The sequence below is a fragment of the Aptenodytes patagonicus genome, chromosome 5 (genome assembly GCF_965638725.1).
Source record: "Aptenodytes patagonicus chromosome 5, bAptPat1.pri.cur, whole genome shotgun sequence".
Taxonomy (NCBI): Eukaryota; Metazoa; Chordata; class Aves; order Sphenisciformes; family Spheniscidae; genus Aptenodytes; species Aptenodytes patagonicus.
The window spans coordinates 51179006-51318208 of NC_134953.1; the positions used below are offsets into that span (position 1 = coordinate 51179006).

The window sequence follows — 139203 nt, forward strand, 5'->3', positions numbered from 1 at the left end:
CAACTACCTGAAAGGAGGTTGTAGCGAGGTGGGTGTCGGTCTCTTCTCCCAAGTAACTAGCGATAGGATGAGAGGAAATGGCCTCAAGTTGTGCCAGGGGAGGTTTAGATTGGACGTGAGGAAAAATTTCTTTACTGAAAGAGTGGTGAAACATTGGAACAGGCTGCCCAGGGAAGTGGTTGAGTCCCCATCCCTGGAGGTATTTAAAAGACGAGTAGATGAGGCACTTAGGGACATGGTTTAGTGGGTGGTGGTGTTGTGTCGATGGTTGGACTCGATGGTCTTGGAGGTCTTTTCCAACCTCAATGATTCTATGATTCTATGATTGTGCCCCCGGCCCTGTCATTTCCCGGGAAGGGGACGGACGGCCTCGTCTTCCACGGGGACAGACTGCTGGGGAGAGGGCACCTTCAGCCGTTACGAATTGCTCTGCCGGCTGGAGGCCAACACTGCCCTGCTGCTCAGGTGCCTGAGGCGTGTCTACCGCTTCTGCCTGAAAGAGCTCCGGCACCAGCACTCCAAGAAGAAGGCACGAGAAAAAGATAAGAAGAGGCGAGACTTCTCTAGCTCCCCGTGCAACTCCAGCTAGAGCGTGCGCCCAGGGGATGGGCAACATGAAAGGCAGCGGTGCAAGTGAGTGCTGCTGTCCATGCGGGGTGGGACCTGAGGCAGGAGAGAACAGGCATCTGTGGCCGTGAGGTGCCCCATGGGTGCCCACGTCCCAAGAGGAGGGGCCCACATCCCGGCACGGCGCCCATGTCCCCGTGAGGTCCCCGGTGGGTGCCCATGTCCCGCTGAGGTGCCTGGTGCGTGCCCATGTCCCAGTGAGAGATGTGTGGTGGTTGCTCCCCATGTGCCTGTAAGGTGGCAGTGGCCAGTGCCTGCCCATGACCCACTGGGTTCCTTAGGACCTCCAAGGCTGGTGCGAGGGCAAGCATCACACCAGGAAGAGGGGCAGGTGTTAGGAAGTGGGTGGATAACAATTCCAACTGTAGTAGTTTCACCCAGCTAACTGAATTCTCTTCAGGGTGACAGCCAGCTGGTGTGTCAGGACATGCCTCGGCCCACCAAAGGCTCCTGGGCTGAGGGCACCTCCACTGACTACAACCTCTTCTGCTGGCTGGAGGCCATTATCGCCCCGATGATCATGTTCCTGCGGGGTGGCCATGGCCAATGGGTGGCCACGTCCTGGAGGATTGCCCGTGCCCACCTGGCACAACAGCCAGCATGGGCATTCGGCAGCTCTCTGGTGAGGACCTCTGGGGAGGGTCCCCCTTCCCACCCTCCCAAAGGTGCTGCCAGGGCCCATTGGCATCCCAAAGGCCAGGGCTCATCTCCGTCTCCCCGAAGGGGACAGCCAGAGCATGCCCGAGCAGCAGACACGTCTGGGAAACTCGGCAGAACTCCTGCTGGGAGCAGCCTACTTCCTCAATCTTCTAGCACTGTTCAGATCAAAAAAGTGTATTGTTCCTGTAGCACGTGTCATTTTGGCACCGAGGGGATCCAGGGAAGCGGCAACGTGAAAGGCAGTGGTGCGAGCCAGGCTGCTGTATGTGGGCTTGCGGAGCACACGCTCCGGGAGAAGTGGGAGATCCGGGATGGGAGAGAACAGGCATCCATGGCTGTGAGGTGCCCTGCGGGTGCCCATGTTCCACGAGGAGGGCCCCGCATCCCGGCAGGGTGCCCATGTTCCGGTGAGGTTCCCAGGGGGTGCCAATGTCCCAGTGAGATGCCTGGTGGGTGCCCATGTGCCAGTGAGGTGGCAGCGGCCGCTGCATGCCCAGGACCCCGTGGGTCATGTCCCTCCAGGAATAATTCTAGACCAATCGCACTCCTTGTTCTCAGTGGTTAAGATTTTTGTCAAACCAAGAGTGAATTTGGGGCTTTCCTCTTAACATGGGCTGCCACTTTGGCCCCAAGAGGATTTTGAGCGGAACCGTGTCACGGCTGCCCAGCTGGGGCACAGCACTGAACGCTGCTTGGATGGAGCTCTGGGCACAGCTCCTTCTCGCCGAGAAGCTCAGGGCACAGCCCAAATCACGTGGGGCCCAGTCGCGCTCCCCTGCTGGGCTCAGTGTCTGCTGGCGGGCATAGCAGTGGGAGCAGCAGGCTTCACAATCCGCCTACACAGGTGCTCCCCAGCTCTGCCTCAGCCTTCATCGCCTGCCGGGCGGGCGGGGAAAGGCCTTGTGACATCACAGAGCCTTGCCTGACATCAGCCCGTGACTTGTCACATCGGCAACCCTTGCAACCGCGGACACGTGGGGCGGCCACTCGGTCCTGGTGGTCACTGCCTGAGCTCTGCTCAGGGTGACAGCCTAAGCCTGCTCACGCGTCAAGATTTTTTTCCTCGGGAGAGACCACGATGAGGCTCAGCCGGGTTCTCTCCCCGACCATGGCTCTCTGCGTGGTGTCTCTGTTCCTCGGTGGCCTTGGCCTTTACAGCCATGCCGACCGGATCATAGTCAGGATAGAAGTCCTTCCTGAAGACCTGAAACAGCCACCCGTTGTTGCAGAGAGCATGGCCTCCAACTGGAACAGCAGCATTGGCCTTCGCAGCCCCCACGGCTGGGTCAGGGTCAGGACGGGCGTCGTTCCTGAAGACCTGAAGCAACCGCCCGTTGGCGCAGAGAGCTTGGCCTCCGAATGGCCCAGCAGCATTGGCCTTCGCAGCCCCCACGGCTGGGTCAGGGTCAGGACGGGCGTCGTTCCTGAGGGCCTGAAGCAACCGCCCGTTGGCGCAGAGAGCTTGGCCTCCAAATGGCCCAGCAGCATTGGCCTTCGCAGCCCCCACAGCTGGGTCAGGATCAGGAGGGACATCGTTCCTGAGGGCCTGGAGCAACCGCCCGTTGGCGCAGAGAGCATGGCCTCTGACCCGCCCTACCCTCTGGGCCAGCTTTGGGACTGCCTTTCCCAGGTGGAGATGACCTGGCTGCTTTGCAGGGCCTGGCAAACCGTGTGGCTGCTCTGCATGACTTGGACTGCACTTGGCCCCTGGAGAATTGTGAAGAGACCCCAGGGACAGGTGAGCAATCAAGATCAGTCACACGGGAAGGGACTGGGTTCTGGGGAGCAGGGAACCACAATAGCCTTGGCCCAGGCGGCTTGCAATGATAAAACAAAACCCAGCGCGGGCAAGAAAGCCTCAGCAGGCCCCGAGAGGTCCTCTGCCTCTTCCCCAGGGACACGCCAAGCCACAGGGCTGCAACCTTCCAGGAGCCCCCAGCACGACACGGGGCCTGCCAGGGGTTTCCTCAGCCCAACGTGCTGCCCGGAGCAGTCCTGCGAGGCTGGCGTTCTTCCAGAGGAAGCCAAGCCCAGCAGGACACTTCTGGGCCCCCCAAGCTCCCGCCCGCTTCATTGGAAGCCACCGAGGCGAAGGGCTCCGGAGCGGAGGATCGCGCCGGGGGACCCTTCCTGAAGCAGCAAAACCGCGGCAAAATCCGCGAAAAGCAAAAGCGCAGGGAGCGAGAGGGTGCCCCAGCCCCCCCATTCCCCGAGCCGGAGGAGGGAGTTCCTGACGAGCGGCAGCTCTGACTCAGCGTGGGCGGGGACAAGAGGGGCGGTGGCCAAACCCCCCCACTTACAAGAGCAGCCCCCAGGGAGTGCAAGCGACCCGGAGCGCGGCGTGTCAGAAGGGCATGGCGCGGCAGTTGGCGCGGCAGTTGGCGCAGGCAGGGCGTGCAGGGAAGGCGAGCGGCCAGGGCGCAGCCCCCCTCCTGGCTCTAGAGGCCAACGCAATTGGTAATCGTCGGCTTCCGAGAAGAGGACCAGCTATGGTTTCCACTCGGCCGAAAGCCGTCGCCAGAAGGCATGAGGCGACCCAGATGGAGCTCACACGCAAGCATACAGCTGTCCAGGTCTCTGGCTGCAGGGAGTGCCTGAGCCTGTCAGCTGTACTGGCGGGCAGCAGAGACAACGCCTGTGTGCGGTGTGACCAAGTGGATGATCTGCTCGGCCTGGTGGCAGAGCTGAAGGAGGAAGTGGAAAGGTTGAGGAGTATCCGGGAGTGTGAGAGGGAGATAGATTGGTGGAGCCGCACCCTACCGTCCCTGAGGCAAAGGCAGCAGATGGAGGCTCCGCGAGAAGCAGAGGATCCCCTGCCTTCTTGCCACCAGGTAGAAAGAGGGGACCTAAGCGACGGGAGGGAATGGAAACGGGTCCCTGCTCGGGGTGCCAGGCGAACCCCCGCACGGCCTCCCTCACCTTACCGGTTGCCTTTACACAACAGATATGGGGCCCTGGAACTTGAGGGCCAGGCAGACGAGGATGTAGACGAAGGTCCATCCAGGGGGTCGCCTAGGATGAGGCAGTCAGCCCCACGCATTATGACTGCCGCTGCTAAGAAAAAAAGGAGGGTAATTGTTGTAGGCGATTCCCTTCTGAGGGGAACAGAGGGCCCTATATGCCGACCGGACCCATCCCACAGGGAAGTCTGCTGCCTCCCTGGGGCCCGGGTCAGAGACATCACTAGGAAGCTCCCTGGTCTGGTACGGTCTTCCGATTACTACCCGCTGCTGGTTATACAGGCTGGCAGTGATGAGGTTGCAGAGAGAAGTCCTGCAGTGATCAAAAGGGACTTCAGGGCACTGGGGTGACTGGTTGAAGGATCGGGAGCACAGGTAGTGTTTTCCTCTATCCCTACAGTGGCAGGGAAGGATACTGAAAGGAGCAGGAAAACACACCTGATCAACACATGGCTCAGGGGCTGGTGCCATCGGAGGAATTTTGGCTTTTTTGATCACGGGGAGGTTTACAGGGCACCGGGCCTGCTGGCGGCAGATGGAGTCCAGCTGACTCACAGGGGGAAAAGGATCATTGCTCACGAATTGGCAGGGCTCACTGAGAGGGCTTTAAACTAGGTTCGAAGGGGGAAGGGGATAAAACCAGGCTCACTAGAGATGAGCCTAGGGGTGGCATGCCGATGCCGGGGGCGAAATCGATAGCCCAGCTCAAGTGCATCTACACCAATGCACGCAGCATGGGCGGCAAACAGGAGGAGCTGGAAGCCATTGTGCAACGGGAGAGATATGACTTAGTCGCCATCACAGAAACATGGTGGGGCGACTCTCATGATTGGAGTGCTGCAATGGGTGGCTATAGACTCTTCAGAAGGGACAGGCGAGGAAGGAGAGGCGGTGGGGTGGCCCTGTATGTTAGGGAGTGTTTCGATTGTCTAGAGCTCAATGATTGTGATGATGATACGGTCGAGTGTTTATGGGTAAGGATGAGGGGGAAGGCCAACGAGGCAGATATCCTGCTGGGAGTCTGTTATAGACCACGCAACCAGGATGAAGGGGCGGATGAAGCGTTCTACAAGCGGCTGGCAGAAGTCTCTCAATCGCTAGCCCTTGTTCTCGTGGGGGACTTCAACTTCCCGGACGTCTGCTGGAAATACAACACGGCAGAGAGGAAGCAGTCTAGGAGGTTCCTGGAGTGTGTGGAAGACAACTTCCTGACACAGCTGGTAAGTGAGCCTACCAGGGGAGGTGCCTCGCTCGACCTGCTGTTTACAAACAGAGAAGGACTGGTGGGAGATGTGGTGGTCGGAGGCCGTCTTGGGCTTAGCGACCATGAAATGGTAGAATTCTCCATTCTTGGTGAAGTAAGGAGGGGGGGCAGCAGAACCACAACCATGGACTTCCGGAGGGCGGACTTTGGCCTGTTCAGGACGCTGGTTGAGAGGGTCCCTTGGGAGACGGTCCTGAAGGGCAAAGGGGTCCAGGAAGGCTGGACGATCTTCAAGAAGGAAGTCTTAAAGGCGCAGGAGCAGGCTGTCCCTGTACGCCGTAAGAAGAACGGACAGGGAAGACGACCGGCCTGGCTGAACGGGGAGCTCTTGCTGGGACTCAGGAAAAAAAAGGAGAGTTTACCGCTTGTGGAAGAAGGGGCAGGCGACTCAAGAAGAGTACAGGGATCTCATTAGGTCGTGCAGAGAAGAAATGAGAAAGGCAAAAGCCCAGCTAGAACACAATCTGGCTGCTGTCGTTGAAAGACAACAAAAAAAGTTTTTACAAATATATTAATGACAAGAAGAGGGCCAAGGAGAATCTCCATCCCTTATTGGATGTGGGGGGGGAACATTGTCACCGAGGATGAGGAAAAGGCTGAGGTACTCAATGCCTTCTTTGCCTCAGTCTTTAACAGGCAGACCAGTTATCCTCAGGGTACTCGGCCCCCCGAGCTGGAAGACAGGGATGGCGAGCAGGATGAACCCCCCATAATCCAAGAGGAAGCAGTCAATGACCTGCTACGCCACCTGGACGCTCACAAGTCTATGGGGCCGGATGGGATCCACCCGAGAGTGCTGAGGGAGCTGGCGGAGGTGCTCGCCAAGCCGCTCTCCATCATTTATCAGCAGTCCTGGTTAACGGGGGAGGTCCCGGGCGACTGGAGGCTTGCCAATGTGACGCCCATCTACAAGAAGGGCCGGAAGGAGGATCCGGGGAACTACAGGCCTGTCAGCCTGACCTCGGTGCTGGGGAAGATTATGGAGCAGTTCATCTTGAGGGCGCTCACAAGGCATGAGCGGGACAACCAGGGGATCCGGCCTAGCCAGCACGGATTCATGAGAGGCAGGTCCTGCTTGACCAACCTGATCTCCTTCTATGACCAGGTGACCCGCCTAGTGGACGAGGGAAAGGCTGTGGATGTGGTCTACCTGGACTTCAGTAAGGCCTTTGACACCATCTCCCACAGCATTCTCCTAGAGAAGCTGGCGGCTCATGGCTTAGACAGGTGTATTCTTCGCTGGGTAAAAAACTGGCTGGACGGTCGGGCCCAGAGAGTTGTGGTGAATGGAGTTACATCCAGTTGGCGGCCGGTCACGAGCGGTGTTCCCCAGGGCTCAGTTTTGGGGCCGGTCTTGTTCAATATCTTTATCAATGATCTGGATGAGGGGATTGAGTGCACCCTCAGTAAGTTTGCAGACGACACCAAGTTGGGCGGGAGCGTTAATCTGCTCGAGGGTGGGAAGGCTCTGCAGAGGGACCTGGACAGGCTGGATCGATGGGCTGAGGCCAACTGTATGAGAGTCAACAAGGCCAAGTGCCGGGTCCTGCACTTCAGCCACAACAACCCCATGCAGCGCTACAGGCTTGGGGAAGAGTGGCTGGAAAGCTGCCTGTCGGAAAAGGACCTGGGGGTGTTGGTCGACAGCCGGCTGAACATGAGCCGGCAGTGTGCCCAGGCGGCCAAGAAGGCCAATGGCATCCTGGCCTGTATCAGAAATAGTGTGGCCAGCAGGAGTAGGGAAGTGATCGTGCCCCTGTACTCGGCACTGGTGAGGCCGCACCTCGAATACTGTGTTCAGTTTTGGGCCCCTCACTACAAGAAGGACGTTGAGGTGCTGGAGCGTGTCCAGAGAAGGGCAACGAGGCTGGTGAGGGGTCTGGAGAACAAGTCTTGTGAGGAGCTGCTGAGGGAACTGGGACCGTTTAGCCTGGAGAAAAGGAGGCTGAGGGGAGACCTCATCGCTCTCTACAACTACCTGAAAGGAGGTTGTAGCGAGGTGGGTGTCGGTCTCTTCTCCCAAGTAACTAGCGATAGGATGAGAGGAAATGGCCTCAAGTTGTGCCAGGGGAGGTTTAGATTGGACGTGAGGAAAAATTTCTTTACTGAAAGAGTGGTGAAACATTGGAAGAGGCTGCCCAGGGAAGTGGTTGAGTCCCCATCCCTGGAGGTATTTAAAAGACGAGTAGATGAGGCACTTAGGGACATGGTTTAGTGGGTGGTGGTGTTGTGTCGATGGTTGGACTCGATGGTCTTGGAGGTCTTTTCCAACCTCAATGATTCTATGATTCTATGATTGTGCCCCCGGCCCTGTCATTTCCCGGGAAGGGGACGGACGGCCTCGTCTTCCACGGGGACAGACTGCTGGGGAGAGGGCACCTTCAGCCGTTACGAATTGCTCTGCCGGCTGGAGGCCAACACTGCCCTGCCGCTCAGGTGCCTGAGGCGTGTCTACCGCTTCTGCCTGAAAGAGCTCCGGCACCAGCACTCCAAGAAGAAGGCACGAGAAAAAGATAAGAAGAGGCGAGACTTCTCTAGCTCCCCGTGCAACTCCAGCTAGAGCGTGCGCCCAGGGGATGGGCAACATGAAAGGCAGCGGTGCAAGTGAGTGCTGCTGTCCATGCGGGGTGGGACCTGAGGCAGGAGAGAACAGGCATCTGTGGCCGTGAGGTGCCCCATGGGTGCCCACGTCCCAAGAGGAGGGGCCCACATCCCGGCACGGTGCCCATGTCCCCGTGAGGTCCCCGGTGGGTGCCCATGTCCCGCTGAGGTGCCTGGTGCGTGCCCATGTCCCAGTGAGAGATGTGTGGTGGTTGCTCCCCATGTGCCTGTAAGGTGGCAGTGGCCAGTGCCTGCCCATGACCCACTGGGTTCCTTAGGACCTCCAAGGCTGGTGCGAGGGCAAGCATCACACCAGGAAGAGGGGCAGGTGTTAGGAAGTGGGTGGATAACAATTCCAACTGTAGTAGTTTCACCCAGCTAACAGTGAATTCTCTTCAGGGTGACAGCCAGCTGGTGTGTCAGGACATGCCTCGGCCCACCAAAGGCTCCTGGGCTGAGGGCACCTCCACTGACTACAACCTCTTCTGCTGGCTGGAGGCCATTATCGCCCCGATGATCATGTTCCTGCGGGGTGGCCATGGCCAATGGGTGGCCACGTCCTGGAGGATTGCCCGTGCCTACCTGGCACAACAGCCAGCATGGGCATTCGGCAGCTCTCTGGTGAGGACCTCTGGGGAGGGTCCCCCTTCCCACCCTCCCAAAGGTGCTGCCAGGGCCCATTGGCATCCCAAAGGCCAGGGCTCATCTCCGTCTCCCCGAAGGGGACAGCCAGAGCATGCCCGAGCAGCAGACACGTCTGGGAAACTCGGCAGAACTCCTGCTGGGAGCAGCCTACTTCCTCAATCTTCTAGCACTGTTCAGATCAAAAAAGTGTATTGTTCCTGTAGCACGTGTCATTTTGGCACCGAGGGGATCCAGGGAAGCGGCAACGTGAAAGGCAGTGGTGCGAGCCAGGCTGCTGTATGTGGGCTTGCGGAGCACACGCTCCGGGAGAAGTGGGAGATCCGGGATGGGAGAGAACAGGCATCCATGGCTGTGAGGTGCCCTGCGGGTGCCCATGTTCCACGAGGAGGGCCCCGCATCCCGGCAGGGTGCCCATGTTCCGGTGAGGTTCCCAGGGGGTGCCAATGTCCCAGTGAGATGCCTGGTGGGTGCCCATGTGCCAGTGAGGTGGCAGCGGCCGCTGCATGCCCAGGACTCCCAGGACTTTTAAGATTCCCGGCTGGTGAGGCACACAAGTATTTCTGTCTAGAAATACCTAGCAGTAATGCAAGGCAGAGAACAGCAGGCTTCTACAGGGTGAAAGTTAAGTTGGGTCAATCATGAAAGAGAAATAATGAAATGCCTTGTTGCAAAGCATGGTGTTTTGGCCCATGAAATTCTCTCTTTTGAGCAGAAGCGACTGTGGCTGCAGATGTACATGATTCTGTGATCTGACAGCTGGATGGCAGCCAGGTGACCATGGGAGAAAGCCAGACGTATAAGGAGCGTCGGGGAGCCCTGTGGATGCTGGTCTCAGCTTTAATCCCCTACAATGGTCAGATCTGAGTAGCATTTCAATATTCCCCTCCAAAGGTGAACAACATATAATACCTGTCCCAGGTGCAACAGCATCCATTTCTCTTCTCTAAGACAGCGGCAGCAGTAGCTCACAAGGATGCAGCAAGACAGTGAGGCTCGGGAGCTGGGGGGTGCTGATCCTAGCTATGGTCACAGCCAGAGGCCAGAGGCACATTCTTCACCAGAGCAATCCTGTCCTCACCTTGGCAGCAGCACAGTCAGGAGAGGAGAGACCTACCAGCGTAGGTAGCTGATGCACCTGATGCACCTGATGCACCTCTCTTCTGTAGCCGCAAAGGAAAATGAAGATTTTGCAGAAAGGAATTGCATCCAGCCTGGGGAGCTGTTACTCTGGTTAGCTTGAGGGAAGGCCACGGTAGTCTCTCGTGAAAACATGCCTGACTGCTGTGGTCTATAATGCTGTAAAAGCTTCCCAGATGTAAGACCCATAGTGCACCCACTCAGCATCACCATTTCCCCCCCCCCCAACTCCCCTCCCCATGCTCGGTGCTCTTTTACCACCATGTTAAAAAGTTCAAGCCTTGCATAAGGTGAAACTTTATGGGCAGCTGTGCTGGAAGTGCCCATGAGGAGGGACAGGGACACATCTCATAGTCAAGCTCAGGGACACAGGAGAAGGGATAAAGCCAGCACCAACTCATCTCCCAGCTGAACCTGGAGCACAGTGGCCCACCAGTACCATCTACCAAGGCCTTGCAGGAGCCCAGTGTGGGCACAGAAGGGTCATGCTTGTGACTAAGGAAGCCAACAGCAGGAAAGCCTTTGCATTTCTCAATATTGCAATTCTCAATATTTCTCAATACTGAAAATACTTTAAAATTCACGGAATGGCTGAGGAAGGCACCTCTGGAGGTCATTTTGTCCAACCCCCCCTGCTCAGGCAGGGATGCCTAGGACCAGTTGCCCAGGACCTTGTCCAGATGGCTTCTGAGTATCTCCAAGGATGGAGACTCCACAGCATCTCTGGGCAATCTGTGCCAGTGCTCAGTTACCCTCTGTGGCAGGTGCATCCACGCTGATAAAGCCCGGGGGCATTAGGAATGTTGACGTCCTTACTTTTCGCGCCTTTATGGGTGGCAAGTGCTGACCATCACGTACACACTTTGGGCCAGTAATTACAGTCAGGTATATACCTCAGGCAAGGAGTAAGAAAGTTAAGGTCCTCAGCCAATCAGAATTGACCACAGATCAGATTCAACTAGGATATAAACAGAGCCCCACGGGGGGGCAAGTGGAGTCGGTCCTCCCCGGAGCAGCAGATCTGCAGCTGGGGACTCTCCCCTTGAGTCAGGATGCCGCCCAAGGAAACTCCTCGAGGTTGAGAGCCCTCATCTTACAGGTGAGTGGTTGTGCACGTTTTGGATCCTCATTTCTGAAGCCGGCTGTGCAATATTAACTTCTCATCACACCATCCTGAACCTGTGGTTTATTGATGTCGGAGTGTTGGCGCCTCATTTCTAGTTAGTTTTCTGCTAAACAATTTTGGTTTAAATAAAATTTATTTTTGAATCTGTCACCTGCCTAATTTGATTTTGTGAGCCTCTGCAATACCCTCACAGCAAAAAAGTGTTTCCTGGTGTTCAGAGGGAACCTCCTGTGTTCCAGTTCGTGCCCATTGCCTCATGTCCTGTCACTGGCTCTGTCCTCTTTTCACCCTCCCTTCCGGTATTTATATAGAATCATAGAATCATTGAGGTTGGAAAAGACCTCCAAGATCATCGAGTCCAACCATCGACACAACACCACCATGTCCACTAAACCATGTCCCTAAGTGCCTCATCTACTCGTCTTTTAAATACCTCCAGGGATGGGGACTCAACCACTTCCCTGGGCAGCCTCTTCCAATGTTTCACCACTCTTTCAGTAAAGAAATTTTTCCTCACGTCCAATCTAAACCTCCCCTGGCACAACTTGAGGCCATTTCCTCTCATCCTATCGCTAGTTACTTGGGAGAAGAGACTGACACCCACCTCGCTACAACCTCCTTTCAGGTAGTTGTAGAGAGCGATGAGGTCTCCCCTCAGCCTCCTTTTCTCCAGGCTAAACAGTCCCAGTTCCCTCAGCCGCTCCTCATAAGACTTGTTCTCCAGACCCCTCACCAGCCTCGTTGCCCTTCTCTGGACACGCTCCAGCACCTCAATGTCCTTCTTGTAGTGAGGGGCCCAAAACTGAACACAGTATTCGAGGTGTGGCCTCACCAGTGCCATTATACATTAATAAGATTCCCCCTCAGCCTTCTCTTCTTCAGTCTGAAGAGCCCCAGCTCTCTCAGCCTTTCCTCATAGGAGAGATGCTCCAGTCCCTTCATCATCTTCATGACCCTTCGCTGGAGTCACCAGTAGCTCCATCTCTCTCTCGTACTGGGGAGCCCAGAACTGGACACAGTACTCAGGTGTGGCCTCACCTGAGCAGAAGGGAAGGATCACCTCCCTCAACCTGCTGGCAACACTACCCCTAATGTAGCCCAGGATACCATTAGCCCTCTTTGCTGTAGGTGCACATTGCTGGCTCATGGTTAACCAGGACCCTCAAGGCCTTTCCTGCAAAGCTGCTTTCCAGATGGGCGGCCCCCAGCATGTGCTGGTGCATGGGATTGTTCTTCCCCAAGCGCAGGACTTTGCACTTCCCTTTGTTGAATGTCAAAAGGTTTCTGTCAGCCCATTTCTCTAGCCTGTCAAGATCCCTCTGGACGGCAGCACAACCCTCTGGTGTACCAGCTACTCCTTCCAGTTTTGTGTCATCAGTGGACTCGCTGAGGGTACACTCTGCCCCATTATCCAGCTCTTTAATGAAGATGTTGAACAGAATTGGACCTAGTATTGACCCCCGGGCTACATCAGTAGTTACTGGTCTTCAACCACATTTCATACCACTGATCACCACACTCTTGGGCCCAGCCATTCAGCCAGTCTGCTTATCCAGCCCATACACCAACAGCTTCGCTGTAAGGATCTTATGGGAGACCATATCAAAGCCAGACAGAAGTCAAGGTAGACAACATGCATTGCTCTTCCCTCATCTACCAGGCCAGTCATTTCATCATAGAGGGTTATCAGATTGTTTAAGCATGACTTCCCCTTTGTGAATCCATGCTGACATAAAGTGATTTACCCCTTTGCTAAAAGCAGTCTCACCCTTGCCTGATACCCCACTAGTGCTAGTGCCACCCTGCCTGTAAGGTCTTTTGATGAAATTCACTCGACTGTCACCTGTTCAAGAGACTTACTGGGAAGGGCTGAACTTGTCTATCTCTCTGCTGTCCTGAGAGCAGAGAGATGTTTCACAAAAGCACCCCAAGCCATGTGTGCACCAGGACTTGCTGAGAGCTGGCTGGCCAGCCAAAAGCCAGAGCCACTGCCTTCAGCACCTCCTTCTTCACCAAAGCAGTCTGTGCCAGGAGCTTTGCTCCAGGTCTGGCTTTGACTTGCAGAACTAAGACAATGTTGGCCAAGTCTGCTTCCACACTGGGACCACAGCCAGCAACATGCAGCACCAAACAGGAGACAAGAAACACCAGCATCCATTTGTTTTGTCTTTATTTACAGGGGAGAGGAGGCCAGTATTTCATCTTGAGAGCTGTCGTGGCTGCTTAAGCCCTGAGAAGCCTCACTAGTTCTGCAGGGCTTTGGTCCCTCTTACCTATGGCTGTACCTAGAATTAGCCAGTGCCAGCCCTTGATTATGGCAAAGCTGACATGCCTCAGGGAGTGTCTGCAGTGAGGGGGATAAAGGGCTGCCATGTGCCCCCATCACAGATCAAGGGGGAATGAGCTTGCCCCAGCAGCAGTCACTGGGGGAGGCATTTCCTTTCTTGCTCTCTTTGTTAAAAATCAAAGCTTGTCTCAGCTCACATGGGGCTGAAGAGCAATGGAGCATTGAATGTCTAAGCTTTTAACCACGCAAAGTAAAACCAATGCTCTGGAAAGACTGAAAATCATCAGAGGAAGCAAGGCTAAGGGGCCCCGCTCCAGGCTTCGTGGGATGTCTATGAAATTTTTGCTGGGGCAAGTTAGTCCCAGCAGCATGGGCCAAAGGATCTTTCCTGGCTACCATCCCACCACATCCCCTTCCTTGGCTCCCACCAAACCCCTGCCCCAGCCCAGCTGCCCCACCTTGCTCTCCAGGCATCCCCAGACCTGCAGTACAGCCCCACGAGGCTGTCCTGGGACACAGCTGTTGCAGCACTACCAGGTTAGGGAAGACTAATTCTCACCCTGGGCAAGGGAGGGCACTCCCTGGGCAGTCCTGGGGACAACATACTGCAGGGACAGTGTCCTCCACCAGGACGCAATGAAAGGGACACAGGCCAGGCAAGAGCATGCTCTGAAAAAAAAAAAAAAAAAAAAAAAAAAAAGGGGAGCAGAGGACTCCTGAGCATCCAGTTTCATGCTACCCAGCTGGGACCTGTGGATGTCCCATATGGGGATGCTAGGCAGCCCAGGGACTGCTACACACTGCTGCCCCCCCTCAGACAGGCTGCTCAGCAGCTGCCTTTTATCATCTATTGCCCCTTTCTTTCAGAAGAGGCTGGTTCTCCCTTAATCATATCTTACAGACCCAAAATCCCCCATCCAAGAGCAAAACCATTCCAAGTGAGGAATGACAGACACACCTCTGACCTTCTGCAAGCCAACCTCCAGGCTTAGAGTTGAGCCCAGGGCTTGACTAGAAGTCCCACCACACACATGGACACCGAGCTCCAGAGGGGCTGAAGGTGTCCACGTGCTGTCCCCACCCAAGCCAGGCAGTGAGACTGCTAAAGATGCAAGCTGCCATGTTTATACAATCACATACCCAGCATCACCTACCAGGTCCTTGCTGCAGGGTGTGACAGCAGACCCACACCTGTGGTGGGAAGGGGTGTCAGACACAAAGGGATGCTGTTGAGGGACTGAGACCTGGAGGTGCAGAGACAACCAGGGGAGGTATCACACATCATTCTTCCAACTCCCAGTGGCATTGTACAGTGCCTGCCAGCAAAACCAGGCTGCTCGGACCGGAACAGCAACAGCAGGAGGAGGCAACCCCAGCCCAGTCACAAAATCCATGCCACACTCAAGCTGCCACCTCCACCACAGCCCATCCCTTCCCCAGGATGGAGACCACTGCAATACTAAAGCAGTTGTCGAATGCTCTTCTTTCCTTACCGCCTTTGATGTGAAGATCCTGACACCAACATCTCCCAAGACCCTCTTCCCAGCCCCCTCCCAGCAACACTGAGCCTGGCAAATACCTGATGGCAAGTAATTTTACGTTATTCTGCATTTACACAAAAATAGAGCAATTCTATATTTATAGAGATTTATAGCCGGTTCCGTGCTGGAGGAGTTATTGAGCAAGGCCAGGAGCTGTGGGCGGTCCAGGCTCCCGAGCAGCCGGCTGCTTCTCGTTCGGCATTTCCAACATACAAAATTAAAGGCATTCGTCTCCGTCTTGTTTCTTAAATAGATAAGGGGGAAATGAACAGACAGTATGTACAGAGGGGCAGTGGCAGGGCTCGAGCGCCCTCCACCCCCAGCCTCATGCCTGCCGCCCGGGGTCAGTGAGGCCGGCTGCTGGACTCTGAGGGCTGCCGCTGGCGGGGAGGAGTGTAGCCATTCAGGTAGCCGTTGCTCTGGCGTTTGCTGAGTCCTCCATTAAGAATGTCCTGGATGTGCTGCACTATCAGGTTTATGGCCACTGTGAGCAAAAGGAAGGGAAAGACACAGGGGAGAGATTGCATTAGGATCACTGCAAATGAACTAGAGCCAAGCCAGACATGATGACCTAGCTGTCTCCCCTGCTCCTATCCCCTCTTATCAAGTGGTGGGGAGCTGCAACCCTGCAGGGAGGAGCTGCCCTGCTGGGACTTCATCCCTCTGCCCTGGCTGAGCCCAGCACTCAAGCCAGTATGGTCAGGCTGATTCCAACCAGGTGAAGACATGGCTGTCCCAGTTGCACGTCTGGCCTTGGAGAAGCACATTTCCCTTTGTGTGGGATGAACCAGGAGTTTGCCTGGAGGCACTGCACATAGATGGGCTCCCAGGCTTGATCAGAGGAGCACAAACGCCTAGTCATTAATGCTCCAGGCAGGAGCAAAGGGAAGAAGCTCATCTCAGCACGTGTGGTAACAGCACTCTCTTGGGTGGCAGTGGCCTGAGTCACCTCCGTGGCAGGTCCTGCTGCCTCTTACCTAACTCCGCCACAACAGCAACAGCCCAAAGTCGGCTGCCAGAACGTAACAGCAGGGTCTGGGTCCACTCACCTTCATTATCTGCTCCTCTGGGAATGATCACGTCAGCATACTTCTTGGTCTGGGAGGAGAGAGAGCACTGTGTTACAGGGAAAGTGGAGAGCCACCAAGCTAGGGCATTGTCCCTGCTTCCTGGGGCAGGTCCTTGCCCTCCCCTTGCCAAACCCAAACCCGCTGGGAGGTATGTCGTTGCTGAGAATACATTTTGGATGCTCTTATTTGTCTTCAGCTCTGTGTTTTGAGGGCCATGCTTTGCACCTTGACTCCATTTTCATGAGCTCATACAGATTCCAGTAAGAGGCAGTAAGAGCCACCCTAACAAAACCTGAAATTAAAAAGCCTCATGATCGCAAGACTCCAGCAGCTGATGCTTTTGGGAACAACCTCCCCCCTGAATCCAGCCAGACTTGGTACAAGAGCAAGAGTTGGCATGCCCAGGCTGTGTGGACATGAGGGGGACAGCCACGTGATCTGCTTGGGATGTGGGGAGAATTTTCTACCAGCATTGCTTGCAAAAAAGGTCTGATTCAGGACACCAGTCCTGACCTATTTTCACCTGCAGGTGCCAGTCTCAGTTTCCTCCCCTATTTGTGTCAGCTTTTACAGCTGATCAGCTTCCTGACAGCCAAGCTCTACCATCAGTAAACAAGCCAGCCTGCTGGGTGAAGGGTGTCATCTGACACCTCCAGGTGCTTCCAACCATATCAAAAATCACCAGGACATGCTGGATCATTTCAGTGCTGGACCACCTGGACCAGAACTGGTTTTGGAGTTGAGTAACAGCAACAGTGGGTGCTGAGCCTGCTCAACATCCACACGCAATTGCTCTGCAGCTGAGCCCACCACCAGGTTGGACGAGGGAGCATACCACTGCAAAGCTGGTGGGTAGGGACAAAGCAGCTTTTTTCTACCGTCCTTGTTTCACATTTCGTCCTCCTACAGACTCTTCAACAGAAGAGACTAATGCAGCATCTGCTGCTTTGCAAAGCTGCAGATTTACCTTGCTGGGGTCTTGCAAGGAGGGGAGCCACCAAGCTGGACCTGCCTCAGGAAAAGCCTTTTGGGATTACACTGTAATTGGACCTTGGGCCACAGAGCCACAACTGAGGGAGACAGGGAAAAGGGTGCTGTCCAGGAGCCAGGAGAAGATCTTGTAGCACAGAGAGAATCAGCCCCTCTTATGGGAAGGGGCAGAGCTGGCCACATAGACAGGCACAGAGATGTTCCTGAGGCTGGAGGCACAGGTTCAATTCCTGCCTGTGGCGCTGGCCAGCAGCTCCCAGGCTGCAGGACTCTGCTGGCTCAGTTCCTCCAGAATAAGAAGAAATTCCTCATATAACTACCATATCTGCTTGAAAAGCCTTGAGAACCGAGGCACAGGCTCCTCTCCATGACAGCCAGGAGAAGTGTGCGATGGCTAGTCCTGCAAATGTGCTATTTCACCTGCAAGTTCCGCAGGACTGCAGTGGTCTCCCGCATGCAAAGTCCCTGTCTGCTAGGGAGCCTTGCCTCGGTTATCAGCTCCCAAAGTAGCTTCCTTGCTCCAGGCAGACCTTGCAACCCTGGCCCCGAGCGAGGTCTGCCTGCTCTACACCTTGGCCTCTCACCAGCCAGGAAACGCAACCTGCAAGGCCACATCCCGCAGCACAGAGCGAAGGATGAAGCTCCCCTGCTCTACCAAGCATCCAGCCAGCAAGAAGCCAGCAGCACTGCAGGGTGAAAAGGGCAGGCAGGACAGCACAGAACAGGAGGCAGACACAGCAGATGCTGCCTGGGGGCAGGGATCTCCCCTTCCCCCGGCCAAGGATCATCGCTCCTGGGGCTGGCATCTGCTGAGCTGCCTGGTGTTGGTTTGTCAGACCCTGTGCAGGGAGGGATTTCTCCTGCCGTGTCAGCCTTCCCACAGGGGAGGGTGATCTCACCAGAAAGGCAGTGGCTGTATAAATAGTCCCCATCTCACCCTGCCCCGGCCAGCACTGGCATCCCCATTTTTGCCAGTGCCTGCAGGGAGGGAGCAAGGTGAGGCAGGCTGACCTGAGCTCTGGGGCACAAAATGCTCCTGTCTGAGGAGCTGGGCAGGGTATGAGCCATTTTTGGCAGACTCCCACGGGTGTCACTCCCCTTACTTACTGGCAAACAGAACTCCTCAAAGGCAGGCTTGACGAAGGTGATGTACTGAGATAAGATCTGCTCGAGGTCCCTGCCTCGCTCACTGATGTCTCGTAGCACTGCGGGGAAGATGTAAGGCACAGTCAGGAGCTGAGACATGAATTGCTCCATCCCCCTTCCCTTCAGTACAGCCTTTGGCCAGCCACCCGGGTATTTTGCCTGAGGTCTCTGTTTCTGGAAGCTACTGCCCACATGTCCAAGCACACCCCAGCCCAGCTACACGCTTTTAACCTGCTTCCAAGCCTTCCCAGGAGCCAAGGGCTGGCTGACCTGACCAAGGGCTTTTCTTGGCCTCCCTCCCTTCTCAGCTCTGCAAGCACATTCCAGCTGTAACCAGTGCCACCCCGGTCCTGACTGTTCCCAGCCTCAGCCCTTCCATCCCTCCTGTCACTCTGTCCTGCCCTTGGCCTAAGGATGGGGCATTCTCCCACTTGTCCCAGTGCAAAGGTGCCCAAGGAATAGAAAAAGCAGTGGGGTTCACCCATACACACGTTAAGGCGCAGTTTAACTCAGGTCTGCAGAGGTGAGGAGAGTAAAACTCACCCACCTGCCCAGCTCTGCCAGGGTCCTTGTGCTGTCCTTGGCTGAGTGGGATGGGAAGGTGAAGCAGGCTCCCACAACGAGAGGCTGAGGGGGTGCTTGGAGGAGATCAGCTCAGGAGGAAGCCAGGAGGCAGGAGAGCAAGCTGGTCTCCTGCTTGTTCTGCCATTTGGGCCTTACATCCTGTTTGCACGAGGTATTTGGGCCACTGCCATCTCCGGTCTGAAGCCACTTCAGCGTGGAAAAGTGCCCCAGTTCAGCAGGAATTCAATCCACGGGTAAGAGCCAAAACAGCGCTGTGGCCAAGCAGACAGCTCTTGGCTCTCCCCAAGGGGCTGGCTGGCTTCTCCCCAGCACGCTAGCACCTGGCACTGCGTTCAGAGCGAGCCTTCTCCACGTGCCAAGCAGAGCCGAGCCACAGCACTGCCAGTCTGCGTGACCTGCTCGGCAGCCAGTGCCCATGTGCTTGCAGGGTCAGGACAGTGCTGTTCTCCCAGTGCTGGTTTGGCACTGTCCCCATGGCTCTGTTTGCCCTCGGCCAGCAGCTTTGCAGCATGCCCTTTCACAGCCCCGCGCAGGGGAGGTGATGGGAGGAAGAAAGGGCTGGCAGCAGGATTTGTGCCAGCTCCCTGCCTGCTCCAGGAAAGGCTCAGCCCAGCCCAGGCTGCTCTAGCCAGCTCCTTGCCTTCTCCAGAGAGCGGGAGCAAGCCCCAGCTCAAACAATACAGAAAAACAGGCAAGGAAAATAAAACAGAGAGACTTTTGTTTCCCAGGTCCCACACCCTGTTTGTTGGCTGCTCTGGGGTGGAGAAGGAGCATAGTGAGGGTGTGTTTGCAGCACACCCGGCCTGGGATGGCATGCGGGAGGCCTGCAGACTGCATAGGGTGAGTGCCCAGGCTGCAGGGGCTGGTCCTGACAGGGCAAAACTGTCCTGCCTGCTCCCAGGACAGACCACAGCAGGGCCATCACCCCATGGACAAACACGAGTCAAGCACCCACTGTCTTGTCCCTGGCCCCAAAGCAACAGGTCCCAGCAACGCAGGCTAAGACCATGCACCCTATCTGGAGGTATCACCCTCTACTTGCAGGGCAGGCAAATGCCCAAGGATGGATCGGCACCCGTCCAGAGCCGACATGACTCAAATCGGGCCCAAAACATGCATGTGACACCCGACTTAGTCTTTGTTTTACAGAAGCTGGCCAAGAACAGGGCAGCAAGGGACCATAGCCAGAATCAGCTTTGCACAGATCAGGCTGTTTGAGGCACCTGACAGACCTTGCCCCTTGTGCTCTGTTAGCAGCATTTTTCTTGGGAGAGGTGCTGAGATGAGGACAGTGTGAGTTGCACATACTGAACCCCAGCACTATTGATGAACTGAGCTGTCAGCTACATTTCCAGGAACCTCATCTCCTGCTGCTGCCCAGCTGAAAAGTCCATTGCTGCAACTCTTCAGGACTTCTGGGAGAGCAAGATGACTCAGAGCCATGTCGCAAAGCAACACCCCAACTTTTGCTACAAGCTACCTCCAGCTATGTTTCAGGGACACAATTATACCTTCAGCACCTCACACGCAGGCTCTCCTTTCCCAGAAAGGCCAGGGAGACATACAGTAAACAGATTCGCTGCTGCAGTGGTCCTACCAACTGCTGACAGCAGGCCAGGAGACTGACAAATAGTCAGTTCCCTACCAGGAGGCCGATGAGTTGCCCTAACTAGGAGACACCAGCACCTCAACCAGCCTAGCTGCCCATTTGCAAAGCTTTAGTGATTGATGGTGGGTGGGAGAAATACCCCAAGAATGGCCTGGGCCCATGAGGCTCAGGACCCCATCCAACAGCTGCAGCACAACAGGGTTTAGCTCTGTATTGTGGTCGGCAGCTGTATGGTCTCAGTTCCCAGTCAATGGGATCTCAACCAGTTTTCAAGCCCTGAGTTATGTACCAAGTCCGAAGTGACTGAACCACACACTCCAGAGTACGATTGGGATGCACACAGAGTCATGTGGCGCTGCAAATGCACAAAGCAATGCCTTGCCTTCAGACAGCTGATACAGGGCACTGCCAAAAACATGTGCTAACCCATGGCTGAGTGTGAACCCAAGTTCCTGCACAGCACAGTTTGCTTAAGCGATAAGGTTCAGATTGCAGGATCTTGCAAATGCGTATCTATGACCTGCTAGTAAGTCTCCCTGCAATGACTGTGCTGTCACCTCCCTGGATGAGTCATGCAAGAACAGTGGGCAGGGTCAAGAAGGATGCGTAAAAAAGAGCACTGATGACATCCTAACAGCAGAGGAGGCTGTGTATCTGTCTGACAGCAGGAGGGCAGGCAAGACCAGTTCTGTCACAGAGTGGAACAGTCCCATGCACACAAGCAGTCCCAGGCTGACGCACTGAGACACACTCCTCTCATCACAGCACAGAGGTCTGAATGGGACCTCTCCTCTAAGTCACCTTCTGCATCCCCAGACACCCTGTGGAGGCTGTCAGAGCCAGGCAGGGGTAGGAACAGTTCAGACAGAACTGAATTCTGCCCCAGGAGTCCCCAGATTCTTTCTTAGTCATCCAGGAGACTCAGGTGCTACATGAGGGACCCCACTCCTAAAGGCTGCTTTGAAATGAACTGCATCTCAAACCACACACACCCTGCAGAGCTGGAGTCCCTCCTATGTCAGCTGGCAACCTATAGCCAAGCCAGCTGAACATGGGGAGTCCTAGAGAGGGATATTCTGGTTTCTAGGGCTCTTTGCCCCCAAAACCCATCACCCCAGTGCCAAGTACCACAAAGAGGCTCCACGTTGCACTGGCTGTGCTTGTACAAACCAAGATGTAAAACCAAACTCCCTACCTGTATCATCCACGATGGACACCCTCACACCTAAATGCCATCCTCGGAGCACACCCATACCCCAGGTCCTGAGCAGATCCATCAAGCACTGCCTTCTGATTGAGCTGTTGAGCCGCTTTGCCGTGCCCATTGCGCCCTTCCCTGCTGATCGGCAATAGCTGTCATTCAGCTGATGGCACAGGGCTGGTGCCACAGGGCCATGTGAGGACACAGCACACTCAGTAGTCACACTGCTGAATGCAAAGGAGGAATCCCAGACAAGGCAGCAAAAACCTCACTGAATCCTAAGAGACACGGAGCAAGGTGCTCCCCACTGCCATAAGCTGCCCTATGTGACATGCTGCACTGGGGAGGAAAAGCTCCCTGGCTCTTTGCTAGCAGCAGCGCAGCTTTGTGCCAGTTCCAGTTCTGCTCTGGTCACTGTTACCTGCCTCTGAGACCAGCTGCCCAAATCAGTTAAGTGACATTTCTGTCCCTGCTGCACAAGGCATGTTCGGGCCTCACCTCTGCGGGACAGCCGAGTGTCCGCATCCGTGTCCACGAAGAGCTTCATGCGGAAGAGATCCCGCACCTCCTGGCTGTAGAAGGCCAGGATGCCTTCGAAGAGCACCACGTCGGCAGGGTAGACAGTCACCGTCTCCTCTTTCCTAGCAGAGGGAAGGAGAGTCAAAATATGCTGGTGGGGGAAAACAAGCTAAGAGAGGTGGGGGGAAACAGCGGTGCTCCTAGGCACTGCTCCAACCCTGGGACATCACTGCTGCAGCAGGGGCATGACTGAGGAGAGGGCAGACCTACCCCACCGCGGTGAAGGGAATCCAAGGCATACGTACGCTTCCTAGAAGGACAAACGGCAGAGCAGGAAGCAGACCAGCCCTTCTCCCCCCACCTCAGCCAGCTGCTGCTTGCAAGTGCTATGTGCCAAGCCGTAAAGCCTAGAAAGCCTATGCATGGGGCTTGACCCATGGGAACCTGCCAGGGCCAGTTCTGCTCCCCTGGGAACCAGGCAGCACTCCACTGACACCACAGCGCTTTTGTGGGAAATGGAGCAAGGTCACACCATCCACGACCAACACAGGCATGCAAAAACAAGCTGAACATGTGCAAGGGAAGAGTTACAGGAGCAAGAACTGTCATCCTCCTCCTTTCCTGGCAGTGCCGGGCTGTTTGAGCCTGGAATACTTGTTAAAACTGCAAACACAGAGTTTATGGGGAGAGGAATTGTGGCTGGGGAAGAAAAGGGGAGCCATAACCCCCTTCCACTGATGCCTAGATGTTGCTGGATGCAACTGCATGGCTGCGCAGCTTTCCAGACCCTCAGACTGCGCCTGTATCTGCCCTGGATCCTCTAACCAAGGGGTTTGGAGTAGTTAGCATTGAAACTTTTGGCTGGCACGTTAGGTGCCTAAGAGTTGGCACAAGCGGAGAGGCAGGCGGTTTGGGCTGGCAAGGCTGCATGCTGCACCGCAGGGCGTTAGCAGAGGCACAGCAAGGCAGGGGCAGCTGTTAGACCTGGAGTGGGAGACAAAGTCATAGACAGGAATCTGGACCGTCTTCCCTTCCGTGATCTCTTTGAGCGTTTTCACGATCAGCTCGTTGTCAAAGGCATCTGAGGAGAGAGGAAACGTTACCCGAGGCAGCTTTGCAACCCCTCCCACCCACCAGATGCTGAGCTTAGCCTAGCCAGAGCCACTGGCACTCCACACTGGGGACAGACAGACACACAGACTTGGGAGGAAAGCCCTGCACGTCCCCATGGGCGTAGCAAGGCCCAGCTCTCCCAGAGCCCCTGGGGCTTCACTGCTTTGCACCAGCCTGGGATCTGGCCCACAGAGATCAATACCGTCCTTGTATGGTAGTGCTGACAGCCTGAGCTTGGGAAGGCATCTCCTCTGGGGCTCCAGCCCTCAGAGAGACTGGAGCAGTGTTTCAGCCTCAAGCTGCCGGACAGACAGGGCTCTGTTTGCTCAGTGCTTGCTGCCTCCAGCCATTGTCCTCGTAGGGACGAAAGGACGGTGGCTCTGAAATTTCCACACCAAGCCCGGAGATGGTTCAAAGAGCCCCTGCTGTAGCAACAGGGCACAGCCCGTTCAGTGGAGCGGTTTGCAGAGCAGCTGCGCAAGACGGTTCCCTCCTTGAAGGAGGGACACAGAGCTCCTGGCTCCAGGGGGCTGTGCCAGGCCAGATCTCCCTGGTCCCGACCCAGCCGCACCAGAAAGGTTTTCAAACTGGGGGATGTTTTTGCAGGGAGAAGAGGAGCATCTTAAGGAGTTTGAGGGTTCACAACCTGCCCTTTCTCATCCCAAACACTCCACCCCAGAGGCAGTTTCTTTCCCAAGAAAGACAGAGGTTGTACTGCAGGGAAAACAGGTGGGCCCCAGCCACCCTGCCAGGGATGCACCCAGCTCCAGAAGAGCTTAACTAAGCCACCCACTCCTGCCCCATGCAGAGACAGAGTCCCACTGTCCATGCAAGGCTCTTTGCTGGTGGAGCAGAGGGTCCCGCTCCAGCCCTCGCCTCTCACTGCACAGCAGAACCCCGGTGCTGTTCTCCATTCACCTGGGTGGTCAAAATTGAACTGGCCTTTGAGCGCTTTGGATTTCTGCTCTGAAGTGAGGACCCGGTAGAAGCTGTCTTGGCTCACAATCACCACCTGCTTCTGGCGGTAGTCCACCTCATTCTGGCCCAGCAGCTGGACAATCTTGGAGCATACTGAGGACTGAGAAAGGAACAGCAAAGGAGGCAAGTCAGCGGCAAGTGGTGTCTGAGCCACACAGGGAGGATGCCCTCAGGTAACAGCCATTCCTGGGTGCATGGGGCACTGCTTGGTGGACCTCCAGCCAAGACTTCATGGTCCCCTCAAAGGCACAGCCCAAAGCCACTGAGGGGAAAGTGCTCCAGGGGCATCACTGTGGGGCCCTTCAGTGTGAAAGCAGCACCAAGCTTGCTCCCTGCCTCCCTCTCCTCCATCCCTATGGCCTGCCCACAGCTCCTATTCTGGGCACAAGCTGTAGCAGTTGGCTGCTGCCTGGGTTCAGCCGCACCCCCAGGGCCCCCATGGCCAGCTCCAGCCTGCCCAGCAGCTCCCCAGGGAGCAGAGCTGTGTGTGGCACCAGGGTTGAGCCTCCTCCCTGGGAGGCAGCCTCAGTGCCTTGGTTCCCCCAGCCCTGGTCCAGCCCAGAAACTCCACCACTGCACGGGCAGGAAGGGAGAGCCAGGTTGTTTTCATACTCTAAATAAAGTCCAGGATGAAAAGACACCAGAAGGAGAGCTCTGGGACTTTATCAGGGATCTCTGCCACAGCTGCCAGGGCTGAGAGGAGCAGCCACAAGCATATCCTGGTGCCTCTTGGCACAGTAAGGCTAAGGGCACTGTGGAACCAGCGGCTGAAGAGCCACGTGGCTCTGGCTGCCAGTGCAAGATCCCCACAAGCACTGCTGGCACAAGAGCCAGCACCCCGCACACCACGTAGAGCAGGCTGAGTGCCAGTGGCCAGCATCAGCTCTCTGCTGGCACTGCAGCAGGCACCAGCTGCATGGCCGAGGGTCACGCCGGACCCTGCCATCACAACACAAATCAGAGCACAGCTTGGGGGACAAATCCCAAAGCCTGCTTCAGTCCCTTCTCCTTAGTCATACAAGTCCTTGGCCACTGTGCAACACAGTGGTGTAACTGCATCACGAACTGGCAGCCAGCACGTCTGCCCCGGCCAGCGAGAGCCAAGGTCAGGCCGGTGGAGGAGTGCTCTGCTGCCTGCAGGAGCCCTGCACGCCAGCCCCACTCCTGCCCTGTGGCATCCACTGTTTAAGGAGAAGGGAGTGCTCCTGGTGCCAAACTGAGCTGCTTCACCTCCTGCGAATCATGCTTGCTGCAGATGCCCATCTGAGCCACTCCTGGCCTCGGTTACCACAAATACTCTCTGCTGAGCGCTCTGCTTTGCAAAGCTGCCTTCCCACAGCCTGCCCATGGCTCTTTCCATGCTCCCACCTCCCCACCGGCTCAACCATCTGCTCCATACCTGGCTGGCAACCCTCAGATGCAGAGCTGAAGACAGTGGTGGTGAGAGGGAACAGGGAGGGGAAGGCATGCCTGGCAGAGGAGGTCACCCCAGCAGGCAGAGGGCAAGGCTGTTTGCCTGAGAAGCTGGAAGATTTGACGGCACTCCTGTCCCCAGAGACCATCTCTTCCCCTCCAGGCCAGGCTGACCTGACTTGGCTGTGACCACTGTGCTGTGAGTCAGCCCCAGCCCAGCTGGAGAGCCTCTGCACACAGCACTGCTGCAGAGCAAACCGGCTTGGGCTGCCTGACAGCAGTCCTTGCAGCCCTGGGCACAAGCTTGGGTTTTGGGTCAGGGATGGGGTCTCCCTGAGCATCCCACCTTCTCCTGCCTCTCACAGCTGACAAATTGTGCTTCCCGAGCCACGTCAGCAGCCCTGCCCTTGCAGCAAGCTGCTACCACACAGAAAGAAGCCCTGCAAGTCAGTGCCAGTCACTTGGCCTTTGGCACACGCAGACACAAAGCTGAAGTCCATTCTCCTTTTCCTCTGTTTTCCCACTCCCCACATCCTTCTCCAGCCTGTGTCAGCCCTATTGCTTATCCAGCTATATCCCATAGGTTTTGCAAAAACAGGGCGTGCACAGTGCCTCTCCTCCACTTTTCGTCCCTTGCTGTCTCCCCCAGCTGCTGCTGCCTTTCTGTGCTGCCCGTGCAGCGAGGAGACGGCGCAGCAAGGTTCAGTCTTGGCCACAGCTGCCGAGGACACCAAACTTCCCAGGCCCTTTGCAATTAGGAATAAATCACCTTCCAGCTCAGCCACCCAGGCAGATCCCCAGCCTGTAGATCAGTAGGCTCCATACAGATCTGCACCAGAAACTGCTCTCCCCGGCCCGGGGGAAGGAGCAGGGCTCCTTTACTTTGGATAAGTGAAAGCAACACAGCAGTTGCACTCACACTCTCTCCTTGGACCTCAGCACACAGATGGACAATAAAACCATTTCAGGGCATCAGACAGTTCCAGCCAGTCTTTCCTCTGCCTCATGCACACTAATCCCTGATCTACTGATCCTGGAAAGTGGGGAAAAGAGTCCCCATCAGCTCTGAAAATCACCCTCCTGTTTCATGCCCCACAACTCGAGACATCCGATGGTGAGAAAAAACCAAGGAGAAAGTAGCCCTCAGCAGCTGGAGACAGGAACGTAAGTCCTGGCTCACACGTACGTCCTCCCACAGGGTCCCAGAATGAGGATCAGAGCGTATCCCGGATGCATTTACCATCCAGTGCTCTGGGGTGGCAAGTGCCTCTTGCAGAAGCATCCAGGCAGATGCTATGGACCCTTCCCTTTTCTCTGGTGGGCTTTGGAGAGCTATCAGAAGTGGTGGAGAAAGATGATCACAAGGACATCCTGCTCTCAGCACAGAGCTCAGATCCAGTGTACTGTGTTGCCTAGGTGGGCAGGGCTGTCACCTCTGGGCTCTACAAAGAGGCACACGTGTCACCTTGGTCCCGCAGAAGGCAGCTGTGGGCCAGGGCACTGCTCGCACGCAATACCTGCATAACTGCAGTGGGACAGAGGGACAGCAGGGGACACTGCATGTTCCTCCAACCCAAGGGTTGCATTCAGCTTGCCTTAGTGGGGCAGCAAACCTCAGCAAGGACTCCTGCAGCTTTCTCTTTGAGGCTGGTAAGAAATAACGACCAACTCAGGTCTAAGTGAAGAAGGTTTTTCCTTTCCCCACAATCCCTTGTGATGGAAACAAGAATGGTTCATGAGGGGCATTCCCTGATGCCAGTCTGAATACCTTCTACAGCTGGACAAGCAGATTTTCCCCTTGGTCAATAAACACCCTATGTTAAGGAGGATGAAAAATCAGAAACACAGAGGTTAAACTCCCCTACGCAGTGGGAACAGAAACTCCCAGCCTCAGGAAGCATCCCTCCAAATGAATGATGCATGTCCCCTGCTTAAACCCCCTTCTCCCAAACCAGCACTGCATACGTACATGTGACTGATGTTAATCAGAGGTGTGAAAAATGCACTAATAACTGGAATTGATAGTGGTTAGGCTCTGGGGAAGTCTGCAGGTACCCAGAAAGACCAAGACCAAAGCATGACTGCGAAGTACCGTGCCGGGCTGCAACCGGCCTGGATGCACGGTAACCCAGGGGATGCATGGTGCTGACACATGCACTTGAAGGGACAACCTAGGCTCCGATTCCTTCCTTTGCCAACTCCTAACTGCCTGGCTCCTACCAGCAACCGCTTCTCCCAAGGGTGAAGACGACAATTGTTTCTTCCCTGAGAAGGCCAGGACTGCAGAGGCAAATGGAGGATGACTTGAGGAAGATGACATGATGCTACAGATGAATGCCAACACAGAAATTCTGAGATTTGAGTCCCATCCCTAGCTCTGCCCTGCATAACACATCCCATCTGCAGGAAGATGAGAGACATGACAGGGCTCCTTGCCTCCGCTCAGCCCATTTCCCAGATCTACATTGTCCGTGCACACCTCGCCATGACCCAAAGCAAACGCTGATGGTGATTCAGCCGCAGTGCACTCCCGGCAACAGGATGCTTTCTCAAGCAAGCGCCTTCCCCTCCTCCAGAACTTGTTTAAATATAGACAGGACACAGCAGCCTCCGAACCTCCATGGTTGCCAAGCGGATCTTTCCCACGTTAGCCACATGAAACCGATGCAGGACTTTCCAAGCATGCAGGCAGGGAGCCCCGGCCTCTCTGCCATCGTTCATGACTTTCCACGTGCTGCAGTGAGAGGAACTCAGCTCCAGGTTCGAGCAAACTGGCTGCAACCTACTGAGCTGCACTCCCCCAGGCTTTGTGCTAGAGCTGCTCCCTGGGAAAGCTGTGCAAACCAACCCACACCACACACAGACAGCTGAGAGGGAGATATCTGCACACCACAGTGCAAGAAGGGAGCTCAGAGATGTTATTCCTGCACAGAAGTAGTTGCAGCTCCCCTTGCAGGTTTCCTCCTCTGAGCCAAGCACACAAATAACCAGTGTTTAAGGACAAAGTACAGCTTTATTCTGCTGGGAGGGGAAGATGCAGAGGGGAGCTGGGGAAAAACTCCAGCCTATTTTCCCAGAAGGAGAGAGGTGGTGCACAGGGGAAGAAACTCAACAGATGGGTGTTTGGAGCCCTACCCCTCACATTTATTTGAAAGATATTAATTACATTACATATTTAATTTATATTCACTCATGGCCTATAGCCAGCTGCTCAGATATTCTTCAGGAGTTGACTAATTCCCCAAAATTATTATGCAGATTATCCCACAATCCCTCTTGGGTATCTCTGATCAGCCAGTGAATTATGACTTCAGATGGGTATTAGAGAGAAAACTGATGGACAGTGCTACAGTTACCCACCATGAGAAGGTACCGGGCACGACACAGCTGATGCTTTCAGCCTCAGGTTTGCTGTGGCAGACAGGGCAGTACAGGCACCTCTGCCTCAGCTGGTAAGGCCTGTCCTGGGCTAGGAAGAATCCATAAGCCTCGTGCATGTGGATATGCCAAAACCCACTCGCTCAGAGCAGTCCAACCATCCCCAGGGAGCCTGGCACTGCAGAGGGATGTGTACACTGAGCTGCTCACTAGGCTCCCAATACAGCAGCAGCGAGGACCTCCCATCCTCCCAAGGACTCTAGACCTAGCAAAAGTGACTTATGCCAGATAAAGTGATTCCAGCCCTAAAGAAATACTGAAGCTGCCAGTCCCCTTGGGAGCAGGTAAAGGGAGAAGGGCTGTGCAAGAAGCAAGACCTACCAGGAAAGGCACGTGCTGGGCTCCAGTGTGGAAGGAAGAAAGGCACAGACTCCTGCCACCGCTGCAGGCTGCTCACCCTGAGCCAAGACGCTGCTCACCATGAGGACAGTCCTCCCCAGCAGAGCAATGCCCTTGGCCCACAACAAATGCTACAGCCAGCAGCAAGGACATACTGTAGCAGTCACGTCCCACCTCCCACCAAGGAGAGGAGCCCAGAGGTTCTATCTACAGACATTACTGCCACAACCCCCTTCCTGTAGGATCTGGATGTGAACAGGCTTGGCAAGGTCTGTCGATAGCTTTGCATCCACAGGAGCCTGGCTGGGGTGTCCTCATCACATGCTTTTGGATAAAATAGTCTCTAGTTTTGGGATCTGGCAGGGTTTTCCCTAAGATCACATCAGGAACCACTGGGATTACTTGTTGCATTTCTCTGATGTCCCCGGTAGCATGGTTCCCTTTCCAGGCACCACAGGGAACTTTTACTCAATTGGGTCCTTGAAATCAGGAGCTGTAGCAATGCTGTCCTACTCTCTAGCTCATCTCCTGCAGTACACTAGTTGTGGATTTTGGTCTCTTCTTGTAAGGTTATGTTAATTATAGAGTATTAGGAAGTGCTTGGTGGACTGGGGTGACACACAGAACAGATACCAAATTGGGAAGGGTCCCACAGCATCTATTAAATGTCTGCTTGTGACTGCAGAGAGCTAGTTCATGACCCACACAATCCTTTCCAGCCCTAATGGAGCACATCCGTATGGCAGCACTGGGACTGGAAATTTGCTATTCTCGTACCAAAAGCCTGGGCCTCCACCCAGAGCTTTCCCAGGCAGGTTCACCATTCCTGCCTTTCCCTTTGCGAGCCACAGGCCAACCAGTCCCAGACTGGGATAGCCAGGTTTCTGTTCACTCACCGTGGGACACTGTGCATGTGATCAGCAGTCCTGGGCCGGAGCATAAACAGGCACACACAAACACAGAGGATCTGAACACAGATTACACATGGGGAGGAAAACAACCCTCCTAACACAATCCCTCCCAATCCACCGGTTTTAGATGCAGGATATTTTTCTTGAGCCCCTACCGCAAACTCCCTAGCCTGGAGCTGGCTGAGCCCACGGGACTACAGTAAGCAGGCTCCATAACGAACTCGCACATATACAGTCAGTAACAGGAACGGGCTGGCCCGTCAAAACATCCTGTGTATCAGTCTGATCAGGGGCTGGCACAGAATAAGTTCTACTAGAAAGTTTGACGAGTCTCTAGCACGCACTGACACCAGCATTTAACAAGTCAGACCTTATGATTCAGGGCTCCTGCCAGCTGCAGGACATCACCAGGCAATGGTGTTGAACCAACACACAGCTGCTGCAATCCCTGCTAATCCCCCTCCTGTGGCTCCCCCCTGGGTCACTGCCAGGTCTCCCCTGGGCTTCTTTGCCTGGCATCCAGGTGGTGACATGGTGGCAGTGACCCCCCAGTTGCTGTGGCGGACCTCAGCCCTTGCTAGTGTAGGGGTCTGAGCTCTGTCATGCAAGAAGCCCCATGTGGAGAGGGAACTGCCTCATGCAGAGATGCGCTGCAGCTGGGGCCACTGCTTCCCTGGGAACCAACATGCTGGCTGTTCCACCCTGGCTGGGTGATACCAGCCTTCTTCAGCCTCCTGGCTAGCTCGCTCTTCTAGGCAGCCAGCTCAGCCTCAGACAGTGTTTTTGGTGTTTAAAGCAGAAGTGCCTAATGGATTAACAGTGAAGAATACACCTGGCTGAACACATGCTGCAATTTTAGCACTCTGCAGTCTGGAAACTCTCAGGCTGCATGTTCAAACAGACATTTCCAACCTTATGTGCTAACTAAAGATCCAAACAGTGCAGCCACCGGACCATGGTGACACCCATATTCAGCCCTCACTAGTTTGAGGGCCAGGCAGCCAAGGAAAGCATTCAGCCCTCTGTAAACCTGTCTTTTCTTACAACCTCCTGTTGGAAGGTAGCAATCAGCACCTCGCTTTGCAGCACATGGGAACAAGCAATTAATGCTTCAGCCTGAGCTCGAAGAGCTCTCCCCACCCCTGCAACCACCCCAGCACCAGATGCTTCCAATGCTGCTGGGAGCGAGCCACTCCAGCGCTGCCGGCAGAGCTGCAGGGTTCCAGGAGCTAAGCTGAAGTGAGGACATGTGAAGAGCTTAAGGAGGTATTCCAACACTTTCCAGCTCATCCCAGTAGTCAGTTTGCTGACCTTTCCTCCAGCCCACAGCCTAGCTGCCTGCCTTGCATGCTGCAGTCCTTGGTAGTCAGGAATCTCTTGCGGGAGGGAAGGAAGAAGCTGTTAGCACAAAGACCATGGGCATAAGAAGGAAACAAGAGCTTTAGCAGAGCACTTGAAAGCATATAGGGTGGAAGAAAATGCTACAACCAGCCTTGGGAATCCCTCTAAGGAAATGAGGCGGTTGCAGTCCTCTCTGGCTTTAGCACCGGAGGGGGTCTTAATGCCATGTCATCTCCTCCACATCAGGAGACTGCAGCAAGCTTTGCCTGGGCTGCACAGTGCTTGGATTTCAGGGGACAGTGGGAGAAATGCTGCCTCCCAGCAAGCTGAGCCGGCACAAAACAGCCACCATACAGTTAGCACTGCTCTCGTAGAGGCTGCAGCATCACAGCCTGCCCAGGACCTCTGCGGCTCCCCGATTTTGCTCCCAACACAGTCCAGATTTCTTTTAAGAGCCAAACACAGGAGGACGCTCAGGTTTCTACCTCCTATTTGAGTACCGAAAGTTGCTCAAGCCTCTTTTGCTCACTAGGGAACAGCAGTCAGCCTTTGGATTTGAGTTCTCATCAATTTGCCTTTAAGAAATACCAGCCAAACACTCCCCCCAGCTCTTTGGGGAAGGCTGGCCGCTTCAGATGCCAGCTTCCCCAGGGCACCACGCGACACAACAAGTTGTGGCAAGCTACAAACAAGATCCCTTCCTTCCACAACCTGACTGTGCTGGTACATTGAGAGAGGTGGGGGGGACTGCGGAGCCTTTTTCCCCCCCACCTTAGACTCAACAAAAGCAGCAGAGGGAGGAGCTGGGGGGGCCCTTGGAAGGCAAATGCCCTCCGTTATCTTTGTGCTGATGTGCTGCCAAAGGGGTGTGTTATGACAACAACCCTCAATTGGTGTGAAGGTGAGTCAGATGGATTTGCCGCTTTCCCAGTGGGAAAGGTGCCTGCTTCGCTTTCCCTCTACAAGCACTTCATTTTCACCCAGAGCCAGCACACCAGAACGGCAGCCCCTGGGCTGTATTTTAGCTGCAGGCAAGCCTTTAGCTGAGCAAACCGCACCAGCCCCACCACTGCTTTCCCAGAGCGTGCTGCAGCACTCAGCATCGCCCAGTGCAGGGCACTGTCACTAGCCAAACAGGGGACAGCCCCATTGCACCCCTGCCTTGCAGCGGCATCAAATGTGAATTTGAGAGTCTGAGTGCACAAGCCCCAGGTCCTTTTTCCCTGTTGCTTCTCCTTGAGCAAGCGCTTTTTTTTTTTTTGCCAGCATGTTTCTTGCAGCCTTTTCCCACAAACTTTGTACTGATCTGCTGGATTCCCTTCAACGGGCAGCACTGCATGCACAGAGGTTTTTAGCAGCCAGCAATCACTGAAGGGGGGGGAAATCAAAGCTGAGAGACAGGAAAAGCCAGTTAGAACATCTCCCTTGCTCGAAAGAACCATTTCCCTATTTTTTTTCCTAAGGCACCCTGCTGCTACTAAGCATTTTCACTTTGAAGTTGAGAACAACTGTGGTGTATTGTACTGTAATCACTGCTTTTACCTTGTGGGCCAGAGACACAGTGTTCAGAGACATAACAGTTCAGCAGTGCCAGACACAATGTTATTGGGACAGCTACAGAGAGGTAGACCCACGCATCAGAGAGCAGACAAACCCAGCGCATTTGAGTCACCAGGAGCTGTACTGCAGGAACAATCCGGCTTTGGTTCCTAATGGAGGAGATTGCATCCTCCCTCACCATCCCTCCCCTGTTATATCTGGATTTTTCCCCCTTGCAGTAGCAACAGCAGTCCAGGAATCAATAGGGTACTTGGAAACATATTCTTAAAACACTGTTATTATGGGCTGAGGTACAGCAGTTGGGTTATGCCATCCTTCAAGAGAAAAAGCCTCCCCCCCCCAAACACAAATCAACCCAGAGATATAAGGGTCTATCTTCCTCCTGTGACAACCCACATTCAGTTTCCTCAGCAAGAAATATTTCAAAGGCATTGCTACTTCCAAATCTATTCATGCTCTCTGAAATGTCTCTTAAAGATGTAGGTAGAATGTCTGTGCTGCCCTGCCTAGGAGGGCTGATTAGCTGTGAATCTGGTTTTACTGCTCTTAAATAACAAAAAAAAAGTAATTTTCCTTTCATATTAGGATAGAAAGCAACCTACCTCAGGTTAAACAAATAAAGAAAAACCGACTGTATGAAATAACTAAAAAAAAAGAAAAAAAAAAAAAGCCATAACGTTGCCGGAGCTGCCCTGAGCTGCAATTTGGGTGTAGCAGCCCTCCAGAGAAAACCCGCATTAACCCCGGCCGGAGCGGCTCTCCCCAGCGCGGCTGGCCCCGCAGCCCTCCGCCCCGCTCCTACCTGCCGCTGCCAAGGACCATCCCCTCCCGGGCGCAGCAAGGAGATCGTTCTGCCGCTGTGAGTCAGCATTTACTGCAGAATTTCCACTCCTGCTACCCCAAAGTTGGCCAGAAAAGGGCACCCCCATGCACGACCGACACCATCAAAAAAAAAAAAAAAAAAAAATTGCATCGCACCCAACGCACCCTGCGGGTTCTGCCCCGGGGCGAGCAGCCCTTTGGGACACTGCAAGTGGAAGAGTGATGGAGGGGAAGCGCTCATTAAAGCCACGGGAGGGAGGATTTTGCAAGGGGGATGCCGCCTCCATCCCGGCCGGGCCGCAGCCGCCCACGCCCCACACAGCCCCCAACCCTGCCCGCTGCCCTCCGGCAGCCCCCCCCACCGCGGCGGAGAGGAGCCGGTCCCGGCCAGGGGGGATAAAGCCCGCGCCCACCCCACACACATCCCTCCACGTGTCCCCGGGACTCCCGGCCGCCGAGCTCCCGCAGCCGCCGCCCGGGGAGAGGCCTCAGCGGCCGCGCTCTCCCCGCCGGCTCGTCCTTCCCCGAGCACCAGCGTGCGCCGCCGGGGCAGCAAACCCGCCCGGCGCCGCCACCGCCACTGCCTCCCCCGGCCCGGCCCGGCCCGGCGGGGCCCCGGGGCAGCGCACGTGGCGGGGCGGCCGCTCGGACCCGCCGCGCTGCCATGTGGCCGCCGCGCCCGGCGGGGGGAGGCTGCGCCGCGGGGAAGGGCGCGGGGCTTCCCCCCCCGCCACCGGGGCTCCCCCGGACCCCGCCGCGAAGCCCCCGTCACCTTGCCGCTGGCCGTGCCGCCGCTGACCCCGATGAGGAAGGGCTCGCCGCCGCTGGGCTGCCCGTGCTCCTCCAGCCTCTGCTCGCTGTCCCCCGCCATCCTCCCCTGCTAGCAGCAGCAGCGCCGCCGCCTCGCCTCCCCCGCCTTCGCTCTCCGTGCGGGGCTGGATTTATCTGATGAGTCAAGGGCCTTTCTCCCCGCCTGGTTCACATCCCCGGCGCTGCGGCTCTCTGCCAGGTGCCTGCCGCAGCTGCACATGCTCCGGCCCAGCCTGCCGGCGGGCTGCGCGACGCGACGCGGCACGGCGCGGCACGGCACGGCACGGCGCGGCGGCCACATGGGCCCGCACCTCGCCGCCGTCCTCTCCCGCCGCCCGCCCGGGGACAAAGGCGATGCGGCCGCCCGATGCACCGGCCCTCTGTCCCTCTCCCCGCCGGCTTGCTCTGCCCCTCTGCCTGATGAGTCCCGCTGCCCACTTGCCATCAGCCTCCAGCGAGCGCTGGGACCACGCCAAGGTGGTCCCCAGCAGGACTCCCGTTGCACGTCCTCCACCCTGGCTTCTCCCACCCCACTCGGGCCCTGGTCCTGCGAGCACTTAGGAACGCTTATTAATGACCCAAAACCGGGAATAAAAATTATGCTTATGTCTTTGGCAAATGGGACCCGTCTGGGAGGAGCTGCGAGCACTCTGGAGGCCAGGATTCAAAGTCAAAATGCTCTTGACAAAATGGAAAAAGTCTTGGCAAAATGTAGGGTGCAAGTCCATGCGGGCAAGTGCCAAGTACTGTACTTAGGTTGGGGTAATTACCCGTGAAAATGCAAGATGGGAACCTGCTGGCTAGCCAGCCCTTTTACATATAAAGACCTGGGAGTACAGTGGATCAAAGAGTCAGTGCCGTGCTGCTGTGAAAAAGGCAAACGTCCCACTGGTACATACAAACATAGGCAGGACGCGGTAGCTAACCCTCTGCTGGGTACCAACGCCACTGGGTAGCATGTTTCGAGATGAGGCCTGATGGAGAGACTCCAGCAGGGCCTTGGGAACAGCCTGGGGTCTGGCTTTGCAGAAGGACCGCAGGAACAGTGTGTGTTTAGTCTGGGGAAGGGGTGGCTGTGGAGACACATGATAACCGTTTCCAAATACATAAAAGGCTGCCACAAGCAGGAAGGGACTACATTTCTCTGACCCATGGGGATTAGAACAAAATGTTGCCAGCTCAAATTGCAACAAGGGCAATTCAGGATAGATATTCAGAGACATTTTCTAAGTGTGAGAATGGTTAAGTCCTGGAACAGGTTGTTTAGGGAGAGTAAGGACTCTCCACCGCTGAGGATTTAAAAAAAACGCACTAGGCAAGCTCCTGTATAGAAAGTTTTTAGCAGAGTTGATCCTGCGTTGGGGTAGGAGATGGCCTAAGCAATGCCCTAAGGTTCCTCCCAGCCCTGTTCATAGGGTCGTAAGTTTCAGTGAGGTTTTTAAAGTCACGCTTCAATACAGTGAAACAGGTGTCGAAATGTTTGCCAGACGGGGTCCCACCTCCCAGCCCTCATCAGGCAGGATGTGAGAGAGGATCTCCTGGGAAGGTGTGGCCCCTCTCTGCCCACCGCTCCCAGTTCCCCTCCAAGTGTGCCCCCACAGACTGCAGCTTGTGGCATGGGAGCATGGCACCGCACGCAGCCGGTGCCAGGGGAGGAAGTGCTATATGCGGAGAGAACTTCCTGCGGGGATGAATTCCAGCAGATTCCCATGGCCCCGTGCCAGTTTCCAAGCGCTGACAGTGGGCACGGCTCCTGCGCACACCGCCAGGCCCCGGGAGCTATTCACAGCTCTTTTTTCTTACCCCCACACTGACACACCCATATCTGAATGGCAAAACCCCCTCAGAATGTCATGACCTCCAGGTTATTTGGTTCTTCTCAGTGCCTACGCTCACTGCTGCCAGCCTTTCTGCTGCCCTGCTTGGAGGCAGATCAAAACCTCTGCTGTGCTGAAGCTGTTTCAGACTGTGCTGTCCCTTGACCTCAGAGCTGAGCTGAGCGTCTCTGCAGGATGCCCATCATGGCACTTCACCTCCGGTTCCCCTTTTAAACCAGACACTTGACACGTGGCAGGAGCAGACACACTTGTAAAGGGAAGGATAAGTAAATGGCTCTTGATGGGCCCTCGAGGGGTACAAGCTAAGGATATTCAAGGCTTATTTATACAGAACACAAGGAGAACTTGCAAAGATCAGATTAATGTCTCTTTCAAAACCAGGCCAGGGCTGTAAACTGGAAGTGAATCAAATCCAAGTCCCAGTTAGTTTTAGATGGCATCTTTCCTCAAAACTTATCTGAGAATTTTACACACTCTACTTCCTAGTCGCCAGTCACTAACATACTGTGCAAAGCAACTTAATCTTTTGTTCAGTTTAAGTCCAGACATTTCAGTACATGAAATCTGTTTGGACATGTCTCTCTCTAATCTGGTTTCGAGGTTACCTCCATAAATATTACCTGTGCTGTAGCTAGAATGTTTGTAGATTGCACTGGCCCCTAACTCATGCGTCCAGAGCTATGTATTATGCAAATGTTTTCCTCATATCCCAGGCTTGTTAGATCAAATCAAACTGCACTCAACTCTTCATCTGTCCTTTACATGTTGATCAAAGCACAGAATGCTGTTTTAGAAAGGAAATGCCACTGAGGGTAATATACCTTCTGTTGTCTGAAAAAAACCTGCTGATAAGGATCCTGGTGTGATTCAAAATGACAGGATGAAATTACAAAGAGCCCGTGTCACTTCTACCTCCAGTTCAAAGCATGGACACTAGAGAGGAAAGACATTCACGTCATTGACCATCTCCTCCTGGCCTGGCTTCTGCTGCATAATTGCTCTGTGAAAGACCATGTTCAGTATTGGTAACTTGTGGGAATGGGGAAACTCCGACAGTAACTGATATCATGTGAATCATTTCCCATAGCAGTATAAAAGAAACTATTTCCAACTTGATTAATACTGACATATCTCACAGCCAGGAAAGCCAGGCAGCATTAAAGAGGGGGAGAGGGCAGAGGATGGCATACAACAGAGCCAAGTGCATGAGGTGGCACACAGTAGGGCACAGAATATTATCATGGGTCCTGCCACATCATCAGCTGTTAATATCTTCCTGCTGCTCACCCTAAACTGAAATATCCATCCTTAATTTCATCCCTGTCTCCCTGATGGCTCTTGCTCAGTTCTCTCCTCCCTCCCACTGGACTCTGGTTGCTCACATTCTCCCCCCCCCACCGCCCCGATCTTGCAGAAAGCTCCCTGTGGCCGGAGGCGGCGCAGGGACTTTCCTCAGGGCACAGAGGGTGATTAGTTGCAACTTTCAGTGATGCCTGACTCATTGTGTAGCCACCCGCACACATGTGGCTTTCGTGTTTCCTTGTACGCAAATGTCACCAGGCTCTGGAGGATTTGTTTGCTGTCCTATCTCACACCCTCACTTATTACTTGCACTGCCTTCTCTGAAGTATGGTTTTGTCACCGTCCTTCTGAACTGAGTGTTTAATTTATGGGCGATGGCAGGGCTTTTTACCTTATTTTTCATCCAGCTCTGCGCATGTAATCCCACAGTGCATTGCCCTTCACTGATGGCAAACTCCTCCGTTATGTAAGGACAGGCAGAAACCTGCTCTTCCCTGCCTGCCCTGTTTCCTTTTCTGTATTTCTGCTTTCTAGGTCTCCTTACCCCATTACAACCTGTGGATTTGGTCTAGTTCTGTTGCTCCAGGTGTAACCGCTAGAGCCTCAATAAAAGTCAATTAGTCTCTCTGCTAAATCCTTGCCATTATTTCACTGTCCTCGTTAGTGTTCTTCTTAGTCTCATCCCATATGCGAACATTTTACGCACGCACAGCAATCTAATATTTACTTCCCTGCTTCCAGCCCTTTGAATTACTGAATGCAGTACTCTGCTGCTGGCTGTATGAGAGAACAGGCCAGCAATGAATCCCGATCAAGGGCAGGCAACAGTATTTGTAAATACTTGATCCCTGAAAATGCCTCCCACCGCTATGCGCTAACAGGATATTCATGCCATTGACAAATTAACCCAGGGCACAATTTTAGACACCAGGAAGGCTGCTCCATACAACCCCTTGGTGACCACGGCAGGAATGCTCAACAAAAGCAAATGCCCTGTGCATCTTCCTCTGGAAATGGCCTCAAAGCGGCTCGGAGGGAGCCGTGTGGGGCACCACGGCCCAGCAAGACGGCAGGAGAGCTGTGCTGGCAGCAGGACCACCACCACGGGCCCTGCATGGGGCCTGGGCACCACCAGAACCAGGTGTGTGGGACTCAGGGGGTGCTAGGGCTGGAGGACGCCCCCCCCGGCCACAGGGATGGCGCCTGCTCCCGGCTCCGCTCCCCAAAGACAGCCGTGCCCGGGGACCCCCACCCCCACCCCGACCCCCACCCCCTCCGCCATGACAGGCGCGGCAAGCACGAGGCCCCGCTCCCCAAGGCCGGCGGGAGAGGCGGGGCCCCGCTGCCAGCATTGACAGCCGCCTCGCCCAATCAGAGCAGGGCCCGCTCGCGCTTTCCCCGCCCCTCGCTCTTCCCGCGGCTTCTCTCTCAGCGCCGCGTCGATTGGCCGGCGTCATCTCCCGGAAGCGCGGGCGCTCGCTTCCGGCTGTTGCTAGGCGACGTGACCTCCGGTAGCTTCCGTGTGGCGGGGTTTGCTTCCGAGAGCGCGGCGGCACCATCATGAGCACCATGTTCGCCGACACCCTCCTCATCGTCTTCATCTCCGTGTGCACCGCGCTGCTGGCCGAGGGTGAGTGCTGGGCCGCCGCGGGGCGGGTTGCGGCGTCGCTCCCTCAGCGAGCCGCGGGCCGGTGGGGCCTGTCCCGGCTGGGCGCTGGTGGAGCGGGGAGGCCTTGGGGGCCGTTACTGGCTCGGTGGTGCCGTCCGCGGGAGGCATGGGGCGGGTCCGGAGTGGCTCGGGGGTCGCCGGGAGGGGGCTGGCAGGAGGCTGCTGCTCCTCGCCTGTGCCGCGTCGCCCCCGAGCGCTGGGAGGGAGCGGGTTAAAGGGCGGGATTGGGGTCACTGGGGAGGGTGGGCGGAACGGAAGGGAGAGCGTGTGTCGGAGGGAAGGCAGGACAGTGAGGGTGTGAAACGAGGTTCAGTTACTCGGGACCACCTGAGGCCTGGTGTTTGGAGGCCGGCGTCGGCACCCCGGAGGATAGCAGTGAATAACTCTTAAGCAAAACTGACCTCTCATGCAAAGTGGTGGGAATTGGCCTTGTTGGGTCTAGAAGGAGGAAGGCTATAGGAGGATGGGCTAAAGGTTTTCAGTGTGCCTGAAAGAGGACACTGGTGGTTTTCTGTAGCTCTTGTGAGAAGGATGTGAAGACATTGCCTGAACTTGTAGTGATAGTGACTTAGATTGGTTGCTTGAAAAGGCTTTTTGAATGGTAGGGTGCTGAAATAGGTGCAGCTTTTTAAAGGCAGGTTGGATAGATACCTTTTGGGGTAGTCAAAAGTCAGAGGCTGCTCCCTTTTCCTGGTGCTGAGCTATATCCCAAAATCTCCTTTGTACCAGAGCTGCAAGACACTGTCTTTGGGCATTCAAGGGCAGGGAGAGTCCCAGGTGGAATATGATACTTGCTTTTTAGGAGCCCTACTGCACTGCATTTGGGATTAGATGGTGTACATACCTGTTGCCTCTCACATCACAAAGCTGTGTCGACCTCAGAAGCATCTACAGGGTTCCCTTCTCTGCAGCTGGTGATCCCTGGGTCTCAGTAGCACAGTCCTGTTGTCAAACTAAAGCCCAGAAAAGGGCCAAAAGCTTTGTGTAGGAGCTCAGATTAAACTGTTCACAAACCACTGGTTCTGCACTTGTGGCAGAACTAATTTTGATCACGTTTGAGTGCAAGTTAGGCTGGAGAATCTCTTGAGGTCTCTTCTAGCCTAATATCTCTCTTTGCCTTTTCAAAATGTGCTGCTACTAATGGGCAGGTCCTGGTAGGAATGGGAATTATTCCTCAGGCCTTAATTAGGTGCTGTAAAAATGCAGAACACAAAGTTGTTTATTGCCTTAATCAACTCCTGGTTTTAAGGTGAGCAACAGCTGGTAAATATGAGCATGAAGGAACTGAATGAGTCCCACAAAACAGTAGTGCTCAGTAAGATAGCCAGTAACTTCTAAAGACATTTATTTTATAGGCACCATTGCTACGTGGAACTTGAGAAGGAAAGTGATTTGATTTGAAGGAAAGTGATGATACAGCTTTCCGGTGATTTGTGTTACCTTTGCCATATTATAATGTGGTTTTGTAGACGTGACGTGTATTTTTTGCATATGTATTTGCTAACTTGTATCCCTATTATTGCAAGAGGTCTTTACTTATCTAGTTACTTGCTGAGTATTTGTTTCAGGTATAACTTGGGTGCTGGTATACCGAACAGACAAATACAAGAGATTAAAGGCTGAAGTGGAAAAACAGAGCAAGAAATGTAAGTACTCTTCAGACATTAGAGAATGTGTCTTGCTGCTCTTGTTATACCATGCTTTAGCAGATGTCAAATTGAATAGAGTCTGTGCTCTGAGAAATTCCCGCTGCCTCTTCTGCTAAGGGAGAGAACTTTCTTCAGTTCCTTAATTCTTGTCTTTTGCTGGAAGGAAGGTTAGTACAAAGACCTGTTGCATTGTCTGAATTGCCCCTCCTCTTAATGGAGAACAGGAGGGAGTAAGAGATCAGTACTGGAATCTTTTTTTCTGAGCATGAGTAGCCAGTGTCTGTATATGTAGATTCCTTTAGATGCCTGAAACAAGTTCAAAGATGGTTTCTGCTTTTCAAGGGCAGTGGAGAATTTGAGATCTGTAGTAAGAAAGAACTGGGGCTGAATAATGAATACCATGAGAGGAAGGCATTTTATGTAAAGATTAAGTGATGATTAATGGTGGGGGATGAGTAAAGACAAAGCCACGATAGAAAGATCTGAGCTGTCAGCTGATACAAAAATACTTATTTCCAGTTTACACTAGTATAATTTAGAATTGATTAAGAAAAAGTCACAGGTTGCTTCCATAGAAAGGAGATCTGAGAGGCCTGGGAGGGGTTGAACAAAGGACGAGGGAGGAAAAGGGAGCTGAGGGTGAGCAGTCAGAAGGTATGCATTGGATATTAAGAGGAATGGTAAACAGGAGGGTCTGAGCATGGAGTGTTTCAGTGGACCTGTCTGTATCAGAAGCCAAGGAACAGAGGAGAAATTCAGCTGACCTTTCAAATGCAGCTGACATTTCAAACTCAGCTGTATGTGCCCTACACAAGTTGGAGCAGTAAGAGTGAGCACACTACAACTGGGGCCAAACCTGAGCTGGTTTTACCTTAAAAATATTTCACCGTGATGTCAGCGCTCTTAGTGTGTGAGAGAACAACGTTATCAAAGCATGCTCTTTCCAGTCTAGCTTATTCCAGCCCTCCCCTGGGCAAAATAAACTGAAAAGTTGAAGTATAGTCATGCTTGTGTCACAGCTCCTAAATTAGGGGCTTTTGTCATCACAGCAGTATCAGATGGGGATTGCATCTCTGCCTGCCTCACTTCAATCCCATTTGGCTGACAAAAATGTGTACGGTAGAATTAGCCCCAGAAGAGCAAGTTAGAGAAGTAGTTGAAACCCAGCTGAAAACTTAGAGTTAATGTCCTAGTGTGTTTGTGCTGTGGAACCCCAAAAGCAGTTAGCAGGGCTTAATCTCTGGGGCTTAATGATTGCTGTAAGAGTCTAATGCTGTCTGTTTTTATATCTTTCCTAGTATCTAGGCTATAATCTGTGAAGGGAAAGATGTGAGGTTCATGCATCTCAATTAGTTTCTAACCTCCTTGTTTGATTTCCCCATCCCCAACAAAAAAAATAAAACTGCATAAGGAGTCACTAAAAATTCAGCTTTGCTTTTTTTTTCCCCTCTTGTGCTAAGGACAGCTGGCTGACCTCATGGCTTACAGACAACTTGCAAAGTAGACCACCTGAGCCACACCTTTCAACTGTTATCTGACACATCTGAAACAGGAAAAAACACATTTGAGATCTTTAAGCTCTCCCATGAGAGTCCTAGCAATCCTTAGGATTTGCAAAAACAAATGGGCCAAATAGTGTGCTTGAGCAGACATTGCTACTCAGTCCTTAGTTTCATCTCTTCCTGTCATCTTCTTTCTATTGAGAGACACAGCATTGTCTGAGACTGCTGCAGAGATTATAGTAAGTGTTCTGGGGTAAATATAGTGGTAAATTTGCAAGACTGAAGGCTATCTCTAGAACTGCTGCTGTGTTGTCATGTATGTTCCCAGACTGCCTGACAGTTATTTGTTCTGCTCGAGCCATAAGGGAAGTAGGGCTGTAGAGTTCCTTGGGGTTGGCATAAGGCTTAATAGTGCTGTCCAGAGTGAAGCTGGGGTCTGGAGGAGCCCTCTTGTTAGGGCTGGGAGCAATAGGTAGGCCTGAAAAGAGTCAAGGTGTTCTCCAGTTGGGTTTAGAGTTGGGGGCCATGGGGTTATGTGGACTAGGGTTGGGATGGACTGCTCGGGATCCCCCAGCTGGATTTGGCATAAGGAAGGTTATGGAGAAAGCATTCTGTGAGCACTGGGTGTGTTGTGTCATCCGGCACCTCTCTCCAGCATTCCCTCTGAGCAGGCTTCCCTGGTTTTTTCCCCTTGTGCTAGCCTGCCCAGCAGAGGTATGCTTGTTCTTCGGGAAAAACAATTGTGTCTTACTACATTACCATGGAAGAGATAAAGTTTAGGTATCTTGTCTGGGCTAGTGTGGTTTTCTTAGCAGTTGTGACTGACTTGCATATCACGGGCATTTCAGAAGCCAGCCCTACAAATCTTTGTGTGACTCTAAAGGCTGGCTCTCTTTTTCACCTGTGCTTTGAAATCAAGGCTAGATCTGTGCTCAGCTAGTACTTCCTGTGGGAGAAGAGTCCTAATGCTCAGGTCTCTAAGCTGGTTCTGTGAGCTAACAAGGAGCCAAGTGTCTTCGTTGGTAGAGTAGATATGGTACAGATACATGGAGTTTTGAGTAAATAAAGGGTTGCCATCTGTTGTTAGACCATAGCCATGCTTTATCGTACTTAGTTGTTGTAGTACTCTTGTTATAGGTCTTAAATTAAAATGTCTCTTACTTTCTGGAAAAGCTCTTCTTGCTGTCAGCAGAAGAGCATTTGCAGATGGGCAGCCCATTTACTGTGTTATAAGTTCACTATGCTGGCTTTGTTAGCCTTTTTTGCTGCAGTGGTAGTTGTTTGCAGATGCTTGGTGAGTGTCTGATTTGGGGTCTTAGGAGCCTAAGCCCAAAGTTACTACTTTAAAATATTGGAAATGCTTCAGTACTAATTAATTGAAGAATGGAGAGACCGTGGCCGACTGCTTGGACAGCATTTCCCCTGAGAATGCCTGCCTGTGAAGAAGAGATGTACGAGAACACAGGCTTTCCTGTATTCTGCTTCCCACTGCAGATAATCAGGAGCAGAGCTTGCCACAAAGCTCTTTTCATTACACTTGCTGAATCAAAAGTACTGTCTAGTGCTAATGACAAATCAGCAAGGGTCATTTGAGCCAAAATTGTCCCCAGACTGCTCAGTTAACAATGTAATGGGCTCTTGACAGTTTAAAATTAACCCTTTAAATATTCTGATATCTCATCCAGGGTTTTGAATTTTTTTTTTATTATTAAGTGTTCGGTGGAGTCAGCCTTGGTGGTTTATAACTTGTTGATTCTGAATATGTTCTTAGTCATACCTAGCTTCCTTTTGTGCCCCTGTTCGCTAAAGGAATAAAATGTTTTGTTTGGTGTGTGGAAAAGGGGTGGTGGTATCCCTATGCAGAAATGATGGAATATCTTTCTTTTCACTTGGCAGTGGAAAAGAAGAAGGAAACGATAACTGAATCAGCAGGCCGACAGCAGAAAAAGAAAATAGGTAAGACTGGGAGAGGAGTGCAGTACCCCAAGAATGAGGGAAGGTTGAGAAACTTACAGAAGTGATTATCCTTTCCTTCCTTTTAAAACTATTTATTTAAAGCGGTACTAGAGCTGATTCTTGGCTTGATCACTGGAATATGAACACTTTTGCCTTACTCTTCCAAGACAGGAGACATCTAGCCTCTTGATGGTTTTAGTCAAATGCAGAGAAGGGCAGCATCACTGAGAGGAGCAGCACTTTTTGCTGAACTGGTTGCCTTTCTCTCCGATTTGAGCCTTTATATCCATGACTTTATTAACTTCTGTTGTCAAAGCTCTTTGCTGCAGTGCACTGTCAGCTTGCAATAGCTGTATGACTGTATGATTGTGATTTTTGGATCTTCCATTTTTTTTTCCTCATTTCAACACTTCAGAGCTGAAGGTGTTTGCATGTTAACTCTAACTGTGCTTAGATTTATTTCAAGTTTGATTAAATTAGTTTCGCTCAATTTTAAGTAGTGTTTTATTTTTCCATTCTTTTTCATTGTCAGTAAGCTTAAGTCTTTCTGGGTGAAGGTAACTCTAAGTACTGAATTATGCAAGAACAATGTGGTAGATGTTTAATGGACATGAGCTTTAGAAAGTTCTGTTATCTGCAGGACTCTAAAGTAAAATGTGCAGCAAAGCCCAGTTAAATTATTACAAAAATTGTGGCAGAAACACTTCTGAGAGCTCCTGGGAGTTGGTTTCCTCATTCCTCTGTAACACCAGGTAGCTGGATTAGTCATTTGATCTGTACAAAGCTTGGGAATAATTATAAACATATCTTCAAACAGTTCTTCCTAGGTATAAAACGTGCTATCGTTAGACTCCTGAAGGGACAGGAGCCAAAATTCTTCCTCTTGTGCATTTTCAGTTCTTAAATCTTGAATAATCCCTGCATGGGATGAATACTGCTTGGTGGATAAGGCAACTTTTTAATGTTACATGCTGTTGTTACATGTGGTCACATGTGTGGCAATGACTTTTTTGCAGGGCACCATCCAAGCTATGTTCCTAGCAGAGAATATTTTACTTGTGCTTGGACTAAACTAATAAACAGTAGAATCTGAGGAATTCAGATGCTCCACCAGTTTTTTTTATACACTGAAATAATCTTGTTTTGCAAATGAAAAACAAAGCACAAAGGGACTAAGAACAGAACTTAGGAAATGACCACTGATTTTGTTTGCTGTGATGCTTGCTGGCCAAGCCTAAGATACTGAGACTGATTTTTTTTTTTGCAAGTGCTGCATATCTTCAGTGTCTCACTTGTTTTCAGGCAAAGCTGAATTCTTAGTGTTTCTGAAAAATCAGGCCCTAAATGTCAAGCTGGACATCCAGAAAATGACTCACAGCTGTTAACTGCTTTTGAAATCTCTGATCCCAGCAACTTACTGGATGTCAAATCATTTTGCAAGATGTAGCATTGTTGTAACAGCAAATTTACTTGTGCTGGAGTTCCTTTAAATTCTACTATTCTAGTTTAAAAAAAAAAAAAATGAGCCGAGGCTTTACAGATGGTACAGACCTGCCTCGGTTGCCATCTGTTTTGTGTGCAGAATAAGGCCGGAGGTGTGTTTATGATATTACTTGGTTACGTAAGGGATGAATCATGCATATGCACAAGGAGGTAGGGTGAAAGTTGCATGGGAAGGCTTAATTTGGTGTTCCTACTTATCAAACTTGTTATTTTTAAGAGTGAAGTGAACCAACTTCAGTCACATTGTGTCTAAATCACCTTTCACACTGCTGGAACAGGACACCTTTAACATCATGGTGCAGCCTTCTGTCGTTTCAGCTTAAGGAGTGCGTTTGTTAGCTTAAACTTTGCTACTGCTTTCTGCATCCATGTGCCCCTAGAAGAAAAGATAGTGACACTCCCAGGAGTCCACATGAGTGCTGGGTAGATAGCAAAAGAAAAACAAACAAAACAAAAAAAAACCCCAATGCTGGCAAATAAGATTATTGCTGTATCCCTGTATCCGCATGGTTTGTGTTCCAATGAGCAGAATAAGACGACTTTGGACTCCGGAGTGCTGCTTGTTGACCCAGTCCTCTTTCTCTGTGCCTTTACCCAGCTGTACAGCAAAGTACTAAAGGCTGCTTATGTATGACTTGAGCAGGAATAGACCATTTATGTAAGGTGGTAGGACAGCCAGAGCCTGTTTGTTTTGAATTTGTACAAATAGGTGAGAAACAGGTCAAGTATATTGGGGGATCAGGGCTGTATTCTTTATCCCTATGTAACCTTTAGCCTATCTAAATAGATGGTTAGTTATGTAGCGGAGGGAAAAAAACAAGTATTTGTGCCAAATGTGATTCTTAAAGAGCTGGCCTGTGGTTGCTGAAATGTCCCAGAACAAAACTCTCCACCTGGGTCAGGAAGCAGATGTCTGGAAAGCTCCTGCCAGAGTGGATGGTTTGTAGTTAGGAGCAACTGAAAATAGCAATGAGGATGCTAAGAAATTGGATAGGGGTGTTGCTATTGCTTTTCATAACGCTTACTGCGAGTCCCTGTATTTAGCAGCGGCTTGAAAGATAACTGTTGAGCTTCTGTGCCATGGGCCTCTTGTACTGAAACTTCAGCAGGGATCCACTGGACAAATCGCATGCTGGATAGCCCTTGACAGTCCTTCTGCATCCCCCCATCTCTTCACTCACACTGTTCTTTGGATATTTCTTCATCGTCCACATCCTTACTTCACCTAGGTGTTGCTTCCAAGCCCTGGCTGCCCCTCTGAATCCTCAGTCTGAGAGGAGCATAGTGGACAAGGGATGATGGGGACGTGGGATAAGAAAGGTGACAGGTGGTGGATAATGCTCAAGGCCAGAGCAGTCCTCCAATGAGGGGCATGGAAAATGCCCTCTCAGAAAACTGGGCATCTTTGAAGTTTGTGGTGGCTTAAGGACAGACTAAATTTCCAAAGTAGTGTGTTAAAGTATTCTCTGCAAGGCATAGTAATACATGCATTACTGAAATTCATGTAGAAAATATCTTTCCTCTTTGGAGAACCTTCTAGGTGTGACAAGGCTCCAAAATTCATTACTAAGACCAGCAGGATATTAGCCTTGCTGAGGTGCGGCTCCTGGCTCTGTGTACGGTTTCGGAGTCCCTTCTGACACCTCCGAAATGAAATCCTTTCTTATATAATGTATTTATAATGGTGGGCCTGGTGTGCAGCAAATTGAGACTGCTCTCTTTCGGAAGTGTGATATAGAGGCACTGTCTCTGTTTTCTGGCAACATTGTTCATGCTACTGTCTTAGTTCGTTGAGTTAGCAAATTTGACATTCTGTGCATTTCTTTCAAAAGGGCTGAATGTGTGATTCTAGCCTCCTCCTCTTTTGTGCCTGCTTTGCTGCATGTTGCTGTGGTAGAGAAGCAGTTGCCTATGTATAGCTTTTCACTTTCTACTGTCTGGCATAGAGAGCTGGAGTTGGTTTTGGAAGTGTTATTTGTTTGGAGAGCCAAGAAGGTTAAGTCTTCCTGGAAATGAAAACATTCTGGTTTCTAGGTTGGTATAACTGATTATAACTGTTGTTGTTTTTCTCTTTCCAGAGAGACAAGAAGAGAAACTGAAGAATAACAACAGAGACTTGTCAATGGTAAGAAAATTAAAGCCGGTTCCTGACTGCTGAAGATTTCAGTCAGCTTTCCAACAGAAAGACTTTGTTCAATTGGCAGACATAGCAGCTTTTCCTCCTGAAAGGTCCTTCTGGATTATCTCTAATAGCTACAGATTTTAGTATGAGTCACAGAGTTCTCCAGCAGTTACTGCCCCATCTCATGCCCAACCTTGGCTATTTTCATCTTTATAAGTCTCCACGATGTTTTCAAAGTAATTAATTTGTCTGACTTCCTCTTGTAAGTTCTGTCTTCATAATGATCTCCTGCTGATTGGTTGTATAGGCTTAAGGAAAAAACCCAACCTGTGGAAGGTAACAGGATAGTTTGTGAGCACTTCTTTTTTTCCTTGAAGCAGCTCTTCACATCAGTGGTCCACTCTGTGGCTGCCTTTGTACCCATCTGTTGACCAGACTTCTCTTTGGGAGTTCTCCAGTCACTTTTACAGTCCCTCTGGCCTTCTGGGTCATCTTTTTTCCTTCTAGATTCCAGTGAGGCTGTACAAAGCATGTTCTTGGGAGTGTGAGCCCATAATCCCTCAGTGTAGGCCTGTTGTTTTGATTGTCTCTGACCTTTCTGCTTGCAGGTTCGGATGAAATCCATGTTTGCCATTGGCTTCTGCTTTACTGCCTTGATGGGAATGTTTAACTCCATGTAAGTATCAACTTCCTGGATTTTTCTTAAACTTTCATGGTGAATATATTCTCCACCTTTCCTCTGTCACCTGAAGTGTTAGTGACATTGTCTATCCAAGAACCATAACTAATTGGTATAAAATGGATCAATGTTTCATACGAAGATGTGGTTGTTTGGTCATCACGCGCATGTTCTGCTCAAGAGGGAACACTGCATGCCGAATGCAATCAAATTGAACAAATTGCATTCAATCTAGACACAACTGTAACATCCTTTCTGCTTGGGAACATCTCGATAAGGGCAAGTTTGGTAGGTGTCAGGCAAGGAGCTACAGTCCAGCTTTTCTGGCTTTGCTATAATAGTGTGACCAAAGAATGCTCTTGCAAACAAAACTGGGTCAGCTCCCTTGCCCTTAGAAATGAGCTGTAATTGCAGAGTTCGTTGTTGCCCTACTTAAGGTGATCAGAGTCAAGATACTAACAGGTCCAGGCATGGGCTCTAATCTTCCTTTGCTTTAAAAATGACCTGGGATAGGTCTAGTTTTAAAAAAACAAAGACAAAAAAAGCCCAGACTGGTTTGCATGGTTATAGACAGCTTTGTTGCAGACATGCAAAACTGAAAGACTGTGCCTGACTTTTGAAACTTGATTCAGTCTTGAAATGTGAACTTCCCATTGGCTGTTAACTCTGAAGATAACATGAATATGGTTAGTATAACCTTCGGGAGGCTGCTTAATATCTGGGCAATATACTTGTCCTGCAAACAGGAATTTACGTTCTTGGGCACCAAAACCTTCGTCCTCTGTGCTGGCAGTCCCCAGGATACAGTCAATTGTTATTTTACAGCAGATCTGTGGGTGGATAAATTACAAATGGGGTGACATAATAACAGAAGTGCCACTGTGTGGACTCTCTATTTATTCAGCTTAGACTTCAGCATCTAGCATTCTCTGGAATGCTGCGAAACTAGGCAGAGGAACACAGCACTAAAAGACTTTAAAATTTGGGTACAGTCTTGCGTCATTAATGTCTCATTTCACTGCAGCCCTGAACAGGGATGGAGGGGCATTGTGAGTCATGTGCCCAGCAACATAGTGTCTGTGGGGGATTTATAGCACTGCACCTGAGGCCTTCCAAGTGCTTGCCTAGCTATTTGGGTGCAATGCAAACACCACCACCACCACCACCTCTGCCCCTGAGACAAACTGAAAAACAAACTAAAAAACCCCACCCTATTCTGCCCACTTTCCTAGAGTCGGAAGAGGCAGTTCAGAGTATGCTAGGACTGACAAGTGTTAAAAGACTAAATTCATTAAGAGCTTTAGGAATGAATTGATTTTGGTTAAGTCCTGTGTGGCTCCTCCTTCCAGAGATATTAGCCTAAAAAATCAGTTTATTGGTTTCTTCTCCTTTAAGACCACCAAGTTTACTTGTCTTGTTCCTCTTTTGAGGATTCCTGCCCAGAGAGACCATGCTACAAGCCACAGAGTTGACATGAAGCCTTTGGGCATATCTTTCCTTTAACTGTCTCTTTCTTTAGAGGGAACCTGAACATGAACAGCAGGAGTATCGAGAGAGCTCACTGATTGTTTGAATTGAAATAGCTTTCTTGCTAATAGCTGAGGCTATTGAATTAAAATCTAAAGATTTGGCTGTCTTGCCTTTGGGGCTAGATAGTTAAATTTTTGCTCCTGGTCTCAGTACAAGGTAGCTAGTGCATTCGTATCTGAATGGCAGCTTTGGTGGGTTGTACTTGCACTGTTTGAAGCTGATAGAATGGTTTGATGGAGCTGATTCTCACGTATGTACTGTCATTCTCTTGACATAGCATAAAGAGCAGCTGCTTGTCTCAGGAGAGTACTTCAGTTATGAATTCAGGAGGCTCTTGGGCTCCCTCTGGGAAGCTGCTACTGCCAGGTCATCCATGGAGGTGCTGTGGGTGTGGTATGAAAAGGAGGAAGAGGGTGGCTGACACCTGCAATGGCTGTAGCCTCATTTGCTTGCCTTTCCTGTTCTTGAATGAGTTCATTGCTCTGGGGGACAAAAGGAGCAGGAATTGCATTGAAGTAGCATGATGTGCTGCCCTTTGGACAAGTACTATACAGACGCTGCTACTCTGTGGCTGGGCACCTCACCTTTGCCAAGTGCCAGCTTAGCCAAAATGGAAATTACTGTGATGACTGGCTTTCTTTTCTTAGAGTGTCAGTAGTAATGGGGCAGCAGGGTGGACCGTGCTGGAAGGATATGTAAGTGTCAAGAAGGCTGGTTTAAACCCAAAGAGCAGAATGCTGTGCTGAAGATGAGCAGCTGAATGACTGTTGTGGCTTAAAAGGTACGCTAGGGCAGTGAGATCTGTAGCGGTGGTGGCGTCCAAGCAGATAGGATTTCTCCTGGGAGAAGAATTGGCTTGTATGTGTCTTGATTTTCTGTTGTCAGAAACTTTTTAATGCAATCAATTCTCTGTCTTACTCTAGGAGCTGTGCATTTCAGTACCCCTTCATGATAACTGTGAAAACCTGCTGGAATTAAAAGCAGGTACCTTGGGGTGCTACTGCTGAAGTACTTGTCACTCTCACAGCAGGAATAATGCAGAATTTTAAGCCACTGGGGGATGTTACTGGGAGATAAACATCCGTTCCTAGCTCTTTTGCCAAACTGCCTGTGAGATGTAAACAAAGTTGGTGTGTGTTTGAGCTGTAGCTGTGTGAATGCATCTCCACAGGAAAGAACGCTCATTTAGGATCTCTTGAAACAAGAAACACCTGTTAGAAAATCAGCACATGCAGAGAAAATAACATCCAAATATGCACATGCTGATGAGGCATCATACACACTTACTTCAAAAGATGGGGTCGACTGTCTGGGTTGGGAGAAATCTTTGCGAACTGGCCAGAATTCACACTCTGCCTGATGCCCTGGAATGTGGACCTGGAGGAGTTCCAGGAGCAGGACAGGCCACTTGGAATGTGCAGTATCATCCTGCCTCTGCACTGCCTTTGTCTTCAGAGCTAATGCAGAGAAGACTGGTATTAAAAAGCATTCTGTTGATGGCTCTCTTATGCATCCTTCTTGTGCTGAGAAGTATAGCTGCTGTAGGAAAGAAAAAGGTGCCTTTGGTTTATTCTCTGCTTAAAAAATGCTCTTTTGCTTAAAGAGTCCATCTTCTTGCAGTAACTGCAATACAGCAGGGTGATAGTCACCCATCTTTTATTCAAGTGCTGGCTGTGTTCTGGGAAGTTATCTGCTAAATTTGACTTTTAAATAAAATGCACCAGTAAACTGCAAAACACCAACCAAGACTTTATGAACCAACAGCTTGTCCAGCTGATCACTTAAATCACTATGAAACACTTTGGCTCTGACTATGGCAAAACTGTTATTGAGGGAAGCCTATTTACCCTCTGGATGATTGGGTGTGGAGGGCTTTGTGAGAGGTGTATTTAGCCTTGGTGGTGTAGTCTATATGGAGGTGGGCTGGAGAAGGCAGCATGGCTTTTTAGCCTTCCATGTGGCCTTATCTGCTCTGGTGGCCTGCTGAAGATGCTCACTTGTTCTTTTTGTAGCCAAAGACTCTTTTACTGTCCCCAGTTGTGACCCAGTGCACTCTCTTCCAGATTTGATGGCCGAGTGGTGGCAAAGCTTCCATTTATCCCCCTCTCGTACATCCAAGGTCTCTCCCACCGCAACCTTCTGGGTGAGGATTACACTGACTGCTCCTTCATCTTCCTCTACATTCTCTGCACAATGTCAATCAGACAGGTGAGTACATTGCTGTGTCTCTTGTGTACCTGGAGCAGGGAAAGCACATCTCAGTCCATAAAGAGGAGTCTATTACTGCTGTCCAGTTTTGCATGTATAATCTTTGATCTGTTTGTGGTTTCTGTGTTTGCCTTCATTCCTGTGCTTCATATTCAAAGCAATTCTAGGTTGGAATCATAAAAACAGCCGCTATCCTGGACCAGTGGGGAAGACTTCACTGGAGACTTCTACCAGGATGCTAGGACAGAGTTGGCAGAAATGGGTTCCTTCCTTGTGTGTATGTCTGATAACTTTGTGGATTGCCAGACCAAGAGATTGGCTTCTGATGGAGACAATCTAAGTACTGCTGCTTAGTAATTATGACTTTTACAGTAATATGAGAAAAGAGAAGCGTAGTGTCTTCAGGGGAAACTTTCTTGGTGGCTTGAGGTTCTATGAAGGTTCAATCAGTCCATAAATTTGCTAGAAAAGTGAGGAAAGAGTTAAGCCTGTTCTTTTGGGTTTGTCCTTCCTGTTTTTGCTGACTGCCTGATTTTTTTCAGAGTTTTAAGAACTTTACCTTTGGTGTCAAGTCTCTCCCAGTGTTAGGGACATGACACAGAAAGGGAGTCTGGTATGATAAGTCAAGAGCAGGCTCCACATAGCTCCCCAGCAAAGCTGGTTAGTCCCATCTTTTGAAAAGAGAAGCATCAGTGAGGGTAAGGGAAGTGCCTGTTCAGGAAGGTTCACTAGCAGCTTAAGTGGCGGAATGGCTGGTGAGGACAAGTGGGCCTTTTCAGTGCAACCAGAAGTCTACTTTGCCAAATTTCTCCAGAGAGTGCTGGGGATAAAGTAATAGACTCTGGGGGTTGGATGAATGCTGGTGCAACTAGCTGCAAATTATCTGCTCTTCTGTATTTATACTTCCTTTTTCTTTGATTCACTGCCTAAATTCTTGCTGCTTTTCTCCTTGACCGACTTGTTGCTTTTCCTCAGGGGGTGCCAAGGGACTTAAAGATTTAAAGCAGATCAGCAAAGGGAAGTGGTGTGTTATGCCAGCTGCTGTCAGAAGTTTGGATGAGCTTGATGGAGCAGCTTAATAATAGAGTTCCTTTAGTCAAAGTGCATGCTAGCAAATCGAATTCTCCATAGCCCTCCGTATTGGGTGCTTGTGTTGAAATGGATCTGTCTCTGGACCTATGCGAAAGCAGATAATGAATTATAGAATAATTTATGTTGAAAGGGTCACCTGGAGGTTATCTGGCCCACACCTCACTCCAAGCAGGGCCAGCTTCAGAGTACCAAAGGCCAGGGGCTTCCTCATTCTGTTTGCTGCAAGATAAACCTTGTTTCACTTCCCAGTAACTGGAGCAGTGTTTGCTCCTTTGAAAGAAATTAGACCTTTTTAGTTCTTAAGATCATCTTCCTGAATTCCTGGGATGCTGTGGTCTGATGCTGTTCCTTCAGGCAATCTTGTCTGGTGCTGCTCTGAGTTACGCACCTGTTACATGAAAAGTCCCTTCTTTCCAGTACTGCAGATTATTATATGAAACTAAATAGCACTGTCAGTAAGATTTTTCTGCACCAATTGGGTTGATTGGGGAACTCCCTTGCTGAAAAATCCCCCTTGAATTTTTTTGTCCAAAAATATAATTCCTGTGGTTAGTTCTAAGTCCTGGGCATTTCCTGATGTTTCCTATTGTGAAATCAGTAGACGGTTTGAACTGAGTGGTGGTCCGGTTTTGGGCAGAAATGCTGAGCTGTTTGCAGTGGTTGGGCTTTCAAGAGAAATTCTGGAAAAATTTGCCCTTGTGCTTGAGAGATCATGAGGATGGCTCTGTGAAGGATGGAAGTTACTTTATTGCTTTGGAGAAGGGTGCTTTTGCTCTGAAGTGTTAGATTGCAGTCTTCATAGTGCTGCCTTATCTATGTGATCGTGGTGAACTATACCTGCAGTTCTCCAGCTGTCAGGCAGCTCAGTTTCTTCCTCCTTGCTACACAGGGGGGAAGGGCAGAGACCAGCCACATTAGTTTGTGCAAAAGCTAGGAACTGAAGCTGTGATTGCTGGCATCCTGCTCTTGGCTTTATTACTATCTGAAAGAACTGATAACAGCATTGGGAAGAGGACTTTGAAGGGCTGTGAGAGGCGGGGGAAGGGGAAGAAAGTAATTAAGGGCTTAAAATGGTGCCAAAGACTTGCTTTAAGTGCTTTGGATGACCTTGGAAGGGAAAGCTTTGTGACCCTTTGTGTTTCACTGTGTGCAAAAGGGGAAATCTCACCAGGTTAGCTTCAAAACAGCTGTTAGCCCAAGGGAGGAGAACTGATGTGGGAGTTAGTGTCTGGATTGATGCTGCTGACACAGGAGGAGAAGGAGAGGAGGTGTACCAAAAATCAGGGAACAGGTTGTGAACAAACTAAGGAGACCATACATCCCTCAGCCTTCCCTTAAATCCTGGAACTGCCGGTGAAGGGATCAAGGGCAAGGAAGAGAGATGTTCCTATAGAGCTCAGAAGTAGAGGAACTCTTGTGTGTGCGGAAAAAAAAGTGAGCTGGAGGGAAATGCAGGGGAGTATGTGAGAGTGCGGAGACTAACTGGACGGTGATTAAACTGACATTAGTGGGATGGGCAGTAGCAGCATCAGGCAGTCTCTTCATGTAGTCCTCAGGCATGTGAAGGTGATAAACTCTTCAAACATGGACTGGGAAGCTTGCTGTCTGTGACCTGGCCACTGTCTCCCAAAATAGTCAACTCACAGTGAGTAACTTCCTTTGCGCTGTTCCCAGCTCTCTCTGGCACGTAAATCCTGTCTCCTAGTTCCTCCTGCCTTCCTGTTTGGAGAGAGGAGGGTTGCTGGGAGAGGCCTTCCTAGGGTCCTTGAGCTGTTGGGTTTCAGCTGGGAAAGTCTGCTGCTGGGCTGGGCGGGAGGCATAATGTCAGGGTTACATCCTCTGTCCCTGCTCCTGTTTGAGCTCCCAGCCTTCACCTGTGCTGTTTGTGAAGAGGAATGTGCTGCTGTTCCTTAGGCATTTGCTGGTCTTCATTTCCTTTTCACACATGCCTGAACTGTAGATTAGGCTGCTTCTCTCTGAAATGCGTTCCCAGTGGGAAAGGGAGCCAGCAATTATCCCTACTGCCAGGAGTGCAGTACACTGGCTTGATCTTGGGGCAGGGAGCTGCTTGCTGCCTTGTCTTTGAGGCCCCTTCTGGGTTTGAAGACAAAAACAGAAGCAGCTCCTGTCCTTCCTGCAGTCATTTGAGGAGAGTTCAGAAGAACTCAGATGAGGAATTTGGATCCTTAAGTCTTACAGTCTTCCCTCCCTGCTCCTGAAGGTGATGGTCTTGTTTGTGTTGGAAGTAGACTCTGCAGGCTTCCTTGTGCAACATGGTGCACAGCAGACAGGACAGGTCTGTCTGGACCTTGCCCCAGCCCTGGTGTTTCCAGCTGTGTAGACTTCAGGATTGCTGTCCAGCAAAACTTGCTTTGCAGCTCGTGCGGGAGGCTAGCTGCCTTCCACAGCAAGGAGAGACTACTATGGAAGGATAATGCTGGACAGTGACTGTAGTCTTGAATCCACATACAGACAAGCTGTCATCTCTCTTCCTCTTGGAACTGTTCAAGCAGATGGAGTAAACTTTAGCACCACAGTTCTCTTCTCTCTTGATACTGAAAGGAACAGGGAGGAGGCAGTGCACACTTGTTTGCTTCCATGGATGCTCTGCTAGGATCTCTACTCTGCTCCGCGGGTGAGCCAGTACAAAGCCGGTAGGATCCCGGTCCTGCCTGCTGCTGACTCTGCAGCACCCTCTGGTGGTGCTGAAGCTGTCCATTAGCTTCTTTTGTTTTCCCTCTTCTGTACACCTCTTGATAAGGAAGCTCTGAGAAGAGGAACCACATGGAGGAGTTTCCCACAGTGAAATGCTCTCATATATATTCAGTTGCTGAATATCAGCCAGTGGCTGATTTATGTAGGCCACGGGCTAAAACTGATGTAATTCCTTTTTCAAGTGTTTCTCTCCTTTACTTTCATGCTTGTGTGTGGGCTGAAACCTCCCTTTCCATAATCTCCACCTGGAATGGTTCCCAATTTTTTTTTTTAACTTAGCTACTCTGGAATTATGAAGCTCTGTCTGCCTTTTGTTTTAGTTTGTTCTCCTTCCATGATCAAAAAGTTCAAGAACTCTATGACCTTGCTATCTGACCTGTCCTGACAGTTGTTTTGGAGAGGACACTCAGGTTTGAAAAGAATCCTCCCTCCTCCTTTTGTTGTCTCAATAGCCAGAGAACTCAGCTGGTAACATGAGGGGGACACAGTTGTTTTCTTCTTTCCCTCGCATCAGATGTCCCTGTTTTGCCAGCACTGCATGGCAGCATCTTGAGCTGTAGTTATTTACAGTGAAGGATGAAACTGAAAGAACTGGTAGCTCTTTGTAGTGGCACTGTTGCAAAATTTAAAAGTAACTTCACAAAAATCAACACACACATCAAACTTTTAAATATTCTGCTGTGAGATTTTTAGCTAATGCCTGGCTCTGCTACTTAATTCTTCCCTTGTTTGTTGTTTTCTACTGAAACACCCTGCTCAGATGCAGATGAGGTCATCTCAGTAAACAGTTTTTGGGTTTTGCTACATATGTCCTGTTATACTGCATGTCTCCACCAAACCATTGTTCTGTCTGCATCACTAGCATTCATGTTAATTCTGTGTCTAAGCTCCTGACTTGAACTTGGCACACGCTCTGGTTGCCATGTTGCTGACCCAAATTCCGTCTGTATTAGGAGAGAGCTTTCCTTGTCAGCTTGCAGACCCTCAGGCTCTGATGGCTGCCATCAACAGGGGTTTCTGGAACTTACGAAAAGGGAGGGTTGCTTGGCTTCTGCCTGTAAGCAGATGGTAGGAACCTGCTCCTGTGTGTGCACTGCAGTTAAATTGCGAAGATAACTATTGTAGGTTGATTTTTTTTAAACCAACCTGTGTCCAAAGACATTAACGAGGTACCTGCCAGCTGCCTGTGTGGTGTGTAGCTGGAGGTGGAAAAGAATCCTCAACCCAAATGTGGATTTAATGATCAGAAGGCTTTTGTTGGGGTGGAAGAGAGTGACCCAGCTCTAATTGTAGCCATTGTGGATGGTTGTCTGGCTCTGCTAAGCATTTTTGAATATATAGGGATAGAGGTCCAATATATAGTAGCCAGATTGGTAAGGCTTATGTGGGTGAGAACCTGAATCTGTTGAAACTAGTGGGAAGGCTGTACTTGTAAGCAGAGTTGGGATTTCTTCCTCTGTCTCCCTCGTCACAGTCTGACACTATCCTGCTCTTCTGTTCTTGTTTTTGCAGAACATCCAGAAGATGCTCGGTCTTGCTCCTTCCCGGGCTGCCACCAAGCAAGCAGGGGGCTTCCTTGGCCCGCCACCTCAGGCAGGGAAGTTCTCCTAAAGCACAGTTACAGCCTTCATGGAAGGTCTGACCAGTGCACGAGACTGCCTTTGGGAGGTAACAAGATGAGATTCTGCACCAGGCTTCACATGTCCAAAAACAGCCTATGCAGTATTGGCCACAGTCTTGGAAACATCTTCCATTTGGAGTATTCTACCAGCAGTTGTTTGCTCATCAAACCAAGAAGGTTCTCAGAAGATAACTTGACCTTTTGTTTCTGGTGTTTCTGAGAAATAAATGGCATGGGCATGTTTGTTTAGATGTCTCTTAATTGTGCTGTAGGACAAGTAGAAATACATTGATGTAGTGCAGCTGATCTAGTTTATGGCATGGAAATCAACTCAGATAGCAAGAGCGAGATCTGCAAAGTAGACAATTTGGAAAATTCAGAACGATCATCCTCTGAAGTGACTCTCTTGTCTTAGCTATACTGGCTATAGTCCTGTGTAGCAGGGAGCTGGGCAAGTAGGTGTGCTTAGTTCTCCCTTTGCAAAATGCCCAGTGTGGAGGGTGAGGTTTTTCGTTGGCTCAGGTGACTGCAGGCACCAGAACCTGCCCCTGTGCCAGGCTGCTCCTGGAGCTTGCAAGTGTTTCTGGATGTACTGTCAGCCTGTGTCTTCCTGGCAGAGTACAGCCGCACAGAGATTTTTGTGGCATTATACAGCTTCTGTAAAAGTTGCTTGCTTAGGCAGAATCTGCTCAACTACAGAAACAAACCTGGCCTTCAAACTTGAGTGAACTGTTAAATTATGTCAGTACCATCCGCTGCTACTGAACCCTTTATTGCCTGAGTGGTTACGACAGCAGCATTTTTGTACATGCTCCTTAGTTCACTGCTAAACAGACTGATGATGGGTATGCATCTTAAAAGGCTTCCTTCTTAGGTCAGGAAGCTCTCTACACTGTCTTCTGCTTCGCCAAATAACTATCTGGATCCGTCTTGTTGGCTGGAACCTGCTCACCTTGTTTAAAAGGGGTGAATAAATCTTGCTGCCACACTCAAATTAGGCTGACAGTTTTCCTGAAGCAGGCAGTACCCATGGGGGCTATTGATTTCTTTCTTCTGTGACTAGAGGTTTATCATTTGGTACTTCTTACTGGGAGTTTTTGACTAGATGCATGGCAAGGGGATAAATCTGAAACACCTTATGGCAGTGTGGAGCATGTGCAATACCATATTAAATACTAATTACTGGATTAATTCTCACTTTTATAGGATTATTTAAAGATAAATCATGAGTGTGGAACCTCTATTCAATGCTCTACCTCTCAAAAATGGTATTTGGCAGGTAAAGGAAAGTATCTACTGTATACTGATGCTGCCTGGCTCTAAAGCTGCATTTTTTTTTTTTACTTACCATTGTGTCTGGTGTAGCTACAAACTTCCACAGCGAGCAGCCCCGGTTGTGTAGTTTCCATTTCCCTTGTGTAGCCTCTCAGTTCAAGGGCCTGATCCCACAGCAAAGCCTGATCCCAGCCTGTTACCTGCATGCATCAGCTTTGTTGAAGTAGTTTATTCTGCAGCATATGGTTGTCAGCCAAATCTGACCAAGCGTAATGACAAACTGCACCTTAATGGCTTCGGAAGTGTTAACATGCAGCACAGTAACCTTCCCTGCTGCTGTCGGAGGCTCTGCCCTCAGCAACTCTGCACACATTGCATAACACCATACTGTGTCACTTGGAGAAGGAAGCATTTGCACATCCAAAGATTATCTGAAAATTATTGATCTGATATATTCTGGTTGCTTCCTGCTGTCATTTGATACAGTAGTTCCCCGGGGGTTGTTAATCATTATAACGAACTGAGGAGAACAGCTTTCCTAACCTCAGCCACTAAAAGGTCTGAATTCTAAGAATCTTCAAAATGGAATGAAAAACAACTTTATGACCCCAGCAAGACTCTGGTTTTGAGGAAGAAAGGATGTTCTTCATTCTGTTTCATGGATAACTTTTTAAAAAAAAAAAAGAGAGAGACCAAACCCTGCATGTGTATCTCAAGAGAAATGGCAGCTGTGGTCACATCTTCGAGGAGGTTTAACAACTGCCAGCTGGTGATGCAGTGGGTGGTAATTCACATGTGTTGCTGCTCATCTCCTGCGTGTGGTGCTCCACTGATCATCTTGCACAGCCGCAGAGCTGGTCGTTTGCTCCTCTTTTCGTCCTTTTCGCAAACTGCGGTGCAGTCTTGTGTCCCGTCCCTGGCCGCAGCTGTTAGAGGAACTTTTCGGAGACTCTGCGCTAGGTGGCTGTGAAATATGTCCGTGGGCGTTTGCTTTCCCGCAGCTCTGCCTTTTGGTTGTGCGTATCGACTCGTTCTTCGCCAATCTTAACGTTTACCAAAACCCTTAAAACGCCAGTGTCCCCCTAGGTGGGGTGGGAGGTACTACCTCCGAGCCGCCAGGGGGAGCCCGAGCGCGGGGCGGGGCCCGCGGCCTCCGCCCCACCCCGGCGGGCACGCATGCGCCTGCCCGCCGGGGTGGGGCGGGGCCCGCGGCCCTGAGGTAGACGGTCCCGGTGGAGGCTGTGTCCCGCGGGGAACGGGCTCCTCTCCCGTGGGTTTTCCTCAGCCCACCGCTTCCCCCCGCCCCGCGACGGCCCAGCCGATGCCGGTGCGGTCCCGGTTACCGAACCTCCTGCCCCGGCTCTGCGCCCTCCGTCCCAGCCTCGCCATGAGCAGCGCCACTGGCACCGTCACCATCCACCAGCCCCTCAACTACCGGGCGGGCGCCCGCGTTCAGCCTGCCGACGGCGGCCAGGCCGAGGAGGTGTATGAGCCGGCCACAGGTACCGCCCCGCTGCCCGCTCGGGGTGTAGGGGGGTTAAACCTGCGCTGAGGCGCGGGGCCGGTGCCCGGGAGTTGCCTCCTTGTTATTTGCCTGCAAGGGCCGGGTGCCTTCGGCTTCTCCTAGCTGCCCACATCGGATGCCGCCTGTGGAGGCGTCCTGAACGCCGTGGTGTTTTGGTGGCTGCGTTTTGCCTCCTGCAGCGTAGGTCCGACATCACACTTTCTAGCAGAAATCGGCTCTGACTCTCAGTCACACAAAAAGTCGAGTGGTGCCTGATCTTAGCAAAGGACACGATTTAAACATTTCTAAAATTATTTTTTTTTTAATTGGAGATCCTTAGGTTTCAGCAGAATCACTTCGAGAGAGAATATTTAACTATGTTGAGGAATGTGTAACAGAGTCCTGAAGCTGGTGGTAGAAGTATAACAAACTCCAGTGGGAAACAGAGGAATTTTGTAACAGTTGGAGCTAATTAGTAACTAGAACATGACTGTGGAGCATGGCAGATCTTTTAATTCAGACCAGCTGAATTACAGCACCTCTTCTATAGCCAATTACAAATCAGTGGGAACCATAGCATGGAGTTCTGTAGCCTGGTGTAGGTGGCTGGACTGAAGTCTTTGGGGTTTGATGCGAGATTAACCATATTCTTTTGTGCCCCTTTTCTGAGATTTCCATCGTATTTATTTCCTGTTTAAAATGTGCCCAGGTCGTGTGATAAGCAAGCTGCTCTGCTCTGGGGAGAAGGAGGTCAATCTGGCTGTGCAGAGTGCAAAGGCTGCCTTTAAAATATGGAGTCAGATGTCTGGCATGGAGCGGAGCAGGGTGCTGCTGGAGGCTGCCAGAATTATTCGGGTATGTTGTGGGAGCTCGCCGCCTCTTTTGGAGAGAGGTGGTTCTGTCTCTGAGCTTTTGTGTGGGTTAATGTGGCTGTTGGGGCCTTCCAGGAGGACTTCAAAGCTCCAGGAGGAGCGCAGGAGTTAAAACCCACCTTTGACCAGAAGAGACAGTAGGTTGCCTTGGGCGTGGCTTCAGTCTTATCGCTCTATTCAAAGCCAGTGTGTACCTTCTCTGCTTATTTCTGTTAGAAGACATAAAACTGAAGCCATCCAGTTGAGATCTTGCAGGGCTCGTGCTTCTTTTCACAACTCCAAAGATTAAGCTTCACTGCACGTGATTTCAAAGCTGAAATTGCATAACTGTCACATTGTTAATTTTCAGCTTGTTGGACACTGTTGTGTCACATGACTGCAATGTGTCTTGTTTTAGCAATAAAAAAAATGTAGGAGTACTGTTTTTTATCTTAGACATCAGATAATACACATGGGAGAAGATACAAATAAGCTAGCTTTATCACAAACTGCTTTGTGAGATAACGTGTTCTTGGACATCAAAGTTAATCCCCATCGAGGCAGAGATCTGTAAGAAACCAGACCTTCTTTCCCCAGTGTGTATATGTGATGAGAAAAGTGTTTTCTTTCTGCCTAACTTCTGCTTCTGCCAGACTTCCACAGCAGGGTAATATTTCTGCCTGGGAGATGGTCTGTTAAAGGACGCTTCCCAGCTGCATTGCTTTGTCCGTCCTTCACCAGGTCCTCTGGTTCCATTTTGATCTTGCTGTTTGCTGTTCCTCCCAGCTTAGTTCTGTGAATTCAAATCATTGTTTACCAGCTGGCTTCTGGGTTTGCTCATCTTTTAGATAAACAGGGATGTTAAGCAAGACTGGACTAGCAGTGAACCCCACTGCCTGTCTGTTTGACATTGCCCTGCGATCGGTTGCCGCTGGGAAATTCATAAATAGCAGTTGGGACTGTACATTTTAGAGATGACAATTTCTCATGGCAGAGCCTGGCTTACTGATGGCAGAGCCTTGTTTGGGTGCATGCTTGAGAAGCATCTATCTCCTTATGGAGTTCTACTACAGGCTTCTCTAACATGTTGTCACTGTCCTGTGCCTCTTCTCACAGGAGCAGAGAGAAGAAATTGCCACCTTGGAAACCATCAACAATGGTAAATCCATCTTTGAAGCCAGAGTGGATATCGACATATCCTGGCAGTGCCTGGAGTATTACGCAGGATTGGCAGGATCTCTAGCTGGTGAGAACGTTACTGGAGTTTGCTCTTTACTCTCTGTCCTGCCGCTTGCGTTCCCTGGTAATTTCCATGGCACAAGACCATCTTTGCTGTTGATTTCTCTAAGAGATGGACTACTCCTTTTTCTGAAGATCTTGGAAGGATTTTCAGAGATCTCTACCTAATGCTGCTGTGCTCTGTGGACACTTACGCACCTTCTGTGAGCTTAGTGGGGTAAAAGCCGTGTGTCTCTTGTTCCCAGCCAAAGCGAGATCTGGCCCCTGAGGCTCTGATAAGACAGGAAGGGGCTTGGCTTTTCTCTACCTTCTGGCTGTTTCTTTTCTTTGCAGGTGAACACATCCAGCTTCCCGGGGGATCCTTTGGGTACACTCGGAGAGAGCCCCTTGGGGTGTGTGTTGGGATTGGAGCTTGGAATTACCCTTTCCAGATTGCCTGCTGGAAGTCTGCCCCGGCCTTGGCTTGCGGTAATGCCCACACAAGCTTCTCTTTGAAGCCAAATGATCCTGTGGGGGAGAGTGATTTGGGGGATAAAGTCTAGGATTACCTTGAAGGAGGTGTTGAAGGATTAGCAGAACCTTCAGGCTGTTACTCTGGCAGGAAGGGAAAGGAAATGGAAGTGGGAATGTGACAGATGGTAAGAGGGCAGGAGCGCATCAGGAAAAAGGCTGATTGCTTGGCTTTGTACCGGACAAGGAAGGTCTCTGGAAATATCTGCAGTGCAGGACCAGTAGCCCCATCTCCCCCAGCCCTTCCCAGCAGGAAGGTGTGGTTCCTCCCTTTCACTGGTTGCAGTGTTCAGCTGAAACTGTTTCCTCCTCTGTTGGGGGGGATCTTTTGGGATCTGTTGAGACAAACTCATTCTGTGGGGTGGCTTGTTTGTTGTTCTTTTCCCTAAAGCAGTTTGGCTGTTAACCTCACCTTGCTTCTGTCTGGGTTCCCCTAGGCAATGCGATGGTCTTCAAGCCCTCTCCCTTCACCCCCATTTCGGTGGTGAGGTTGGCAGAGATCTTCACAGAGGCCGGTGTGCCCAAGGGGCTCTTCAACGTGGTGCAGGGTGGAGTGGCCACAGGCCAGTTCCTCTGTCATCACCCAGATGTGGCCAAAATCTCTTTCACTGGCAGTGTGCCAACTGGCATCAAGGTAAAGGCACCTTCTCACTCAGTGACACAAGGCGTCCGTAGTGCCAGCCTTCCTGGTCTGCTGTGGATGTCGATACCTCCTTGAGCTTTTGTGCATGAGGCTTGTAAAGATGGGGTGTGAGTTGGCGTTTTTGGGTCTGAGCAAGGAACTTGCATGTACGGGGTTACACTGGGGCTCCAGTTAGCCCACTGGGCGTGGGCTTGGGCACTCGGTCCTTTCAGAGGAGCCCCTTGGCCACCTTTACTTGTTTAGCCCCTGGTTGCAGTGAACTCTCTGAGCTGCTAAAGTGGGTATCTATGTGGGGAGGAGGGTACCTAAAACAGAGCAGCACTGGGAAAATGTGTGAGCATTTCTGGCAGTAATAGTTCGGTTTAGCTGCATACAACCTACTGTTTTTAAGCAAGAGGTTAGTTTCTGTGAATTTCTTACCCTTGATTTATTCTTCAAAAAATTAAAAGTCCCTAAAAAGACTTTTAAAAATAAATTCTGATTTAAAAGAGGGGAAAATGTTGCCCCTTGAACTCTTCTTACACGTGTGTACCTGTGGGGTGCAGTGACATAGATGCAGTTACAGCTGTCCCCTGGGCTTACGCTGAGGATGAGACTTCCTGCAAATGACTCTTCAGGTTTTCTTGCTTTTATCTGTTAAAAAAAAAAAACAACAAACCCAAACCCTCTGAGACTGTCCCCAGTCTGAACAAAACACATCTAGGAAACCCAGCTTGCCCTTCGTGCCGCATCTGTTGTTGGTGAAGGGCCTTGCGGGAGCTGTCCCCTTGGGTTGCCTCTTACCTCCCTCCACCAGCCTCCCCTTGCCAGTGGGTCACTTGTCTCTTCTGTCCTTGTTTCTGTTAGATCATGGAGATGGCAGCTAAAGGGATCAAACCAGTCACCCTGGAGCTGGGGGGCAAGTCGCCCCTTATCATCTTTTCGGACTGTGCCTTGGAGAATGCCGTCAACGGAGCCCTCATGGCCAACTTCCTTACGCAGGGTGAGGTGTGTGTCTGTGGGGCAGGAGCGGTCCTCCTTGCTGCGGTGGGGCAGTTTGAGAACCGGGTGGCAGAGCCAGGCTGTGACCTTGCATGATGAGGGATACCCTGAAGCTCCCATCTTGCCACTCATTTCCCTATGCAGTGTCACAAGGGATCAGAAGGGACACCCTTACAGAAGCCAGTGCAGGGTGTCCCAGCAGAGGATGCCTTAGCCGATGCCCTGGCCTTCGCAGAAGTGGAGCCTCTGTAGCACCCAGTACCCAGCTCAGAGCAGCTGTGCCTTGGGCTCCAGTCTGGCACACAGAGGTCAGAAGAAGCTGTGCTGGTTTCCTCTGGAGGGGCAGCAGGTTCCAGTCTGGTGTGCTGAGCCACAGCCCTGTGGGGCTCTGTCCATCCCAAATTTGGGATCTCCACACGTGCTGCAGGCTTTGTGTAATCCTGCTGGCAAATTGGCATACTAGGGTCATCTCTGGGAGCTGAAAAGGCTGCTAAAGGTCTCTCCTGCTGGTGACTTGATGTGTTTTTGCCACCTGGTGGCATCAGTACCACTATGTCCAGCACAGGCTGTTCAGTGCAGTCATGAGCAGCAAGGTAATCTAGTCTTCTTTGTCCACAGGGACAAGTTAACTGTTTTAGCAGCTGTGGAGGGGTTTTTCTGAGAGCCTCTGTAGCAGGACCCAAGCAGGGAAGGACTGTGGAGTGCTGTGTATCTTGTTCTGAGCAGCCTGTCCTCTATCCCAGGTGTGCTGCAACGGCACGCGGGTGTTTGTGGAGAGGAAGATACTGGATGTCTTCACAAAGGAGGTGGTGAAACGCACCCAGAAAATCAAAATTGGAGACCCGCTTCTGGAAGACACACGGATGGGAGCCCTCATCAACCGGCCCCACCTGGATCGTGTCCAGGGCTTTATCAAGCAAGCAAAGGAGCAGGTGAGATTGTGATGCTGCCTTGTGACTGCCCTGACATGTCTCTTTCTTTTTAGACAAACAGACTGGCAGCTGCTTTCCTGCCCCATGCCTTCCCAGTTAAGCTGTTTATTTGTTGTGGTTGAATTACTGTATAGGTGTCTTGGGCCACTAGATTAAAAGTGATCCAGTGCACGTCTCTGAATCAGCATTGAAGGTGACATGGCTTTTCATATCCTGATATTGCCAGGTTTTAGAGGCTGAGAGATACCCAGCATGTCAGTGTATAAAATGGGATAATCTATAACGTTTGGGCTGGTTCTAAGTTGTGGTGACACTTTGCACGCTTGGCTGTTACCTCATTTGGGTTCCAGTTTTGTTGGTTGCAGAAAGAACTTACTAAGGATCAAAGGCCAAATTTACAGGCTGCTGGAAACAATCTTTGTAAGAGCAGTAAGATCTACCTAGGCTTTTTTGGTTTTTTTTCTCCAGGTTTTATTGTAAAGTGTAAAGATGTTTTAAATGTCAGTGCTAGGTATATGACTAGGTGCAGCCAATTTGGGGATGGGCTGGAGAAGGGGAACTGTGAGTGAAAGCCAGGAGGGCTAGATGAGAGTTTGGAAGCAGGAAGATGGATGTGGAAGGAGAGGAGAAATCCCCGTTTCTAAAGTGGGGCATTTGATGGAGGTGGGTGTTTCTTGCCAGATGGTGTGTGAAGGGACTGATTGACTCGCTAGCGAGGGAGCTCATACCACGTGAAGATGTGGAAGTTAATGTGATGCCAGCTGAGGATCTGCTCCTGGTTGTAGTTGCTTCTCTCCAACCTACACTGGCTTCTGTGGTGCTTGCACCCCAAACCAGCATTGTCTGGACTTTTAGGATGGGTCTCACCCTGATCTATCAGTGATGCTCTGTCAGCAGTCCTGACCTGGAGAGACACCAGGGAGGGCACAGGCATGGTTTGTCCGATAGAACTGTAAACCCAGCAGGGAGTATTGGCCAGCCAGAGCTGTGGCAGCTGGGCAGGATGCTCCTGGACGTGCCTGCCTACCTTCTGCTTGGCTCTTTTTCAGGGGGCAGAGGTTCTGTGTGGTGGGGACCTGTACGTGCCAGATGACCCGAAGCTGAAGAATGGCTACTACATGCAACCCTGCGTGTTAGGTATGCTCCTTCCTATTCATGGTACTGCGGTCTTCTACATAGATGCAGCTGAGTTTCTTCTAGAGAAAGCTGTGTTCAGTGTAACCTGTCTCTGTGAATGTCCGCAGTGTGGACAGGCACTCGTAGGGGTGTACTAGAGAGAGCTGAGGCACCCAAGAACTGTGTCTAGAGAAATCTCTGCTGTTGGAGGGTCTGATAGGACATGTGCCTTTGCTGCCTTGAGATGCAGGATGGGACTTGCTCCTCTGCTAGCCAAGCTGGGGGGGGCTGTGCAGTGCTGAGTGCTGTCTCGAAGGCTGTGTGGGTTGCTGAATGCACAGGCTGTGCTGCTAGCTTTTCCTCCTGAAGCACATGTGCTCTGCCATGCTTCCAGGGAACTGTACGGATGACATGACATGTGTGAAGGAAGAGATCTTTGGGCCTGTCATGTCCATTCTGCCGTTTGACACAGAGGAGGAGGTTGTGGAGAGAGCCAACACCACCAAATTTGGCCTGGCAGGTGGTGTCTTCACCAGGTATGACTGGATAGCGTGGCTGGTGTGGAAGCAGTCTAGGGAGGGGAGGAAAAGGGAAATAGTGCAGCAACTTGGTGCTCATCTTGCGGTGCCTGGCATGGGGATAGATATCCTCTTCCAGAAAAGCTGGAGCAAGGGGTTGCCAAAAGGGAACTTTGTAAATGGCTGCGCATCTCCTTCTAGTTTTTCCTGAAGGGGTAGGTGGACCCAGCTGTCCTTCAGACTCCTTCCAGCCTGAGCTTGGCCTGCTGCCTGCCTTCCTGCATCTCCAGGAGACATGCACCGCGAGCCTGCCATGCTGCTGAAAGTGCGCAAAGACGGCTGTTGGCCGCTTGCCATAGTCTGCTTTGCTGGTGTCTTTGTCCTGCCTTCTCAAATCGAATGCAGTTTTGAGTGTCCTTGGGAATAGGTGCTACATCCTTTGAGCAGGCAGAGACAGAGTAGGGCAGGTTGGGATCCAAAAACCACTGCGACCTGCAGGCCTTTCTCTAGTGGAATGTTAGCTGGCAGGGAAGGAGGGGATGAACGGGAAGGGATCCAGCTGAATTGCCCTTTTCCTGCAGGGATATCCAGAAGGCTCACAGGGTAGTGGCTGCTCTCAAGGCTGGGATGTGCTTCATTAACAACTACAACATCAGCCCTGTGGAGCTGCCTTTCGGAGGATACAAGGCATCAGGTGAGCTCTGTTTGGCCTCCCCTGGGCTCGGCCCTCCTGCATACAGGGGTGAGGATGAGAGTATTTCTGTGATGGCGGATGCGAGTGTTCTCTTGCTGGGGCAGCGGGGCACTTAGCTGTGCCTCTAAGAAGTGAATGCCACACTGGGAGCTGAAAGGGAAGCTGGGGAATGGATTGCAGCTTTGTACTGAGAAAGCAAGGAGGCGAGCTTTAATATACATGGCCTTGCTTGCAGCTGAGCTCATCCAGTTATTACTCTGCTCTTGATTGGGAGTGCTATCTTGAGGTGGCACTTGCACTGAGCGCGTGACTTGTGTTCTCCCTGGTATGACTACATGCCAGTTACGGGGGTATGAGTGGTACCTGGCACTGCCTAGAGCTGTGTTCTCACTTCTGGCTTGTCCCTGCAGGATTTGGCAGAGAGAATGGGCGGGCAGCCATTGAGTACTACTCACAGCTGAAGACTGTCTGCGTGGAGATGGGTGATGTGGAATCTGTGTTTTAGTGGCTCTGGGGCCTGCTCAAGGGAGCATCAGCCAGTTCTTGCTTGTCAGCCAGAGATGTGGATCATTTACACAGCAATAAAGTGCTCTAAAATTGTAAGTGCCTGGGGGGGGAGAGCGCAGCTGGAGCAGCATTTAGCCATCCTGCTCCTGCAAGGGGGAATGTACACACGGCTTAGTCTGTGGGCCTGCTTTGTCCTATCTGGTGGAAGATGGGAACCTCAGAGTAGGAGGTAGCAATATAGCTTTCAGCAGCAGCATGTGCAGCTACGTAGGTGTTACCAGAGGCTTGTCAGTGGCAGAGGCTCAGCCCAGGCTGCTTTCCCTGCTGTGTGCCTTGAACCCCGTTGTCTTCCACCCTCAGTCAACTTCAGTTTTGGCTTCTTAACAGGTATGACTCTACTCAAGGTGCATATAAGCTCTTGGACACATTGACATCCTGTAGCTATAGGCTCTGTCTATTCTTCGACTACATAAAAGCCTTAAGGGTAGGATTGTTTTTTCCCCGTCTAGCCTTCTTTTAAACACAAGTTTTGTTTTTTCTATCTGTACTTTACTTCTGAGGTGGGACAAAATATTGTGGAGATGGTGAGCTGATGCTGCCTGGGACAGGTATGGCCCTGAGAATCATCTCCACACACAGAGTATGGAGCACAACTAGATGGTAGCAAGCTCCAGCATAGGATAGAGTGCTGCCTATCTTAAGCGAAAGCTATTTGACTTCCTTCCTATAGGCCTACTGTTCTTCATAAACATGATGAAGCAACAACTTTAAATGTTTGCCTACATCTTTTTTTAGCAAACAAATAAATATTAATTCTGTTTGGAACATCTTATTAGGGAGCGACGTGAATTGAGGGGTGCAGAAATGTAGTCTGATAGAGAGCAAGGCTGTTGCTGCATGGGTTAAACAAATGGATTGCAAGATGGCTTTTTGGTCACCAAAATCATAAAAGCTCGAACATCTCTGCCTGACAGGCAGATTTCCATAGTTCTACAAAACCAGAGTTGTTCTAGTGTTCTGCAAAACTTATTAAGAAAGCTCTCTATAATTTTAGAATGAAAATACAGAATTGACAACTGCATTTTATTAAATTGAGGAAAAAAACCCAAACAGATAGGAAATGAAATGTTCCAAAAGAAAACAAAACAAAAATCCCTTTAGTTTCCCGGACAGCCGTCACAATGGTCAGTTAGTCCTGGCAGATCCAGCCAAGGTGCTGGCAAGCTGAATACACACCTGTGCCCACCAGCCCAATGAGTGCAGCTGAACCAATGGCACCTCTCATTCGTTTTTTTGGATCTGGAAAAAAGACATGTTTTGTCAGTTCAGCAGCCCATCACTGAAAGACTAGCCCACCCTGAAAATTAGAGGGAGCAGGAACTAGAGATAAATCTCAAGGCAAAACAGCAGGCACCAGCTCAGGCCACGTACCTACCCCTCAGTCTCTGCTATTATTAGATTAGTGTTCTTATCAGTAGGAAAAACATACTGCAGAGTTAGCAGCCTGCAGACCTGCACCCTTTTCTCTACACCCTGACTGGAAGCTTTATGCTGCTTCCTTGATGTGAGCTGGAGGAAAGAGCCCTGAGGCCACTGTAAGAGACTTGAGTTTCCAAGCACCTGCTGTGTGCTGCAGGGTAAAGACCTACCTCCTGTGTAGTAGCCATAGGCATAAAGGATTCTCCCAAGGACCCAGGTGATGCCAAGTCCTGCAGCAATTCGCTAGAGAGAAAGGAGACACATTAAAGGTTTTGGAGACTTGTCGCTTGCATGTGCTTAGTTGTTATAGCAGCCCTGCTTCAAAGAAGCAACCACCAACTACAGCATGGGTCCTGACCTTGCTAGGACAAATGGGAGTCAGCCTGGTGGAGGTGGGTGACTGATGCAGCATGCTAGAGTGAGTTTTGTATAGGAGGAGTCCTTTTCATGACGCCTATGGGGAGGTAGCATGTGATGTGCTGCAGAGCCTTGCTGTTTTGCAGCACAGCTCTTCCCAAGCAAGAAATGGTTAAGTCATACAGGCAGCAGGTGCTGAATCTCATTTCACCACTGTCCAATTAGTGAGCTAGACCATGTGCCAGAATCTTGGGAGGCAGCTGTTGCCCCAAGCCCCACTCCACTGCCTCCAGCCAGTGTACAGGTTTTCCTGTTGCAGGTGTTACAAACTTCTACCTTGCCTCTTAATTTACAGCTTGCTGCAATGTGGGTCTAGTTTGCCAGATTTGCCTATGCTGCCTCCTTCCCTCTCTGAAAAGGAATATTCAAGAAGGACCCGATTTGTCTATCGGTGGCAAAGAAAGAGCTACTGGTTTTGGCCTCTCCCACATGCCTGCCTCCTCATGAGTTGTCTACATCTTTCAGTTAAAAATAATCCAGGCTTTTTTTGATCCTTCACACACCTCCTTTGGTGGTGGAAGTGAGTGGGAAGATCACCATGTTCCCCATCTATTCTTATCATACCACCTCTTCATGAAAGTGTGTTTAGAAGGGGAGAAAAGGGTTCCTGTCCTCCACACAATGAGCTGCTGAGTAGCACTACTGTAAGCCCAGCAGGGCTTGGAAGAGCCAGGCAGTTGGAGGGACCTTTCCCGGTCATGAACTGGAGGCTGCGAATGCTTTGGTTTGTCCAACAAGGCACCCTTAGGGGAAGGAAAGGCGCCTAATAGCTGAAGCAGCAGTAATGGGTTTATTAAATATTTGTGGTTCTCCCATACAAGACCTTCTACCACTTACATTTTCAGAAGAGGCACAGCTGTGAAGCATGATGTGGCTAGTGAAGCAGCCTGCTGCCTCCAGAGGGGCTAACTTGGCCTCCTGCTCCCCACCCTCCCCAAGTCGGGGAGCAAGAGCGGAGTTCGGACCTGCACCATCACTTACCGGGTGGTAGACCCCACCAGTGGCTAAGAAGAACAGGAAGGCAGGGTAAACTTCCAATCTGAAAATGAAATGAGGTGGTTGTGTTTGTGTTCCAAGTTGCTTACAAAGAGGAAACTCCAGAAACACAGAAGCTGCGAGCATCCCCTGCCAAGGACTCTGTTGGGCCTGACTCATGCGTCTCTATGCTCAGGAGAGCTGTGCTTGATGCTGTGGCCACAGATGGAGATAAGAGGAAATCTGAACATGCACAGACTTTTAGGGACTTCTGCCCTGCCTGTGCCTCTCTCCAAGGCCACCCACCCTTTCCATTTTGTGCCTTAAGCCACTGCTAAATACTGCTTACCACCACCTAATCCAGGAGGGGTTGTTCCTCCCAGCACCCCTCTGATGCGCTGTTGCAGCCTGGTCGACATTAGCCTCTCCCCAGGGAGATGGGGGCAATACAACAGATCAGCAGCCCCCAGACAGGCTCCTCTGGAAACAAGATTTCTAGTGTTTTAAGATCCACGCATGGAGACAAAGAGCCAGGCACTGGGGAAGAGGAGGCTGTTTCACAGCCCTGTCTCGTGGTTTAAGGTGTGATAAGGAGCCAGCACAGCCTTGCTGCTAAGCATTACATGGCCATGTGTTCTCCTCAAGCATTGAGCCTGAAACCAAGCACTTGGCAGCAGCAAGTGTCTAGCTGTAGGTCCTGCTCCACAGCCCTGTGGATTTTCAAGGTCTGCATTCATACATGGTACTCACGTGTTCTGGTGTGCACGCTGGATGCAGTTGAATATATGCCCGTGTTCAGGGTCTGTGCTGTACATGGTTGGATACTGCCAAAAAAACACAGCAGCAAAACATGAGCAAGCACAGTCTGGGCTTGGGAGCCTGTTCTCCAGCAGCGAGGAACGTGCCCTGCTGCACCTCTCCCCAGGGAGCCCTGAGCTACATGGGTGCTTTCAAGACTGACTTGCATTGGCAAGTTAGTCTGTCTCCTGCCCTGTGGTCCACAGCTGCTTTTTTGAAATTGCTGCTTGCCCCAGGCCAGTTCCTGAACTCCCTGAGCAACCTGACAGCGCCCTGGAGCTGGTCCTGCTTTGAAAAGAAGATAGCCAGATACTGGGTGACCTCCCTGTTTAAATCCTATCTCTCTGCAGGGAAGAGCAAAGGAGTGTTACTGAGGACATATCCCCATGTCTCCTCTGGGGAGCTGGCAGCAGCCCATCGTGCAGGAACAGGCTGGGAGGACACTGCCTTCCTCACCACTGCAGAGCTGAGCAGCCAGCTGGAGCTGCTGCTTGGCTGCAGAGGCTTCTCCCAGCCTGAAATCCAGTGCTCTTGTGCACCATATGCACTGGGCACATTTGCTATAATCCTGACTTCATGCAGTAGGGGCGGGGTCACCCCAACAGGCATCCGGGGGCCTGCAGCACACGCCCGGGGCTGTCCTTGTGCCCAGCCCTGCTTGTCACGTCCCTGAATGACGCAAGGAAAGCAAAGGGGTGTTTGCCGTCAGAGCCAAGTGGCACAGCACTGGCTGCCCCCACCCAGCCCACAGTCCAAGCTCGTGGGCTCCTCGATGGATGCTGCGGGAAGGTTACTTTGAAATACTTCTTGTGATAGGGCTCACGTGCTGCCTCTGAGCTTGAGAAACCCTCCTGTCACTTTTGTTCCACCGCAATCCCTTTGTCCCCAGCACTGCTTTGGCCTTATTTGCAGCAAAAAGGGCTGTGTGGTTTCTTGCTCATCAGTGTTTCTGAGCTCAAAGCCTTGTGCTTTCAGCTGTCTCGGCTCGGTGCCAAATGCCCGATCTGCCAAACCCCAAGCTCTGTTGTGCCGTCTGCTCCAGTCTGGAGAGCCTGAATAGCAACTCCATCCCTTCTGCATCCATGTGGTGGGGTAGGAAGTATCAGCAGGTCACCCAAAAATATGCAAGGTGTCACCTAGCTCGTCTGCAACATCCCCTGCAGACCGGCTCTGACCTTCCCGTCCTTCAGCCTGAGCACTCACCTCCACATTGTACTTCTTGCGGGCCTTGGCCACTTTCACTGCGAGGTGTGTGACCAAGACAAAGCTGGCAGCCCCCGTCAGGATGACGTAGCCGTACTCCTTTGAGAGAACAGCCATCTTGGTGCTGTCAGGAAAAGAGAGCCCGTTACTATTTGGGGTGTGACTGGAGAAGTGGCAGCTCACTACACACAGATATGTGCGTCTGGAAGAATTGCTGAGCGTGGACCTAAGACCTCCCAGCACGGGGACTGGCTGAAGGAAGGGAGAAACGATGAGTTGGGGAATTTTCACTTCTTGGTGCCTGCTGGGTATTAAGCAGCACAAACCAAGGGCTCTCTGCTCAGTTCGTGTGAAGCAAGCCTTAAAATCACTGAAGTGTTGGTGCGAGGCAGTGTCTGGAGGACCCTAGTCCAGCCTCCGGCTCAGAGCAGGACTACAGCCAACAGTAGGTCCCATCAGCTCTGGCTGTGGCTGGCTAAGTCCCACAACCTCACTGACGTGCCTGCAGGGTTTCTCTGGAGAGGCAGACAGAGGCTGATTGTTCACGGCCACTTCCAGCACCAGAGCTAGGGGCCACCAAATGAAGTCAGGAAACAGATTCAAAACAAACCAAACGAGGGGTTTTTTTCATGCAGTGGGAAACAGACCTGTGGAATTCCCTGTTGAGGGATGTTGTGAGTGCAGGCAGTTTTCATAAACTCAAAGGGAGACTGGGCAAGCTCTAGGAATGAGAGGTAAACTGGGAATTACAATACAGACAAACTTGAACTGGCTCAGAAATCCACAGAGCTGAAAGGAGCTGGGCCACATGAATGTTAGTTTGAACCACTAAGGTCATCCTTACATAAAATAATAATAAAACCCACCACAACAATAATAGCAATAATAACCGAACCTTTTCGGTAAAGAGGCACTGGCAAGATGAGTGATGCTCACCCCCGCAGCTTCAAGGAACCCTCTCAGAATCACAAGTCAGTGAACAGCCCCCAGCAAGACACAGCTTCTGGCATTTACCAACATCTGTACAAGCAAGTCTGCTGGCCAGGAGACACCAGGGCCTATATGGTTTGCATTTAACGGTACTGCACTTCCTCACACAGGCCTGAGACGGAAGCACGGAGCAGAAGATGCATCCAGCAGCCTCCACCATGCTGCCCTGCAGCAAGGCCGCATTGCATGCTTCTCTTTCCTGCTCCCTATCTGCCGGACCTGCCATCAGCCCGCACTGCTGGGAGGTGTTCCACCCTGAGTGCTCCAGCACCCTCCCCGGCTGCAAGTGAGCACAAGAGCCCTTCCCCACAATCATCTGGCACTGGTTCTCCTGCACAATCCCAAACCTCAGATGTTTTCTGTCTGTGTGACCCAAGACAGTGCTGCATGATGCAGCACTGCGGAAGACACCAGAGACCTCTCTCCAGCACTGAGACGATACCCTCTCCAAACCAAACCCCAGCTGATGCCTATCTCCATCTGGTGCCTCCACAATGTAGCAAGGATTTGGTGTCTCCTGCACTGTCCCACCAACACAATCTGTCAGTGTGGGGCAAAACGGGCCACATCACAGAACCAGTGCAAACAGCCTTCCTATTGCAACAGCGCCAGCACCCCTCACAAGGGATCTTCAGGGACCAGGGGTTTTATTTCTCATTTGCAAAGGGATTATTATTGAGGGAGCAAGGTGAAGACATCAGCTGGCTTTGTCCACATGAAGTTTGGTAAACAATTATCAGTAAGAACATTTAGTTACTTGACGTTTTCAGAAATGTCAGCTGCACCCACGTGTAATAGAGGTTAGCGCCTGACAGATGAGACACTGAAAATATAATACACTCCCACATGGTAGAGCAGGTCGATGGTCACATTTCCCCCTTCAAATTACGAGGTTGGTGGAGAACCCCCACCTGCCAGCAAGGACAAGGCATTTTATCTTCACACTGCTAAGTTATAATCTGGGGTTTTATCTTGGCAGCAAAGAGCACAATTCAGTCACAGCAAAGCATTAAGCCAGGTGTATCATAAAGCTGCTACTCTTATGCAGCTGGTGTAAAACTCTACTGCGAGTCTTTGCTCTAGTAATCTGGAGCCATATAAAGTACTTCAAAGCCCACAGGACTTTCAGCCTCTCTCGGACTGCATGCCTTGCAGCTGTTTCCGGATTCTGGTGGCTTGTGCGTTTCAGCAACCTTTGTCCCCAAGCTGCAAGGACTTTGCTGACAAGCACTGGCGCCATGCACAAGACTAAATTTATATCTTCCACCCAGCAATGTTTCAGGCTGGAGCCACACGACCAAGAGATTCGGGAGCATGACACAGCACAGACTGGAAGCTGTAGCAGAAGAGCTCTCCGGGGGTGCTTTTACTCCAGAATAAGGGTTCTTACCAAGTTTGCCCTAGCACTACAGTTACTATGAGTCAGCAAAGCCGATTCAGTCTCCTCGTGCAGACCCACGCTTGGATTCTGACTGGGCTACCAGATACAAGCTCAGACGTTCTCTGTCCCCTCAGTTACCAGGCGAGCGCGCCGGTTTAGTAGCCCCAGAGGCGGAGGTCCCTCCAAGCCTTGCGGGATCAGACTCTGCCTAAGCAGGCTGAGCGTGCTGGGGTGCAGGCGGGGCCCCGCCGCGCTCTGCTCATCCTGCAGGCGCTTTCCCCCGGAGCCTGCACTCGGAGGGACAAAGGGGAAGTCAGGCAGGAGGGTCACCGCGCTTGCTGTTTTCTTTACCATCTCTCAGGATAATCAGCATAAGCATGCATTCGGAGCATTCGCCCCGCCCGTGCCCCCGCTCCGCCCCGCCGCGGCCCCGGCCCTCGCTCCCGGAGGGTCCAGCTGGGGGTCCCCGGCCCGCACTCACCCTCAGGCGCGGCGCGGAGCAGGCCGGCACGCTGCGGGACGGAGACGGGAGTCGGCAGCGGGGCCGCGCCCGGGGCCGGGTCTGCCCGAAGCACCGCCCGCAGGCGGAGCCCCGCGGCGGCCGCCCCCGCGCTGCCGGCGGTGCGGACCGGTGCGCGCTGAGGTCGTGATCAACCTCGTGGGGGAACTAGTCGTGTGTTGAGAGATGAATTTGACACGGATTCGTGTGGCTCTGCAGAGGGTTTTGCCGCGCCAGTGTCTTCCAGCACGCCACGAGGGTTGCTAAGGGGGCATGTCCTATCCAGTAGCTCTGCATATGTGTCCCCAGCACATACGTATCCTTAGCAGACTGCACTGCTGTGCCCACTTTTAACCATTTTTGTCCTAACGATTATTCCTAAGACAAAGATTTCAGCTTTGATTCACAGTCTACAGTTTAATGGCTATAAGACAGTATGGTAATTTATACCGTGCTCACTGAAATCTGCTCCTGCTTTTCCCTTTTATTTCACCAGATCCCGCTAGTGTTGGATGAAGAAGCCAGTGTTTCACACGTGGAGTTGCTGTACTCGGTCATGTAAGCAGATACTTCTCTTGGCAACTACCAGCGTTAGTGATATGAAGGATCTTATTTACAAGTTCCTTTATTCAGGTCTGTATATGCAACCCCAGGACTTTGGCATCGAAACACGAGCTATTTCCAAGAATACTTGGAGTGTGTAAGCAGTATTTTTTACATTAAAAAAATTCCAGTTTTAGGGATATGTGATACAAAACTGGAGCTGGACTTTCCAGTTCTGTAAATGTGCACAAACTGGGGGAGGTACAGGGGGTCTGGCCGCAGGGGGACAGATGGTGTCTTTTGCTGTCACCAGTGTAATGGGGAAGAAAGCAAGACTGAGTGGGATCCCGGGCCCCTAAAAGTCCTGCTTTTAATCTCTTTGCTCACGTACCTGCCTTTCCGCAGCAGAAAGTTCTCAGATTCCCTGGGGTTCCAGTGAGCTATCTGGGCTGGTCCCCATAAGCTCTGCTGGGCTTTCTGGTCAAAAAGGCCTCTGTGAACTCCCCGGCTACAGCAGAGTGCTGGGGCCTTTCCCATATTTCAGATCGTACCTCTTCAAGCCGGTCCCTATGACCCTGCTTTTCTGCGGTCTCGTGGTAAAGCAGGAGTGTAAATGCCTGGCACTGTGCACACTTCTCATGCCCCCCCAAAATGAGTATCTTGCCAATATCCTGAGTCCCAGTGGAAGAAGACAAGTGGAGGTAGCACAGTGAGTGAAATTGGAGCATAGAGACTTTCTTCTCTTGCAGTTTTATTTCACTTCAAAAAAATAGCATCTAGAGTGGGACATCATGTGGGAAATCAGGCAGGAAGGGCCTGCCTTCAGTTCCCACGATGGGAATTCAGAAAGATTTGTAGGGCTGGTCCTAAGTGACTGTGTCTTCCTCCGCCTCTCCCCTGCCCTCCTCTCCCTTTGAAGTGTGGACTTTGTAGATGACAGCACAGACGCCAGCCAGCCAGGCTGCCACAGTGCCGGCAAAGAATATGCAGAAGCCAATGAGACACAGAAAGATGTAGTCTCGCTTGTACAGCTGAGTCAGGCAGTTGAAGTGGAGCTGTGCCTCCACTGCAGGCATTTTCAGGGCATGTAGGCCTTCTGGGGTGTAGCAGGTGATGTTGTCAGCATCTGCAGAGGGAAAAGCAGAAGCAAGACTCTCTTGCCTGTGTCTTAAGCATTAATGAACTGGAGTCCTGCTAGAAAAATGGTGGAGGAGTTTGCTGAACTCCTGAAAAATGTCTACAGACTTCACACCTCTCCCCCTCCGTGCCTTAGGTGAAATCAGACAGGCAAACGCTTGCCAAACCCTTGCCAAACCACAATTGCCGGGTTGCCAGAACGATTTCTGTGGTGTTGCCTCCATATGAAAATATTGCCCATCCAATTATGCCACTGTGGAAAACTGCTGTCCCTGCACTGTTCACCTCTGCTGATTGAGCACTTTTATTTTAATATAAGAGCACTTGTGTGTGGTTTTTTTAATCCCAAACACCTTCTGAAGTGACATAGCCTAAATTATGCTGGAATAATGAGGCTTGGGCGCAGGGAGTCAAGTTTGACAACTAGGGTGGTTTGCAGTTAGGCATAGCCTCACCTACTCTGTGAGAGAGGAATAAGAAACTCATCAATGATTCAGTTCCACTGAAATAACGACTATACCCTGTCGTATTCTAATATACGCAGTGATAAAACAGATGCTGGCTTTTCCCTCTGAAGTTAGTGAAGGCTGAGCATCGTAAAAAGTACCGTCTCCTTTTGGTGTCTATAGAAGCACAGTGTGCCCTCAGCCACAGCCCTTTCCTTCCCCTGCAGGTTTTGAACTCCCTGGGGCCAGAGTTACTGTGCCAGACACAGGCTGGTCACTGCTTGATGCACTGGATAGATGGGCCTGAGGGAAAGGGAGCAGTGGAGAGGAACAAGCTACAGGGGCTTTATGTTACATTACATTACATTATATCATATATTACTGAGTGATATAGCTGCAGTGGTTGTTCATGCTGGTATCTCTCATTGTCCTGAATATAACTGGACAGCTTTTATCTCTCTATTACCCAAATCCATCTAGATTTGGGCAACTTCATGTCAGCACCTAGACTGCACAGATCCAGCTGAGCACAAAACACTGATGCAATGATGTTCCATGAAGCAGCAGCAGCTTTTTAAAGGCCGGGATGGGGATCTGCTTGCAGCAGATGTCAGGGCTCTGTCCCAACATCCCTTTGCTCCAGAGCTGCCAGCTCCTGTCACAGCCCTCGGTTAGGGCCACCTCATCCCGATGAAGAGGGAGCTGCCTTTCCTACCTAAAGGCAGGCAGGTGTTTGTGATACAGGGTGTCCAGCCTGTGTACACTTACCAGCAGCATGAAAGCTTTGCACAGCTCTCACACCAGTCCCACGAGACACATGGCCTCCTGCGGACTCGCCCACAGCATCTCGCCAGGACACAGCAAAGCCCAACACAGCAGGGAAGTGGAGCAGCCTCCACAGGCTCACTGGTTTCTTTGGCTTTCCCATTTTCCACAGCATGGTGCAGGGATCCATACTCATACACCCAGTCTTTGCTGCTACTTCCTTGTCTACTCCTACCCTCTCAAATTGCCTGCAGTGAGCTTTATTTTCCTGTTCCGGAGTTCAGTGTGTTGTCTCCAATCTTACTGATAAGAACGGTACTTTTTTACACTGTTCCGTAACTGCCTTTAACATGTATGAGGAAAATAAAAAACTTCACTGTCTATAGGGAGCTTACTACATCTAATAAGACACACAGATGTCCTTAATTCGGTTTTGTCCTAACACCAGCTTCCATTTGCCCTTCCCTTTTCTCCCCTGGGGCTCTTTTGTGCCCCTTTCTTATTCGACAGACAGACTTTCTCAAACAATTCCTCTTTCGCAGCTCTCTCTCACCATTGTGTCCTGCATTACTGAAAACCAGGCTTTCTTCATGAGTATGTGTTGTGCTGTGTTCCTTTTCAGTTTGGAAAATCAAGTTCATGTGCTGCAGCTGCAGAACAAAGCTTTGCCCTTGGGACCAGTGTTTTTCTGGGAAAGGGAACTGGTGATTATCCTGCCTTATGAACACTTGGTGTCCACGGCCCAGTTGTAGAATCTCTCAATATGGTGGGAAATAGACGATTTTGGGATCCCAGATGATGTAAGGAAAGAAGTCCTGGAAACCCTGTTTTCAAGAAATGGCTTTTATTCAGAATCAAGCCGCACTGTGCTGCTGCAGCCCATGGGACTCAGTGCTCACCTGCATTGCACTTCTTGTAGTGGAAAACTTAAAATAAAAGAGAGCCAATTTGCTCTGGGGTGCTGGAGGAAGAGTGGGAACATATGGAGCCTCCCAGCCATAAGGATACAGATGCTTTTCTGAGTGCAGCTTGTGTTCTGTTTCACTCTGACCATCAAATGTCAGCTGGGACCCAAACCAGAGCTCCCATGGGAACAGCAAAACATCTTTCTCTGACTTCTGAGCATTGGGTCACAGTCCGATACAGAGGATCAGTCAAATGTACCTGCTCTGTGGGCTGAGGAGCACTGTGACAGCTGGAGGTTGCAGGATTTGTAATTTTTATCTGTCCTAGCACAACAGCTGCTGTGCTCTTAAGGCAAAGGGCATTGTGTTCACTCTTCATGTACAGAAATGGGTCAACGGGGAGCAGGGTGTGATCACAGCCCCATGGAAGTCAGCAGCTAAACTCTTGCTGGCTTCCACACTACCCAAACTTTTCCTGGATGCCCTGTCAGTGAGAGATGAGAGCAGAAGAGGAGCTGCCTAGCTTTCAACCCAGCTTTGTTTTCAGCATTGAGCAGAATTGCACAAATGAGGTCTGCCTGCCAGGCATGTTGTGCAAGAAGAGGCTAGCAGGAGGTGTTGGAGGTGAAGGGGACACTGGCTGAACGGTGCAGAGCTAGGGCTGGAGAGGCTGCCCCGAGCAGGTCAGAACAGAGGCAGGAGAGCGTTTCCACAGAGAGGTGGGTTAACTGATCGCTACGGACACGCTGGTACTGCAGCAAACGATCAGAACAGATGGAGACAAGGCAGGAAATTCAGAGCAGCAGCTTTCCCAGCGCAGATTTCCCCAGAGCCACACTGGGCTCCTCGTTCTTGGCATTGCAGCCACAGGGTGCTGTGATTCGTGGGCACAGGGACACCTCCTGAGGCTGGAGCCAGGCGTTTTAGAGCAGCAGCAATGTCCTAGCTACAGGCTACACTTCCCTGACTGTCCTGAGGATGTGAGCAAGTGTGACTCTCTGTGGGTGGAGTGCGTGTAACCCAGCTGCTCAGATCCATGTTTTGTGCAACACCAGAAGATGGGACCCACAGTCGACATGCAGTGGCACAGCCCTGTGAGATGAAGTTTTGGGGAAGAGAACAGAGGGGCCTCTCCCTTCCACACAGATCTGCAGGAGCAGGGAGGAGAGAGGTCCTGGTCACACAGCCCTCACCTGGAAAATGAACGTTGCTCTCTGTCATCCAGGTGATGAAGTCCAAAAAGGAACAGTTGCAGTGCCACAGGTTGTCACTGAGCCCCAGAAACCTCAGGTTGGGCAGGTCCCGGACAGTGCTGGTGTCCAGGAACGTTAAGCCCGTCCGGCTCACATCCAGGTGCCTCAGCCAGGTGTTGTTGGCGAAAGCATCCTTCTCTATGGTCACAAGTTTGGGATTGTCTGACATCTTCAGCACCACCAGGCTGAGGAGGTGTGAGAAGGTGCTGAAGGTGACCTGTGTGACGTTGTTGAAGCTGAGGTCCAGATAGACAAGCTTAGCCACACCAATGAAAGTGAAATCAAGGTCATCCCCCAAGAGGTTCTTCCTGCAGTCCAGATAGACCAAGTCAGCCAAGAAGCTCAATTCCACTGCTGGCAGGTATGAGACGTTGTTTGCCGCCAGAATCAGCTGCCTGGTGTCCAGCGGGATGGCTGCAGGGAACTCCTGCAACTGCTGCCCTGTGCAGTTCACTTCCAGGTACTGACAGCTACACCTGCTTGGGCAGTTGATCCTCTCTGATGCCATCCCCATCCCCAAAAGAAACATGAGGCTCAGGGGCCACGGTCTACCTGAAGGAGACATGGTCTAAGACCTTCCAGGCCGCTCAGCCCATTGGGGACTGCGAGCAGCCCTACGGAAGCTGCGTTACTGTCACAGCCATGTCGAGGAGGTGTCCAACTGCAAGGCTGTCAGGAAGCACTTTCTGTCTGTAACTCACCTGACTCCTTGGCAGAGCGCCCAGCTGGAAACCGAGCCCGGTTTCTACATTGGCAAGTGCAGAACAGTGGCTGGAACATCTCCATGTCGCACTCGGTGCCACATGACACCTCTGTGATGTCAACGGCTTGCAAAAGCTGCCCAGCTTCAGGGACAGTGCCGTGACCTCACTGGCAGAGTGGGAGCTTTCAGCTGAGTGGACATGCAGGGAAGACGTGAATTGGATGAGAGCATCAAAACTGTGCTGGGCAAGTGTGAACAGTGCAAATTTTGTCACAAATGGTGTCAAACTGCAAGAGGTGGTCACTTGTACTGATTAAGCAAGAGAGCCCTGCTGCACTGGCTTGGTTTTGTCTCCTTTCAGGCAGCAGGAGAAGGCAGCTAGGGAGGTTCTTCCAGAGGCATTTTTACCGAGGACAAGTTTTCCAAAGACGCCTCAGCTCCCTCTGCTGACTTGCCATGCTGTTCCTCCGCCTGCCCACCCCTCTGCAGGAGGACCTGCCCTGCCCCCGACAGAGGGCTGCTGGTTGTAGGTGCCCGTGCAGCGCTTAGCACGCCAAGCCGGCCTGCTGGCGACCTTCCAAAGCCCCGGGGCTGTACAGCGCGGGGCCCGCCCTGACAGCGGTTGGCGCTCGCAGCCCACGGAGCCACCCCGCGCTCAGGCTGGAGGCGGCACCTGACATGGCGGTGGGAGCTGCGGAACCTCACAGCTTGACAGGGGCGAAGCCGCCGTCGCCGCTCCCTCGGCTGCGATAGCCGTGACAGCCGGCGCTGCGGGCAGCGAGGGGGGCCCAGCGGCGCCGCTCCCCGCCGGCAGCAGCTGGCCGTCCCCCACCTCGCCTCTCCCGCCGTCCTTGCCCCCGCGACCGCCTCAGGCGGCCCCACCCCTAACGGCCAACGGGCCGTCGCGCGCCGGGGCGGGGCTTTCTAAGGCTCTGCCCCGCCCCTCTCCCGCCGGCGCGGTCGTGGATAGGCCATTGGCGGGCTTGCGCGCGACGCGGGGCGGGGGCGCAGGAGGCGCCCGCCAGATTCAAGCTGCGGCCGGCGAGGGGCGGTTGGCAGCGTGGCCGTTGCCCGGTGCTGGGATGGAGGCGCTGACTTTCCCCCGTTACAGCCCCGACGACATCATCAACTACCTCCGCAGCCACGTCCTGGCGGGCGCCGAGGCCCGGAACCTGGTCAAGGGCGACGTGTTCGGCAACCCCAAGGTGCGTGAGGGGGTTCGGGGGAGGCCGCGGCCTGCGCTGGCGGGTCGGGAGTGGCAGGGGGAGCTGTGCTCGCAGCTCCGCCGCGCTCAGGCAGCTTCCTATCCATCGTAGGGGAAGGCCTTTACGTGCAGTGGCACCAGCGGTTTTCGCGCTTGTCGGTTGGTTTCTTGGGTGATCGCTCTCCCGGCTTGCACGGTCTTTGGCGTACAGCAACGCCTTCTAAGTGAGGTGATTAGTTTTTCCGATGCGGCAGATCAATCTCGTAGGAGTTAGAGGGCTAAACCTAGAGTTTCTCCTCTCTTCAGTTTGAGAGAAGCTTGCTCAAGCCTCCCCAGGTAGTGGGTGGGTTCATAAACGGACAAACGTGAAATTACATGGTCTGTCTTTCTCAGTTCTGTGGGAACTAGGCTCAAATAGCCGCTGTGTTTGGTATAGTGTCATAGTTTCAACAGGCTTAGTTGATCAACTAATGCTTTTAAACCAATCACGTGAAAAGCATCCCTTCCCTGCTCCACCCCCTTTTTTTTTTACTGTTGGTCTGACCATTAATGTTAACGTAGTCTTGCAGTGACCTCAACAGAAGAGAAGTGGCTTTAAAATTGAATTGATGCCTCAGTGTGATTCCTTGTGCTGCTATGTAAGTGCTTGTGCCTGCTGAAGGAGGAGGCTGGCCCCGCTTGTTTAGGGAGCGGTGGGATGATTGTTTTTGAGAAGGAAGACTGGTTTGAACTGATCGTCGATTAGTGCTGTAAATGAATAACTGGTTGGCTTGTAGGTGTTTTTTCCCCTCCATTTTAATAACGTGATGAAGGGCACTCTTTGCTATGGGATTATAGTTTCTGTGACCTTTTTTAGATTTTTTTCGTGTTGTTTGGTTTGAAAACTGCTCAGTGAGCAGCAATGTAATGAAAAATAATGTATAGCTATGGCAGTTAGGACTGTAGCTGTCTGAGCTGATTGCTGTCTTTTATAATTGTATTATGAGATAGTAATGCTTGAATTGCAAACTACTGGAAAGTAAAACTTGTTAGTCTCGGTGGCTCAGTGAAATCAGTCTTCATGTGTTAAAGGTAGAACTATTTTTATGGTCTAGTCTGGGAGCCCTGAATAATCAACCATATGGAATACTGATTCATGTCCTTTCTTCTTACAGCTTGAAGTTTTACACATGATTTACATGAGAATTCTGCAGAAGGTATATGGAATCCGCCTGGAGCATTTCTACATGGTATGTCTGTAGTGGCAGGTGTAATGAAATGTGAAAGGAAAAAAATATTGCACTTAAATTTAATGTTGAAGTATCTCCCTCTTATCTTCTCACTAGCAAATGGCAAGTAGTTTACTGTTTTGTATGTTGTCATTGCATGAATGGGAGCTTAGAAATTCTGTCTCTATTGCAGAAAACTTGTGTGTGAGATGCTGTATACCCATGGGCATTTGCGTTTGTGTTCAGGGAGGCAACTAGTCTGTTCACTTAGGCAGGAATGAGAGTGCAGTACTGCAGTGCAGCCATCAGCATGGGTCATTTACCAGAGGTAAATGGGAGCATCATCTGTGGGCTGTTGCTGAGGCCTTGCTGATTACGTCTGAGAAGTTGCTTTGTTCATTGCTCCTGGTCTGGAAGTTGCCTTCTGCTCAAGATACTTGTTGAAATAGTGGTTTTGTGGGTGCACTGCCTCTGGGTTTCTCCCCCCCGCCTCTAGAGAGGAGACTCACTTCTCCACTACAGGAACTAGTGGGCATGAAGAGAAGCTCACTTACCACTCTAGGCTGTAAGAAAAGGCTATGTGGAGAGCCTTCTCCTTCTGCGGTTAAGCTGTGAAATCTTTCCTCTGAGATGCTGCAGGTGCCAGAAATGTCTGTAAGGTCCAGGAGGGATTGGACAAGCTTATGAAGGGACACCATCTCTGGCCTTGAAAATACATACTGTCTTCCTGGGCATCTGCCTTTGGCCATGGCTGGAGGAGGGTCTCTGCTTAGATGTTAGACTGGTCTAGAAGGAAAGTAAATGTTGCTTTTAATGTTTGATCATCTCCACTTCTTCATTAACTGAGAGGAAAGCAAGGAGAAGTGCAGCTGGAGGTTAACTGATACCTTGTTGATTAACACTTAAGTTATCTTCTGTCTCTGTTAGACAAGAACTGATTTGTGAAAGTGAGAACAAATAGTACTGTCTCATGCCAGTTCTGGATAAACTGAAAGGGAAGATCATATATGCACAACATAACTCAGTTCTTCACAGGCAATGACATTAGCTGGGATACTGTATTATGAGGTTTAAAATATCAGAAAAAAGTGAGCGTACCACTACCTTCTCCTGACTTCTTCATAAAACAGCTGAGTGCGTGAATTTCAGGGTGTTTAAAGAAAGAGCTTCTTGTTGTTAGGTGTGTAATGCAGAGACTGTCCTTCTGCACCAGTTTTGAACAAACAAATTAAAATGGAGGGTTCAGATTGAATTCCAGAGTTTGTAATGTTGCTGCTTTAGTTATTATTGTCTTTTTATATTTTGACCAGCCAAAATTGACACTTAAAATAGCCTGCTGATGAACTTGATGGCATTCTTCAGCCTTCAACATGTTCCCTGTGGATGGGGAGACTGTACTCAGTGTGTTTAACCTATTTGAATTATCTTGTTGTGGAAACAAACCTGTGTATTTTTGTTTAAGTATTCTCTACTTATGCATTGATTCTTTACTCTTTAGATGCCAGTCAACGTTGACATAATGTATCCACAGATATTTGAAGGCTTTCTACCTGTTTGTAATTTGTATATTCACATGTAAGTAGAAGATGCTGCATCTGTTCAGTTGCTATTCTTTGTAAAGGTCCAATTTACTAGAAGTAGTGAGGCTTTATGTCTTTTTGCTGATGGTGGCTCCTCTGCTTGTTGGCTCTGAGCAAAGTGAAATTTGCAGATGAACAGGGGGCAGCAATGTTTAATAGAGTAAAATTCTCAGCAGGCAGCTATTTTGTCAAAATGAATGTGTTAACTAAATAATCCAGCCTCACCAAGATGGAGCACAAACCTATACTTTGAATGGCTAGAGGGTCATCATTACATCTAGAAGAGGGATCTAAGTACCTGTTGTGTAAATTTGCTGGCTGAATTCTATGTAGATATCTTTGTTAGAATGAGGTGAGTGTTAGACCTTAAGCTTCATTTCAGTTGTAAGGGGAGAACTGACTAACAGTTAAGTGTACGAGTTCCCTAATTAAGCTGAAAAGTTGTTCTACAGGCGAGTATTTTGTCTATAGAAATCTTTGAGATGCTGTAAGAATACAAATTTTTAATGCTGATCTGTGTGTGGAGTCCTACTGTTATTCTCCTGAGACTTACTGTTGTTACGTGCTTGCTGTACATATGCTATGGGATGAGAGGACAAGATCTGTTTTTTAGTAAATGGATATAGCACAAAAACTGAGTAATGGTCACTGCAGGTAAGGTTGTATTTTTGTTTTCCTTGCAGGGAGCGCTTACTTCCAGTGTGCCGGATTAATGATTTTCAAATTGCTGATGTTTTAAACCCAAGTAAGCAAGTGCACTGTAATCCTTGTGTTTCCTGGGGTGGTGGGTGTCACTTGATATCCAGGTGCTTTTTCCTATTTGGCATAGCCAGATGGGCATCTAGTACGGAGAACTGTCCCTGGCTTCTAGCTACTTTTCTGACCCTTGCTGTGGCCCTTAGACAAGCTGGTTCTAATACGCAGTTCTCCTCCTTATTGCTTATATAGGCTAATCCAGTTAAATAACTGAGGGGAGTTTTGAATGCTACGAGTCTGTTGAACTGCTGGTCTGGAGAGTGGACTGTGACATACTTGAAATAGCGTAAGAATAGATGGTAATGAAAGTTATCCTGGCGACTCTGGAATGCTATAGGATTTCTTATCCTGATGCCTATGTAGGAAGCAATTGAATTTTTGCTTCACCCTTTTCAAAACCCAGCTGTGGTGATTCTGGTACAACACAAACAACTTAGAAAAGGCTATTCTGAAGAACTGTTTCACTTCTGGCTCTGTTGTGTCCAAGACATTCAAGGCCTTTGTAATCATATTTCACAAAATTTGCTTGGAACAGAGCCAAAAAGTCCCTGCAGTGCAAACTGCTGTCTTCAGTTAGCCCAATAGTTAGAGTGAGGCTCTGTCTTCAGAGTTGTAGTTGAAGGTTAACACTCTTTCTCCCTGACTTCTGTTTTAATGGGAGGTTGTATTTTAATAATCTTTCTCCTAGGTGCCATTTTCATTTGTTGAATTTCATAGAATTGCTAAGACATTGTAAGTTTGTAGCTTGGTGCTAGTTTTTGTGAAATCTTTGCAAGGTGAGCAGGGGAAGAACTAATTTGGATTCTGTTGTCTTGTAATTTCTGTCTCTTCTCTGAATTATGTTTTGCCCAACTTTTTCTAAGCAATTGCAATGTATGTGGAAATCAGAATAGTGATGGCTTGCAATTCCTATTTCAGAAACAAAGAGGACAGCTCGCTTCTTGAGCGGCATTCTCAACTTTGTAAATTTCAGAGAATTCCGACGTGAGGTCTACTTGGAGTTACAACTGAACTATGTAAGATTGGGTGCTGTGTTACTCCAGATACCTACTTAAGTATAATTAATGTTAACCTAGAACTGGGAGCATAAAGGTTGTGTTTATTTAACTGCATGTTTAAATAACATACTGGAATCTTAAGCGTAGCCAAGTAATACAGGAAGGTACCAGTTTAATATTACGTAAAACTTGTACAACTATATTACATGCTTTAAGCATACATGGCTACTGTAAATGGTTTAAGAAAAACCTTTGCAAAGCCCTTAAGGAAACATCAGTTTAGAAGAGTGGATGAGCTTGTCAATATTGTAAAGGTTTCTGTATGACCGTGACCAAGTTATTACTTAAGCTATTATCTGAAGTTTTTTTCCAGTAACTTATTTGATAGTTTAGCCTGGTAAGTGAAGGTTTGACACCTCGCATCGTTTTGAGAAAAGGTAGATGTAACAGTCAGTGGGCTGAAGCTAGAATTGCAGGTGGCTTCTCTTCTGAATATCTCAGTAGTTCAGAGATGGTGCATTTCATGTCAAATAATGATGAGCAGGGCTCTAACAGAAGCCCAAAGAGAAACCATATTCCTCTAAAATAAAAAAATATCTCTGGATATTTAATTTGCAGAAATCGGCTATGGAGAAACACCAACAACTGGAGACAGCAAATCGGGAGGCAGCAGTGAAGCTGGAGAAACTGAAGTGAGTATGAGGAGTAAGTACTGTGAGATGCACTACTTGACTTTCCTGTTCAGTGCACGTGATCTGGACAGGCTGGATCAACGGGCCAAGGCCAACTGTATGAGATTCAACAAGGCCAAGTGCCGGGTCCTGCACTTGGGTCACAACAACCCCATGCAACACTACAGGCTTGGGGAAGAGTGGCTGGAAAGCTGCCTGTCGGAAAAGGACCTGGGGGTGCTGGTTGACAACCAGCTGAACATGAGCCGGCAGTGTGCCCAGGCGGCCAAGAAGGCCAATGGCATCCTGGCCTGTATCAGAAATAGTGTGGCCAGCAGGAGTAGGGAAGTGATCGTGCCCCTGTACTCGGCACTGGTGAGGCCGCACCTCGAATACTGTGTTCAGTTTTGGGCCCCTCACTGCAAGAAGGACGTTGAGGTGCTGGAGCGTGTCCAGAGAAGGGCAACGAGGCTGGTGAGGGGTCTGGAGAACAAGTCTTATGAGGAGCGGCTGAGGGAACGGGTTGTTTAGCCTGGAGAAGAGGAGGCTCAGGGGAGACCTTATTGTGCTCTACAACTACCTGAAAGGAGGTTGTAGCGAGGTGGGTGTTGGTCTCTTCTCCCAAGTAACAAGCGATAGGATGAGAGGAAACGGCCTCAAGTTGCGGCAGGGGAGGTCTAGATTGGACATGAGGAAAAATGTCTTTACTGAAAGAGTGGTGAAACATTGGAAGAGGCTGCCCAGGGAAGTGGTGGAGTCCCCATCCCTGGAGGTATTTAAAAGTCGTGTAGATGTGGTGCTTAGGGACGTGGTTTAGTAGTGGACTTGGCAGTGTTAGGTTCATGGTTGGACTCGATCTTAAGGGTCTTTTCCAACCTAAATGATTCTATACCGGGTGCCTAAACAGGAACTGAGTAGTTAAGCTGTGTGATTTGACAGAATTGTTTGGTAACTACTGTATGAACTTTTAGTTTGAGCAGACTTGACTTCTCTTTTGGCCCTTGTCTGACTTTGTTGCTGGTTAGCCTCCCTGGGAAATAAGCCAGAAAACAAAGATGTTGCTGTTGGGTTGCGCTCAATTACAGAAGTAGTTCTACTGGTGTTAGGCTAGAAGAGTTGCTGGCAGAAAATAAAAACATGACTTCGGGAGTATATGGTTGCTTTGAGAGGATACTGTACTTTGTATGTTGGGGACTACGGTGAAACTTTTTGCTGCTATAGTTAGTTTACAGTGATATGTCTTTATCTCTTCAATAGCTGTAGGAAGCCCATCTTTAACTTAATAGATGGGTAAAGTTGTCTTCTTTAGTTACTTGACATGTTTGCCCCATTCTCCGTTTCAGGCCATTTAGTCCTACTGCCTGTGTCTTTGCACCATTAAGTTTTGTTTTTGCTTGTGGATAATAGGATGAAGAGATGGCTAGTTTCCAAGATAGCTTTCAGAACAAAGAGGTTTTTTTTCTCTGATAGCTGCTTTTGGTATGTGCTAGACAGGAGGTTCTCTAGCTAGCTATAGGTCTACCCTAATACAAGCTGTTTCTATGGCAGGTAATATGCAAATTTCATAAATGAAAAACACCACAAAAATTGGTAGAAGTGTTGCTGTGTCTTGTGCTTTGCTTAACATGATCTTTAAACTTAGTCCTCTGTTATGATTGCACCACTTCTTGCCAAAACAGCTCTTTAGATTATGCTTCAACTACAAAATCTTACAAGCAAAAGAAAGTAAGATGTATTAATTTGAGACTGTCTTACCCTGATTACTGAAGTTACTGGTTATAAACTCTTTGGAAAGAGTGATTGTTTTATCTACTGTACTCTGACCTGACTATAATGATGCTGAAACTGTCCAATATCTTTATTTTTTGCTTAGCACCGTTCCAGTTGAACATCAAGCAGAGGTCAAGCAACTGACAGATAACATTCGAGAACTGGAGCAACTACTAAGGCAAGACTACCGTCGGAAACAAGTATGATCTTGTTATATATTTCTCTAAAAGCTGCTATGGCTTCTGATCATGGGTGTTCCTTATTTCTGCTGATTTTGTTCCCCTCCCCCTACTTCTACAAAGGATAAAGGGGACTTTTCAGATTTAAAACAAAGGTCATTGCAACACCATGTCTTGTCTAACCCCTTGTTGTGGTTTAACATCACCTGGCAACTGAGCACCACACAGCCGCTCGCTCACTCTCCCCTGCCCCCGGTGGGATGGGGGAGAGAATTGGAAGAGTAAAAGTGAGAAAACTTGTGGGTTGAGATAAGAACAGTTTAATAATTGAAATAAAATAGTAATAATAACAATAATAAAAGAATACACAAAGCAAGTGATGCACGATGCAATTGTTCACCACCTGCCAACCGATGCCCAGCCAGTCCCCGAGCAGCAGGCCCCCCCCCCCGGCCAGCTTTCCCCCAGTTTATGTACTGAGCATGACATCACATGGTATGGAATGTCCCTTTGGCCAGTTTGGGTCAGCTGTCCTGGCTGTGCCCCCTCCCAGCTCCTTGTGCACCTCCAGCCTTCTCAGTTGGTAGAGCATGGGAAGCTGAAAAATCCTTGACTAGTGTAAGCACTGCTCAGCAACAACTAAAACATCAGTGTGTCATCAACACTATTCTCATCCTAAATCCAAAACACAGCACTGTACCAGCTGCTAGGAAGTAAATTAACTCTATCCCAGCCAAAACCAGGACACCCCTAGCACCAACTCTTCATTTCACTGTAAGGAATGTGAAACGTACTTGAAATCAGACTTGGGGAATACAAAAGTGTATTTGGCTCTTTCTTTTTGAAATGCATTACTGCAATGACTTGGGAGATACCTGTGTTATTGTTCAGAAGTGTGATGTGTATGTTTCCCTTTGTTTTCCACCTAAATTCAAAGAATTGGAACTGGAGGCGAGCCATGGCAGGAAATGAGGCCTAAGAAGGGTCACCCAAGGGAGTGGGTGTTGATTGCAGGGATAACTTTCCAGCAATGGCAACTTGTCTCTAAGGTCTCATAGGTAACCTTTTCAGCTGCTTTGGGGAGAAAAAAGAAAAAAAAAAATCTGTGGTTAGGTTTTTTATGTTAAGTCATGTCTCTACTATTAATATTATTAATCACGTGCTTGACTTCTATATTATCGGGGACCTAGTTAGAAAAAACTAACTTAGTTTTTTCTCAAGAACAGTGCCTCTGGCAAAGAAGGTTGTGTGTGTATAACGCTGCCAGGGTCAATAAGAATAGAGGTAGTCCATCTCTTATCCCTGTTCCCAGTTACCTACTGCTGGCTGTATCCCTAGTGCTCCCAGTGGCTTTTGTGACAATGTTCTCCTTCTCAGTCTTTTAACTCTTATAGACTGTAATTTTGTCTGCTAGTTATGGCACTTCAAAGAAACCATAAATGGGATTTCTCTTGTAGACAGATCTATGATAGAAGGGTAAAGGAAGTAGCAGTTGTAGAGATGCTTATTTAAAGTTCATTGCTTTTTTTAGACAGCTTTGCAAGAAGTGATTTCGCAAAAGAAGTCAGATATTGCAGAGAGTACCCGAAAACTGGTAAGTACACCTTTGTGTAGATGTAGGCTGTAGCTTGCATCTCAGATCAACTAGGATCATATCTCTTTCTAGGATCTAATTATTCTTGGAGCTAGGTAGTGTTCAGGTGGTGATTATTAGCTTTTTTAAAAAAACTGATTTGACTTCATTTTTTCCCCCCATGGAAGCTTTCCTGCAGTAGCTTGTTTTGTTGTTAACTTTAAATACACATCTCTGCAATGTAAACCTCTGTGTTCAGGAAGCTGATCTGTTAAAGGGCAAGAAATCTGGACTTTTGAGAAGCTATGGGCTTACCTTAAGTGCATAGAATGGCTAATGAGGCAGCCACTGACCTGGTGGGGACAAAACAGGAGTTTTTTGAGAGGTTGCACAGGAAGCTTGCTGCTCTTCTACCAGGTTGATACAGCTAGCTCTGAAACCCTGCAGTGACTGCCTTGGTTGCCCTAGGTGAGGGGTTCTGAAGGAGAGAGCTGCTAGTAATATGTATTAGCTGGCAGGCTTTTTGTGGAGTACTAGTTAAATGCTGTTCTTGTGACTTAGTATTGCACCCCTCTACACGTGTTCAGGGAGCAAAATGGACTGTTCACTGCTTTGACTGGGAATGTTAATGCTGTTTAGAGGAATTTATTTTTAAAACAAACTTCCTATTGAGGAATGACAACAGAGAAAAGAACCTGTCTAGCCAGAAGATCCTGGCAAACCATGCCTCATGATTCCTCTTTCTTCACCTAATTGCTAATATTGAAAGTGTGTTTGTGTTGTTAACTAGAATGAGCTTAAAGTGACAATGGCTACTTTGAAAGAAGAACAAGAGCAGCTGAAATCAAAAATTGTGGAGAGTCCAGAGGAACTGAAAAATTACAAAGAACTGATGAAGGAGACTGTTAAGAAACTCAAGAAATCCAAGGTGAGGTTTTCCTCTGTCCACACAAGGAGGTTTTCTATTAGAAAAAGCACGTTTTACTGAACTGTCATCATCTAGAACTGCTTCTTGAATGACTTATACTTCTAGTCAAAAACCAACAGAACAGTGGTTAGTCTGAAATGAAATCACAACTTCAGAGAAAACTGAAGGTTGGTTGTGGGGCTGTGTTTGGGTTTTTTGTCTATGTTGGCATGTTTTTTTTAAGTGGGATTGCAGTCACTGCTGCTTTGTCCTCAATGAGTAATTGTTTATTTGTGAAACCAGGTGTAGAACTCTTGAATCTATACTATATCTGTCTGGCTGTTTGCTCTCAAGAGATGACAATATTTTGGCAGCTCACAAATGTCCTTGGATTTAGAACACATGCTTCATAGTGTCTCTGTTATCATTCACTGTTTCTGGAATCGATGGCTGTCTCCACTGGTATGCTGAACACTGAGTTTCCTTCCTAGCTTTTTGTTCTTCTTTTTTTATAGTAATGTCCAGTCTTTGTAGTTCATGATCGCTCATACATCAGTGAAGCTTGCATAACTTTGTCTTCCTAGGTATTTTTGTTCCAAAGGTGTAAACTTTATTGCTGTAATTCCAGACATCTGTTTTTATGATGCTTTATGTAACTCCTGTTTTACCAGTATAGAATTTCTTCACTTTACAGCTTTTTTCTGTCCTGAAAGCTCTTATAACAAGCTAGTTAGTTCAGTGTGAAACACTTGCATGTCACTTTTCCTGTGCTTTCCAAATAAATGCTTCTTTTACAAACTGAAGATCTCATTTCAGTAACTACTAAATATTAATTCCAGTGTATGTTAAACAACGAGGGAATGGGTACAAAAGTCAACATGCATTAATACTATACAAAATAACTGCTGAACTCCAAAGCTGTTTTATTAATAGTCTTTTCTCTTTAAAGCAAGAAGTTATTGAGAAATATGAAGGTTATAGAGACCTAGTTGAGGTTCTGCCGTCATGCCAACTGGAGGTGCAGTTATATCAAAAGAAGATGGAAAGACAGGGAGCAAATGTGGAGAGACTGGCCAGTGTATTATCAGAGGTTTGTATTATCCAATTATATCTGGTTAAGGAGAATTTAATGTCTAAGCAAGATAGGTGATCATCAGTAAATGTCTGTATTTTAAAAGTTCCCATATCTCCTCTTCCCCAAAAAGAAAGAATTTGGATAACTTCAAAATCTCATTCTTAAAAACATCAGTAAAACATAACTGCTGCTTTGCTGCATGCTGCTAGCTAATGTACTATTGACCACTTTTAATAGTCAAAGCCTTTGTTGCCATAGAAACCTGACCTAAAATAGTTTGAACTATCTTGGGGTTGTTGGTAGGAAACGATGGAAGAAGAAAAGTGAGATCCAGTTTCTTCTGCCTAGAGAGCAGAAACTAAGAACAAAAAAATTACTACTTCAAGAAGAGTCATGTCTTAAGTGCCTTTAACTTTATTAATATTACTAAGCCAGCCTTTCCCTGATGAACTGTTTGTCACAATACAGTACCTTGCTATTTGCTACTCAGTTTTGGGAGAATGCAATTGTTAGGAGCATTTGAAAAATGATATGCAGTCTTTTGGGGTATTTGTACAGCGTATATTCAAATTACCCTTGGCTAAGAACTATAGCTGAACTCATAGTAACTTCTGAAAATCATTCTAGGTGATGGGATCTTGTCCATTTGGATGTATTTGAAATCGGACAAAGACTCGGGAACTGGGGTTTAACTGGGAGAATTAGTTAGCAATCAGATCTTCAAAAGCAGGAAGCTAGTTCTAATCTTAGTAAACTAACAGGGTATGCTGTTTCGATTATTTTTCCCCCATTTAATTTATTTCAATACATCTTATGTACTCTAGGTCAGAAATCTAGAGGACCAGCTTGAGAGTGCTCAGATAGAGCTGAAAAAGGGGAAGACAGATGAAATGTCCTTAAAGAGACTGGTCACTGCAAAACATGAGAAGCTGTCTACAGCTGAAATAAGGATAAAAAAGAAGCGTGAAGATGTTGAGCAATATAAGCACGCTGTATTTGAGTATGGATGAGTTGACGTTTCTGCCTGATGCTACTTTATGTCTTCGTTATATGCTACCAAAGTTCGCGTCTGGTACAAACACGTAGCTTAGCAGTAAGAAGAAAATGAGCGATGTGGGATAGCTTGGTATGAAGACCAGTAATGCTGCAGGCAGGGACTTGGGGTCTCAAATCAATAATTGCAATGTGACTTGACAGCAATTCTTTTATTGGAGCACTAATTTAATTTATAATGCTTATTCTTGATTCTTTTATCTTCTTAAAGAGAATGTCACATTGGGATAATTTTCCAACTTATCAGACTTCAACAAAGCCCCATTTGCCTTTCATGAATTTTTCATAATTTCCCTTGCCACTTTTGCTCATTATCAAAGATGTTCAAGACCCATGGGGAAATGGGGCTCGTATCTCAGAGGAGTATTATCCTGACATGATGCTTCTAAAACAAAAGGAAAAGTGTAATTTGATCAAAGCTTCTTAGCCCATCTTCCTTCCTACCGTACACTAAAGGCAAGTTGCAAGGCAGTGTTTACAGCACAGCAGTCACTTCTGCAGCAGCAAACTGCAGCGTTGTAAGGTCGTGGCTTCACTGCCAGATTAGAAGTGCTGAACTCTTATAGAGAAAGCTTATTATATAACACTTTTGTATATGCATAGGAAAAGGAATATGGAAAATTACTGGCTGGGTAGATTAACTATGATGGAAGAGAGCTTTTTCTACATAGCTGAGAGCCAACTAAGATTTAGTCATGCTGAAAGGCTTGTGTGGTGTGTAGAATGGCAGCAAGATTCCTAGGCTTCCTTTGCTCCTCATTTAGTGTATTATACTAGCTAAAGGAGATTAACTAAAAGCTATTTTTCCTTCCAAATAAAGAATGAAAATAATATAAACTAATGCTCCTTTATGTTAAAAATTGCTGCTGATTTATGTTTTTAATATGTTAGATATTTCCCTCGATTGATAAAATTAGATGCTTTGATAAGCAAGAGGGGAAGGGAGGTAACCTTGGTTTGAAAACAAGAGTTTTTGCTGGTGAATAAGAGAATGTCCTGACTCTTCCCTTGAGGTAGGAAGATGTAAGTAGGCTCTTGCTAAGTATGAGTGATTTCAGCCATTCTTTAGAGAAAGCAGCTGCTACAGTTCCAGCTGTAATTATTGTATAAATGCTTAGTATAAACTGGTAGGTGTGTTTTGCACTTGAAATTAGGGTAGATCTCCTGTTCCCACAGTAACCCTTTGCTGATTACACGGCAGCTCACAGCTGGAGCTATCTGGATTTACCTGCGAACTGGGGAAATACTGTTTGGGATGCAGTGAAGTGATGGACTGGAAGTTGCAGATAACCTATGTAGATGTATGGGATTAGAGCTTTAACTTGGTGGGAGCATATCTAAGGCTAAGGAAAATGTGTGACTTTCAATTATGCTGAAACATCAAGTGCAGCTATATTGCTTTTAACCTGGGCCAGTGGCTGGCCTTTAGGCAGGGCTCTCCACTGACACCTGTACTGCATTACTCAAAGGTAGGAAGATGCAGTGTCCAGCTGTCTGTTGGGTTGGTTCCACTGGAGTCACTTGAGTTGCCTTGGTTGGCAGCAACTGAGGATCTTCAACATATTCCTCTAAGTCCACTTTGAATTTCACTTCTTGTACCTAAGTTGTTCTAATTTAAGAATTGGACAAATTTCCAAGCAAGTAAATTCTATATAGCACTGCTTCTAGAAGCTGTTAGTTTCATGCTCATAAAATGCAAGCTTTGCTTGTGGTGGGGTTAAGTTTAATCTGGAATTAGTCAAATGGCTCAGTACTAACTTTTTCTCCCACCTTTAGATATTGTAACAGAGTTCAGGAGAAGAGGGGTGCCGTGTATGATAAAGTGACGGCCATTCACAAGGAAATCCAACAGACAAGGTTCAAAATTCAGCAGCTGAATGAGAATGCTGAAAAAGAAGACACGAAAGCCAAGGTGAGGGGTTTTTTTCCCTAAAGGAATCCTGTTTGGTATTCTCAAAACTGATTTTTAACTTGGGCTGTGTAGATTAAAAGGAACACTTATTGGCCCTAAAAATGAGTAGGCTGTGCAGGTGGTGGTTTGGATGGATAGTGGGAGGGACAGCACTTCCTGCTTGTGGTTCCACTGGGTTGCTAGGGCTTGTGCTCGTCTCTGCAGGCTGCAGATGGCCCACAGGAGAAGTGGGTTTTGCAGAGAAGATTCTGGAATGGTGTGGTTGCCCAGTATTTTGGGAGGTGAAATTAAACTTGTCTTCCCATCTGTGCCTGTAGCTGATACTATGCTAGTTCCATGATGCACACTTTTGTATCATGGTACTTCCAGCTCTAAGCAGTCAGACTTTTTTCTTTTTTTTTTTTGTTTGGTCCCTGGGAGCTGACCTGTGAGGCTTTATCTCTGTGTTGTAGTAATGGGCAGTACTGTAATCCTCTCAACAGTCTCCCTCAAATGCAGGATCACCTGCTATGTCACAAACCCTTTCTTCCTAGGGTTTCAGGAAGACGATTGTCCAGCTCAGCTTTGGAAAGAGGCAGAAATCCTGATGGGTTGGGAGTAGGGGATCACAGCCTGCCTGTAGGGTCTTATCCTATCTGTTCATTACTGAAGTACTGTCCGTGCTGGGAGGATAATGGTAGCAGTCACAGTGGCAGAGACCTTGGTGACACAGGTTAACACAGAATGGGGCAGTAGTGTGAATACTGGACTAGTGCTGGTTGTTTGACCATATTAGTATTGTGACCACTAGAGTTACAACAGAATCATAATATTGAGGTTTTGCTTGTGGCTGCTTTTATTCTTCTGATGTTTTGTAACTTTCCTGTGTTCTGTGAAGGCTGCTTCTTAAGCCTGGGATGAGGTACCTTTTGAAATCACTTGAGACCACCAGACCACTCTCGTTTAAATCCTTAGAAAGCACAAATGTTAACTTTGCTGATGGATTTTTTCCCACCCCCACCCCCTTTATCTCCTCTTTCTAGGAAATATACCTAAATCTGAAGGCTGGGTTGGAGAAGCGTCATGACTCTCTCATTAAGACAGCAAAGAGTTACGCAGCCTCAAGAGAAGATAAAATTGCCGAACTGAAGAAGGGGCTGCTTAGAGTTCAGACTCCTGGAAGTAGTTCTTAGACCTGTCTTCACTTGTATTCCATTTTCATTATGTTTATCCTCATATCTGAATTCAAGAGCTTGTGCTTTGCATGGGATGGATAATTATTACAGGCAAAAGGCAGCTTTCTCAAAAACCATGTCAGAACACATTTAGCTTTCTAGACAGATCCTGATGTCGTGAGCTTGCTAATGTGGATAAGAAAACACTCAGTTTAGCCTGTTTGTATTGTTTCAGTCAGTATCTGATTTTAATGGTAATAATGCAAGTCTTGCTAATGCCAAATTGCTTGACACTTAGACAGAATCCTGCTTTTTGTAGAAACTGTTCTGCAAACTTTGATCTGGGAAGATCTGGCGCTTTGGTCTGGCCTGAATGAACACACTGTTGAAGATAAGTCAGTAATAGGTGATATTCCACTACCATTATTCAACTAAGATTAAATCCTGATGGAGCAGTAGCATCCATGTAAATGCCAACTTACTCTCATCACAAATATTGGTAAACACTCGAGAGTATCATTTTAGTTAACAGTACAGTACTTCTAGATGCTTGAACTTATTGTTTCTGCTCTGTGGGGTATTGAACCCTCATCTGTGTTTACTAGAAAGTCTGTGTTTGGGTGCTTAGTCCTATTAAAAAAATTACATAGTTGGGTATTTTGTACCTTAACTTGTGATGGCACTCAGTTTGCCACAGTGTTTTTAATTATTTCCAGAAATAAAATGTTAATTTTTAAAGTAGTTGATATAAGGATATTTAACCCTATTTCTCTTATGTCTTTCCCTCCCCGCTATCCCAACTGACTTGGCATAACATTCCAATTTAAAAATCTTGGTTTGTACATTTGTAGGAATGTGTACTACTAAAAGTTTTTTTTATAATGAAGGGAAGGAGGATTCAAGCCTGTATAGATAATATCTTTCTAGTTTTGTTTAACTCTTCAACTTCTCTTATTAGCTAGAGGTGCTAGCAAGTCAGTTAGGAACAGCAGGTGATCATTGCTTCTAAAGCTCTTACTGATCAGACCCTTCTAATGTTTTGCTTTGAGGTTTTTTCTTATGTTGTAGCATGTGAGATGTTTCAGTGAAAGTCTGTGTTAATCTGCAAATCTTAACCTAGTACAAAGCTTCTTATACAGTTTTCCCACTTCCACCAAATATAGTCTGTGTGATAGGTGTGTGTGTAACAACTTTGTGTTTTTAAGTGAGTGTACTCTTCATCCTAACAGTCCTGTGATGCTGTGCAGTAGCATCTCGTCTAGAGACTGGTGAAAGTCTGACTGCTAAGGTAGCTGATTTTTTTCCAAGAGCTAAAGATGTTAAGTACGTGCAAGGCACAGAAAAAATCCATTCTTTATGGATTTCATGCACTAGGCCATGCATGGAATAATTACTGATGTTTTGGATATTGTGCTTTGAAAGTGAGTTTTTTAATGAATCTCTCCTTTTGTGCTGTGTGTTAAAGCATTATGTTCTTCATGTGCAGGTGTGCTCCACTCCCTTTGCCATAACATGGGTTTTAGCGTGACACAGATACTATCTACGGGAAGATGTTTCTTCTCATTGGCAGTACTTGCTAATGAACTTGATGTCTGTGCAAAACTGTGTGATAATTTTTAGGTTTTTCCAGACTTACAATACTATGAAATTCTTGAAGACAGACAGCAAGGCTTGTGTAGAGTTTTCCTTAAGCGTTCTTGAGATATCCCTGCTTCTCATGTCAGTCTAGCCTATATCCCAGCTTGACAAGATACTGGAAGCCACATGTTCCTTCTTTTAACTTCTCTGAATATTTATAGCATCACCAAAAAAAAAAGCTACACCCCAAAATTCTCAAAGTAAACTCATGTGACTTGGTAGTCTATAAACATAGCAGTAGTATCTGCTTTCTCATAAAGACAGGTTGGAAGTTGTGCTCCACAGACTGGATGTTACAGCAGCTCTTGAAAGAGATTCCCAAAAGCTTCAAATAGATATGGCAAGGGATTACTCTAGCCAGCAGATGATTTTGATGGGATAAGCTTACTGTCCTTCAGGAAACTGCATATAAAGATCAAGATTCTTAGGCTAGAGAGATCATGCTTGCATAGCCCAGTGATTAGGAATTTGCAGGACAAAGAAAATGCTAGATTCTGGTTCCTGCTCTCGGGTTTTGCAACACTAGATGTTGGGTAAAATAAAAGGCTGCAATTCATGAAGAAACAAAACTTCCGATTTCCAGGGACAGGTTTATGTATTTCCAATAAGCTCTTGTGCCTTCAGAGTGGCCTGTTTGTTTGTACCTAAAATAGCTATAAATAAAACATAACCAAAACTATATTTTATCTAGAGATAATTGATTCCTAGGTGTGAGTCTACTGCTTTTCAAAAACTTCTACTCATATTGAACCATATGGCAAGGCAGTGGGGGGGAATTTTAGTGTGACCTGAAGAGCAGCGAAGGGAGGATGGCTTTGCTAAGGCGATACAGCTTGATTTCCCTCAAGAGGGCAGTGTTATTCAAAATTTCTTTTTTTTTTTTTTGTTAGTACTTCTGTCTAAATGCCTAGAGCCCTTTGCGAAGGCCTGAATCAAAGAAATCTGCAGAACTCCTTTATTTTGAGACATTGGTGTGGAATAAGGGAAATACAGATGGACATCTATCATGAAGCTGATACAAGAGAATAGCCAGGCTAGACTTAGTGGAATGACACCTTCACAGCCTTCCCTGTGGCCTACCTGTGAAAATAACTGAATGTCAGTAGATGCTATACAGCTTGGCGTAACACTGTTTAAATGTGTTTGATTTCTTTTTTTTGCATGTACTTAAGTATTTCATATACTACACAAAGCTTGTAGCAAATTTGCATTGTACTGCTTGGGCTGCAAGGCTTTCTGGTCTTGCTTGTTTCAAATGTGTTTAGCTGCTAACAATATTCTGTAAGCAATGAAGGAGCTGGTCCTTGAAAATAGCAGCCTTGTTACAGACTTTTGAAAAGGTTATGCTCAGCTCTGTATGTTCTTCCCTTAGACAGGCATAAGTGATCCTCCCAGTATTAGTATCTCACTTTTATATTGAATGTACATGAATCTCAGATTCCTTGATAGCTCTTGTTAGTTTCCCACCAATATTTGCTTATGTGGTTAATGAGAGCTTTCTTAGGACTAGGGGAAAAGCATTCCAAGATGGTGTTGAGGAGGGCTCTGATCTAATGTGTGTGTTTCAGTTTAGCTTTGGTATTGCCTTAGAGAATTCCAGTCTTGTCTTTTCTGTGCTGCCCCTTCAGCTTGCTAGTGCAACTGTTGGTTGGTTGTACTGTGGGGTCTTTTTGCTCTTTAAGGCTGAGTGCAATACCCTGATCTGGTTTCTAGCCTAGCTGTGTGTATACTGCCTGTAGTATCTGGGTCAAATGATATTTTTGAGGAGTTTTTTAAAACAAACAAAACCCACAAAAAGCGTACGTTGATAGCAGTGGTGATCATGACTACATCTTATATCCAACACATGGATTATTTTGGGGTAAAATCTTTAGCAGTAGAGAAATACAGACTGCATGCATGAGTATATTTGCAGCTAGATATTAGGTTTAAAGTGTAATATGAAAAATATTCTTAGCTCCCAATCCTGTAAGCAAACATGTAATTTCTACTGAGATGAGTGTTCCATATGAATGTGTTAGTCTAGTAATCTATGTATGGTGTCTCCCCTTTGAGTGCATATGGCATCAAGGAATTTTGGTTGCCCACCTGGGCAGGAATAGCTTGTTGTAGCTGTTTCAGCAAAGTCCCTAATTCTCTTATGGTATTGATGCTGCTTGTTTTATTTTACTGTTGCTATACTTCTCTCCCCACTTCTTCCTTCTAGCACAACTCTTAACATGAGGAAAAAATACCTTGTTTTCCTTTGGCCATAAAAGCCTGTTGCTCCCTACAAACTTTTCTTGAAAAAAAGAAAACGCTAATATTAGCGCATTCCCCAACACACACATTGCTTATCTTGTGTATTGCTGAATTGAAAAATGCTTCATTTTTCTTATAGCTGTGTCTGCTAGATTTTTAAGCTAAAAGCTCAAAGGGAAGCAGGAATCTTTCCAGTGGTCTCGTGAGTTGATCTCGGTTATTTGCTCCGTCTGGGAAACCTCCATATCAGCCTTCATGCTTACCACTGGCTGTACTTCCACTTTTGACCTTAGACTTCATCCTGCTGTGGTGCTAGCACCTGTTCTTGGGTAGATCAACGAGAGTATTTGGATGATGCAAAGCAGCATCAGTAACATACAAGGCCCAGTAATTCATTAATGCTATTAATGTGGCTTTACACTGTATCTGTATTCTAAACATCTAGTGCATACTGACAAGTCCTGGTTCTGAATTTCTGTAGCTAATCTAGTATCTGCAAGACCTTTTCTTTGTTTAGGTGTCATCTAGATCCAGTTACAAATGCTTATCTTTTGCTTGGGCTACTCATAGGGTCAACCTGAAGATGCCAGGCCTTTTCTCTTCAGAAGAAACTTAAGCTCCCTTAGTCATATGTAGATTATATGCTGCCTATTCCTTCTGTATAGTAAACTATTGTAGCTATGTAATGATCCAGAATGTCCTTTTAAGCAGTAGCCACTTCCCCTCTGATGCTAACAATTGTCAGATCTTTTACGCTAAGATGGGCTTGTTTAGTATGTGACTTGTTCATAATCCTTTTGTTGGGCCACATGTGAGTGTCTTCCATATGTGGAAGGCCATATGTGTACTGCTTCTGGTGATCTTTGGGAAACCAGGGCAGGATGTAGCCCTGATCTGAGCATGCTAACCTATGCGGAAGATCTAATGTCTATTCCATCTTTGTATAAACATCTTGTAAACTTGGCTCTATACCTCTGCTTATATGCTTGAGTAACCAGGTGACTTTGATGCCAATTCAGACTGATCTAGAGCAGAGCCCAGGCACTTGCTTTGTGCTCTGATTTAGCATGGTCTGGGTCTTACTAGAGCTTTTCTTTAGGGACCCTGCATAGATCAGGCAGTAGCTTAGATCACCTAGAAGGTCAGTGTGAATATAAGTTACCACTGAGAAGGTCACTTTCCAGGAGCAGGAACTTTAAGCTGGATCATCCATCAGCTTCTCCATAGCCTGTCCCCAAACCTCCTTCCTCAGATCTGAACAGTTTTAGATTAGAATTTTTAAAAAAGTGTGTATGGGGGGAAGTGGGTAAGGAGAGGGCATGGAGCTTATCGGCAGAGTTGTCGTATGCAGCTGCTGTACTGCTGGGAGAGTGCTGTACTCACATTACAGAGATGAAAAGACCTCCTCTTACAAGCTCAGACATATGAACATCCAGAATATATGTATGGACAGCACAGCTTGAACTTCCTGTTATTTGTGAGTATCCTTCCTTCGCACAGATCCTGCGCCATAAACTATTAAAAAGGAAGGTAAGCGTCTCCTCCCCACGAGCATCTGTTTCAGAGGGAAGACAGGGCTTGGTTTAAATTCTTCAAAAAAAATTGGAACAAACTTTGGTATCTTTGCAAGTAGTAAAAGTAGTAATGGCTAAGATGGGCAATAAGTGGGCAACTTAGATTATGGCTTGGCACAATATGTGAACATGAACAAAACTTTAAAAGGCTGTGATACCCCTTCCCCTGCTTGTGTGTCTTGCTGCTCCTTTCCTTGTGAAGGAAGGAAGGCAGTCTCTTTTTCACTCCCGTTTTGCCTTTACTCCACAGTCTTGCTGGAAAGAAGATCTTCAGAACTCTTTCTCAGAAGCCCTCTTTCTGTTAGACTTTGGGCAAAGTGAGTAGGGCTGGGTTAGGTGAGCAACTTTTGTATTTTTCAACAGTTCTTCGTGAGACGTTTCTGCTTTGGTTGTAGGATGGGCTGGAAGAGGAGATGTAGGTGTTTTTGGCCACTTGGTGGGGCTGTTGGCACAGATAGTGGTGGTGAATTCATGTTTTGTTTCTGCCACAGCTTTGCTGAGGAAGCCAAAGGAAACTTGCTGAATCTCTGGCCCTGGAATAAGAACTCTGCAGCTTGACACTCATATATTCTAGGACTAGCCAGGACCAAGTAAACTAAAAATTAAAACTTTTTTTATATAAAGAATTCAGACAGCTGAAGGTCAGTTTTGCGTGAGGACCATCCGAGCAATTGCAAAAAGCCACTGTGTCCTTCTTGGTGTTGTCTTCTGACTGGAGGATATGAAGGGTGTGTTTGAGGTCGCCAGTACCCATGAAATCATGTTGCATTATACAGTAATAATAATTCAGCTTTGAAGTGCCCTTTTACCTTCAGTAAAGCTTGCTCAGGCACTGAAGCCACCTTTAGCTGGCGCTGAGTCTCCAAAGCTTACTGACAGATGTTTCCATCTAAGGATATGACACTTTATGCTGCTGAAGTAAGAGCTAGTCTGGAGAAAGGAGATAATAGAGCCTGCACTTGGTAGTCATGTCCCTGTAGTTTGTGCAGGTGATTACTCCAGGAGTGAGAGTGAAAGGCTCATATACATGGATCTGTGTTTTGATGTTGAGGTGAAGTGTGTGTGTGTGTATGTGTGTGTAAATTATGAGGTGGTGAGGTGCAGAACAAACAAGTGGAATCTGGCAGATAAATGCTCCAGTGCATTGAAGTCTTGTATCTGGAGGGACATTTTCCTTTTGGAAAGACTCTCTTGACATTTCCATCAGACTTGTTAAGGGTAATCCTTCTTACTGCAGTAGAGTAAAATAAATGGCTAGAGATACCTGGGAATAAAAACAAGGAAAACTTTGCAGGCAAAGAGAATTTGGATATTCAGCTCAAAATGCCTCATTTTCCAAAGCTAAAAAGGGAACGCTCTGTTTCTTGAGACCTTCTAAATGTGGTATTTTTAGTGCTAACACTTCTATGAAAATGCTTGCAGAATATTGATTATGGTGGACTTTCTTGATGCCAGTGGATGTAAGAAAATAAATGGTAGGTATGTATCAGTACTGCTGCAATATACTTCTGTTTCTTCAACCCCAAAAGGTTTGGGTGCTCTCTTGCTGTTCTGCAGCCTATTGCTTGATAACAGTAGGGTGACTCCAGAGTGGCAAAACCCAGTAGCAGTTCTTAAAAACTGCACTGATGTCTTGTAAGGTAGAGACCAAGCTTTTATTTTTTGTGTGTGCATGACTTGATGGGGATTGGGTCGGGTTTGTTCCTCTCGTTCTTTATCACCTTGTGTCACTTTTGTTTTTGTAGTACTGAGGGGCCAGAATCAGGTTTGGCTCTTGGTGTGCTATGTATTGTATAACAGTCACTGATAGTCTTTGCCCTACAGTGCTGACAATCTAAAAGACAGTGTGACAGGTAGGGTGAAATGACCTTTCCAGGGTGTTGCCAGTGTCACTGCCTGTACGTGATTCTTTGCCAGTTTGTAGTAGTACTGCTAAATTCTCATCTGGCATCCTCAAGTTGTATGTGTTAAGTCACTGATGAGGCCTGGGCTATCTAACACGGAAGAATCCACAGGACCTTGCTTTGTTTCTTGCTATGTTCCTTGCTTTGATGTGGCTGGCTGACCCTACTGCAAATACAAAGTCCATTTCTAGGGGTTTTAGGTTGCTTTTTGGGTTTGATCTCACTTTCTACGTGGAAAGTTCACAGGCAGAGCTGTTGCAATTTGGGAGTAAATACCTGCAATGACTAGAGTGAGACAGGTCCTTACAAGCACTGAAACACAATCACTAGAGGTGCACGTTGCTGACTCTGGGAGAAGGGAAGTTGTAGATGAGGTTTCTCCCTGAATGAAGGCCAAGAAGGCTCAGTTCTATTACCTCAAGGCTTTTCTCCCTTTTTCCCCCAAGCAGAAAGAGAGCAACATGCCTAGGAGCTGAGTTTCCTAATGGGTACCAAATTATATGGTGGTACTTGCAAAAGAAGAGTTTGGAGGTTGCGGCAGTGATATTGTGAAAGGCAATGTACTGAAAAATATACTCGCAAAGAGAATTGGCCATTAGGGAAAAAAAAAAAATTGGTTTGTGAGCTGCAAGCCCCACTGGAGGGGACTAGGAGAGGCCAGTGTTTGTAGAAAATGAACAAACAAAAGGAGGGGAAAACCCAGGTTATGTTGCAGTTTCCGTAGCAACGCAATACTTTCCTGGAAATATCAAGTGATGAGATCTAATCTATCTGCTATTTAACTCTTCCATGCAAAGCCCTCTACTTTCTCAGCTTACCTGCCATCCTCACAGCATCCTCTCTAGTGATGAGTGTACTGTCAATATGCAATGGTGGTCTGCACGGGGAATGATGTACCTGGGACGAGGCAGTTCCTGTTCTGTTCCCCCTGTTCCAAAGCACATAGAAAAGGAAGAGCTTATGAGGCAGAGGCAGTGCGTGTGTGATGGGCTGTGTGTAGGAATGACTTACTGTCTGCGCTGATCCTGGGAAGCTTCTGTTTCCTGCAGATCCCAGAGAGGATGGGCTAAGCTGGTACTGAGAACAGAGTTGCCAGGCAGGTACATTGCTGAGATATTCCATAGCGTGCAGAGTTTACTGCATAAGGATGTGTCCTTCTTGGAAATGATGCAGCTTAGTACCTGTCTGAGATCTGTAGAAAACTTGCTGTGGATGTTTGGAGAGTTCATCAAAGTAGCCTGACTTAAATTTGTACCTAGCAGTCTGTCCTTTGTTTGAAGCGCATCAGATTTGGGAATCCTTGATGGCAGGGGAAGCCTCTTGTGGAGGGAGGTGGAAGGGTGGCAGTTTTTACCAGATTAAAAAGGACAATTGAGAGAGTGGGCAGCAAGACAAAAGTCCGTGAAATTACTAGTGGTCTCAGAAATGTAGAAAGGAGTGTCTGTTGTTCTCTTCTTGTAGAGAGAAGCCCAGAGTTGATATGAAAGACCTCTGCCTGACTTGCACCTCTCTGACAGCGTGGTGTTTGTAACTCACTCAAAGTATTTATGAGACTGTGATGCTTGCCTGGCCCCGGAGAGTGCCTGGAGCTGCTTCAGCAGAAGCCAAGTGCAGCTGATTTAACTGTTCAGGTCATTTAGCTCTTCCTTGCATTCCTTCTGCTTTTTAGCCTGTTTGGCTGTTAATAGAAGATTAAAAGTTTGGTTGTCTTTTCTTTTTTTCCTCCCCACCATCTCACCATTGTATCTGAGGTCTCCTGCGTGGTAACTAGTTACGAGAGCATGGTGAGAGAAGACAGGTTCCCCAAATGATGCTCTATGTATATTTTTTAATATATATACACACACACACCCCTTTATAACTGCATTTGGGGTAGAAGAGTTCTTAACCTTCAAAGGAATGAAATTTGGAAACTAGCTTGCAATCTGCCTAGTGAAGGCACTTGGATAAGACCATGGAATGAATTTTACAGCTGAAGAGGAGACTCCTCTAGAAGGAAACTCAGTCTGGCGACGAGATGTTTAGAAGGAACTTGTGTTGCTGTTCATGCCATGAGTTCTGTGATGGAGGATTTCTCCTGGTCATCTCTTGCATATAGAAAAATGTCCCTTTCCACCCTGCCAACTTTATCCATTAACTAAGCTTCTAAGGTTTTCTTCTTCCCCAGAAGCCACAGGAATTGGGCATGATACAGACAGGGTGTTAGTATAGACCTTTGGTATTTCCCCATTAGTGTGACGTTATTTTGGGTGATCAGCTGGTGCATCCTGCTTGCAAACTCAGTGCTAAATGGATCACTAAATTTCAGAGTTCCCATCAGATGACAATGACAGACACTGTTTTACCCCTTTCTAGCAGGGCACATGAGCTGCGGGTGTATGAAGATTTGGGAAGGCTCTTATCCATCTCTAGGAACGCTTCTACTTATCTTTTCTGTATTTGTTTTGATGAAAGCTGGAGTGTTGGTGCTGCTTTGTCTCATGTTATGGCCTTTGTTTTTACTGCAGGTCTTAGACTGAAGACTTTGGGCGAAGTGCTGTGGTGTGTGGTATGCATGTAGCATAAGCTATTTTTGGTCTCTTCTGTTTGAGACCTGTTGCCTGGCTGGCCATAAGTGTGGAATAGGGAATTCAATACCCTGTGTGGTCTCCCTAGGTCTGTGATTCTTTGAGGGGAAAGTAGAGCCTACAAAATATGATGTACGGTATGACAGAGGCATGGCCATAGGACTTCTGTATTTAGATGTATTGTGTTACAGCATTGTTAAGTGCCTGACTGTGGCCAACCCTTGCAATATTCAGCAAAAGCAATATTCTGTTTTAATAGGTGGGCTTCACATTTTTTTGCTGATTGTTGTTCTGTTATTAACCTGTTAATGCTTATTGAGCCCTGAAGACTTGTGGATAGCAAACAACCATCATTACAATATTTAGAAGAAAATCAGTTCAGAGGGGTTCAAAACAGTAATCCAGGTATGTGCCGATAAATAGGAAGCAGTACTTTAATATTTCTTAACAAACCATCCCCCATCTTTAATAATTTGTAATATTTCTTCATATTTCTCCTGACAGCCACCTGTTCAACTTCTGACCTGTTTGTAAAAATCTGCACACCATCTATCAGAGGGATACACGCACTTACAAACTTCTGTTCTGTGGGCATTAAGTAAATTATTTCTTTAAGATCATATGGCAGATCTATAATTAATTAAACCCTCCATGATATTAGCGCAAAATAATTTAGCCTTTCTAAAAAGGTAAATGTAATTTGCCGATCTGGTATTTGGAAGAATGCTTTCTCCAAAATCAATTCCTTTAGTTTCCAGAGAATAGAAATGAGAAGCAATCTCATTTTAATTATATCTCTTTATTGCTAACAAAGGAATGATTTATGCAATTAAATTAACTGGCTAGAAAATTATTCTCAGCTGGGCTGTCCTAATTCTTTGCTTTCTGAATTGCAGGCTCTTACACTTCTCTATGTAGATTAATTTTTCTGATATGCAAACAATGCTCCTTGTGTTCATTTTTAACATTTTTTATTCACAGCTCCCCTTTTCTTAGTGTCAATGACATGAGTAATATTTGTGCACTGCTGGGCTCTGATTCAGGCCTTTTTTTATGTAGAAAGATTGGAAAAAATCTTTTCTTTTGAATCTCATTATTGCTAGTGCAGAGCAAGGTTTTGAAGTTTTCTTATCTATTGCTGAGAAACAGCAGCAGGAACATGGAGGGACTGCAAAGATGTCAAAGGATGCAAACTTTTGAAGGAAAATGTATCTGCATTGAGGAGACAGGTGAATTTGCAGCTAGTGTTAAGAAGGCATTTTTTATGTATTCCTCTTAAACCCTTGTCTCCTTGCAGCCAGGCAAAAAGCTGAAATGCCAGGAAAAAAAAAATTGTCTTTGTACACAGGCTTAATAGTGAAAGAATTTTGGATTTTCTTTCTTCCTGGGATTACCTTGCAGTGGCTGGCTAGAACGCTAGCTAGTGATATTTGGGCTGAGGGGAAAATTATCATGTAACAACACATTGTGACCATGTGCCAACACAGTCTCGCATCTTCTGAATGGGACATTGGTGTAATCTCCTGTTTTAAAACAGCAGTGAACATATTGCAGAGCACGTGTTAGCTCTGTCTGAGCTGTCCTGCCCTGTATCAGTAGAGATGTGTCAGCTGGTCAGTGTTTGCTGTGTTGGCACTCTCGCACTGCCATCAGATGGTTATTGAAATAAAAAAAGCAGAGTTTAGTCTGGTTGGTATGTGGTGCTTTGGGTGTGGAAAGGTCTATGCCATTGGGATTCAGAGTGGGTTTTGGAGGCTTTGAACTGCCAGGTGGGAAAGGATTAAGCTACAATGACTTGCATGGGGTAAGAAAGCACTCTGAGTTTGTTTCCTTTGAGTGTGGATCATCCAAGGGGAATCTTCCTTCTGGGCTGGATAGCTGCTGGGTGGGTGATGGGGTAGTTGGTGCAATGCCTGTTGACTGCAGTTGGTGGTGGTATCCTTGAGGACACCACTGTAAAAAGCAGCACGGACTGAATTTGCTTAGAAAGTGGGATCACACTGATTGGAAGAACCTTTCTCAAAGAACAATTGACCTTGGCTTACTGTGAGAGTGATTTTTCTAGTCCTGCAAGCTCTCTACACTGGGTGGTACAGTTCTCCATGAATACCCTGGCTCGTACAGGAAAGGATATCTTACAATGCCTGAGGAGGATGCCATTGAGGGTGAGTTTACAAGCAGTCTGTAGAGCAGGCTTTGAGTTCAAAATGATCTAGACAAATTGAAAGAATGGTTTGAAATCAATAAGATGAAATTCATGACAAACATCACCTTTAAGGAGGAAACATCTGATTAAAAAAATGAGAAACAACTGCCTAGGCCAGCAGTACTGCAGGAAAGGATTTGGGTTCATAATGAATTGCAGCTAAGGGAGTTAGTGATGCTCCTTTAAAAAGAAATCTTATTCCTGGAAGTATTAATAGGAGTGTCAGGTGCAAGTTATGGGGTAGGGGGAGAGATAGGACTACTGTGTTGCTTGGTGAAGTCTAGGCTGGCAGAATGTATCTAGCTTTGCATGTTGCATTTCAAAAGCCAAAAACGAGAAGAAGCTGGGAAATCGTGACCTGTGGGGTAAGTAATGACAAGTGTTACAGAAGAAGACCAAACTTCATTTACAGCAAGGGACAATTGAGGTGATACCAGGAAAACCTTAACCATAAGCTACAATGCTCAATGCTCACATGTCAGCCTTCCAGAAAAAAACCTTGGACCCACTAGACTGTGTCCTTTTGTTCCCTCAACTCCACCTGCTTCTATTCTTAACTCAGCAAAACTGAGCTTTCTCCTACCCCACGGTTGCCCTGTGTTCCTACAGCCTGCGTGGTAGAGAGTTTCATACCTCTTCCCTCATCTTCACTTATCTCCTGTTCCCTGCTACCTGTTTCATTCTACTTTGCTAGCAAATTCCAGTGGGGGCTGGTACCGAAAACTGCTTCTAGTGATGACTAAGGGAAAGGTTTCACTTCTCCAATGCCAGAAATCCTCCATTACTTTTGGAACAAGCAGTACATTTAAACATACAAGGAACAGAGTAAGCAAAAAGATATGCTCATAGTGGAAGGGAATGAAAGATGAGGAAGGGAAATTAAAAAAACAACAACAAACAAACAAAACAACCACAAACAAACATAAAAAACCCAACCAAAACAGAAAACAGCTCCTTTCCTACAGTTGATGATGGCAAGGTGATGCTTCACTGACATCTCAGATTGGTTCCCTTATGAAGGGCATACTGGGACCACCAGAAAGCTTTTAAGGAGGGGCAATGTAAGTTGCAAATTGAAATAAGGGAGGTGAATGCTGCAGTACCAGGAAATGTCGAGCTGCAGGTACATCTACATGGAGCCACTATAGGATGGCAGGGAGAGCCAGAGCAAAGCCCTCAAACTTCCAAAATGGTAGGAAATGCAGAGTTTAAAGCGCACTTCTTACAAGCACAGACATGTAATAGTAACCCTGTCAAAGAAAGTGATAGTTTCAAGGATTAGCTCCAGAAGAAACTCTGGTACAATCTGAATTCTGGACTCCTTTTCTGTTCCTTAACAAAGGAAATAAGAGTGAGTTCCCTCCAGATCGTCTAATAGAATTAATCACCTCTCCATGGACCGTTTCCCAAATGTGCCAGGATTTAATTTCACACTGAGTGATATCCAGATGAAAAGCTGTCTTTTGGTAATACAGGGAATCTCTCCTTCTGTAAAGTAGATCTCTATTACAGGTGGCTGTTCTGCGAGAAGATCCCTGCCCCTGTGCCTCACTTGTTGATTGATCCTACAGAGACGGCTGCCTGGGAGTGCCTTTCCACTCTCAGATAAGGTTTAGTGAAGCTTTGTGAAGCTACTGTAGATGTGCTCTCTGCATGTGCTTTTCTTCCAGATGAGATGCTGCTGAGATATTAGTAAAACAAATGGGGAGTTAACCTGACATAAGAAAGGTGTGTGGACCAGGGAGGTGTGCAGTCAGGACTATTTCCTCTCTGGAAAACTGGGTGGAATTTGAGGACCTTGTCCATTTGTTCATGGTTTCATTTAAAATAAGAGAAAAATCACTAGAAAGCCCCATTTTGCTCTTGCTTCATTCCTTACTCTTTGCTCTTATGTTTTGCCCAGAATTTTTTTAAAAGCCTGACATATTCTACTTTTATTTCTGCTCAGGTTCTCTTCCTGGTTCTCGTGAAGAAGGACCCAGCTAGATGGAGTTTGGACTTGCTAGCATCAGAGTGGTATTTGAATAAAAACAGTTTTCATGGGTTTTTTGTTTCATTGTATAACATTACAATGTTATACGATGTGCTGGGTCCTGCACTTCGGCCACAACAACCCCATGCAGCGCTACAGGCTTGGGGAAGAGTGGCTGGAAAGCTGCCTGTCGGAAAAGGACCTGGGGGTGCTGGTTGACAACCAGCTGAACATGAGCCGGCAGTGTGCCCAGGCGGCCAAGAAGGCCAATGGCATCCTGGCCTGTATCAGAAATAGTGTGGCCAGCAGGAGTAGGGAAGTGATCGTGCCCCTGTACTCGGCACTGGTGAGGCCGCACCTCGAATACTGTGTTCAGTTTTGGGCCCCTCACTACAAGAAGGACATTGAGGTGCTGGAGCGTGTCCAGAGAAGAGCAACGAGGCTGGTGAGGGGTCTGGAGAACAAGTCTTGTGAGGAGCGGCTGAGGGAAGTGGGGTTGTTTAGCCTGGAGAAAAGGAGGCTGAGGGGAGACCTCATCGCTCTCTACAACTACCTGAAAGGAGGTTGTAGCGAGGTGGGTGTTGGTCTCTTCTCCCAAGTAACAAGCGATAGGATGAGAGGAAATGGCCTCAAGTTGCGCCAGGGGAGGTTTAGATTGGACGTGAGGAAAAATTACTGAAAGAGTGGTGAAACATTGGAACAGGCTGCCCAGGGAAGTGGTTGAGTCCTCATCCCTGGAAGTATTTAAAAGTCGTGTAGATGAGGTGCTTAGGGACATGGTTTAGTGGGCATGGTGGTGTTGGGTTGACAGTTGGACTCGATCTTAGAGGTCTCTTCCAACCTCAATGATTCTATGATTCTGTAATTAAAATTTTAGTGATTATTTTAACAAATATTAAATGAAGAGTTAATATTTCATTTTTAATGATGATACTTTTGTTTATATAAGATTCTAGGTATCCGAGTGCTAAAATCGGAAGTTAAAATAATCTGGCTCACTACACAGAAAGATGCAAGTACTGGAAAGCCTTATGTTGGCCTTGTATCTTCATTTCTTCTGACTTTTCATTCCTAGTCTTTCCCATCTCCAAGTAAATTACTGAGAGAGCTCCTAGCTATATCTTATGAGCAGCAGAAGAAATGAACCAATGTAAAATATAGATAATATATACTGAACAGTACTGTATGTAATTAGACTATGTAGTCGTGCACATATGTGCTCTGTCTCACTGCATTTCAGAGATAAACACTGTCTAACAATAGGCTCAGGGGTTTTATACTGTGGCCTTTTAAAATCCATTTTGTTATTCTTGTCTTCTTAGAACAAGATCTAGTTTGGAGCTGGGTGATCTTAAGGTCCCTTCCAACCTGAATTACTTTATGCTTCTATGGAGATCTGTATGGCTATTATGTCCAAACTGGCAATAGCTGCATGGCTTGCGTGAAGCTTTGTACTGAAAGACAGGTAGAAAACAAAACAGCTCAGTGAAGGTATTTGCCTCTGAATGTCATGAGGTTCCTGTCAACCTGCTGGACTCTCTGAAAAGCAACCCTGTCGTCCAGCATACGGACCTGCCCTCACTGTTTTGGTGTTGTCCGCCTACCTGCTGAGACTCCTCTGTCCCATCATATAGGTTGTTAATAAGGCCATTAAACAATATTGGTCCCAGTGTCCATCCCTTAGGGGTGCCACCGGTAACGGGCCATCAGTTGGACTTTGTTTGCCGATCACCAGGTCCAGCCAGTTTTCTGCCCACCTTATTTCTTATTTCTGCCCACCTTGAATTTTCTTTTTTATTTTTTTCCCTTTTGACCCAAATGAACTCTTTCTACAGGAATCTTAGTGTCTAGAGCTGTCTTGGCAAAGAATTGGCCACTCCATTGATTCTAAAGGGCTTTTGCAAAATTTTAAATATGCAAATAATTATTGCTGGTAATAATGGGAGCAGCATGGGATTTCTTTATTTTTTTTTAGATTTCTCTGTCCTCTGCAGATGCCACTTTAATGCAAATCAAACTTTGTGGATTGTGTTACCTATTGAAAAATTGTTTCAATTAGAAATTCAATTACACAGTCTTGGGGGGATGGAACTGACAGTTTCTTTGAATTTTGCACGTTATAGAGGGCTCCAAAGTGCCATAAATCTGCTAATTGATTTCTGTACCTGTAATGTTTGATTAGGTGTATTTTATTGTCGTCTTGGTTTTAATTAACCCCAGGCTTGTCAAAATGCTTCCACTGACAAAGGATATATGATGAACTGAGATAAACTCTATTAACAGAGGCTGACTTTTGTCAGTAATTGCTATCATGCATAAGAGTTATTAGAAATTATCACATACAAAAAGAAACTGTACTTTTGGTAACAACTTTTATGGGCTGCTATAAATCTGTTGATTGCCCCCTACATGCAGGAGATAAGCAACTGTGAATGACAAGGGGTCCGAAGGAAAATCAATCATTTGCTAGATGTCTTATAAATATTAAGAGTGACAAAATGGGAAGACTTATGAAGTCTAAGTGCTGAAAATTGAATGGATGCTAAGGCACCTAAACTTGTTCCCATTAGAGATTGTGAGGGCTGTTGAGACAAGGGCGTGACTACCTCAGGAAGCTCTTGGTTTTAGTGAAGCAGAACATGTTACCTTGGCTGTGGAGCTCTGACAGACTAAAGGGATACTGAGCCTTTTGCTTCTAGGCCCTTGGTGGGAGTCCAAGTCAGGGTTGTTACCACCTGGAGGCTGTCCATTGCCTTAGAGGGCGGGCACCCACCAGGGTCATGTCACTAGTGTTTGGGGTCAGAGGCAAGCAGAAGGATTGACTGGCTGATGATGTGCAGGTTTTACCCAAGAAGCAATTGCAGAGACTGTAGCTGAGATGTTTTTGCTGAGCACAGAGGTACTTCGTGATGCTGCATGCTGTTTGTATGGTCTGCTGTTGGAAATGTTTTATCTAGGAATACAATAGCAAACCTGACAAACCATCTCTTAAACAAACCAGGAAAGAAGGGTTAACATCCTCATTTTTGCTAATGTATCTACCTGTAAGGATTTGGTTTATGTAAGATCTTTAGGTGGTAACATACATAAACACATGTGGAAGTCTGTGCATAAGTATTTTTGGCTGAACTGCAACTTCATTTGTTGCAGATCTCTGCCCTTGTTTGGTCCCTGGACCTTTGTTTGGAGCTCTCTATGAATGTGGTGTAGATGCAGGTATAGTCCTGTGAACACAACTGAAATAATATTGTGAATATAAACAGAGCAGTAATTAAGCCATACAAAGGTGTAAAAGTATGGCACAAACTTTCCTAAATGTAGTTGTTGAAGTTCATATGACTACTTCCTAGAAACACTGTATATAGACTTTTGTTTTGTATAGGTAAGGCAATGTGTGTCAATTTTTTTTAACTATATGCGGGGAAAGCACATACAGTCCTCAGGAGCTGCAGAGACCTGTATGCCTGGAAACTTCTTTGTGTTTTCTGCCAACTTCTGTCCAACTTTTGGATGCTCTTGGCTGCAGGAATTTTAAAGTTGCTTAATAGATCTTCTGTCTTACTCAAAATGGTTAATTTAGCTTTATTTTTATCTATAGCTGAGCAGGTATTTTAAACTGACCTTCATTTTCTTTGCTGCTTTTTCTAAGAATTGTCACAATGACTTAACAGTGCAGTTGTGTGAGTGTGCATGGAGAAAGGAGGAGCAGAGTGGAGCCTTTCCATGAAGAGGTTACATGCAGTCCTAAAAGCTGTTTGGTCTAATAGTGTTAGGCTATTTAGCTTACTAATATTTTGGGGAGCTTTAAAATATCTCTGGAGCTTGCGAGGTCTGAGATTCTCAATTTGCTGTCTTAGTTTAGCCCAAAACAGATCTTCAAATGCTTGGGGCTTTTTGGAGCAGTCCTTTTTCTTCCTTGGCACTGGGCATGGCAGTGTTTGAAGTGGTAGGAGTGGCTGGAGTGGATCTATTGCTTTGTGTGGGTATGCTGGGGTGGAGAGGCACAGCTGGCACCAGGGAAGTGCTACCATGGGCCCATGCATCCTTCAGTTCCCAGCAAGAGAAAACCACTTAGCCTGCTGATCCTCGTGGAGGAGGCAAGAAACCCCATTGTGCTTGAGTCCCAGTTTCCTGTGGATCATTCCCATGCAGGACACACAGGGAAGGTATTCTGCAGCATGCCAGGTTCCTAAGGACCATGTGTCTTTTATGTGAGTTGCTAGAGAACTGCGTCACTGGTTTCTGCAGCCTAGCTGCAGATCTTGGTGCTGGACCCCTGGCATGTCATAGGTGGGATTTCCTGTGGGATTCTCCCCTCTCAGCTGCTGTGAGTGGGGAACTCTAGTAGCTGAGAGTTGTGATCTGGCTTGATGTTTTGTGGGTTATCAGAAGAATCTTAGACATCCCATAACTTGTGATGTGAAAATGTGAGTTAAGACCAGTGGAGGACAGAGGTGCAGAGAGGACTAACGATGCCCTGTCTTGAGGAGGTGAGACAGGTCTTTTAGCCTTGGTATATTGGGAATGGTTCTGTGGGCTGGACAGCAGACTGACTTGCTGTATGTGGTATTGGAGTGCTGCGTCATGGTATTGCAGCTCTCCTACTGCACTTGTTAATTCCCCCAGCCTTTGGGGGCAGTTGATATGTTTTGTAGCTGCACCCTTTTTGTTTGTCTTAGTTACATAGCTCTGCTTAAGAGTTTCCATGCAAGTCTTTGTGTGTGAGAGTGCACATATATTTATATTCCCTCTTGGGGTATGCTGAAAACAATCCATTTAGAAAACAGGTGTCCTTGTCTCTCTTGGCATCTGGTTAAATATCAGCCAAGTAGGAGAAGGTAAATCCTAGGATGCTTTAACAACTGTTTGGGCTGTGAAGCCCCCAGCACCCTCTGATGGGATTTGAAGGTCATGGTGGCTGCCCACATGTGAAAGATGTGTCCTTATTCCCCACAGATAAAACAGACCAATATGATCTATCTTAAGGTGTCCCTAAATTGATCTGAGAAGACATGTGTGTTTCAGTCCGCTGAGACCAGAGGTCGCTGTTTAACCGGAAAGGGAGACACCCCACCCCGCTTCTCCAGAGCCACCTTCTCTCTGTTGTGTCTAGCTCTTAACCTGCTCTGTAATACCTCAGGCTTCTTTTCCCTTACAAAAGACTGTTCTCTCAAAAGTACAACACTAGGTTTCTGCGAATGAGGGACTGAGTAGGTGTAGCTAGAGGAGAACGTAGGACAGTGTGGTTGAGCTCTGTTTCTCTGCAGTTAACTCTTGCCCCGTGCACCTACCAACATGTGCTGCAAATACCCCTTAGTCTTAATCCACAGGTCCTCCATGTCATTAATTCCTTGTTCCTGGCATAGCCTTATTCATAGCAGTCATCTCTTATTTTAGCCCTGGTGGTTGTCTATGAAAGGAGAAATGTATGTAGTGTTGAGTAGCAGCCAAGGCAGTGTGACAGTGATGGTGTAAGGCTGAGGGGGGTGTGGACTTGTAGATGATATCTCCTTTCTGTCTGCAAGTCTGGAGGAATTAGATGAGACAGAACCAGACATGCCTTTGGGTAACGGCCCTCCTGAAAGTGAGAGGTGAGCACATACAGGAGCGATGCCTGATGTTTGTGTTTAGGTGGACTGTACAGTATTTTGGGTGGGGTATGAGAGGCTGTATGCCATGGCCCTTCCTCACCACACCATTGAACTGACCTGACTGTGCATGAGCAAGAGATTTGGTACAGCTCAGAAACCTCCTTGCATGTGGGCTCTGCAGGTGAGTCCATCTCAGCCATACTCTGTTGGAACGGCAGCCTGTCAGGCATGCCCTGTAGGTGAACAAGTGGTGGTTGTGGGTCCTGGTTCAAACTTGGTCTGAGTAACAGCACTGCAGAGAAACCCATTTTGAAGCTCATTAGGCCCCTTTTGTCTGTACTGGAGGTTGACTACTGCTGCTACACACAAGTGCACTCCTGCAGAGGAGTATCATCCTCTCTTGGGCAGGTCTCTGGCAGGAGGCTTAGGGCTGCACCACTGTAGCACCAAGGCTGAACCACTGAGCCCAGCTGATCCTGACCTGCCTTTGAGCATGTCTGCACCAAGTCCATTCCCAGACAAGGAGAGCTGGCTGAAAATGCTCAGCTCCTTTCATGAATCTCCATAAAATCCCATAGGTCACAACTTGCAGCAAGTTGCACAGGTGAATTAGCATCTTACATCACCATTCCTTACTGCTTGAAAACACCTTGGCTTTTAATTTCATTGCTTCTCTAGAGAAAAATCGAATGAGAACTTCCAGCAGGGACAAGGGACATTTGTGCCTTTCTTCAGGAGAATGGTCAAGAATGCACAGTCTTGACAAGGTGGGACATCCATGGCAGCAACAGCCTGGGAAGGGAACAAACCATACTTCACATCACTCCACTAATTCAGTATTCACAGCAGACTGAGATCTGTTGGTATGTTCTCAATTGGTTTATTATAGTCAATACTTATTATTAATAGATATGAAACAAACAAGATCTGAGCCTTTTGATGTTGTAAATCGATATAGATCTGTTCACTCCCCGAAACTGCAGTCTAGTTTCAGCAGAGCCACAAATCCTTAGTTAAAACTTCAGTCTTTTGCCTAGACCTGTAAACTTATTGTGGACACCTTTGTCTTGGCAGAAACAGGTCTTTCATTAGTCCTGCTATTCCAGTACATGTGGGGAATAAGCTATCCAGCAGAAGGCACTATTTGGCTAGAAAGATTAGCATGGTGTGGTTATTTTGGCAAATGCCATGCAGCTAGCCAATACAGTTACAGCAGCGCAGCTGTCACATTGAGCATTACCTGTATTTGGGTGGGCTTGAGTTGTGTCCCTCTTTCCTTGGGAGCAGAACTCTGCATTCAAAGCAGTGGGAGTATAGGAAACACTGTAGTGTCTAAATGACATGCAACATCCTGTAATCTTACTGCACAAAAGGTCTGAGTTAATGATCCAGTTGATTTACAAGTCAACTGCGTGACAATAGAAATTAATATTCACTGATGAGCCACTGAGAGGCCTTGAATTTTTTTCTTTCTACTGGTTTTGTGTCAAATCTGTGGGTTCATATACCTGTGTATGGATCAGAGGGTATCTGGGATAAGTAGCATTTGATTAACTTTTGGGCTATCCTGGAAAATAGAGTGCAAGAAATCTTGTGTGAAACTGCCCAAGTACTGCGCTGTTCTGAAAATATCTCCTAGTACCAGTGAATGAATAGATGGAAAAGGAGATTCCTGACCAAATGTGGCTTTGTTTAGGGGGGAAAAATGTAAGTAGCTGAGGCCAGATTCTGCTCTCCTTTTCTGATTTATACCCAGTTGAGCTGCACCATTGTAAAATCACAGTGAGAGAACTGTGGTTATTAGGGGAAGAGGGTGGCACTTTTCTTTAACTGATCTGTAGTTAAAAACAGGCTTGCTGAGTGAAAGCTGCTGGCTGTGGCCAGTCCCCTCCCTGCAGCAGAAGGCTTGTATGGAGGGGACTTCTGTCTAGCATACTGGTAGTCAGAAGTGGCTACTTAAACTCTGTGTTTAACCCAAAGAACTGTAGTGTTAATCATCTGCCTGCTACACGGGTGGGTGTTGGCTGGCTGAGAGCAGATCCTTGACACCTGCAAGAATGGCTTTGGACATCTCTGCTTTTAAGGTTTTTCTCCTTCCTCAAGCTGGGCTGAGCTGAACTGAATAATGTCCTGTGCTGTGCCTGAGGCAAGAGGTTGCATGAACTGTTCCCCATCAACCCTGGGCTTTGTGGGAGATAAGGACCTCCAGGGATGCACCATCCTTCCTCCCTCCTCGCACCGAACACCTCTCTTTCTCAGAGAAAACAGGGAGATGAGCTTGTCTGATCTTTGTTCTGCTACTCAGTACTAGCAGGGACTGGGTGCAGATGACTTGTCAAAGGGGCATGTGGTACAGAGCTCCTGGCCCTGCTTTCTGCTCTCCAAGGCCTGGTAAGGTCTGTAACATCCCCGGGCTGTCCCTCTCCTGTAGCTTCTCTCTTGCAGACCCAGTACTTAGCAAAACTCCTCTAATAGCCTTTATGGTCTTAACCCAATTTCCTTCAAAACTGCCATATGCTGTGAGCTTTGGGAGGATTTAAGAACATGAGAAGGCTGCTCTTTTAAATCCCATGGAAAGGAGGAAATGTGGCATTTTGAGTGCCTGCAGGCAAGGAATAGAAGAATCTCATCACTTCTGTTTTGGGGCAGAAAAACTTATGCCATTACCAAACTTAAGACTGCCTCCTTCAGCAAGCATTTTTTCCTCATCAGAGGAAATGTGAGGGAAGTCTCGCTTGCTGTTTTGTTGTCATATTGGGTGATGCTCTGGGATGCTTCTAAAACTCGTGAAGAAATGAGACCATGTAGAGGATGATGATGAACTCCAAAGAAGAACCAGATGCTGCAGAGATGGAGTTGAGCCTCCTGCTGAGTAACCATTTCCCTCCATATCGGTGTGAGATCTATCCTAGCTGTTAGGGAGACTTTTGCAGGGTAGTGAGCCAGCCAGGTGCTGTCTTCTGAATCTCTGTTGTGGCATGTGATGGGAGGTAATATTTAATTTGGGAATTAAACCACCTGATACTAGGGATGGCCCTTCAGACTGGACAAGATAAGACAGATTTCAGATGCTGTGTCAGAGACAACCTCCTGGCAGCCACGCTAGGAAGTTGGTGATCCTAGAGTTAGGCCTGGGGGGGTCTACACGTGACAGGCTCAACCTTTTCAGGATTTGTAGAGTAGTACTGAAATCCATGGGCTCATGGAGTGGGGTGCCCTTTCCAGATGGCTCAGTGCTCATGTGTGCTGGTCCTCAGTCTAGATCAGCTTGTGAGGCTCTGGTGCTGGTGCCTGACACCTGGAGTTAAGTCCTGGCTGGATCAAGATGGGGAGCAGTGCCCTGTGGCCAGAATGCCTCCATCTGGGTGAGAAAGAAGAGTCTGTCTCTGTAGCTATGGGTAGACTTCACGCAATGAAGCTGAAATACCAAAATGTGGGCATTTCTTAAATATGCATAGAGGGTCTGTGCACAGTGCATAAACAGATTAAAACTGGAAGTATTTTTTCACCTGGAACACCTGGTCTTTGGTCCTGTGGTTTTTGTAGCCCTGTGCAGGGGTGTTGCATCACAGCACTAGGGTAATGAGTGAGATGGACCCTTTTTCCTGCTTTGGAGGGCTACAATGTGGGTTTATTCTGCATCAGAGAGTGCCTGAGATCCTTTGTTGCAAGCTGTGGTTGAAGGACAAAGTGCAATGATGGAAACAGTTCTGAGAAGCAGGATCCAAAGGTCAATTAGTGAATGAGCAGGGATAAGAAAATGGAGGTTGAAAGAGTCAAAGATATTTACAGCCTGCATGGCCTTCCCTCTCCTGGTGCTTTATTTTTAATGGCTTGCTGCTTTTGCCTCTCTTTGTTTAATGAATATGTTGCTGAGTTATTGGAAGCGCAAACTGCATCCAAAAGCAGGACGCTCTGGGTTTATTATATTCATATAACTCAAAAACAGCCAAATTGATTTTTTTTTTTTCTTTCTCCCTCCTTCTTTACCTCTTCTTTAAATCTTGCAGTGGGTTTAGTGGTAGTGACAGGTGTGAGACTGACAGCACTGGAGATGGAGAAGCTGTGTTTAGGTAATGACCCTCGGGCTGTGGGTGGGGAGAGCACCTTCTCCTTGCCTGATGCTTGCTTTGCCTCCAGCTACCTCTCCTTGTGGCAGATGCAGTCCTTGGCTGCCTGCTTGATATTCTGGTCTCCGCTGGTGCTGGAATGGCTTTGAGAAGCTGGGTCTCTCTTTTTTTCCATCCAGTTACCAGCATGGCTTCATGCCAGTGTGATCACTTGCTCTTGTATGACCGGAGAGTGGAGGTAGTAGACATCCTCAGTCATCTCAGCACAGAGTGTGAACTTGCAGCTCTGCAAAGGCTGTTGGACCTGGAGCCCCTAGGGTGGCTTCAGCTCCCCTTGCTGTGGGAGATGAGTAGCTTGTGGGAAGAAACATATGAAACAGTTGCTCTGGGTGGTCTTTTTATCTAAGCATCTCTGGGAGTCTCCACTGATTGTTGGGCTCAGTCCAGGTAATCCTTTGTGCAAAGTGGCAGAGGGGATATATTTGGTGGCTTCTGCCTTCTTTAAGGCAGCTTGCATAGACTTGTAGTCTGCCTGCCCTCTCCTGCCTGTATTCCCCTTGCAAGCACAGAGGTGAACGTGGCAGCAGTGTAGGGCAGTTCTTGGAGCCATGCTAGCTGCCAGACCCTGGGACTTTGTCCTGCAGCTACCCCACCTGTCTGATGGGTGTGTAGCACCAGTGGGCTTCAGAGGCACCCCTGCCCTGTCCTCCCAGGATGGAAAAGGGGCAAAGGAGAAAACCGGGGGGGCAGGGAGACCTCTGCTCCCGGAGAGAAATAAAGAACTCCACCTTCAGTATGAAACAGCAAGAGGTTTTCATCTCAGCCCTGGTTAATGGGCATTTTGATCTACAATTGTTGACTGCAGAAAGAGCCTCCCTGATAAAGGGGGAAGGGACGTCCTGGGGGAGAGGGTCGCTGAATATGCATGGCCCCGGGTCTCTTTGTTTAGCTGATATCTGACTATATTTATTCTTCTAGATTACACATTCTGACTGCGGAACAAAGGGCTGGCAGGAGCTGCTCTCTTGTGCTTAATAATTTGAGTGAATTTACATTTCAATGCAGCCCTGCGCCATTTCCCACCCCCCATGGAAAGAGCAGAATTTCCCTGTTGCAGGGAGGGGGAAAAGAAACTCCCATCCCAGTGCCTAGGCTGGGAGATTTATTGATAATTCTTCTCTGAATTTATTCCTCGCAAATCCTGTATGTGCATGCCCACCTGCCCGATGCAGAGATGTTTTCTTCCCTGCCACCCTACTCCATGACTTGCTCAGATAACAGTTTGCCCCACCTCCCTGCTGAGCAGTGTGATTCATTGTCAAGTAATTAACCATCAGCAGTACAGAAAGTACCTGGCTAGGCAGAAGTGTGAAAACACCTCTAAACCTAATGGGAACTGGATGGAAGATTTCCAGTTTGAGTGACACACAGGGAGTTGCAAAGTGACAAAAAGACAGAGTTAGCCATTGCCAGAACTCCCCAAACGTGCTCTGGTTTCTATGTAATGCCCTTTTCACTCTACTTTGGTGCCTGAAAAAGCAAAAAATAATTTGCTGAGTCAAAGTCACGGGGGGTCTAGAGATGGCAGTTTCTCACCTGTCTGACCAGGCTTGGATCCCTGCCTGTAGCGAATGGTTTGAGCATGGGGCTTGTCTCCTGTTTGAGATTAATTTTCTCTGTTCTGCATCCCCAAGTTTATCTACAAGTATGGGTTTTTTTGTCCCTGCATATAGGATTCTGGGCCTTGTGTGCACAAGTGTCCTGTGTTAGCTGCCACCTGACTCTTACTGAGCCACAGTGCTGCAGTTTAATGTTAGGACAGCTGCATACTTTGTCTCTTGCCCACCTAATGATAACCTCATGGGGACAGGGACTTTGTACGCTGATAACCCCAGCATGCTACACTGCATTCGGGTTTCTTAACACTACCGCTCTGCGCTAGCCTATTGTAACAAACATTTGATTACAGGAACAGATCCTCATTGCTACTTCAGAGGACATCTCTGCTTATCTTGAGCGCCTCAGGAGATGGTTTTTGAGCCCACGAGCACAGGACTTTGCTGGGTGGGGTCTGTGTGAGGTGTGGATCAAGTAATGCCTTTCTCCCATTTGTTCCTCTTCTCTCTAGTCCCACGCTGTGTCACATGGTGCAAAATGAGATGGACCCTCGCTGCTCTTAAGACTGAAGAAGCAGGACATGATGGAAGGAGCAGCCTCAGACACACCTGAGTCCAGCAGCAGCCTCTTCCAGAAGCTCATTACATCTGCACTGGCTTTTTGGACAGCCAGAGGACAGGTACTTCTGTCTTGAATACTTTTCTTGCCATTTTCTTCCTTTTTGAGTCTGTATGAATACCTGTGTGTGGGAGATGCGAGTTCTTGAGCTGAGCTGCAGAGTTCTTCCACATGCAAGGGAAGCCCACTTCTAGTCAGCTCCAAGTGTGTGACCAGTGGCCTTTACCGCATTCAGTTCAGGCCTTTGTTCCAACCTGAACTGCAGAAGAACTTGGAAATGCAGTTTATAGCCAGGTTTCACTATTTCTACATACATTGGCACGTGTCAAACTCTGTGGATGTGCTTCCCTATGCTTCTCAGAGCAACACAGCTGAATTCTTGGCTCTGCAGAAAGCAGTACAATGATCCTAACTTAACCAGTGCTTATAAAGTAAGAGCTTGTGCGTGTGTGATGCTGCTCTTCTTACTACTACCCTTTCTAGATGTAGTTGTTCCGCATTACAGAATGCGGGATATAATGCCCAAGGAACATGGGCAGAACCAGGACCTTGTGTTGTGTCCTGCTCAAGCACAACAGGGAATTTCCTGCCCCGTGGAGCTTTGGTCTAAAGGGTGAAACAGTGGGTAGTTGTCAGAAATTCTGTCTGAAACACCTGCTGGAACAGGTAACTTTATTTTAATGCATAAATGTATACATCCATTATTTTTCATTCGTTTTGCATTGTATATGTGCATAAATGTGGAAACATACATATGTATGTTCCATATCACACATATATACACAATCTGTAATATACATGAACACAATGCAGCATTAAATCGGGTTTTTGCTTCTCTTAATTACCTAATTATATTGATTTTTACATTCTGTACGTCTTGGTTTTATCTGAACTTTACAGAAGGTGTAAGCAATACACATCTTGTCACATCCCATTTTCACACTAGTGCTGTTGCTGTATGAACCATTGCTAGAAATAAAACACGACTAGAATAGTCAGCCATCTGTCTGGAAAGCACATGCGGTCCCAGATGGCAGTTTCTCTCCTGCTTGCTGGTAGCAAAGTCCTCTGCCTAAGGAACACAGCAGAAATGTGTAACAATTCAGCGGGGATATGTATAATGTGCAGCCCTCCCCCAGGCTGGGGCCGAGGGCCCTCCAGCAATGGAAGAGGAGGGAAACTTTGAGCACTGAGTCCATCCCTAAGGGGGGGCAGGTGTTCACCTTCTGCTGAGCAGTGAGATCAGCATCCAGAGCTAGCTAACTCCACAGCAAGCCCCTCTGCCGCTTAGCTCTGTATGGATGAGGTTCCTCATCCCATCTGTCTCTGTGTAACTATTCCTTTGCAAGGGTGCGGTGGGGAGCAGACAGAAGAGTCAACTAGGACCTTGGCAGGTGAAGCTGGAATGAGATGAAAGCCCATGAGCTGTTCTCTCTGGCATTGCAGGACTGTTCGTAGGAGGAACAACTCTGTCTCTGCTGGAGAGCTGGGTGCTTGGTTTGCAGACAGCTTGGCCGCCAAGAACTGACACTTGCCCATCTCAAAGGCCCCCAAACTACCTTCACAACCTGTATCCCTCAACCAAGGAGTTGCTCTGTATTGTTCAGAGCAATTGCAGTGTGGCATTGCTGTTCACCCTTAGTTGGTGCCACTTGTGAAAAGACAGCATGGGAATGTCTTTCCTGCCAACAGAGGTGAATGGGTGATGAAGCACCTCTAGTTAACAAAGCATGATCATTTCTGCTGGACTCAGCCTCCAAGGGTTGCTTTCACTGATCAAAATGAGCAGAAAAAGCCCAAGAATGTGAAAATCGCCAAAGTCTGGGAGTGACTCAGTGAGAATGCAGCTTTACCATCCTTTGAACTCTTCGCCCCTTCATGCAGTTTTAAATCTGGCCTGCAGGAGGGATAAAGGATAACAGAACAGGTTTCTACAGAACTGAGGAATATGGAAGAAATCATCACAAAAAGAATGACAGCACTCCATGCCTTTGGGAAGGGCACCCAAACCCATCAGCCTCTTGGCTGTGGTTTTCACTCCTGCCTTCAGAAGAGCTGAACAGTGATCCTGTGAAACAATGCTGAATTTCCTTATCTCCTGATCATTTTGCCTTGCAAAAACATCTCCTTCGTGGATTCCAGTTTTCTGGAATGTCCTTCAAGCCTGTCTCCATTCCCAGAAAAGTCTTTGTACCATCTACTGACTTTTTAACCTCATGATACCTGTCCTCATCTGCTGTTTTTCCGCTGGGAGACTCATGGATGTGGTGTTGTACTGTAGAGGTTGGCACAAGTCCTTTTCTACAGAGGAAAGCTGCTGTGTGGGCTCTGAAACCTTCAGGAGATGGCAAAGTTTGCTTCAAAACCTGTTCTATGTGTGAGTGTTCTCTGTCTGGAGATCAACCAGCTGTTTGCTCTCAGTGCTGAGCGAGGGCTGGCAAGGAGCCCTGTCACTGTGGTGCTTCCCTCTGCAGGGTCTTTTGTGGGAGCACCAGAGATGCCCACCCTGTGCAGCCACAGAAGACTGCAGCCACCAGAGCTGCCAGTTCCCAGCTATGCCCTTTGCACTGACATGGTCAGGAGGAAAGACAGAGCGCATCAAGGAAAGGTCCTGCTGAGAATGGGCAAAGGGTCAGATTGTTTTGGAGGCAGGAGAAAAATAACTGCTCCTTCCTTCCTTTTGGCCCAGCCTTTGCAAAATGGAATTAGAAAGCCTTGCTGAGCATTGGGAGCTGGCGGGAGCCACCACCCAGACAATTCATCATAATGGGAGCCTGGTATCTAATAAGCAGGTAATAAATGTGCTAAGTGTCCACCTTTAACTTGCCTGCGTGCCTCCCCAAGAGGTAGACCCTGGGCTGCAGCTGCTGACCGGGAGACGTCACCCTGCCTGATAAGCAGATGAAGTCAGGCCTGCTGGAGCGATAGCTGTCTGGCTTTTCTCTCCCAGCCGTGGGCATGGCAGGGGAGAGTACAAGCTCTGCAGGGCAAGGTGTGGGGTGGGGGAAGCAGGTTAGGGTATGAAAGCCTCATCCTATGTAAATCAGCCCTCAAAGCGGTTGGGGGCTCTCTGATTTCGACAAGTCACATAGCAGGTTGTGATAGGGAATGGGCAGGGTTTCACTTGGTCATAAAAAAAAAACCTTCACATCTTTGTTTGAGGTGCTACAATTATGATCTTTCCAGTTTTAAGTGCATGAGGTGATGGACAAAGGACAACTAGAGAGGGGGATGCTTTGGAAGTACAAGATGTTGAGTAGAGAAGCATAGGGTGATGCTCCCCCTGCTCTGAGAAGACAGCTGTGCGGCGTGTTATGGTACCAGGAGGATCTGGGCCTAGGTGTGGGGTCAGAGAAGCTCAAGGGAAAAGTCTTTGTCCCAGGGAATTGCCCATCCCACCTCCCCTGCTGTGCCTCAGTGGGTGTCTGTTCTTGCTGGTGACATGGGTGGGGAGAAGTGATCCTGGAGGTGACAAGTCCAGAGGAACAGGTCCTCCTCTAACTTCAGGGAAACCCAGGTCCCAAGTGGCAGTCAATGGGGACGCATGGACCCCCAAGGGCCTTTTATGGCATCAGGTAGCAGGGACTGGGCCACCAGAGTGGTCTCTCCAGTGGGACTGGGACCAACCCTGGCTGGAGGTGAATGTAGGAAGGGCAGAAAACGAGGGCCCATTTCCATCCTCAAAATGAGAAGGACCTGCCAGACATAAGCTCTGGGACTACCACCTGTGGTTGACAGTTCCCTGCACTGTCATTCTTCTATCCTTGCTGGAGTTCTTCCCAGGGCACCCACCAGCTTGTGGGGGATGCTGCTCTCCCTGGTCTCTGCTGGCTCCTGCTTGTCCAGGCTCCAAGCAGCCACTGGCAAGGAGGTCGTTATCACGGGGCCCTGCTCAGCAAAGCAGGGAAGTCCGTCCCTATTTGTCACCGAGCGTCAGCGCCTTGGAGGTGAATCAGATGCACTGTATTAATAGATCTAATCATTGCAAGCCTTGGCTGTGCCGTATGTAGCAATCTGTTTCCTGGCTGACAGCGTGTTCGCTGCTAGCAGGAGGGAGAGATGGAGGAAGAAGCATCGCCCGTCCTCAGCTCTGCGGGGCAGGACCTTGAAGGTGGCTGAACGGAGTTTCTTTTCATGTGTTGGGTGGGTGAATTCCTGGTCTTATGCTTGTTGATGGCAAATCTGCAGACAGGAGCAGATCGCAGCCAGGCAGACTGGTTTTTGGAGAACTTCCCGTGCTTTCAGGACAGGGGTTTCTCTTTCTTGGGTATCCTTGAAAAAGAGGTCTGCTTCTCCTTTTAGCTTGCTGGCAGCCTCTTATTTTGCATTTGTCTTCCTTGCTAGTGCTAGTAGTTGGTGCCACTGCTGGCTGGTGTTTCAAACCAGCCTGAGATCAATAGGGGAGCACTTGCTAGCATCATATTAATTGAGTCTTATGCTGAGAGCCCTTGCGCTATTGATTGTAACAGTAACTTCAGCTGGAATTTGGGAAGCACTTATTTGAAGTCTCAAAAATGAGAAGAAAGCAGAATGCTGGGTGATTGGATTGACTTCATTTCCAGCGGATTACAATGTAATAATTGCATACGTCCAGTCTGCTTTCATTACTTGTCCCTCTAATAAAAGTACCAGGAATGCTTTCAAATTTCAATATGCAGGATTACAGGGCTTGCTTCAAGCAAGCACCAGAGTACACTGGACAGGAGCAATATGAGAGACTTTATCTTAATAACCGGCAGAAGATACCCACTTGCTCTGCTGTCTGCCCCATTCACATCCTTTTCTTTGCTTTCCTTCCTCTAAAAAAAGGAAACAAAAATGCCAATTACTGACTGAGAACATGAATTTTTCATTGACCTCCTGTAATTCCCCACAAAGCCGAGGAGCCTGGAAAGTAATGAAATCAGATTTCTTCAAAGAACAAATGAATGAGAGAAGATGTTGCCCTCATCTCACCGGGCTTTCAGTTCAGGCAGTCATCAAGGGCCTGCCTTTGGGATGAGGGAAAGACAGAGATGCTCTGGGGTCAGGAGGAATAAGAAGGATGAGCTGGAGGCTCATCAGACATCTTTGCTTTTCCTCCCAGCCCAGGGGTAGCCCTCTCTAAGCAACTGCTGAGACTATGGGATGGTGTGGGGTGCCCTGAGGAGTTTGGGCAACCTTAGCATGAGTGTGCAGGGCTGGTGTGTGGGTGTGTGTGGCTTTTTCCCTGACATCCAGCCTTCTGCTATCACTCTTGGTGTGGGATGAAGTATCCTGAGTGCACCCAGGCTGAGGGTGCTTTGGCTGTCAAATGTCTTGGCTTGTTTTGCAGAGCTCTTTGCAGAGGGGCCCTGCTTGCTTATGGCTCCAAGCTGGCTGGGGTCTTGCCACCATGCTGGGGCTTTCTAGGACTTTTGTTGGTTTTAATATGCTGCTTTGAAATAACCCAGCAAAACCTGCTCTCAGACTAATTTATTTTTTTATAAAGGCTCCCCCCCACTTTTTTTAAAGATGCTGTCAAATTACACTTCTTAAGATTCATGGTGGATCTCCTCTGCCTGACTCTATTACCTAATTTAAATACACAACAGCAAGAGGGGTTGAATGCCACTATGTTAACACAGTGCCAGAGACCTCTGTGAGGTTGTTTGTTAAAAGCAAATTGTACCTGTTAAGGGGCTGGGAAGGGGAGCACAGCTGCTCTTAACTGCTTTACCAAATTGACTCTGACTCATTCGTTTCAAATGAAAATTGAAATGCTTTTGACTTCTTCTTTTTCTTCTTTTTTTCATCCTTCCAGTGGCAAATTTGCTTTACTTAACGCTAAGTGGGGATCATTTCTTGTGATTACTGAAAAATGCATCATAACTTTTGATTACGCTGCTATTAAGGATGCAGAATGGCAATTGCTGCTGCTTGCAGAGAGGGAGAGAGAGGAAACACTGCTGGAAGAGCTGGTGTAACCCTTTGCTATGCTGAATGCTGCAGAGAAGGTGTAACTGCTGTTGGTCTGGGGCCACAGGCTGGTGGGGCAGGACCTACAGGCCAAATTCAGGCTGGGTGCAAGCGAGCATGAATGCTACTGACCCCAGAGAGGTGAAGTGAAGGCTGGAGCCTCGCTGAACTGCCATGGTTTCCCAGAAGTTGGCCTTTTGCAGGGGCTTATGATCCTCTCTGTAAATGGAAACACCTTGGGAAGGTGGGCTGTTGTTTGGAGGAAGGGAACGTTTTGGGGGATGGAGAGTAAATGTCCCTAGCAGCAGGGCAAAGGACACGCATCCCAGGATTGTAGAGACCCCCTCAGTGGGATGGAGGTTCCTGGCAGGGGGATTCTGTTTTTACAGTGGGGGAATGGGGAGAATGGTGTAGACAGCCTGGGCGATGCAGCAGAAGAGGGACTGTGGAGTGCCCAAGGACACTCCTGTGCTGGGAAAACTGAGGCAGGGAAAAGAAGGTGGGGGGATGAATTGCTTTACATTGCATTGTGTTTTTCGTGCAGGGATTTCTTGTGTTTAGGGAGCACCTGCTCTGCCATAGGGAACACTTGCCCTCCCATCTATGTGAAGATCCCCAGGGTCTGAGTGGAGCACAGGGAGATGATGGAGTATCTGAAATGCTGTGTATTGGAACTGGTCAGCTCTGCTTCTGGGGCAGCTGGGCTACAAAGCAGCAGCAAAGGCTTGACCTCAAGGTAAGTGCCAGTGAAGCCGATGAGCATACTGGAGGTAATACCCACTTGGATGGGGAGAATGCTCTGGACCACTGCAGAGAGAGCCCTTTCCTGGCTTAGGAAAGGTGTAATCAATGTTTTACTCCTGCTACTCAGCATGGTGGGCTATAAACAGAGCATGCGTGGACTGGTGCAAACCTGTGTGTGTCCAATGCTGTACAGGATTTGGGCAGTTACCTGACTTGGGAGTTGAAGAAAGGAGGGGAGGTACTGATTTTGCATTGTCAGCCTAAAGACACCTCATCAGAGGGGCCACTAGCAGTGAGGCAGGGAGTTTTGGTGGCCAATTGCTTTGATACTTGCTCCTTGTGTGGCCCCTTTCCAAGGGGTCTTGCTTTATTTTTACTGCCCTTTCATAGCTTTCCCAGGGCACCACCTGCCCTCTGTGGCTGCTTTAGCCCTGTTTTTCCACTAGGAACTACATTTCCCAGAGTTCCTACTCTTAAAGGACTGAAGTGCTGTAACAGGCAGTGCTGAGCTGCCTGTGATACATAACAAGAACAAGAAATGTTGGAAGTGAGGCTGCACTTAATAAGCACAGAAGAGCAGCCATAGCAGACATTTGCAACAGGTTTGGAAGATGAGGCTCTCTTGAGAATAAGGGAAGGAACCCTTTCTTTCTGCTGCAGTACTTGTTGCTCTGCAGAACGCTGTGGCCAGCTGCAAACAGATGGTTCTGCCTCATGCCTTGGAACAGCAGAGTTGTTAGTGGGAGTGAAAGCACAGGCTGAGTTACCAAGGCTGTGTTTGTAAGTGAGCACCGTGAGGCCCTTGGCATGCTTAGGGAGAGGTTTCTGTCCTAGCAATACTTGCCTGTAAGCCTCCTAAAAACAGGAGCAGTGCTTTGCTAATACTGCAAGGCTGGAAAAGTTAAAGATGTATCAAGGACAGAAATGTGTGGAATGATTGGATGCAGAGATCAATCTGCAGAGCTACAAAGGAAGAAATGTAACAGCTACTAGTATTGATGAGGCAGCCAGTGCCCTCCATGGAGAATTGTGATTTCTGCTTTGTTTTCTTCCTCTCTGTGCACCAAACTGAGCTAGATAGCAGAACAGATTTGGCTGGTCTATCCAGTGAAATCTGGTTACAGGAAGGGGCTTGCTTAGAAAGCACTGGCAGCTGTGTTAATTGGATTTCTTGGCTATAAAGCTCTTGGGGGATCATACTTTTACCAGCTCACCACGGAGCCCATGTCCAGTTGGAGGGGACCTAAAGCAGTTCTTGCAGCCCACCCACCGGCCACCTCTAACACAGACAAGTAGGGGTTGGCTTTGTGCTGGGAGAATGGGGACCCTCATTGCCAGAGGCTGTGGCTTGGCAATATGCTGAAGGTGAACCAGTCTCACATTCCCAAAGGTATATACATGCATACATACTTATAGATATACATATATATGTGTGTATATATGTGTGTGTATATATAAAATACATATATATATTTTTTGCTGGCAGCTGAGATAAAAGGGATATAATGAAAATGTAAACGAAAAACTTTACACCAGGCATGGCCTGACAGAGGGAAGATTGATATCCCATGATGCTTTGTCTTGATGAGACAATGAAAAATAACCACCACGGCAGCTGTGTCAATATCAGACTTGGTAATGCACCACTAGCTGTGGGTTTTTATTTAATCCGCTTTGCTTTAAGATGATAACGGTTGTTACTTTTCAATGCCTGTCTGTCAGCACCCTGGCATTGCAATATTCCTCCGCAGCTTTGCGAGCGAGTTTCATTTATTTTAAAATACCATTTCACACACTGCTGACTTTTAACAGTGTTCCATGTGAGTTTGGGAGATTGAATAGTGACAGAAACAACACTTTTTATGAGAATACAGAATATTAAAAATGGGGCACAATATACAGATGGCAGTTTTCACTACAGCTTGTTTCCCCCCCCCCAACCTGCTTCTGCTACTCAGCTTCCCACTGAATGCATTTGTAGTAACACCATAAATGTCACTTTCGCTGACTGCCTTTTGGCATTTTATTTAAATGGGAATTCGGCTCTTGCTGCTGCTGCCACTGCATTGAGCTTGTGTTTTGCAGGAGTGCCACTGTGCACAGTCCCCTTGCATCCAGTGCATTTTTGATCAGCTTGGATCTGGGGGCTGCCAAAATAGCAACCCCAGCTGTGGCAGTGTGATGGTGTGTGCATCTGTGTGTACGCACCTGTGTATCTCTGGGAGGACTGGGAAGGTCACTGAAAGCCATCCGAGAGTGGCTTCTACTTGGTGAAATACTTTTCTTTCTGCTTGGCTTCTGTAAGACTCTCATCTTGCCAGCAAAATGAAAAATCATTTGCTGCTGTGATGCCACCAAGAGGCAGATGATATCTGGAGTTAGTAACTCTTGGTTTTAACTCCTGTGACTCTTTTGGCTGCTGTCTGCCTAAAATCTGGCTGTTTGCTTTAGCTCAGCTGCTGTGGTGTTGAAGGAGTCCTGTCCCCTCCAGGTTTCCTGGGGCAAATAACAGTAAAGGCTTCCTAGAAGGTGATATAGTCACACAACGAATCCCTCTGTGGGCCTGGCTGGTGCTCCTATACCCATGTAGATCTCGAAGGCTTGGTGTATGAAGAACTGTGATGGGTGACAGTCCTTGGCAGTCCTGATCTGTCTCCTGTCACAGGGCTGGAGACAGCCACTGGTCTGCAAGTGATTTCCTGGGGGACCATATAGACTGAAAAGCAACAGGGAAGGAGGTAAACTGAGGACTCGTTTCGATTTTGTCCTCCAAAACATCTGTCTCAGGGCAGCTGGAGATGATCAGCGACCTCCTGAAGCATCCCTCCTCATTGGGAACAGACAAGTATTTCGGTGGTTTTTATCCCATCGTGGCTGCTGAGGGAAGAGAGTGTGAACCGCTGCTTGTGTTCTGGATGCTATGGCTCACCTTGCTGACCTGAAACAGCTCTGCTCCCTCCCTTTCCTGCACGCTAGCTTTTTGGGCTGTGATTCTGTAAATGCAGGAGGACTCTACACCCAGCACTGTACATATCCCCTATCGGCACACAATTCCTTCAGCGTGGGGAGGAAAAGCTGGTGCAAACCTTATTCTTGTATTTCTTGTCCTTGTTCCCGCTGCCAACAGCCCTATTGATAGTCTTACTCTGTGATAACTCACTGTCCTCTCTAAACACAGCTGCGGGGAGGGATAGGTTGCACTCCTGTTTTCATCTTCTAATTGTACAAGACACCAAAGTGTTTTTGAAGACATGTAATTGCCTGGTTCCCCCTGTTCTTTGCATACCTTTAGAAATGTCTAAGCCTCTGCACATCTGGGCTGGAATGGTTTGGCTGAGCTGTAGGGGATGATTGTAGCAGAGCCAGGAATCCTGCAGCCTGATGGACAGAAAAATGTTTTTGTTAGAAAATGGAAATATTTATTTTGCTTAACATGGGAAAGAAGATTATGTAAAAAAAATCTTTTGGGTCTTTATTTGTCATTTTGAGGCGATGGCTGGTTGTAGGGAAGTATTTCTTTGCTTCCTACCCATGTACCCTGTAGAGGTCCTTGAAGTCACCAAATGCTTCATAAGGTTCTTTTAGTGTTTTCGAAAATGATAGATGTAGGATTATTACTTTCATCTCTGGAAAATGCTTTTATTTTAATCTTTGAGCTGGAGGCTCATTGTACAGGTATACAAGGACATTATATAAAATATAATGACCTGAAACAATATTGTTCCCTCTTCCCTGTAATATTTTTGCTGTTACAGATGCTGTTACTGCAGGACTAAGTGCACCTGTGTACCTTGAGCCCTTCTGGGAAGCTGGAAATTTGTCCTTTTCTATTCTTCTGGGATGAAGCTGCTATTTCTGGCTTTGTAGGTTGCAATGGCATCAGACTCACAAGTGGTGATATTTTAATGTACATAAAGCTGTTTTCCAGTGCAGGCTGAATCTTCTCCCCTCTCGGCCCCAAGGGAGCATGTAGCAGGGGATGGGAGGAGCAGGATGAGCCATTACTGAACAGGTTGACTTTTTAAAGAAAATGTGAGCTGTTTGAAAATGCTCCTATATGTGCAATGTTCCAGGCAATCCTGGGAGATGGATGAGCAGCAAGAGTGCAGGTGAGGCAGGCAGAGGCACAGGAGAAAATGTTGCTTTCGTGTGTCTGCCCCAACAGGAATAATTTCCACATAAATAGTACCCATCTGTTATTTAACACTTAAATCATCAAAGTGTCCATCAGCACGGGGCTCTTCTGCTGGGTGCTCCACAAATATAAAAGTGCGTGAATGGGGAAGCATGGAGATGATTTATGGCTTCTGTTTTAGGGCAAGGAGGTGGTGCAGGTGACCTCTTCAGAGCCCTTACACCCCATTATCTATTCATCATCTATTATAACTCTTCCTTGTTGCACAAAGTTTATCCTACACTTAATCAGGTAGGAGCCTCGCGCACACAAATCAGATCTATGTTCTGGTTTCCTAGAGTTAACTTAGGGAAGCTAAACTTTCCTCCTGGTGTCTAGGTAAAAATCACTCAACTACACTTGTGTATGTGTTGGCACTGTGTAAGTCAATAGTAATGCTCTATTTACATGATCCATCAGAAAAAAAAGTGTACCTTTAGCCTGATCCTTTCTGGGTTCTTGGACATAAGACAAGGTGGATAACAGGGAAAACAGTCTTCATTATAAGACTGATGCCAGCTCTGCATGTTTTGGCCCTACTCTAGCATTTCCTAAAAATGTTGCTTTCCTGTTTCCCAGAGCTACAGTGTTTGCATAGTGCAAATGGTTGCCAGTGTTAATTTAGTGGTTCCCCAGCCTTACCTGGCATGGCTGTGCCAGGGGGTATTGCTGAACTCCAGCATGCCATGGGTAGTGTATGACTTGCTCGTCGCAGCTCAGCAAAGCAGCTCATTGAACAAGCAGAATGGATTAATCAATCTGAAATAAAGAAAGGTGGTTTCTTAACATCCCCTTCCCTCTAAACATGTGTTTTCTATGGGGCTGGGCGGTGACACTCCATGTGAAACAAATGCGGAAGGATGCTGGGTAAGGGGATGTTGTTAAGGCTGGGTGAATTATAGTGACATGGGAATCGCGGGTCACATCTGTGTCTCAACTGTGCACTTAAGGAATGTGTCTTTCTAGTGATGGACGGCATGCCTCATGCGCCCTGGAAACCCAACTCTTAGCTCCCAGTGTGGCATTTTTTAAGCATCAGGGAAGCAGGAGGAGCACTGGACAACAGAATTTTCTAGGACCGAGTGGAAGGGGTGCCTTAGCGTCTCCCAGTTTGAACTCCCCATTGGTAGGTGCAGCTTACCTGTGTGAGGTGTTTATAAGGGCTTCCCTGTATCTTGCCGATGAACATGGTTTTGCTGTGTTTTGCTTGTCATGCAAAGGCCCTATTTCATCTCTGAGGATGCTTGTCCTCCTTGGAGGAGCCATGGCAAGTAGCAGAGGAGTTTGTCCCTTTGCATCATTTCTTCAATAGGAGGCAGGTTTTTTTAGCACAGAACTATTGGTGTTAGGGTGGGAGGTTGGGATTTCTGAAAGTGGGGCTCAGCATGCCTTTCTACATGAACTGCTGGGTTTGTGGGTACAGGATAACCCTGACAAGCTTCGTTAGGCACTTCTGGCACCTATCTGACAAACATCATACCTCATGTAGTGTTCTGGCTGCCTGGCTACTTCTGCTTATCCATTCCAGCCTCTTTGGCATATAGAGTCCCATGGGTTGTTATTTTCCACAAATATAGTCCAAGACCATTTAGAGGTTCCAAGCCATGTAGGGACAGTGTCTGCCTGGGCGGCAGCAGCAGATATAGCCAGCAAGTTCTGCACAGAAGAGCCAGCTGCCTTCGTATCATGCAGATATGCAGCTGCACCGATGGACTCCAGCTTTTGGGGGGCAAACAGAGGGCATTTCAACTTTCTGTGGTGGTTCTCTTCTCTCTCCAGCAGAATCTGTTCAGGTGCACACACTGAGTTAATTCACCATTGCTTCCAAGGATTTAGGTTTATGTCTCCACTAGGTGGGAGGAAGGACTCACTTTCAAACTTAGCATTCGTAAGGTTAGTATAATGCTCTTGTATTTCCAGTGGTTGAGCTGTTGGCTGTCTGTCTGTGTGCCTGTGTTCATTGTGTCTAGGGCAGATGGGCATTGTGGCTTCTCTATTGCACCACCTAACTAAGCTGACTCATTTTGTTCTTTCTCCACAATTGGAAATAGCTCACGCCTGCTGCTGATCTACTGTGTGCTATGGGGCATGGCACAGTTGGCTAGTCTGCAATGCTATCCATATGCCCTGTTGAGACATGTTCTTGCTATCTCTTGGAGAAGATGACTTAATCCAAGGAGCAGCAGCATTGGAGTATGGAGAATCTCAGAAGGAAGTGAGTAGGTCCCAATTGAGTTTGTGTTGATAGCACGGTCTGCTGTGTTGGCCTTGGTCTCTACTGTGTGGCACTGACACTGAGTCTTCTCAGAGTGATAGTAATCTTTGCTTTTTTTGAAGATGATGATGAAACTCCTGCTGGATGAGGTGGATGCAGAGTTAGGCTCTCAGGGCAGTAGACTTGGATGTAACTGTCATCCACTAACTTGAGTGGTGAGGTAATGTCTGGGGAGGCGGAGTGGTATGTGGAAGAATGTCCGGTGTGGTTACTCAGAGCTGCAAGGACCAGGAGGTCAATTCAGTATGCACATAGGAGTGGATCTAGGATGGGATGTGATTCTTCCTAGATCCCAAGCTGGGACCTCTTCTGGGATTTCTGGGGCAGGAGGTGGCAATTTCATTCCAGGCCTGGTGCTGCAATTGCTGATTTTTCTGTATCTCCTTCACTTATGCCCCTTAATTTTGCTTGGGCTATGTAGACTATACGTGCCAAACCTTGTGCAAGGGGGAGAGAGTTGTGAGGGGAAAGCACTGAGTGAATTGTGGGTGGTCAGTGGGTTGAACGGGTGGGATTAACCCTAGTCCTGCAGTTTCCGTGCATTGTGTTTGCCAGGTAAAAGAATGATAGGTGACTGTGCAACAGATCCCCAGCCCTGAAGGGTTGGCAGATCATCAGCACTGTGGTCCCTCCGCTGCATCTCACCTCTCTAACATCCCATAGCAAACTTCATGCTGACCATCACAACTATAATGTGTGAACAAAGACAACCTGCAAGGGTCCCGATCTGTATGCAGGGATTACTAGCTCTCTGTGCAGAGCACTGGATACCACTGGGAGTTTCCAGCGCTTCCATCTTCCGTTGCAATACCGTTGTTATTATGGATAGCAATATCGGTACCTGGTAACTCTTTCGTGGCAGTTGCTGTTTCAGAGGCTATTAAGCTTGCAGATGAGCAGTTCTTTGTCTAAGTTAGCGCCTAATCTTTCACATGACAGTATCTTTACAGCTATATCCATCTGGAGTCTAAGTCAAAATCAGATTTGCTTTCTGTTAAAACTGCAGATTTGGAGAATTACACTGTGTCAGTCGGGGAGGGGGGAGAGATTTTTTGGTAAGATGAAGGAAATGTGGATACAAAATGGCAGCATTAAATCTTTGTCAGGGGATCTTAGGAGGGATAATGTCTTGCTACATTAAAAAAAGAGATAATGGACGTTTATGTGAAAGCAAATGATACATGATTTTTGAGCATGCTGGAACTTTCTCTGGGTAATGGACGACTAGTTCAGATGTCATCTTTTAAGCTCATTAGCTTTGTTCCACCCTCTACTTGGTATTTTAATATATATTCTAAAACAATACTTGCATTATATTTCTATCCCTGTGTTTCAAAATATTGGCTAGGACAGCTTTAGTTACCCTTGTATTATCTCTTGCTTGAGATCTGAGTATTACTGATTTGGAAGATGAAATACAGGTTCACATTTTTCCATGCTGCTCGCTGTAGAGCTAGGAAATTACTAACTCGACACCTTCCGTTTGTCTCTATGTTTTCAGTTGTGTGATGCTCTGTGCCAAACAGGGGTGAGTTATAGACGGGAAGTGTTGGGGTTTTAATCTTTGACGCTGCATGCTGTAGGCAGAGTTTTCAAAGAGCTCTGATCCTGTATTTCTGATGAGAGTTTTGCTGTTCAAGTAAGGCTGTGCTGGAGAAATACACCCCGTGGCTGTCCTTAGACCTCTAAGTC

At 48.4% G+C, this 139203-nt stretch overlaps 6 protein-coding genes across 8 annotated transcripts; 3 read left to right on the plus strand and 3 right to left on the minus strand.

Annotated features, from left to right (window-relative positions):
• Positions 1–13173: 13173 nt before the first annotated feature.
• On the minus strand, positions 13174–34898 carry UCK2 (uridine-cytidine kinase 2). Its single transcript, XM_076339729.1, has 7 exons — positions 34656–34898; positions 24000–24159; positions 22953–23049; positions 21948–22090; positions 18016–18113; positions 15898–15946; positions 13174–15332 (listed from the first exon to the last, which is right to left on the minus strand). The coding sequence occupies exons 1-7, from the start codon at positions 34752–34754 to the stop codon at positions 15193–15195; spliced, it is 786 nt and encodes a 261-aa protein (XP_076195844.1). The 5' UTR covers positions 34755–34898; the 3' UTR covers positions 13174–15192.
• Positions 34899–39311: 4413 nt separating this feature from the next.
• On the plus strand, positions 39312–58326 carry TMCO1 (transmembrane and coiled-coil domains 1). The gene is made up of 7 exons (XM_076339730.1): positions 39312–39463; positions 41071–41148; positions 44550–44609; positions 48191–48237; positions 48843–48910; positions 52507–52651; positions 57971–58326. The coding sequence occupies exons 1-7, from the start codon at positions 39394–39396 to the stop codon at positions 58067–58069; spliced, it is 567 nt and encodes a 188-aa protein (XP_076195845.1). The 5' UTR covers positions 39312–39393; the 3' UTR covers positions 58070–58326.
• A 2242-nt stretch (positions 58327–60568) lies between these two features.
• On the plus strand, positions 60569–68945 carry ALDH9A1 (aldehyde dehydrogenase 9 family member A1). Its single transcript, XM_076339731.1, has 11 exons — positions 60569–60856; positions 61568–61713; positions 62826–62955; positions 63282–63416; positions 63896–64092; positions 64948–65088; positions 65826–66014; positions 67064–67151; positions 67525–67666; positions 68230–68342; positions 68753–68945. Exons 1-11 carry the CDS (start codon positions 60676–60678, stop codon positions 68845–68847), a joined length of 1557 nt encoding a protein of 518 aa, XP_076195846.1. The 5' UTR covers positions 60569–60675; the 3' UTR covers positions 68848–68945.
• A 973-nt stretch (positions 68946–69918) lies between these two features.
• On the minus strand, positions 69919–76654 carry MGST3 (microsomal glutathione S-transferase 3). Of its 2 annotated transcripts, XM_076339733.1 has the most exons (7): positions 76574–76654; positions 74369–74442; positions 73722–73845; positions 72471–72544; positions 71727–71784; positions 70499–70571; positions 69919–70148 (listed from the first exon to the last, which is right to left on the minus strand). In XM_076339733.1, the coding sequence occupies exons 3-7, from the start codon at positions 73836–73838 to the stop codon at positions 70039–70041; spliced, it is 432 nt and encodes a 143-aa protein (XP_076195848.1). In that variant the 5' UTR covers positions 73839–73845; positions 74369–74442; positions 76574–76654; the 3' UTR covers positions 69919–70038. The 2 variants fall into 2 exon arrangements, with proteins under 2 accessions (XP_076195848.1, XP_076195847.1); XM_076339732.1 differs by lacking the exon at positions 74369–74442.
• Positions 76655–77850: 1196 nt separating this feature from the next.
• LRRC52 (leucine rich repeat containing 52) lies at positions 77851–82220 on the minus strand. The gene is made up of 2 exons (XM_076338188.1): positions 81581–82220; positions 77851–78260 (listed from the first exon to the last, which is right to left on the minus strand). The coding sequence occupies exons 1-2, from the start codon at positions 82203–82205 to the stop codon at positions 78001–78003; spliced, it is 885 nt and encodes a 294-aa protein (XP_076194303.1). The 5' UTR covers positions 82206–82220; the 3' UTR covers positions 77851–78000.
• A 1148-nt stretch (positions 82221–83368) lies between these two features.
• NUF2 (NUF2 component of NDC80 kinetochore complex) lies at positions 83369–99627 on the plus strand. 2 transcript variants are annotated; one of them, XM_076339734.1, is made up of 13 exons: positions 83369–83548; positions 84702–84776; positions 86254–86330; positions 87019–87080; positions 88010–88107; positions 88708–88781; positions 90634–90730; positions 92241–92303; positions 93073–93210; positions 94139–94279; positions 95089–95264; positions 97094–97229; positions 98252–99627. In XM_076339734.1, exons 1-13 carry the CDS (start codon positions 83426–83428, stop codon positions 98399–98401), a joined length of 1410 nt encoding a protein of 469 aa, XP_076195849.1. In that variant the 5' UTR covers positions 83369–83425; the 3' UTR covers positions 98402–99627. The 2 variants fall into 2 exon arrangements, with proteins under 2 accessions (XP_076195849.1, XP_076195850.1); XM_076339735.1 differs by lacking the exon at positions 83369–83548 and adding an exon at positions 84501–84618.
• Positions 99628–139203: the final 39576 nt, after the last annotated feature.

Bases quoted from the DNA above. Each gene is read 5' to 3' on its own strand.
- LRRC52 (XM_076338188.1), bottom strand. From the start codon at position 82,205: ATGTCTCCTTCAGGTAGACCGTGGCCCCTGAGCCTCATGTTTCTTTTG. The intron at 78,261-81,580 runs GTGAGGGCTGTG...TTCCCTCTGCAG, and splicing joins GAGCAACGTTCATTTTCCAG to ATGCTGACAACATCACCTGC.
- UCK2 (XM_076339729.1), bottom strand. From the start codon at position 34,754: ATGGCGGGGGACAGCGAGCAGAGGCTGGAGGAGCACGGGCAGCCCAGC. The intron at 23,050-23,999 runs GTGAATGGAGAA...CTCTCTCCTCAG, and splicing joins GTTCAATTTTGACCACCCAG to ATGCCTTTGACAACGAGCTG. The intron at 18,114-21,947 runs GTGAGGCCCGAA...TCTTCCCCGCAG, and splicing joins CACTCGGCTGTCCCGCAGAG to TGCTACGAGACATCAGTGAG.
- TMCO1 (XM_076339730.1), top strand. From the start codon at position 39,394: ATGAGCACCATGTTCGCCGACACCCTCCTCATCGTCTTCATCTCCGTG. The intron at 39,464-41,070 runs GTGAGTGCTGGG...TATTTGTTTCAG, and splicing joins CACCGCGCTGCTGGCCGAGG to GTATAACTTGGGTGCTGGTA. The intron at 48,238-48,842 runs GTAAGAAAATTA...TTCTGCTTGCAG, and splicing joins ACAACAGAGACTTGTCAATG to GTTCGGATGAAATCCATGTT.
- ALDH9A1 (XM_076339731.1), top strand. From the start codon at position 60,676: ATGCCGGTGCGGTCCCGGTTACCGAACCTCCTGCCCCGGCTCTGCGCC. The intron at 60,857-61,567 runs GTACCGCCCCGC...AAATGTGCCCAG, and splicing joins GGTGTATGAGCCGGCCACAG to GTCGTGTGATAAGCAAGCTG. The intron at 65,089-65,825 runs GTGTGTGTCTGT...CCTCTATCCCAG, and splicing joins ACTTCCTTACGCAGGGTGAG to GTGTGCTGCAACGGCACGCG.
- MGST3 (XM_076339732.1), bottom strand. From the start codon at position 73,838: ATGGCTGTTCTCTCAAAGGAGTACGGCTACGTCATCCTGACGGGGGCT. The intron at 71,785-72,470 runs GTGAGTACCATG...TTTCATTTTCAG, and splicing joins CAGCGTGCACACCAGAACAC to ATTGGAAGTTTACCCTGCCT. The intron at 70,149-70,498 runs GTAGGTCTTTAC...TCTTTTTTCCAG, and splicing joins CTATGGCTACTACACAGGAG to ATCCAAAAAAACGAATGAGA.
- NUF2 (XM_076339734.1), top strand. From the start codon at position 83,426: ATGGAGGCGCTGACTTTCCCCCGTTACAGCCCCGACGACATCATCAAC. The intron at 88,782-90,633 runs GTGAGTATGAGG...TTTTTTGCTTAG, and splicing joins GTGAAGCTGGAGAAACTGAA to CACCGTTCCAGTTGAACATC. The intron at 97,230-98,251 runs GTGAGGGGTTTT...TCCTCTTTCTAG, and splicing joins AAGAAGACACGAAAGCCAAG to GAAATATACCTAAATCTGAA.